At 41.0% G+C, this 134,889-nt stretch overlaps 8 protein-coding genes across 12 annotated transcripts; 4 read left to right on the top strand and 4 right to left on the bottom strand.

The window, feature by feature from the left end:
* Positions 1 to 4,486: 4,486 nt before the first annotated feature.
* Positions 4,487 to 12,646, bottom strand: LOC116314423 (interferon regulatory factor 4-like). The gene is made up of 9 exons (XM_031732437.2): positions 12,554 to 12,646; positions 12,141 to 12,380; positions 11,397 to 11,583; positions 10,972 to 11,048; positions 9,776 to 9,914; positions 9,591 to 9,692; positions 8,248 to 8,622; positions 7,450 to 7,556; positions 4,487 to 6,353 (listed from the first exon to the last, which is right to left on the bottom strand). The coding sequence occupies exons 2-9, from the start codon at positions 12,336 to 12,338 to the stop codon at positions 6,198 to 6,200; spliced, it is 1,341 nt and encodes a 446-aa protein (XP_031588297.1). The 5' UTR covers positions 12,339 to 12,380; positions 12,554 to 12,646; the 3' UTR covers positions 4,487 to 6,197.
* A 1,987-nt stretch (positions 12,647 to 14,633) lies between these two features.
* Positions 14,634 to 24,279, bottom strand: LOC116314399 (dual specificity protein phosphatase 22-B). Its single transcript, XM_031732404.2, has 7 exons — positions 24,135 to 24,279; positions 23,947 to 23,980; positions 22,128 to 22,210; positions 19,714 to 19,763; positions 19,352 to 19,426; positions 18,740 to 18,911; positions 14,634 to 15,698 (listed from the first exon to the last, which is right to left on the bottom strand). The coding sequence occupies exons 1-7, from the start codon at positions 24,153 to 24,155 to the stop codon at positions 15,555 to 15,557; spliced, it is 579 nt and encodes a 192-aa protein (XP_031588264.1). The 5' UTR covers positions 24,156 to 24,279; the 3' UTR covers positions 14,634 to 15,554.
* Positions 24,280 to 27,637: 3,358 nt separating this feature from the next.
* bphl (biphenyl hydrolase like) lies at positions 27,638 to 32,232 on the top strand. Its single transcript, XM_031732561.2, has 7 exons — positions 27,638 to 28,077; positions 29,455 to 29,558; positions 29,734 to 29,900; positions 31,330 to 31,483; positions 31,605 to 31,736; positions 31,857 to 31,980; positions 32,067 to 32,232. The coding sequence occupies exons 1-7, from the start codon at positions 28,013 to 28,015 to the stop codon at positions 32,155 to 32,157; spliced, it is 837 nt and encodes a 278-aa protein (XP_031588421.1). The 5' UTR covers positions 27,638 to 28,012; the 3' UTR covers positions 32,158 to 32,232.
* A 956-nt stretch (positions 32,233 to 33,188) lies between these two features.
* On the top strand, positions 33,189 to 38,951 carry psmg4 (proteasome (prosome, macropain) assembly chaperone 4). Its single transcript, XM_031732576.2, has 3 exons — positions 33,189 to 33,476; positions 36,470 to 36,545; positions 38,620 to 38,951. Exons 1-3 carry the CDS (start codon positions 33,309 to 33,311, stop codon positions 38,739 to 38,741), a joined length of 366 nt encoding a protein of 121 aa, XP_031588436.1. The 5' UTR covers positions 33,189 to 33,308; the 3' UTR covers positions 38,742 to 38,951.
* A 147-nt stretch (positions 38,952 to 39,098) lies between these two features.
* Positions 39,099 to 63,527, bottom strand: LOC116314398 (solute carrier family 22 member 23). The gene is made up of 10 exons (XM_031732402.2): positions 62,434 to 63,527; positions 60,754 to 60,857; positions 58,755 to 58,909; positions 46,824 to 47,010; positions 46,486 to 46,613; positions 45,054 to 45,156; positions 44,618 to 44,844; positions 43,655 to 43,687; positions 43,360 to 43,483; positions 39,099 to 42,123 (listed from the first exon to the last, which is right to left on the bottom strand). Exons 1-10 carry the CDS (start codon positions 62,860 to 62,862, stop codon positions 41,703 to 41,705), a joined length of 1,911 nt encoding a protein of 636 aa, XP_031588262.1. The 5' UTR covers positions 62,863 to 63,527; the 3' UTR covers positions 39,099 to 41,702.
* Positions 63,528 to 79,842: 16,315 nt separating this feature from the next.
* Positions 79,843 to 104,658, top strand: LOC116314397 (desmoplakin-like). 2 transcript variants are annotated; one of them, XM_039600822.1, is made up of 24 exons: positions 79,843 to 80,341; positions 82,515 to 82,608; positions 83,297 to 83,418; positions 83,802 to 83,952; positions 85,053 to 85,178; positions 85,873 to 85,932; positions 86,034 to 86,201; positions 86,544 to 86,648; positions 86,761 to 86,856; positions 87,170 to 87,295; positions 87,902 to 88,054; positions 88,179 to 88,333; positions 88,453 to 88,579; positions 89,276 to 89,462; positions 89,920 to 90,386; positions 90,483 to 90,661; positions 90,889 to 91,027; positions 91,217 to 91,410; positions 91,792 to 91,954; positions 92,052 to 92,135; positions 92,226 to 92,333; positions 92,469 to 92,567; positions 94,133 to 95,959; positions 97,002 to 104,658. In XM_039600822.1, exons 1-24 carry the CDS (start codon positions 80,028 to 80,030, stop codon positions 104,073 to 104,075), a joined length of 12,318 nt encoding a protein of 4,105 aa, XP_039456756.1. In that variant the 5' UTR covers positions 79,843 to 80,027; the 3' UTR covers positions 104,076 to 104,658. The 2 variants fall into 2 exon arrangements, with proteins under 2 accessions (XP_039456756.1, XP_039456757.1); XM_039600823.1 differs by having other exon boundaries at positions 79,846 to 80,341; positions 94,133 to 94,630.
* A 695-nt stretch (positions 104,659 to 105,353) lies between these two features.
* Positions 105,354 to 113,943, top strand: tbc1d7 (TBC1 domain family, member 7). Of its 4 annotated transcripts, XM_031732431.2 has the most exons (9): positions 105,355 to 105,654; positions 105,860 to 105,979; positions 107,353 to 107,433; positions 107,840 to 108,030; positions 109,700 to 109,837; positions 111,222 to 111,367; positions 111,567 to 111,620; positions 112,332 to 112,461; positions 113,149 to 113,943. In XM_031732431.2, exons 2-9 carry the CDS (start codon positions 105,868 to 105,870, stop codon positions 113,233 to 113,235), a joined length of 939 nt encoding a protein of 312 aa, XP_031588291.1. In that variant the 5' UTR covers positions 105,355 to 105,654; positions 105,860 to 105,867; the 3' UTR covers positions 113,236 to 113,943. The 4 variants fall into 4 exon arrangements, with proteins under 4 accessions (XP_031588294.1, XP_031588291.1, XP_031588293.1 ...); XM_031732434.2 differs by lacking the exon at positions 105,860 to 105,979 and having other exon boundaries at positions 105,354 to 105,654; XM_031732433.2 differs by lacking the exon at positions 111,567 to 111,620.
* On the bottom strand, positions 113,536 to 134,069 carry phactr1 (phosphatase and actin regulator 1). The gene is made up of 13 exons (XM_031732428.2): positions 133,721 to 134,069; positions 129,787 to 129,951; positions 126,713 to 126,793; positions 126,015 to 126,140; positions 125,732 to 125,929; positions 125,391 to 125,652; positions 121,709 to 121,899; positions 121,319 to 121,475; positions 119,352 to 119,407; positions 119,190 to 119,251; positions 116,793 to 116,933; positions 116,640 to 116,716; positions 113,536 to 114,912 (listed from the first exon to the last, which is right to left on the bottom strand). Exons 1-13 carry the CDS (start codon positions 133,992 to 133,994, stop codon positions 114,897 to 114,899), a joined length of 1,806 nt encoding a protein of 601 aa, XP_031588288.1. The 5' UTR covers positions 133,995 to 134,069; the 3' UTR covers positions 113,536 to 114,896.
* Between the last annotated feature and the right edge of the window lie 820 nt (positions 134,070 to 134,889).

The following is a 134,889-nucleotide window of genomic DNA, read 5'->3' as shown; positions in this document are numbered from 1 at the left end:
TGCAAACCTTTCTTCACAAGCACGAGAACCTCACGTTTAAGCCGCATATTCGGTTTTGTCGTAAACTGCAACCAAATACTGTTGAGCTGCGTGCACAGCGACTTAGGTCTGACACAAAGGACAATCAGTTATAAAACATTTATTTTGAATTGTCAGAACGATGTCACTCATTGTGTTAAAGGGAACAACTTTAACAACTGGTGAAATACATGTCTTTATACATCGTGCTTACCTTATGCAAAGGCTAAAATCATGAAATTCATGCAAAGTTTAAATGAAAATGTACAAGAGCTTTCATGTCTTTAATTCGTCTGACCAGACTGACCAGTTCCTTTTTTCAACAATGTCTTTATTAGTGTTTTAAGTAATGACAAAATGAGAACAGAAATACAAGCTGCACCCCTACAGATGCATGGACATGTAAATGTTCCTTCAAAAGGTGACCAAGCATGCATGGCATGTTTTACAACTGACTTCATAAAAGCTGTTGTAAACTTGGTCTTTTTTTTCTTTCTAAAAATAGAAATGTCTAAGGAACATTATTCTTTCTTTATTTAATCTTTCTTCTGTTTGTAGGAGGTAAAGTAAAATACCCTTACAGGCCACTATATAATGTTTTAAGGTTTCTTAACCAATGCCATGCATTTGTCTGTCGTATTGGATGTGATACAACTGGGTGCTAAGGATAAGTTTGTATTCCCAACTGGTTTGCAGTGGTTCCTGGACGTTGCTGGGTGAAAGTGGTTGCAAAGAAGTTGCGCCACTAAAACACTCCTAGCGTTTGCTATAATTGCTAGCAGATTGCCTGTAGTTGGTCTGCAAACATTTGCTAACTACTAGTTGAGTGGCAGTTTGCTTGCCTTCAAAATTGTGCCCCAGCACTGCTGCCAACACAATTAAAAAGGTGCAGCTTTTATTTTGAAGGCAAACAGTCTCTATTTATGGTTTGTGTTGCACTTTTCACGGTTTCACTACAGCTCAGAGAGCAGCTGGGCAGGGTTTGTCACAAGTCCATCATTTCCATTTAAGACAACTGCAGCAATATGCTAGCAACTAAACCAATCACTAGGGGTCCTTTGTGAACCGATTAGGAAATACCCATTTTCCTTTGCAACAGGTGGCTTGTTAGAGAAAACAAATGGGAGTTCACAGACTGCCATCAACCTCTAGCAACTAACCAGTCAATGAATACTCTGCCTCACCACCCCAACTGGTTGTTGCCAAATGATCAAAGACCAGTCTCTGAGCATTTGTGACTGGGACCTTATTAGTTCGACCCAACAGTGTCTTTGTGATTGTCCAAAGTGGTCTGCAAGTTATCACATGGTTAGCTGTCACACGTCTGCAATATCTCCATGTCTGCTGTGCAGGATTTTCCCACTCAACCATCTCTAGGGTTTACAGGGAATGGTTAAAAAAGACAAAATGTCAATGTCAGAGCTCATTACAACCAAGGAGTGAATGAAGAAACATCTCTGAATGCACAACACATTAAACCTTAAAGCAGATGAGCTACAGCAGTGAAGACAACTGAATGCCACACCTGTCAGCTAACAACAGGAAACTAAGGCTACAGTTTGCAGAAGTTTACCAAAATTAGATAACTGAAGATCAGAAAAAACATTGCCTGGTGTGATAAATCTCAATTACTTCTGCAACATTCACAGAATTTGTCCTATATAGCATCAAACATGGATCTAATCTATTTTGTATCAGCGGTTTCTTGGTGCACACTGAGCCCCTCAATACCACTTGAGCATTGCTTAAATGCTACAGTCTGCCTGAGTGTTGCTGCTTAACATGTCCATGTCTTCTTCTAGCAAGATAACATGCAATGGCACAAAGCATTGAGGCAATTCTGAAGGCTACAGCAAAGTGTCTCTATAGACAGTTCTATTCAGAATAAACCTCTACTGAAGTTCTTCAAAGATAACATCAAGTTTTGGAAGGTGCACATTTTTTCCACTTAATTGTAGGTCTGTGAGAATGAAGGGACTTAACCCCGATTTTAACCTCAAGAGTTCATGCAATATTTTTTGTTAAAACCCCCTGAGTAAAAGCTGAAAGTTTACACATTAATCACATCTTGGTTTTGTCATTTCGATCCACTGTGGTTGGGTATAGAAACAAAATTGTGACAACTATGGTTCTGTAAGACAGGTATTTCTGAATCAGTCGGTATTGATACTCTCAGCTACAGTGTAAAACAACTAAAAGCACTGCAAGGGTGGACTTGATTGCAAAAAGCAGCTTGCTGAGCAGTTGTTGCCTTGGAGATGAGATTGTAAGGGTGTGACTGATATTCTTGGTCCAAACGTGATGTATGGTGACTGTTCAAATATAGTCGTTAAACTTATCTGCAGATCCAAATGTCACGCTCAGTAGTGGAAATTCTAACGAAGGCACACTTGCAGACAGTTGGTTTGTCTGCACCATGGCTCAGTAGCGGGTTTAGCTATTCATCTCTGGAGCTGCAGCTCACCAGTTCACTCATTCTGTCTGGCATGTCAGCATCTAGCTGTCAGGGAGGAGCATGAACACAGGGCGTATGCAGGGTGGGGACGGAGTGGGCCGTTACTCGGGGCAGCGAGCAGAAGACGCAGATCCCAGAGGAAGAGAGCGACAACAGAAAGTGTGGTTCTGCGTGGGTGTAGGGACCTAAGCGAGCAGTTGTGGTAGGTCTAGTCGCCTGGGCAGACACGCCCACAGCTCACATGAGAAAGTTTGATGAGACACAAAGGGTTAACTGAGGACACTGTGGAGATCTGCTGTTGTGTTTTCTAGCAGGAGATGACCCATTAAATTTCAGCTTTTGAATGTGCAAACCACACCTATGCATTTCTGTCTACGTTCATCGACCTCAGACTTTTTCTCTGACTTGGTTTCCCATCTACAAGTAGGGGAAAGCCATAGAGAGCAGGCAAGAGTTGTTTTGATTCTCTGCGTTCTAAACTTAGCACTCTGCCTCCCACGGATTCATTCACAAAATAAGTTCAAAACCCCAAAGCCTTATCCGCTCTCCACCAGCTCTCTGTTTACAGTAACAGAGGTGAGAAAGGGGAGTTTTTTCTCTTTCTTTTTTATTTCTATTCACCAGTATTCTGTTCCATTCTGGAGACAATATGACAAGACCTGCTTTAAAAAACAACAAAAACATTTTTGATCTGCAGTTTTCTTTGCTGTGAGTGGGTAAATAAAAGGATGGAGAAATTTGACACATCACAGAAAAGTTGTCCCCTCGATTGTACCTGTTTTTAAGACAGATGTTTTACAGCTGAGATCAAAAAAGAAAAAACATTTTATAGAAGTGGCCAAGATTAGTAAGAAGCAGAAAAACACTGGAACAAGACTGGAAAAGCGTGGCATTTAGACGTGTCCTACTTTTTGATTTGTTTTTGTTCCAGATAATAAGCGTTAAGATGCTGTAGCTATTGTGACTGAGATCATGATGTTGGCCTATGTACTGTACATAATTTTGTATATAATGTGATGTGATATTTTAGCCCATCACAAAGCCTTTCACTGATTACAACCTCCATCGATTCTATGTTAGGATGCTGTGTAAAATGTTATGGGAACTTTAGCAGTCTGGACTGTTTTTGCAACAAATGCTGTGCAGAATGAATGTGAGTTGTTGCATATATGGTCTTGCTGAAACACAGATATGTTTGACCGCTAGAGTTTGGACAAAACTGATCGTGCAACAGGACAATGATCTCAAGCGCAGCAGTTAATCTACAACAGAATAACTGAAAAAGAAAATCAAGGCAATGGCTTAAAGGCCAGACCGCAACCTGACTGAAATGCTGTGACGGGACCTTAAGAGAGCTGTGCATAAACAAATGCCCGCAAATCCCAATGATGTGTAGTAAAGAAGAGTTTCACAAAATTCCTCCACAATGATTTGAAAGATAACCAACAGTGATTTTGCAATTAAATGGTGCATCTTTTTCTGATACATTTTTTTTAAATACTGAAATCAGTAAAAATTAAATCAATTAAACTGAATAATATCTTTGGATTTTAGGAGAAGAAAAAGATGCAATCAAAAAGATTGGGTCCAAAGCCTTGTAATTACCCACCCTGCCCTTCCTGCTAAAAAGGCATTTGTTTTCAAAGTAAGCTTTCTGAGTTGTTTTTAACCTCAAACTTATGTCATCTTCCTTTCTTCCTTGCTCTTCTTCAAAAATATTTTGTGGCAGTTACAGAAATGTTGTTGTGGGGTTTTATGGTTGTTTTCCATGAAAGTGGAAACAGACTCTAATCTGTGAGCAGAAACCAGGAAGGCTCTGTCGAGCGCTGCACGGAAAACCAACCTCTTCCTCTCTCTCCTCCCCTCTTGATGTCGTCATATTGTTTGTGATAACCAAGTGTTTGATTAACCAGTCACATCCTGCATCTGAACCACATTTCCTGTTCAGACGCTCACGCGTAGTGCTGATGTTACCATAGAGCTCACACAGTTATGCACAGATCTTGTCACTTGTTACGTTTTTAGTCATTTATTTATTTATTTTTGAAGGAAATGACACTTTAAAAAAACAACAACAAATGTTCACTTTAACTCTTTCTCAGATCTGCTATATAACAGTCACATTTAACATCACTATTTGATATAAAATTGAGTTAAAAAAGCTTATCTAAAATCAGCTCCCTGAGTTGCTCTCTCTCACACACACACACATACATAAACACAACCAGGCACAAGACTCCATTCATAATTTACTAAATGATGGTGATAGTGTCTCCTAACAGAAATGTATTTACAAGGAAAAATGTTTTTTAAAATTAACTGAAAAATAAAAAGCTCTTTTACTTCACTTTCTTGCAGACAGTCAAATGAAGAAGTATGATAACAGATAGTTGAATACAAAAACAACAACATCAAACTGGAGCCAGTAGCTCCTTAGCTAGCAGTGGCTAGCTATGGTTTTGGTTATTAGCTTATATTAGCTTATATTAACTTAGCACAAAGTCTGAAAATTCTTCCATAGTTTTGTCCAGATATAAAATTAGATTCTTGAGCTTAATTATTTGTAAGTTATGGGCCAGATTTACTAAATGTGACAAAATAGCACATGCGCACAATCCCCAAATAGACACCTCATTGGTGTGGTTAGTTTTACAGGTGATTTACAATTGTTGTGCTCTTTTCTGAACATGCAGTTTCTACGCTAAATAACATCTTTACTGGTTTTCATTAGAAAGTACCAGAAGGTACATTTGGTAATTTTCAGACAGACTCTGTTTCTCTTATTAATTTTTTCTAGTCTATAACTAAGCCAAGCTAGGCTAATCTTAGCTAACCAACTACTAGTCGTTGCCTGGATTGGAGTGGTTTGTGAATGCTAGAGATCTTCTAATTTAACTATTGCCATAGAAAGTGATTAAGTTCAGTTGCTAATTTTTTTTAAGGCACATAACTTTCGCTCACAGTTTTCTATGATACAATCACCTCAGCTGTCAGTTTCATTTGCATAGTAAGCACATAGACAGTACAAAAATACGACCTCTGGGTCCGAAAAATGAAGCTAATGCGCCAAGTGCCTTAAACCTGCATATCTGAAAGGCACCAGATGGCGATACTTGCGACTGCAAAAAGACTTCCAATTATATCAAAGTCTTCGGGAAAATAGCTTTCTGTCTTGACCTCTGTAAACACTTTCCTGATGTGTTTATTGTCCTAGTCACTTATTTTGGTTCACATTGAATAAAAAACGTGACATTTTTTAGAAATCTTGATCACTATGTTTAAAATGGTATGCTCATTGGCTAACAGCTTTTAAGTGACAAGTCGTTAGCAAACTAAGCTAGCGATAATGAAAATGTTCATCGCGAGGCTTCGAAATGGAACTTTAGAAACCGGTGGATGACATCACAATCATCTTTAATACTTTAACACCTTCATTTTTAATACTGTCTACGAGTAAGCATGAAAATACTCATTATGCCCAAAAGAATACAAAAAGGGTAAAAATAACACTGCAATGTTGACTTAAGACACACATACACACACACACATACACACACATACATGCACACACAGATACAAAAACCATACGGGGCAGATGGTTGTTGACTTAATGTCCATCATTTTTTGTATACCACTGTCCACTTTGTCCTCATCTCAGAGTTTTCTTGCCTGTCATGTAAAATGTCATCGTGACATTTCCAACAGTCACTTAAACCCCCAAAGTTCACTCAGGCAGGCTGCTGCTGTGGTGATGTGTGATGGCCCTCTGGTAGTCCTCGGAGGCGTTTATGTGGTCTCCTGGGTGCTCATAGCTGCGGTAGTAGTGGCTGCCCGGCTGCTGGGCGTAGTACAGGAGCTGCCTGGTGAACAGAGGCTCCACCTGCAACACACGAGAGCCAAGGAGGTCAGCAAAATCCATTCAGCTATTTTACACAGCACTATTTATTTATTTATTCATTTTTACAAAAAAAAGTGAAAAAGTAGTTGGTATTTTTGTCAAACTTAATTGAAAAAAGAAAAACATTCAATACACCCTTGCATTTTTCATTTAGGGCAGGGGTGGGGAAACTCAGGGCCTCAAGGGCCGGTGTCCTGCAGGTTTTAGATGTGCCCTTGATCCAACACAGCTGATTTAAATGGGTAAATTACCCCTTCAATATGTCTTGAAGGTCTCCAGAGGCCTGGTAATGAACTAATCATTTGATTCAGGTGTGTTGACCCCGGGTGATATCTAAAACCTGCAGGTCACCGGCCCTCGAGGCCTGGAGTTGGACACCCCTGATTTAGGGTGTTAGAGTTTGGGAGTTTGGGATATATTGAAGTCTTCTGTTGCAGTTCTGTGACACACTTCCAAGCTGTTTGGTTTCTAATAGTTTATTATTTATGGGCGTTTGACTGTTGACAGAGATCCAGGAAGGATGATTCGCTATTTCAACTTTCCCAGCTTTGTTTTATGAAACCATTTTGAGAAGTCAAACTAGAGAAGGGCAAACCATTCCTAGTTTGGTTAAACCTCAGCTACGTGGTTAGTTTGATTGAAAGTGTGTCAAAAATCTGTAGCTAAAAGGCATGAACCTTCACTTGGCTCATCCATTTTCACTTTATATAGAAATCAGAGTCTCGGGAGGGTGACAGTGGAACCAGGCTGGCCCTGAATCTCAGTGCGACTTATTTAGAAACCAAATTTTGTTATGAAACACTGTCAACGTTATGACTATGAACAAGGTCCTACAGACTTTCAAATCTTAGGTTTAAACTTTCAAATCCTATTTTTCACTTTTCAGTCCATACTTTAAAGTTTCAGCACTCTACTTTGAACCTTTCAAATCTTAGTTTTGATTTTAAGAACACCAGTTTGAACTTATCGTCAACTTCCCAGTAAACATTAGGCTTCACCGATCCTCAGAAACAAAATGACAAAAAAATGAAAGATCTCTGGATCATAATCAGTGGTTAAACTCGGGGGCGGCAGTCACCTGCACAGTGAGGGTCCTTCTTTGTCTCTGTGGGTCCAGACACTCATCTCCGAAACACAGAAGGACCTGGAAGCGTGACGGCGGTCGTAGCCCGTAGCTCTGAATCTCTGCAAGAAGGCAAAAAGATGAAAATGCATCAGTAACAGCTCTGACACCTAAAACACATCAGAATTGATGATTTCAAAAGAATTTCACTTGAAGTGGTGTGACATTTAGAGTGATTCGAATGGAAAGTCCTGGTCACACCATGTATGCAAATACAATTAGCTGTCACAGCTGGAGCTGCTTAGCATGTGGGCGGGGATGATGTGGCTGTGTAGACTTCATGTGACTATCAGCTTATCATAAAATACTTCTTTAAGAAATTATTCTTTGCTGGCACAGTATGTCATGAAGTGACTTCCAGAAAATCATGTGAGTAATGAGTCTCAGTTTGTGCTACTGCTAATTAGATGTAGTGGATTTGGTTTTGAGTTGAGGTGGATAGTTCTTGACTGAAATCCAAATCTTAGATCAGCTGGTGTTAGTCTATCTATGTACAGCAAAGTGCCAACTGGTATGAGTTCTTCTCAATCAGATTACAACATATCAACCAAGCTCTGTCCAGTACACCATGCTGATGATTAAGATACAGGTCAGGTACTTGGTGAATTACGCATGGCACCATAGATAGGCCTTCATTTTAAAGAATAGTAACATACTAACCCAAAAAAGTGAAAAAAAAAACCTTTTAGTCTTTTGAGCACAAGTGATTGTTGATCTAAGATACTGAGTTGAGTTGAGTTTGTGTCCTCTCACCTGTGAGGTAGTCCTGCGTGTGGAGCAGTTTACAGGTGACATCTCTCTCCAGCTTGTTAAGTTTGTCTCCGTACGGCGACGGGCTTCCCTGCCAGTACACCCTGCTCTGGCACAGCCTCCGGGCGTAGAGCCCGTCTGCTCGCATCCACAGCAACACTCCCCTTTCTAGGCTGGCCGGTGGACTCGGAGGACACTCGTCTGGCCTCCTCTGGGATGATAGGCTGTCAACAGGCAGGGGCACCAACTCATGACCTCCAGGCGTCAGGTAGTGCTTCTCTGGGTTGCACGGAGTGATATGGCAGCCATCCGGACTGGAAGTGGTCACTTCTCTCACCAGAGTGTCCCGGAAATATACGGACACGTGCAGACGGAAGTCTAGAGGAGGACATAGGTAGAAGTTAGCTGAAATTTCCTTTTTTTTAAACTCTTTTATGGACTGTCTTTGTTTATTTTTAAAAAATGAAGCACGTAAGGTTTTCAATGTTCACCACAGCCCAAAGTCACAGGGTGCTGCTTTATATCATTATTTCAATGTTCTACATGCTGCTATGTCTTGTACTTATATAGGAGCGTTTTGCTGAATCTGACAGCAATCTGCATTTTTCTGTGTATTGTTTACATGATCAAAATAAACACACACAAACAAGCACGATTTGCATCAGATGCAAAATTCCTTCACATGTCACTAAAACTAGACAGAAAAATGAAGCTAGTTTGAACACGCTCGGTCGTCAGCTTTGATTAAAGTTGCGTTCCTTTTTTTCCAGCCTCTAGGGGGCAGAGTAAATATTCAAAATTAGCCGCATGTCTCTTGAATCAAGCTACCAGCAGTCCCTAAAAATAAATACATTTTAGATTATAGCCACCTAATGAAATTCCACTGATAGTGGCTCTTTAGTTGCTAGATATTTAACTTTATTATTAAATTTGGTGCTGATTTTCTGTCTGCTGTTTGTTACGGGCAGGCAGAGTACAGTTAATAAAAATGGCAGCCTGCAGCACGACACAGAGCCATACACTAAATAGAAGAAGTGAAATTAAACTGCGCTGAATAAAGCCAAGGAACAAAGTCTCAGGTGAAATTAGTAGTTTTCCGACTTTTGCACAGCATTACGCAGTTTCAACCTACCTGTACCTTTAAATGCTAAATTCTGTGTCATACCATGACATTTTCAGCTGTTATGAGCTTATGTAAATATGCATTTGCTGCTTGTTCTATTTAGGTGGATTTTTGCTTTTTTTAAAAAATAGGACCTAAAGTTTAATTCTCAGCAGAGGATTCTGGTGAGAGTTCCTGATTTTATAGCGTGAGGGGAAAAAGTGAACTGAAAGTATTCATGTACCTGAAAGTGCCTCTGCTGATCTGATGCTGGCGTCCAGTGTGAAAGGCGAGGGCTGACTCTCAGCTGGACCGTATGAGTAAATTGAGGCTCTTAGCTGGTATCCTGCACACAGAACAAACTATGTAGACAATGCTAAAACTGATAAAAATGCTTTTATTTTGCACGCTACATAATAAGCTGTGTACCATTTTCCATGGACGAGCCCTGCCATGGCAGGGTGCGGGGCGGACAGGGACACTGAGTGAAGGGCAGCTCGGGCAGAGAGGCCTGCTCCTGACAGTAATCTCTCCAGCCACATTCTGGACTCGCCATGTACTGTGGCATCTATAGAGAGAAAAGCAGTTAGCTGAGCGCACATCTTTAATAATAAGATACCAACAAACAGTCTTTGCATAGTCCTTTTGTAATAAATTATTCTTTTAGTAGGCTTATAAGGACTTTTTTGCAACTTGTTTTATATGATCATTGCAGAATTCTTTCTTCATCCATAGATTTTTGCTTAAGCTAGTCGTAAAATCCCTGCACCATAACCTCTGACAGAGCCTCTGATTAACTGATTTGTTTTTGTAGGAAAAGATAACGCCAACTCACTGACTCACAAAAATAACTTAAATCAACTTGAGAGGAGAAAGCTGACTTGTTCATTCTGAGTGTGTAGTACTTTAAAAATGATAGGTCACATGAACTAAATGTAGTATAACAAACTGAAATATCTGTGCCCCATACACCGCACAGTTACAGCAGTACTGGTTTTATTGGCATTTGGACAATAATCCTGAATGAATAACACTGACTGCAAGAGATTAATCAGTGCAGAAAAATCAGTTATGGTGAGTAACGTCTGAAACTACACCATGTCCGAGAAACCGAGATCTAAGAAATAGACATCACATTACTAAAGTACGGATTTAAAACTAAGCATCTGCAGCCTTTGTAGAAGTGTTCCATACTTTATAAAAACAAATGTAAATTATTAAGTAAAGAAGAGCATAGCTATACTCGTCATTACCCAGGCAGGAAGTACAGATGACTTTAAATAAACTAGGATAGATAAAGTTAAATGCAATGACGTTTAATTTAGTAAATGATAATTTGCATTTACAGTGTGGCAAAAACATATTTTGCTATAAATTATGTGCCTTCTTTTATCAGTTGCTGCCAAGAAATCTAAAAAGGACCCAAAAACTCCAGAGTTTCTATCAGCCTCTGAAGTCAGCACCAGTCATAGTTGGGGATACACATCATTACCCTTCACTTGTGTTTGTAAGATCATCCATGCATGCACAATATGACACTGTCTGTGTTACATCTTCAACCTCCCCTCATTCTCTCTGTCTTACTTCAGTCCCGCCCCACTTGTTTCTATGTGCAGGAAAATCACCTGAGTCGGCACAGAGGGGTAGGAGGGATGCATCTGAAAGCTCCCTGGGCTCAGAGGACTGTCCTCCTGTCTGGGTCCTGCATGCGGGAAAGAACATTTTTATTAGATAAGCTCTCTAGAAAATGTCTGAACACATTTTCTGTCAGTACATTTAGAAAAGTCCACATGGATGCAAGTACTTCAGCATGACTTTAGCTGGTGCTTTGGCAGTTTGAGGAGTCAGAGAATTTCCACTTTTTGTCTGATACAGAACTAATTATCAGATTGTGATTATCTAATAATAATGACTACAATAAAACACATCAGTAAAACCCTTTATCCAGTTTGGTTATTGCTGCTGTGGCCCAATCAGCTTTCAGTATTACTACCAGCTTAATTCATGCTGCAGTAAACTTTTTTTAAGCTTTGTTCGAAGGGGGACTAACTTTTCTTGGCGCCCTCCGGGATGATGCGGTAAACTTTGTAGGGGTCCGAGATGTCCAGCTGGCTCCTTTCCACCAGTTCCTCAAAGTCATTGCTCTTGTTGAGGGCGCAGCGCAGGCGTGTCTTCCATGTCGGCGGGTCGGGTTTGTCGATGCCCTCCCGAAACTTGCCTTTGAACAGCGCCCAGGCCTGCAGACAGGTCCGCGGGGAAATGTTTAGAAAACCTCCCTCAAGTTTAGCGCGAGAGAATCACACAGCCTGGTCTCTCCTAACTGCGACTGCACGGCCTGTAGAAGGACATCCTCCCTGTGCTGATAACTAGTCACTAATCCTTCAACAATAATTATAAAATGATACTTTCATTTATTTTCGTTAAGTGGCTTCTTTGGAGCACACAGTCATTTTAAAGAAGTTGTTTTGCGTCGCCCTCCCACTAGTGTGTGACTTTTTTACAGCATGGAGCACATGGTTCAAATATTCTTATATGGAAATAATCGCATCCTAATGTATGGAGCGAATTTCATGAAAGACAGCAATACCCTTTTTTATATAATGCATCAAAGAATATTCAAACGCTACTAAGACGCCTAATCGAGTTAATTATTTTTACATACATCATTAAAAGGTTATAAGAGAGTTTAACAGCTCTAAAGTTTGTAATACTTTAACACATACTGCTGTTGTTTTATTCTGAAAGTCGCAGCTCGCTTGTGGCTAGCGGACCCCGGAGGATGCGGGTCTCTTACCTTAAAAAGCGCGGCATCCTCATCCCGGTTGTAGTCCTGTTTCCCGGCGTGTTTCCACGGTATCCTGAAGATGGTCTTTTCGTCGTTCTCCCAAACCAGACCGGGATATTTCCCGCAGTCCACCTGCTCGATGAGCCACTGGCGCAGCTTGCCGTTGCCGCTGCTCCCGGAGCCTCCGTAATCCACGTCGGGGTTCATCTCTGACCAAAAAGACGCACGGGACAACTCCACTGTCTGCTCCTGTAACGTAGTAATATCACACGCTCTCGTGTTTGTGTGTGTTTTGAAAGTAGGCTTGTGTAGGTTTAGTAAAGAATGATTAAGTTAAGTAAAACTACTAAAGGTTAACCCACTGCGCTCCCACGCAGACTAACTTCACTGTGCGCTTCGCAGGCTGATCGAAGCCGTCTTACCTGTGAAACTTGAAAGCCGTCGAGTTTTGATATCAGTCAAGGTCAGAAAGTCCTCATCATTCCGGCGGGCCCGCTTAAATCCACCCAGCCTATGGTGAGCAGAGGGAGGGCGGAGCCGGGATGCTGAGGAGGGTGCACCTGCTGCTTCTGCTAGGCCCGCCTGCTTCCCTCCTGCGAAGCTTATCAGCGCGCACACAGCGGCCGATCTACAGTAATACACCGGGGAAACCCTGCCGGCGTCAACCCGAAGTGTCACACACCCGCACACGTGGAAAATGATAGGACGGAGACGAAAACAATTCTTTGAAATGATAAAGCTTTACGAAAACTACTCTAGAGTGGTCCAGAGGTAGAAGCGACGCAGAAAAACATCGGCAGCAGTTTTCCCACTGGAAGATTATTCAGAACAGCTGACATAACGGCTCAGACAGGAACACAATACCACATAAGATTATTATTTACCGTGTCAGAGCTTTAGGAGGCCTGTTAGGAGAATCAATTCTGTAAAAGCAATGCGGTCCAGGAGTCCGAGAAAACATGGTTTTGAAAAGTTCCCACTCATTTCCCCCATCAGTATGATTTTCAGAGTGAGTCTGGCTCCTGTGGCAGTTTTGCAGTGCTGCAATAAATATCCATCAGTGCTTTCATTACTTAAGTGAAAGCACTGATGTGCGTATAAGACAGATCTAAAAGTGTGTTAGTTACAAACTAACAACTTTTCCCCCCTTATTTGCTTTCAGTTTTGCTGGGATAAGTACAAATACTGATGTGTTGCATAATCTACAACTGTTTAAGGTACTCAGTTTGTATTTTATATGAAATATGAGAGAGAAACGTGCCTAGAGAGTCATTAGTCATTATGCAGCAGACTGGTTCCTGTCGGTCTTATGCTGTCAGCATTAATCAGGAATACACAAACTGTGACATTCTGGGCTGATAACCTGTAGTTATCCTTAAAATTTGTGGATATTTTTAACTTTTTATATGTTTTTTTTAATTATTCTTATGAACATATTAAATATTTATGCATAGATTTTATTTTTGTATATTTTGAACATTTAACTCATGGGACATGTATGTGATGGAACAGATAAATGTCAGCCTCTGATAATGGACATTAACCAGGATACCGATATCAGTCTGATACCTGTACACGCCTATTATTAATAAATGAATTTACCATCAGTACTGATGCATGAAGCAACATTATAATGTACATTGTAGAGATTAAGCTCATCTCAGATTGATGTGTTTAATGCTCTCCTACTCTTAATCTCTCTCTCTAATTCAGAAAAGTAAGTACAATTTTGTTCTAATGTAGTGAAGCAGAAATATAAAACTTTGAAAGTAGAATTTTGAAGTAATATTAGATAGGTACAAGTACTTATTTGAAGCTTTACTTACTTATCAGCACGAGAACTGAAAGGAACTCATTATGCAAATGCTTCCCATCAGCGTTATACCATAGTTGATCCTAATCTGTAACCGGTTGCCAGGTTACAGAAATCAGTCAAGTGGGTTTTTTTTCTGTAGTGTTCATCTTTAAAATGACAACTGTGGGAAAAATGCATATGTGGATGTATGAAGCGCAGAATACATGTACTTCAACACAGGTAACCTCAGTGCTGCTCTACATTTCACATATGGCACTTTTAAACCAACAATATTCAGCCGACAGCTGTAGCTGAACAACTTCTCATGTTGAGGTTTTAAATAATTAAAAAATGAGCATATAAAAGTGACCATGCGCTGTTATATGTTAAGCCACTTGGGGAGGGTTTACGAACACGTTCTAGCTCGTGGACCCCCACTAGGAGCTCTGGGCCCCTTGGTTATTGTAGTTCTGAGTTCCTCTGAGGAGTGGTTTCCACTTTTCAGCTGGTTTCATTTAAATAACTGAAAGAGGCCTGAAGAGGTAGAATTGTGCAATATTTTAAAGGGTAAAGACCTGTGACGCAGAATCTTCTCACCACCAGTTATCTGGTGACCTTTGAGCTGACTGCTACAATGTAGACCACTATACGAAGAAATCAAAACTAATTCAATTACTGTCAATTGAGGTCAGAATTTCATCGTCAGCAGAGATACTTTTCTAAACAATACATGTGATAAACTTCTGTACTTATACTTAAGTCATTTATGACCTTTACCTGGATCTGAACACTGCTTCTATCCAGAAACCATGTCAAAGATGGATTTTAGTCCCTCGTTTTGTTTCTAAAAGGCTTGAAATAACTAAAAAAAAATGAAGATTAATACATTCCTTTGTTGCATTATTACAATCTAAATATTTTCACTTGATGAGTTAAATGTCATCTCAATGCATGCGTAATTAAACAAAATACAAAATGCAAACTAACATGAAAACGTTAACATAAAAACTATACATATATAACTGCATTTCCACAGACTGTGCACACGTTAAACTGCACAAATAAAATCAAATGAAAAGTTTACATTTAGGAAGAACAGCACAATAATTAAAAACAGCACATCTGATATTTTACAGTAAAATAAATTGTTCTTTAGCTCTCACACGGTCACAGAAAGTAATAGTCATTTTTCAAGTACAAGACACAGCATAACATAACTGACGGGGACGGCGGGGTGGGGGGGTGTACAGGAGGAGTATGTGTTCACACTGTGGACTGTATGTACATATATTTCCTTGGTGTCATGCTTGACTGCCCTTGCATGTTGTTTTGACAGTTAGAGGCAAGGACATGACATGACGAAGGGAACTGAAGACGGTGACATAAAATCCCCCCGTCACATGTCTGCTTAGCAACTCCACGCACACGAGACTGAACTTATCATCCTGACACTGAACTTTTTATGAGACAGGTGTTCCTGACGCAGTTTTCTGTGCGAGGTCGCGGGCAAAATGATTTTTAAAATGTGCATCCGGTCTCTGTGGGGTTAAAGGGCCAATCAGAAGCCCGCTGTCCTCGGCCTCTTAAGTTCAGGTGAGAAATGACTGAAGATCCAGAAATGAGTTTCTTTATTTTCTGCTCGTGGCCAGCGCAGGAGGGATGCTGGTTGTCATGGCATCGCTGGTGCTGGATTTCCGGTTTAAAAGGGCCTCGATCTCCTCATCATCACTGAACGTGTTCTTCCCGTACAGCTCCTTCCACCAAGCTCGATACTGCGGGGAGCAGAGTCAAAGACAATGTCTCTGTTTAAGACAGGCACTGGACATGTTTTAAGCCTATCCATCAGACAGTTACTTGAAACAACACCTCACTGCTGTATGAAATCAGCTTACAGGCTGCTGATTGCCTGACACGCATCACTGCACAGCTTACAGATGAAACGCTGCGTTATGTTATAAATTTGGATTCAAAAGTACATGCCTGCATGAATGAAGCCAAAAGTAAAAATATCCACAGACACTAAATACAAATGATATTTCTAATTAAAAATGCAATGATTATAATCATAAAAAATAAATCATGACTCATCCTTTTCTGTTATTCTTGTAATATTTGAGACTGTATGTACTTTTGTACACCTGCATTAGTGAACTGATGAAGTATCAGGCTAATATTTACTATTCATGAATAAATGCACTGTGTTGTATGTATTTTATATATACAATATATTTTAATCATTTGAGGGAACTCATCATAGAGGTGGAGCATCTTCAGTTGTGTTTGTAATAGCAGCACTATTCATTCTTAAGTATTCATTACCATCATGTTGCCTTTTATTGTTTTGTTTTTTTCAGGGGGGGGGGCACTTAAATGTTTCAAGCATGCCCCACAGCCTGTGTTTGTACAATCAAGGCAAGTTTATATGGTTAGGTACAACCTTTTATATTTTTGGACAATCACACCATTTTTGTAGTTTTGCCTCTCCACGCCAGCACAGACGATTTTAAACCAATCGACCGAGATGTGATTAAAGTGCAGACTTTAAGGCTTTTACATTAACTGCTTATGAATTACAAAGCATTTTATACCCAATCCTCCCTTTTTTCAGATGCTCAAATATAATTGGACACTAACATAATTTAAAGTATAAGGATTTTTTTGATACCTTTATGAAAAGCCTTTGCAGCTCATGTCTGCCTGAAGTGTAGAAGCCACGGATATGACATCTCCCTGGAGATGCTCTGTTAGGTCTCTACTGTCACACCTTCTGCTGCTGGTTATTTGTAGGTCTTTGCCTTCAGTTTTGTATTTAATAACTGAAAAGCGTGCTCGTTACCCATTTGCACTGTGAAGTGAACTCTATCAACAGTCACATCGACATTAACCACCGTTTAAACTGGCAGCCATATGTGATGTGGTATGTTCTGAATCATGAACTGTTCTTTTTCTTCTCCTGGTTTCATCTCTCCAAAGAATTTTTTTCTACGGCTGGGCAAGTTTTTCAGATGTCTAATCTGTCGTTATTGTTCTTGAGTGTAACAAGTGGTTTGAGCAGACTGTTCACTTGGAAGCTCTTAAAGACCTCTCATCCACTGAAATCTGCTGCTTTGCCAATTGTCCAATTACTTTTGAGTCTCTGAAAATGGTGTGATGAGTACAAAAATAACTATAGTTTGCAAAGAATTTCTTTTAATCGCCCTGAATTGGAGCTGAAAGTGTCCACTGTTTATGTTAAAATCCAACTTTATGTACGGCACATTTCCTTGCTATTTGAGGTACTTCACATAAAAAAATAAAAGACTTTAAAGTGAAATGAGCAACATAACTGCACCGAAATGCAGTGCATTTTACGGAATTCATGCTAATTTGATTTAGGCTGTTGTGAAACTGAACAGAAAAAGGTGAAGCATAACCAAAAACAGAGCTGAGGTATCAGTCGTAGTAGTAGCAGGGCTCAGTCCCACTGACAAGTTTATGAGAGCTTTTTGGCAGACGTTCTGTGCCCTTTATGCACACTTTCCACAAGTCTGCATTTTTGCTGACTTTGCCCACAGCTCATAGCATCTTGACTTAAACAGGGTTACTGAAAAAAGCAGAAAACAAGCATGTGATGAGCAGCCTCCTAAATGTTCAAAAATGCTACATGATATTTGTTACACACTTGATTTATCATTCATATTTTTAAATGTTTTACTTAATCATTATGTTTTTTGGGGGGGATTTTTAAGTAGAAAACTGATTTGTATTAGAATTTGATCCAAAACATTTTATGGATGAATTCAGTCAAATTTTAACACCCACTTCAAACAGCAATCCCTAGTATGACTGCTCACAGTGCACATACAGCAGGTGAAGTAATTATTTGACACTTATTTCACTCAGTGATGTGTAAATCAATTTCTACCTTTTAAAAAAAAATGTTTTGATATTCTGTCTCGGGCCAAAAATTAGAGACTGTTCGTTTCTTTGTAAGCGAATAAACTAAACCACCAGGGGATCAGTTATTTCATTGTTTCCCCCACTGTAAGCTGGAGTTTTAGGCCCATGTGGCCTGGATCCTTGTCAAGCTGAAGAAGTTTAGATTGAGCACTTTTAAAACTTATTCGAACACATCTGACATCCTTATACACAGATATCATTTTATAATACAGTTCTGCAGCTGTTCTATATTTGTTTTTGGACTGAATACTACAACTGCTCCTTTTCCAATAACTGTCCATGTGGGAAATGCTTTTGGGCCCATGTCGTGTGACATGAAGGTCATTCCATGCAGGAGAGCTGCAGAGTAATCGTCCAGCAGCTGAATAGGATGAGTAGTCTTCACACAGCGGCATGCACTGCTCTCATGCCGCTCATGCACTGCTCTCGTCACAAAACGGTGCCAGCTCTAACAAGAAGAGAGGGTTAAATGGTCCAAGTAAGAGCACAAGGAAAAGTACATGTGAAGCATCTGTTTCTCAGATATGTACTTCTCACACAGGTCCTCAGTCAGGAGCTTTACTAACACCCATGTAAACCAGACTGGGTTGGCTTTTGAAGGGAGTAGTTCACACTGTTGTATGAAAATGTCAGGGTTTTTTGGGTTTTTTTGCAATTTCTCACGTCATAGCCTCCAGCTTTTAGACAAAGAATGCTTTGATGAGCGGTATATTGAGACCATGCTGTACCTGAACTCACAAATTAAACCCACACACTCATCTGTCCAAATGTATTGCATCTTTTAATCCACATAACCGTTTTCAGCTGTCCCAACATAACTGATTTTTTTTTTTTAAATGAATAATCAAAAATGAAATTAATTATGATGACTCACTTCTGTTAGTTCTGTGTTTTCAAACTCCTCCAGCTGTCGCAGGAAGCCCAGGTTGGGCCCCGCACATGGCCTGACTGACCGAACCGCTGCCAGGGACTCTACCCATCCGTGACCCGTCACGGTCATGATGTAGGCCACCACCAGAGTCACGCTGCGGGACACTCCTGCCATACTGAGAACACAGGCCTTCACAGCTCAAAGCAAGATAATCACCTCATATTCAGATTCTCTGCTTTAGTGTACAAAGAAGTGAAACCCCTTCTGTCCCAAAGCTGTGGTTAAATGCCTGATTTTGCATGTTTGATATGAGAAAAGATGAAAGCTATGAAATGTGCAATGAAAGCTTTAACCAAAATTTTTGGCAGACAGCTTCTTTTTGGTGCTAGTGATGTGGTTGAAAATGAGAACGGGGTCGATAAAATATGAGGACCTCCGGTCTGCAATCAAACCCGAAGCAAATTCTCATGATTATGAATAAAAATCTATTAGATCTTAATTTTGAAACTTTTTTACAACATCTCTATGTCAAAATACTTAATATAGTCTACCATATATCGTCACCGAATATAATTTCAGATGACATATAAAACAGGACTGAGGCGTTCCACTCACCAGTGGACGAGGCAGCCTTCTCCTTTCAGTCGGGATTCATGGATGAACATGATGCTGTCTCTGAAGTACTGAATCCTGGTGAAATGAATCACATTCACAAGATATACAATATAGTGAGGATCATGCCTTACAACCTTAAAACTGGATTATTTTTTACATTTATCATAGCTACAGTTTAGTTTGTAGTCTGTAAATAGATCATGTGTTTAATTATTTAAACCAACCTTTTTTAAAAAGATACATTTGGATAAATTTTCTATTTTGCAAGCTGTAATTCATTTCTTTTATTTATAGAAATGTGGCAAAGAGCTCATACATATATGCATGTTTTATATATATTCAACATTTATTCAAGTACTCACAGGTTTTGCTTGGAATGGTCACCAGCAGATATACAAAGGTATGTGATGCCCTGTGGGAGAGGGAGCAGTTTCATTTAATGAAGTGAATAAAAGTTAACATGATAAGAAAAGTCGAGTGCTCAACTATTGAGCAGGGGTCATTTGTTTGAAAACTGGAACTAAACTCACTTCCTGTTTCTCACTTCCTATGGGACAGCCCCTGAAACCTTGCCCCTCTGGCCCTGCCCATGTGGTAGGTCACGACATAACGATGTTTGCTTGTGTTTGTCTCTGTGCTTGTGTGTGTGTGTGTGTGTGTGTGTGTGCTGTGTTGTGCACCTGGCAGCTGATGGTACATGCAGTGGACAGAAACCACCTCGTCCTGGTATGACTGCACCACTGCAAAAACCCCTGAGCCCTCTGGGACAGACCGAGTCCTGGAAGTGCTCCAGACAGGTGAGATTGCACGCACAGAGCCCCGACAAATGCAGACACATTTATAAATACCAATGAAAGTGCACATATTAAAGACGTGCCTAAGGTTTATGAAGGCTAAATTATTATTTCTGATAGAGAGAGTCAGATTATGCAAACAGTTACCGAGAAGTCCTCATATCTTCACACCATCACTCTTAAAGCTCATCATGGCCTTGACTCAGTGGTACTGTTTGTAAAATCATGACTACACTCTAAATCAAAATATATGAAAATTGTGGATAAATGCAGACATTTATTTACTTTACTTGCAAAAGGAATATTTGGGGCTTGGAATTAGTTCCAAAAGATGACCTTTTATTTTGCAGTATGATAATGAGGTTCATATACAGTAAATGGCACATATAGAGACTTGGCCAGATGTAAATGTGTAGACCACATCATCGTTGCAAATTCTACCTTCCTCTCTCAGGAACCATCATGCTGTCTTCCAAGAAATCAATCAGTCCGCGGTTTGACTGTTAGGTATGCAAATAACCCATCCCATCTGGCCACTTGGTCTAAAACAGACCTGAGTCATCATTTTTGCCTCAAAACTCAAAAAGTTGCATCACACATGATTTGGGATGTTTAAAAAAGCAACTGAATAACTGTCGTCGCAGTTCAGAATGAGTCCGTAGGGCCAGACTTCACTTCAGGCCCAAAACCTTGTAAAAGTTTTGGTGGTTGACCAGTTTGAGTAGTGATACTGTAATACAAGTTGCTGTTTCTCTTCACTGTTCAATGAAACATGCTAACATGGATGGAGAAAGTGTAGAGAAATCGCTGAGCACTTTTCATGTTCGCTTTCAACAAGAAAAGATGAAAGTTGTGAAAGCGGACACTGAAGATGGCAAGCGGATTCAAGATTTTCAAGAGACGAGTGCCAGTACGAGGCCGACGGGAGGACGTAATGTATTTAATGGGCTCAGATGAGATCAGCAGACTTAAAGTCAAATCATTCAATCTGTGAATAATTACAGGCTTGTACACATCAAAAGTGTGCATCATTTCATAAACTCTGACTAAAGGTATTGTGTATTTACAGAAAGATACCTCAAAAAAACCTCAAAATAAAACTATTTGTTCAGTAAAACTTACATCTTCAGACATCTTTCATACTTCAATCTATCAGCTACTCGCATTCAGTCACACACACACACAAATACACACAAAAATACCTTTCCTGCTGTTTCATACACAAATTGCCACATCTAAATGCAGCACTGAAAAGCCAGAAACTTTTTTTTGCAAAGTTCCACTTTCAAGACTTTCTGGACCTCAAGCTGCTGAGCTAAAAGCATCTCGTGTGAAAAATACTGTGCAACATCCACTAACCTTGGCTTGCATCTGCCTCACAGCTGCATCAACTGAAAACAGCATTCAGATTTTCATATATATACTAGAATCCCACACAATATCGAGGCCCCACAGTCAATTAGAAAATTGCTTCTCTGCTGAGAACTGGTGAATTCCAGGTCTTATGACTGAATTAAAAAAAAAGAAAGAAAGAAGACACATGTGACTTTCACACTAATTGAAGTGGTCTCTTTCAATAGCCTTTCATAAAGATCTGATGTTGATAATGAATGATCTGATGATCATTCAGCCTTTAAAAACACAAGGTGACCTCAGAAGATTAGAAATGGAATAATTTATTGCTATTAACTGTGTCCGTATGCAGTCAGTCATTTCAAAGCATTTATTTAAAACTTGTTCTGTCTTTTCATAAACTTGTTAAGGTAATATAACTGTATTTGAAGCAGCTCTGTAAACATATTAAGGTGGGAAAGAGGCTCTGGGCTGACAACAATATCTCACAGTTTCAGAATGAGTATTAATCAGCAGGGGGGCACAGCAGCCACGGACGTGCTCAGAGGAGCTTATGTACTTTATGGTTGGGTTAATGTTGAGGTCAGGGGGTCGTGCAATCTGATGCAAGACATTAAAAGAGGCCTCACCTCCAGAACGGGCGCAGCTGTATCATGGATGGACAGGATGTGGGTGATGTTGTGCTGAGCCAGCAGCTCCCTGTCTCGAGCATCTGTGGAACGCAAAGAAAATCGAGAAATACACGATACACCCTGCATCCAATCACCAATCACAGCGTGTGAGCTCCAAACTAAATAAAGCATCTTCTGCCCAACAACAACCCCCCCTCCTGAAGTGACTTCCAAGCAAATGTGGCCTTAAGATTTCAAAGTTTTGCTCTGGTTTTGAACTGAAAGAAAAACCGGAAAACCAGTGTTTCTAAAACAGTCCAACAGCTTGGCCCAAAAGCAAGAAACAGTAATTGTTCTAATCAAATTTTGTTCTTTGAAAGGAAGCCAAATGTTTTCTACCTTGGACAGATGTGCCTTGAGCATTTTTTCTCATGCTTTGCAAGTTTGCAGGATGCTGATTGGGGCCACCTATACAAGAGGAAGATGAGTTTGCACTGAAACCTCCTTAAAGCTAAAATCATTCAGTAATTAAATGTTTTGTCATTGGAACTCTTATTAACTGTAGGACACAACCAACCAATTGCATCATACAGTAAGAAAACACTGTGAGTGGCATCAGTGCACAGAACACTTGCAGAGGAAATACAACCCTAAATCACTGGATGACCACAGCTTCAGTGTTGTGCAACAAGTGCTGCAGTGTGTCATGAGATAAATAGTTTTGTGCAGTGTCAGGCTGCTGATATAACAGTGAAGTGATGAGAGATGATTTTCTGCTTAGGGCTTAGAAGTTGAGTACCACTCAAGGTTTCTAGGTGCTGGCCTAAAACCTGAGTCCTCCCATTCAAAACAGTCAGCTTCCTTCATGAAATATGAAGTTTTTCTTTTTTTTTCCATTGTTAAATATTAGTTCTCAAGGAGAGAAATGTTTCCAGATCTGGTCTCTTCTGATTTCTAAAGTGCTATATTTAAGTGTTATCATCATGGCTACCTTTACTTCTTTTATAAAGTCAGGTTGTTATAAATTCAGAGATCAAGCCTTTAGTAGTCTTGATGCTGATGAGATTGGGACTAAAGATGTGGGATTAAGCAAAAACATAGAAGATGTAATGAACATTGAAGAAGCTAACAGCTTAGTTTAGCAGACTAGCTAAGCTAAGCAGAGTACAGACTAGCTTAGAATAGTAAGAGTAGAACAGCAGTAACAGTAACAGTAGCCTGTAAATATCTAAAAGTAACACTGATGGAACTTTCACAGCCAAAAGCTCCAGCTCACTTTATATGTGCCAAGTCATGTAGATGAATGAAGATCAAAGGCCTGCTTAACATAAAAAGGTGTCACATTTCCTATTTGACAGCAATTCCTTGAACATATCTTATTTCTAAAAAAGAGCTGTCTGCATTTTAAGACGTTTCCTGTGTAGTCATGATTCTTAATGTGTGCAAAGATTAAAAAAAGCAGCCCAACAATTGCATTTGGTGCTTTATGGAAACGTGTGGAATGTAGTTCACACCAAGGGACACCCCCGCGCCATGGGGCATCCCCTCCCACACCACCACTCAAATATTCACATCAGCGCTCAAAGTAATGTTTCCCCCAGCTGCTGGCAGATTTATACCCACTCAGAGGGTAAAAAACACACTTTTTTTTTTGTTAAAATGCAATATTTCAATAGCTCAGCTTTACACTGTGACCTCTCGACTCTATAGAAACTGAGCTCAGTGTAGCATCTCACCACATGCCCCTCCGTATGAGGAACTGAAACAAACTACTACTACATTATCCGGAAAATAAATCAATTTTTTTACACACATGACAAAAGGCACCGCAGCCTACCTTTGATATTTCCAAGATAAAGATCAGGCAGGACCTAAAAACAGTTAGAAATAGAGTAAAATGGAAAATGCAGATTTTAAAGAAAAAACAAGATCTTGATGTTGTTGTTTTTTTCTTTTTTTGGAAAAATATCATGGCAGGCTCTGAAGGTTTGAATGATTTCCTAGATATCGTTGTTGATACTGTACCTTGTTTATTCCGTTACCCATCTCCGCCAAAGGTGTCTAGATAAGCACATTGAATTTAAGAGGAATTTATAACTGGGAGGAAGTCATAACTGGGAGACGCTCAAAGCAGCAACTTAACCCTCTCTAGTCACTAACTGCTACTCGGTTCAAAGGAACCCTGACAACTTTTTAGTTTAACTTAAACTGTCATGAAGACCTCAGCTCGTCCGTGTCCCAGAGTGCCACTTCATTGAGAGTATGTTTTCCTCAGAATGTGACCTTAGCACATGTTTATATTTAGACCAGGCGTCGGTCATGGGACCATGGATAGGCCCATAACAACCAGACAAAGATGGTTGAAGGCCAGAACAGATCCGATGGCCCAGCTATCACTATCTGCTGAGCTGTCAGCACCCTGCTAGGAGCACCTTTGAATGAAGCTCAAAACCTCAAATCAATTATCTGTGTGTTACTGCTGTAAATGAGAGGGCAGCTGTCTTAAAACCAAGATTGCAATCAGGATTCTTTCTCTGTGTATATCCATTCAGTCTCTTTTTCCACTAATATCTGTGACAACCTCAAGCCAGTGTGACACGTTTGTGCCCAAGAATTGCAAACCAGTGTGGCAAAAAAAAATCCCCACAATTTTCTGTTTCCTAAAAACAAGTCGTACTTTTCAAACAGCCAGTTAATGGTAACACTTTCTAATATTTTCTAATAACAGAGCAGCGCTTTTAAACCTAATTTCGTCTTCAATTTCAGAATTCCCCCATTTATGTCTAATTTTGCGCTTCTCAGTGGACATCCTCTTAATTCTAACTCGCTCTGTTCATTTCCAGTAAATCTGGCTACATCTTCAGTGCATCGCTCTGAGCCGATCGAGGTATTTTTAGCCCAGCTTTGTCTTGTGTTCCTCTGTGTGGTTCAGTGTGTGTGTGTGTGAGTGCGTGCGTGTGTGTGTGTGTGTGTGTGTGTGTGTGGCACAGAGACAGGCAGGGGAGAGTGGAGGCGTTTACAAAAATCTGCCTGCTGCCTGCCTCAGAGAACTAGGTGGAACAGCTCATCGGCACCGAAAAGTCAAAACCATTGATAAACAAAACAGCTCACACATTAGAAACCATGATGATACATTAAAAATACACCTTGATCAGAGCCGAGAGAGTGCGCGTCTGTGTGTGTGTGTGGGTGGAGGGGGTGGGAGATTGGGTTTCACAATAAAATTGTCTTTTTAACAAGAAGAAGAGGAGTCTTTCGGGTTTGAGGAAGGTTTGCGCATCAAGCCATCACTTTATCGAAAGCTGTTTTTAGGCTCCAACTTAATACTTACTTTTTAAATTTACTTAATAATTAGTTTGCTTATTAAATTGCTTCTTAATCGTGGGGAAACAAGTTGTTGTGTGTGAAACAGTCTAAAACCTCAAACTATCTCATTTATGGCGAAATAACTGAGAAAATCATCACATTTGAAAAGCTGAAACCACAAGACCTTTGTGTCTTTAGCCACAGGTCTTTGTAGCCACATGCAAGTCTTTCTCTCTGTGGTTGGCTGTGTTGATGTGCTGGCACACCACTTCAGTTTAATATTGCAACAATTATTCCATGAGTTGCTCTAAAATCCTATACAGACATGTATGATCACCAGAGGTTGAAAGCTACTCATTTTGGTGAATTTGTGGCTTGTCCTCTACAGCTACCATGAAGTTTATGGTAGTGGAAATATCTGAGAAATCAAAAAATATTCAACGTCTCCTAAGGATGAATTCCAATAACTTTGGTGCAAAGTTTTCCTCTCCAGAGGGTCAAAGACGTTGCTTCATTCATTCAAGCCAACATCAGATAAGGGGTCTCATACACGTATTCATATTTCCCCGTCAGTCCATCCCCTGACTTTACCTTGAGGTTGACATTTGACAGATATCTGATTACACACCCATGAAATTGTGTGAAATACTCAAGCTCGCTCAAGGATTAATGTAGGCCTTTCATTACATAAACAACAGTAGAAAGATGGCAGGAAATGAGGGGGGAGAGAGCAAGAAGGAAATTGATATGCAACAAAGCTTCCCGTGAAAGGAGTGATTTCAAAGGGCTGTAACACTTCAGATGTCTCACAGGGATTAACCATTCTGAGGTCTTACTGATCCAACACACAGTAAGTTTTGTAATCAAGTAAAAGAGGGTTTTTTTGGTCATATCACATATAAACTCTGGAATATTTCCATATGTAGTGTAATGTTGAGGCTTTATGGTAATTTTTAAGTCTGTCACCTTCCTCAAATAAAGTCCATTAAAAGGCAAAGGATGAAAAAGGAAAGAACGCTTCCTATAAAACAGAAAAGGAAAACCCTGAATGAATTCTGAATGTATATTTTGTCTGGCTTAAAGGGGGGAGTCTTTTTAAAGAAAAGCCTCTTGAAATCTATAACTGCTTATGAAGACAAACTGTACAGAATAGTGCTGAAACCTTTGGAGGTTAATCTTTTAGGGACTGAAGTTAGACATCTGTATCTGTCCACTGTGAGTCTTCTGGCATCAAAATGGTTATTCTATAACGCATAATTCCCACTCATTCTTTTAATATCATAGGAGTGTTTACGCAGTAGTCCAGAAGGAAAGGGGCCCAAAGAAGCTCAAAGCCAAAAGTGTCAATGTGGTGGAGTAAACATTTTTCTTCTGGCAATTTTCATCATGTTTCAGGCGTTGAGACAATATTTGATACAGTTCCATTTTTTGTAGGTTTTTCATAGGTTTCAGTTGTAGGAAAACACCCTTCTGTAAGTATTACAGCACTATGAGCCACTTTATCCACCATCTTGATTAGATTCTAACAGCAGCTTCAAATCACCTCACACAGCTGCTTCTAATACACATGTGGAGGTTTCTGTTGCGGTACGGCTACGTTTTTAAACTGTTATCATCAGAGGAGTTCTTTCTTGTTGTAAAACCTTTACCAATCAGCATGTATATACAGCACAATACCAGCATTTTACAGACAAAACTGACTTCAGAAGTCAGAAAAACCAGAAACAAGTGTTTTATTTCCATTCTCTTCCGCTTATCCGTTCAGGGTCGCAAGGAGGGCTGGAGAATATACCAGCTACCGTAGTACAAACCATAGTTTGTATTTACTTCACTCCACTCGTTAGCTCTAAAAGAAAAAAAAAAAGCTGATTCCAGAGCTGAAAATTAAAGCCAATGTATTCCACATTCTTTATAATGGCCAGCAGGGGGCAACTCCTCTGGTTTCAAAGAGAAAAACTGCCCTGGGCTTTCTTGCATATGTCCTCAGTTCTCAGTCACATAAATCTCTTGTTTGTCACGTCCATTCTCAAAACAACAACGTGGTGATGACTAAAATGATCAGCTTGAAATTTCAAAATAAAGCGTCACCAAACAACTGGGGAAGTCCATCTTTTATATACAGTGTATGGCTTCACCCCACTTCTAAACACACAGCAAAGCCAGTATGAAAGCAGACATGCTCAGCTGATTTCTATTCAAATGAATAACATGCTGATCCATGAGAGGTCATGTTAACAGAAGCCTGTTAAAAATCTGCTCCGCCATTATTTAAGACCTGCAGCCTGAGCTCAGACTGGTGGGTCACCTACTTCACTCCAGTGAGCCTGACATGTCAGAGTGAAGACGGAAAACTACAGTTTTCAGATCAGCTTGTGATTTTGGATTCGCCTTCGTACTTTCGCCTGAAAATATTTCACTGGATAAACGGCGACGTTGAAAGTGCCACACTGATCCCAGCACTTCCTTTAAAAACAAACTCGCAGGGGTGGAACGTGTGGACTTTGGTCCACTTCGGAGAGAGACTGTACAATTTTTAACCAGCCAAATCAAACCTGCAGACTGACCGAGGACGTGCTGAGTGTGCGCACCGATCATACATGGCGCTGTTTTTACTCGGGAGACGTGGCTTTCAGAGAGCCATGACAGCGATCCGGCAGTACTGGTAACAGTTCTTACTGTCTTCATACTGTGTGCACTGTGAAATGACACGCACGACTCTTCAAAGACAAACTGCACAGAGCTGCAGAGACCACGCAGGAAATGTGTTGGGTTTTCTTGCAGTCGTAGGTTTGTTTGATTCCAGTCCACTAGATGGTGTAGTATGCCCACTCACTGCAACGTAGTGCTTATGAACCAACTGTGATATTACGACGATATCGATGTTAGATATACATATAAAAAACTCAAGTTACAGCCAGTTACATTTAATGCGAGTTTAATGTCTGTATTCGTCTTCATCATAGCCATACTGTTTCCATTATCTGTCACAAATATTATATAAACATAATATTCTAACACCTTTTAATGTCGTTTATTATACTTTGCAAATATTTTAAATGCAAAAAAGGGTGCTAAATTATTATATTATATTATATTATATTATATTGTCGATCTGGTGAATAACTGTTAGGGATGTTTTTGTTTAATAGCAAATAATAACAATAATGTCCTTTTTCATCCTTTGCCTGTCTTTCAAATTAAAGCTAAACAAACACCTTGCTTGTAGATGGATAATATTTAAAATAATCTCCTCGTCATTTAATGCATAAAGTATTTGGCTCGATGCTTTTGCAGGAGTAAATCATGACACTATAGATGTGTTAGACTGCAAAACATTACCTTTAAAAAGATTACTGCGGGTTTTTTGTTTGTTTTTGTTTTGTTGTTTTTTAAAGGATGGAGAAATATCACAGTCACGCATATAAATATATGACTGGGGTCACGTGATGGTAAATAACTACCAGCAACTATGAGCTCTTGCAAACATACACTTGCCATCTCTGAACATCACGTCATTTGACAGTAGGCTAGTTTTATTCAGCAAATGAATAATTGCTGCTTCTGAACTGCTTATAATCAAAACTCATATGAGTTCATGTACACCTTTTGTTTTATTCAAGTACCGTGTTGGCGCACTTTACTCGGAGCCTTTGATTTTCACAGCTTTGAAATGTGTTCAGCAGTAATGTAGGTAGAAACTTTGCATTTCTAGTTCATCCCAGCAAAATAGCTTTAATAGTACACAGAGACCAAGAGTAAGACAGTGCCATACATCAGCATTCTAAATCTACAGGAACAGCTGCTGTCGCTGAGGGTTAAGCTGAACAGTGGTTCCACTTTTCAAACCTGCTTTTAAGGCCCCACGAAACCCAAGATTCTTCTATTCCCATCAAAGTTGGACAATGTGATTGCTGTAATTGTCCTAACAAAGGACGGCTTTGTTATCTTTGGTTGTAACATTCAAAGTAACTATTCTACCTTATTCTGCTACCCTCCGCTCATTTTGACTACCACCGTCTCCCCGTGTGTTTCCCTGCAGCACTTCAGTGGCCTCAGGCAAGAAGCCTGTTAATGGAGTGAATCTGTACTATGAGCAGACAGGCAGAGGAAAACATGCTGTGCTGTTGCTTCCTGGCGCTCTGGGTAAATAAAAGCACACGCCTCCTTTTAATGTAGAAGAAAAGTTTGGCTATATGTGAAGACATCAAAATCTTTTTCTATACTCAAAATATCTCTGTTGCAAGAATAACATATCCTTCAGTACAGTTTGATTAAGTCCTTTAAGCATCTAAAAAAAGTGTTATGTTTTCTACTGCAGGAAGCGCAAAGACGGATTTTGGTGCTCAGCTTAAGTCTCTGAGCAAAGAACGCTTCACTGTAGTTGGCTGGGATCCCCGTGGGTATGGACAATCCCGTCCCCCAGACAGAGACTTCCCCCCTGACTTTTTTGAGAGGGATGCGAAGGATGCAGTTGATCTTATGAAGGTTTGCTGATAAACTCAGGGTGAAAATGATTACCAATCTGACCCGTACAGTTTCCCGAGAAGCCCCTTCTCTGGGGGGCATGTGAAAGAAAGGAACATATGGGGACTGATGAACTTCATGCTCAGTTCAGCGTGTAGTAAAATAATAAAGGTCTAGAATTCATTCAAAATGGAAAATAAGTTAAATTCTGCAATCCAAAACCTGCTCAATTTTACTACAGTCTAATATCTGGATAAATATTAGAAAGCAATACGAATCCTAATATATTTTTTTAACCACAGATCGAGTTTTACCATTTATGGAAACTCCCATAACAAAACAGATAATGTACTGGCAGGAAATTACCTTTAAAAAATTACCTGGACCTTTTCTTTTTGTTCTTTTTCTTCTTTCCTTTTTGTTTTGTTTTTTTTACGCAGTTTTATAAGAGAAAGTGTTTAAAGCACAATTAATAAATTAGTATATACAGTCTGTGTATATGCCTCCTCTATTCTCTGCTTTGTGTTCTGATCAAAATTTAGGCAACCCTGACTTAAATGATGTCTAATCCACCTTCCGATTCTAATACTGAGACATGTTATTTTCATACGCCAATATTAAAATTCCTGGTTTATGAAGCTATATCCTTCTTTTACCCTTCAGTAATGAACATGACAAAAAGCCCCAGTCTGGGGTTTTATAGTTTCCGGTATGAGGCTACAAACAAATCCCCCTCCTTTCAGTACTTCTGCAATATTTTGTATGCCAATCAAATTGCTTTTTAACCATCATCATAACTCTTATGCAAATATACATTTCGAAATCACTGGCAACCTATGAGCTACACGTGCAGTATGTGAAATTAGATGGGTGCAGAATCCAACACAGCTGTTGTGTGTTGATAAGCTTTAATAATATTTTAATATTCTCTTTGATTTTTCTCTTTGATCTTGTTATTGTATACTATATGTTCCAATAGTGGATGCTCATATTACACACAGCCAAAGTTGTGAAAAAGATTGTAAATACTAGATGCGTATAAGTAATCTTCACAGGCACATTATTCTGGCCCCGCCTACCTGTTATTCAAATTTGAGAGATGATTCAAAACAGAAAATTTAAAGGCCACCCCCACCCCCCACCACCAACCCTTTTCATGCTTCACTGTTCAAAATGTCTTAGAACTGTGAATCATTCAGGAAGGATTCTGTCAGATAGGTTTCTCACAATATCTGTACATTCAGAAGCATGAAGACTAATTTTTTTCTGCATTATTTTCTGCATTTCAAATGCAATCTGGTTTATATATCACAATTCATACACAGATAAAAGTACAATTCAGGGCCCCTGTCTAGTCTTGCGGTTAAAAAAGAAAGTTTTTGCATTTTTTACAACAGCAAGTTGTGTTACCGCTTTGACACAACCTACTTTTTTATGATTTCTTTGGCAGACACTGGGATTCAGCAAGTTCTCCCTGCTCGGGTGGAGTGATGGGGGAATCACCGCTCTGGTTGCAGCCGCAAGGAACCCCGATTTGATCAAGAAGATGGTTGTGTGGGGAGCCAATGCTTTTGTTTCCCAGCATGACCTCAAGCTTTACAATGGTGCGTCACTTTTCATTGCCTTGGACAAGTGGCAAGTTATTCGAGCTACAAACTGGCTTTCATTTGAATATGTGCGTGTTGTGTGTTTGTGTGTGAACGGTTATGTTGTGGGAACACTCAGAGGTGCGTGATGTCTCCAAATGGAGTGCGAGGATGAGGCAACCCATGGAGGAGGTGTATGGGGAGCAAGTCTTTGCTAAACTGTGGGAGGCCTGGGTGGATGGAATCGCACAGTTTGCCCACAGACCAGAAGGTGATGGCTCTGTGCTGCTGCAGGCACACTAGACAATCTGAAAAGATACTTGTTAAATTTGTCTCTTGCTAATGCATAACAGCAGATAATCTGAATGTTTCCTTTTTGCTCTCTGGTTAGGAAGCATCTGCATGGAACTTCTGCCCCTGATCAGCTGTCCAACCCTCATCATCCATGGAGAGAAAGACCCCATGGTGCCAATTCTCCACCCTGAGTACCTCCTCAAACACATCAAAGGTTCACGGTGAGAATGCACAATAATATTACCACAAATTGATGAATTTCACTTTTAGGTACAAGCTAAATCAAGATTTTCATCCCCAAATCTAGAGTGCATTTAATGGCAGAGGGGAAACACAACCTCCACCTGCGGTATGCTGATGAATTCAACAAACTAGTGGAAGACTTTCTTGAAGAGTGAAACCATGGCTTCATTATTCGATTGTGTAGCAAAAGAGTTGGTGTTACTTACTTTAAAAATAAAATGTAGAATGTGGATTGTAATGTTACTTTGATTACTTTTTATGAAGCAATCTTCATTTGGAATGTTAGATTTAACAAAAATATAGAAATATGCGAAACAGCTTTTTACATTAATTAAAGTTACAATTTAATGTAAATAAATTTCATTTGTAACAAACTCTGGGATCTATCCAGCTATAGACCTGTGACAAGTGTCTTTAACAGGATGCTCTGGAGCAAAGTTTACTAAAAATGTATCAAGGGCTCAGCAGGCCAGAGGCTTTATTGGAAGAGGAGAAACATTACTACCATCTCTAACTGCAATATCGTACATTTATTTGACAAGGAAAGCCCAAAGTGTCACCTTCAAGGGCTGAAGCAAAACTTCAGTGAATCCGGTGGTAAAATCCCAGAGGCTCCAGTGTTAAAATGCTTAAGCTCACAGCAAAATAAAGATGTTTACAGTCCGGTACAAGAAAACGTTTTGGCCACTATAGCTCTATCTGACAAATAATAGGAGCTGCTGTGAAGTACTGGCTGTCCAAGAGGTTTGTGCTGTGAAGTGTTGGTGAGTGGGATTTTAATTGTTTTATTTATTTTTGACTTGTCATTCATTAGCAGGCAGCGTGGCAACCATACAGTTTATGGCTGCAGACTGCTAGCCTTAGCTAAAATCATAGCATACTTCCGTCTCTACTAAATATGGTCACCTTTGGCTTCTAAAACCCAACATGGCTTTTTGGACAAATGGAGGACGTCATTGGCATCTTTTATACAGTCTATGACACAGCCCAATTAGTCTATTGCACAAGAATAAAATATTTACCAATAAAAACTCTTATAAAGTCTCTGGTATTTCATAGAGGGTGCCACTGTAAGAAAGTGTCATTAACAGCTAATATATGTGTCTTAATTCACACTGAATGTGTAATATAGGGATCTATTGCGGCACCAAGATCAGTTGTGCTGGATTCTCACTCTCCAGCATCGATGATCGATTGCTTTGGCCTGCCTTTTTTGTTAAACCAGGAAGTATTCCATGCTGTTTATAGTTAAGCTAACGCGGACTTTAGATGTTCATCCAATAAAGAGTGAAACAAAAGTGGCAAAATGCAGAACGGTGCGGAATTTGAGGGAATTTCCGTTCACAATTTCTCTGAAAAGATTCTGGAGCAGGTGGTACACTTTCACGTCATGAAGCTCAGCGGCGGGTTTTTCCTTTGGGTCGGTTCGGCTCCGGTTCTGTCCAACTTAGCAGTGTCGATGAGCAGCAAATATGTAAGTACCGCACAGCACACCTTCATTCACTAAGTACTGGTAAGCCGTTTTCCAGAAATAAAGAATATTGGGTATATTCGTCGGGTGAAGAATAAGAAACTCGGTATTTAAAAGCGCAGGTCTTCATTTTTTTAGGATGATTTTCAAAATAAACGTTTTTCGTAAAGAATATATACGTTAAAATTAATAAAATATTGTTTTTTTTAAATCTTATTTTGCTGGGCTTTTCCTAAATTTATGTTTAAAAAATTAATGGTTTTTTTTATTAATTTGGCGGTGTAAATGAAACAATTCCTCAGCATTTTTTGGTCTTTTGAAAATGAAATGTTGTACGGCTCCACTTTTTTATTTATATGTTGTAAACAAAATACTTGAACTTCTTTGGGCTGAACAAAACATTTGTTACCAGTTAGCCTCCTACTTAGATGGCTGCAGTTGATTTATTTATTTTCTTATATTGTATGTAATATGACATGGGGGATCATTTTATCCACCTTGTCCTGGCTACGTAGCAGAAGAGGGAAATGAGGAAACTAATTCTTTTTGTTCTGGATCGGTTTTATTCTGTTGTTTATATCCATATTCGTTCATAGTTGTACTTTTGGACTCTACTATAGTTGCGTTGCTTTTGTGACGGCCTTTTTGTATACTCTTGCAGAGACTCAATGGTGGAGAGTCCTTGAGTTGATTGGGTTACACCTGGGTAGAGCCTTGCAGTAGGTTTAAGTAGGCCGACACTAACAAGCTTACCCCCCACTTCTAGGAATGGCAACATTAACACACATCTCTTCCAATCAACCATGCATATTTGCTGTTTATCTTATACTGGGTCTCAGTGCAGCCATTCAGTTCATTCCCTGTCTGTAACATCATCCCTTAGGAAACAGAAGAGCAAATAATCGGGCGGGACTTGTGTCTGAGTTGACCATATTAGGGGTGTCCATCCTCAGTGACATCATCCAGAGCCAAGAGTACAAGAAAACTGCCTAAAGAGAGCATTTTGAGCAGTCTGTAGCCTGAGCTCTTGGCTCACAGGGATTACATTTACAAATATTGACTACATTTTTTTGTTGGTTGACTAATATGATGATCCAGTATTTTACATTATACAGGGAGTGCAGAATTATTAGGCAAATGAGTATTTTGTCCACATCATCCTCTTCATGCATGTTGTCTTACTCCAAGCTGTATAGGCTCGAAAGCCTACTACCAATTAAGCATATTAGGTGATGTGCATCTCTGTAATGAGAAGGGTGTGGTCTAATGACATCAACACCCTATATCAGGTGTGCATAATTATTAGGCAACTTCCTTTCCTTTGGCAAAATGGGTCAAAAGAAGGACTTGACAGGCTCAGAAAAGTCAAAAATAGTGAGATATCTTGCAGAGGGATGCAGCAGTCTTAAAATTGCAAAGCTTCTGAAGCGTGATCATCGAACAATCAAGCGTTTCATTCAAAATAGTCAACAGGGTCATAGCAAGAAGCGTGTGGAAAAACCAAGGCGCAAAATAACTGCCCATGAACTGAGAAAAGTCAAGCGTGCAGCTGCCAAGATGCCACTTGCCACCAGTTTGGCCATATTTCAGAGCTGCAACATCACTGGAGTGCCCAAAAGCACAAGGTGTGCAATACTCAGAGACATGGCCAAGGTAAGAAAGGTTGAAAGACGACCACCACTGAACAAGACACACAAGCTGAAATGTCAAGACTGGGCCAAGAAATATCTCAAGACTGATTTTTCTAAGGTTTTATGGACTGATGAAATGAGAGTGAGTCTTGATGGGCCAGATGGATGGGCCCGTGGCTGGATTGGTAAAGGGCAGAGAGCTCCAGTCCGACTCAGACGCCAGCAAGGTGGAGGTGGAGTACTGGTTTGGGCTGGTATCATCAAAGATGAGCTTGTGGGGCCTTTTCGGGTTGAGGATGGAGTCAAGCTCAACTCCCAGTCCTACTGCCAGTTTCTGGAAGACACCTTCTTCAAGCAGTGGTACAGGAAGAAGTCTGCATCCTTCAAGAAAAACATGATTTTCATGCAGGACAATGCTCCATCACATGCGTCCCAAGTACTCCACAGCGTGGCTGGCAAGAAAGGGTATAAAAGAAGAAAAACTAATGACATGGCCTCCTTGTTCACCTGATCTGAACCCCATTGAGAACCTGTGGTCCATCATCAAATGTGAGATTTACAAGGAGGGAAAACAGTACACCTCTCTGAACAGTGTCTGGGAGGCTGTGGTTGCTGCTGCACGCAATGTTGATGGTGAACAGATGAAAACACTGACAGAATCCATGGATGGCAGGCTTTTGAGTGTCCTTGCAAAGAAAGGTGGCTATATTGGTCGCTGATTTGTTTTTGTTTTGTTTTTGAATGTCAGAGATGTATATTTGTGAATGTGGAGATGTTATATTGGTTTCACTGGTAAAAATAAATAATTGAAATGGGTATATATTTGTTTTTTGTTTAGTTGCCTAATAATTATGCACAGTAATAGTCACCTGCACACACAGATATCCCCCTAAAATAGCTAAAACTAACAACAAACTAAAAACTACTTCTAAAAACATTCAGCTTTGATATTAATGAGTTTTTTGGGTTCATTGAGAACATGGTTGTTGTTCAATAATAAAATTATTCCTCAAAAATACAACTTGCCTAATAATTCTGCACTCCCTGTATACTGTATATAGACTGAAAAAATGGAAAAGCATTGTAGTACTCCTTTGTCATATATATCTTTGTCATATGTATATATGTGTGTTTGTGTGTGTGTGTGTGTATATATATGTATATATATATATATATATATATATATATATATATGTATGTAGTGTGTGTATGTCAGAGTGAGAAAGCGAGTCTTGTGAAGATTAAAAGTGTTTCTCTATTTCCCTGAGTTTAAAAAAAAATGACCTAGGCCTATAAACAGGTATTAAGTCACTTACATGTTAATTTGGAAAGGGAAGCTAACAGCTTATATGCTTTTGTCTGCAGGATTCAATGCCATTATCTACATTAGTTATGGGAGACCCATCCAACACAGCACCAAATTCTTTGGCACAAAGATTAGGTAATGTGTAACACTAGTTTGCAGTATGTGTTGTATGTAGGAGATGGCTACAGCAAAGTCATAAAATGCTCATTTAAGTTGCCATGTGCTTCTTAATTGTGGATTTCTATTATATGTTAGAATTTTACCATTGATGTAATTTTGAACCCAGAGTCACTGGCATGCTTTTTTTCTTGCATGTGTTTTTGGTGTCTACTTGACCTTCCTTCCTGAGAGTCAGCAGGGAGAATTGAAACTTGAGTAGAGTGATGCTTCAAAGTAGCATATCTGTGTTTGGAGTATTCAGAGTGTGTGTTAGTACAATAACTAGTGTAACCGTGAAACGATAGGTTTGAAATCAAAAGTGATTCTGATATTGCAGTTAATTACAGAAGCAAGGCAAGTCTCAAATCTCCACAAGTTCTATCGTCAGACTTAATTACAGGTGGCTTGGAGAAGTGTTTCAGACCTCTGATATGCTGTGGAGTGTAAAATGATACACTACATTTAACTTGGTCCAAAACACAGCAGCAAAGAATAGCCATTTATCTTGGTTTTGTGAAAATACTTGGCCAATCTCAGTGTCCACTATAAAGTGATGTCCACACTGGAAGACACTATGAAATATATAAATAAAATGGTAAATGGCCTGTATTTGTGTAGCGCTTTACTAGTCCCTAAGGACCCCAAAGCGCTTTACACATCCAGTCATCCACCCATTCACACACAGGTGATGGCAAGCTACTACAAATATCACTGAAACTCAGCAGCTTGCAACAGGTGAAACACTGACAATGTTAAGTGAGTAGGAGGCAAGTAACCTATTTCAGTTTTGAGGTGAGTGGTTAATGCAACTACCAGTGTGAACAAAGGACTGCTGGTTGACTGTTGACTCAGTGTCAACTGAGTGTTGACTCATTAGCAGTGTACCTACACAACAAGAACCTGGTATGCTAACCAATGTTGTAGTATCTATTTCTGGAAATGTACAGGGTGATGCAGAGGGCAATTGTAAGGCTGAACGTGGACGTCTTTTTACCTGCCAGTTCATGACTGGGTAGAATTTTCTGTGGAGACTCAATTCTACAATAAGCCAACTTTGTTTATACACATGCCTAATGCAAAGTCTACAGGGATGATTACTCATCCATGGTGTCTTTACCACATAATGTTGCCTTGACAACTAAACAGGAAACATGGGATTTTTTTTTCTCACCCACAGCCAATGAAATTAAGGAACTGACTGGCTGATGCATGCTTGTATATCTACTGTGTGTTTTATCTACCCGGTACTTTTGGCATCTCCATCAACCCCATTGTTTAATGTCATAGTACTACTTATAAACAGGGAGATCACCACAGCAGATGGCTGCACATTTGGAATTTTTTTTAAAGACTAGATTCCCTTTGCAATGCAACCCCTGACATATTTGTGCTTCCTCCTGGGATTAAACCAGGGATCGTTTGAATGTGTAAACTACTACACTATAAGCTAAACTACACCAAATTCCAGGTTCCCTGTGTCCCTTTTTTAGTGAATGATATCCTTTATTCTCGGGAGCCACTTCAGTCTCTTAAAGTTAGAAATGTTTAACTCAGGACCCGCTCGCTTCTCATAGCCAGCCCCTATTTTATCGTTGTCAGTTAAGTCAGTGAATGTCACTGACTTTCTTTTGCCACAGGTGTGGATGACCCTTTAGGCAAAGTCTGCAGGAATGCAGAACTATAAAATATGTGCATAAAGAGCTCTAATTGTCTGCCAGGGAGTCCTTGTGACAGTAGGACAGTCCTTATAGGTGTGTTATAGTTCCATATCAAACTGAGCAGAAGTCGGGTTTCCCGAAAACAATTTTGTGACTATTCAGACTCAGTACACATGTTGTTCAGGCAAACTGTAGCCAGACCTCAGAGAACAATAACGGGAATTAAATTGTCCTTGATGTGTTCATGTCTGCAACAATATAACTGATTGTTAAGTCCTTGTGGACTTTGCAGCTACGTGCTATTAGAGTTGGGCCACTGCTGACCTTAATTTATTTTGACCAGTTTTGTGTGAACAAAAAGTTAACTAATGTTGTGTCTCTCCATTTTTCAGCAAAGAAGACCAAAAAACAAGTATTTGTCAGTTACAGTCTTCCAATGACAGATTCCAGCCTCAGTCTCTTGGTGGAGAACAGGATCAAAAAGGAGCTGGAGCTGCACCCTGAGCATTTTTGAGCACATGTGACCCTTTGTAGGAGGAGAACAGCAGTGTAATACCGGAGTCATACTCAAATGCAATAATCAGGACAAACGGCCACATCAAGTGTTCTTTTATTGACAATAAATTAAGTAGTTTATTATCAAAACATGTACTATAGGCCTGTGGCTTTGTCTGTTTGTTTGTTTTTTACAAATGCATATTAAAAAAATAACACTTAGAAAACAGCATTAGTGGTTGAGTTTTGTTTTTTTTTTTTCCTTCGGTTTTCTTAGAGTATTTTTTTTACTGTTGAAAACATACAAACTACCAAACCATACTGAATGTCTAAAATATGTGCTGTGTACTAAATATGACTATAAAAATGGAGGATGCTCGGGTTCTGGTATATCTGCACAAAAATGCTTCATGGGATGGTTTGTCTATTCAGTGTGCTTCACAGTCTATAAAAGTAAGTTATGTTCCATATTTTATAAATGAATGGCACATGTATACCTTACATTTTTATGCAGTCCTAAGGGATACCTATATAATAAAGTGTATAATGTACACCAATCACAACTAAACCAGGTCTATGCAGACTATGCTGCTCTATTCTAATCTTCACACATCTCAAAAAACTGTAAAATATTGTGCTTTCTGTCTAAAGTTACACACTCTAGGAACAGGATTACAGTATTAGCACAGTACAGAGAACGAGGAGTGAGATTGGAAATGTTTGCTAATTAAGGAGGTATTTCAAGCAACAAAACTTTCCCTTGGCAGCATGACAAAAAATAAATACTGTTTTTTTTTTTCTTTCATTTCATCGTATCTTCTCTGTTTTGTTAACAGAACAGAGCGATAAAGCCTTTTAAATTGCTGAGGTGCATCATAAGACATACAGTAGTGCACTAGCAGGCCATACTCATGTCCGTTCAGCTCTCAGATTTGTTTTAACATTATGCACAAAGTCTCTGTAGGCTACACATATGGTCTGCGAGAAAGGTCTCCGGCTGTTCGTCATCCAACAACCATCATACGCCAGCATCAGCAGTAGTAACGCTTCTTTAAAAATCAGTGTCCACACTGACCTCTCAGCTGAGGATAAAGTGCCACATTGGACTTCATATAAAGAGACCACAAACGAGGAAGTACTTGTAGCAGTTCACAATACAGCCCGCAACTTATTGTCTTGTTTCCCAACATTTACCATGTATTATTTTCTGAATTTAGGGTGGATTGTTTTGTGTTTGTGTGTAAGTGCTTGGAACTGGTTCGGGCATGGGCATCATTAGAAGAGGGGTCAATATGAGTTCTCTTTCTTTTATAGGTACAATTCTTGGCACCTTGGTAGTCTCTTGCAAACCAGGCAACAGCTCCAATGTTGCTTACAAATACCTGCTGGCTCTGTAAATGTTGTTACAGTAGATTAAGGGAGTTTAAAGGAAATGAGAAGCAAATTGTACGTTGAGCATTTTAATCTTTGAGTACCTTTCAAGTGTTTTAGCAGTAAGGTCCAAATTTTATCTATATGTAATGACAAATGGGGGTGTTTTAGACTAAAGGCCAAGCGTGTAATACCCAATATTACACTGGGTATGAGGTATATTAAAGAGTAGCCTAACATCCACTTATTTTTTGATAATGCAGTATTATTGTGGGTATGGGCTATGAGATACAGTATGCTAGCCTCCACTTCTGACACAACAAATACCTAAAAATAACTACAGTATAATTCATCCATCTTCGTATCCAAATCAGGGTTACAGAGGGGCCTGTCCCAGCTGTCACAGGGCGAGATGCAGGGCACACCCTTGACAGGTCACCAGTTTATCACAGGACAAACACAAAGAGTAAATGGTAAATAGACTGGTTCTAAAATTCTCTACTTGAGCACTCAAGGTATTTTATACAACATCACTCTTTCATATTCACACAAGGACTTTTTCTCTACGTCTAAGTGCTTTCTATCTAACATTTTTACATGTTGTCATCGGGAGCAAGTTGGGGTTCAGTATCTTGCCCAAGGATACTTTGCAAACTGGAGTAGCCAACCACCAACCTTCTCTACAGCCACCATTATAGAGCCAGACAACCATTCACACCTAAAGTCAATTTAAATTCGCTGATTAACCTAACCCTATGTGTGTATGTCTTTAGGTTGTGGGAAGAGTTCCCAAAGAGAGCATGCAAATTCCAGTCAGAAAGGCCCCAGACTGGATTTAAGCCTAGATCCTTCTAGCTGTGAGGCAACAGTGCTAACCACCCCACAGCCTGTTTAGTTTTTCCTTTAAAACTGCTAACTGTTGCCCCATAGTTTAACTGTACCCGTTGGTAAGTATTTTAAGGTACTGAAAATTACACTGTCAATTGAGAATTAATTGATAAATGCTGGGGAATTACACAGTGAGTCACAGGTTGTATTAACCAATGCTATAGAACAAAACAAAATTTTAAAAAAACAACACATTTGTGCCCTTTTCATGCAAAAAGATAGTGGCTTTAGCCAATCCCTGGATCTCCAATGTGTTGGCTGCAAATCACAAACACTTGATTGTGTCTCTGACATTTAGTGCAAAATAACCTACAAAGAGTTCTAAGATGTAGTGAAATCCAGTTTCAACGAGTCAAAACTACAAACAGTAAACTCACAGAGCACACGTTATTGAAAGTTATTCTGCTGTACTTTGTCTCTCCACTTGTGTCTGCTTGTACCCTCGAGCAGAAGGTGGCTCAAGAAAATCACCAACACCACTGAAGACGCTCATATTATCTGACATACACTGACTTCAATACAATATATTTTTGGCAACTCCTGAAGGAATCATAGTCACTACAAATGACACAAATTTACTATCATCATCATCTGAATCCTCAACATAAAAAGAGTTCATCTGAACAATTAGTTTCCCTTAAAGTACAGGAAGTTCAGTCATCACTTGCTCAGGTTAGTGCTTGGAGCAGTTATTAGCACAGAAGACAACTTGCAAAGCTGCTCACACTCCATTGGCTATGGCATGATTCCCGATCACCTCCCCACCAGTTGCAAGGGCGTATGAGGCAGGTACCGCTGCCAGAGCGGTGGCTGCTGCCACTGTAGCGCCCCCAGTGGCTGAGAGATGTAACGGTGTGTCGTGAACACGGGAGTAGTCCCTATCACTCTTGGCGAGAAGGAGGTGCTGCTCTCCCGGATGGAGCAGGGTCTGACGGGTAAAGGTCTCTCCATCAGCCAGGCTCTCCGGCAGTGGCTGTCCCCGTGGCTCAGGCAGCAGCAGGAGGCAGATGATGCACAACAGGGTGCAGCAGGCAAAGATCACATGATGCAGGAAGTAGCCCTTCTGGTTGTGGAGCTCCATGATGGGTGCAGTGAGCATGCCAAAGCCAGCGCTAGCCAGGACCAAGCCCAGTCCTCCACCCCTGCAGAAAGAGAGGTCACAGCTGATTTATTTCCAAGGTGTTCTGATGCACCTTAAACCAAAAACAGCAGCATTCTATAAGCATTCTTCATACAACAGGATTGGGACATCATTAAAAGTGGACTTCTTATTTTTTGAGATATAAACATGGTCAAATAATGTTAAATGGACTGCTTCTTATAAAGTAGCTTTCTACTACAGGCCTCATTCAGCTTGTCTCATGCAGCACTTTTTAACTATGCCTAAAGGCTTTCTAACCTCCTAAATTACCTAAATTACCTCCTTAACATGTCTTGAAGGTCTCCAAAGGCCTGGTAATGAACTAATCATTTGATTCAGGTGTGATGACCCAGTGTGATATCTAAAACCTGCAGGACACTGGCCCTTCAGGGCTGGAGTTCCCCATCCCTGATGTAAGGAGTCACAGATTGATCCACGACTTTCTAATTAGTAGATGACCCAGTCTACTACTTGAGCCACAGTCACCATAATGCAAATAATGACATACATACATACCCCCTTTTACCTATTTTTGTCTCTTTATTATATTTGCAAAAGTAGAACACATCATCTGTTCATGTCATAAAAACAGCTCTAGTTGTGAGCACAGAAGCCCCACCCACCTGCTGTTTGGACCTTCTGTTTGTAAGGGAAAGCCAATCAGAACAACTGGAGGCTGGAGTGAAAGGGAGATTAGCTAAAATGGCTTTTTTTCAGATGAAGAGGTTGCACCAAAGCCTAATGTAGGATATTTGTGGATTTTCTGACTGGTGATTCATACGATGCTAATGTACTAGGAGTACAGAGCTGAAAGTGGGCAGGATACATCCAGTTAAGACTATTAAAAATGGCATGCCTTATCCAACCACTTTTATCACTTTCTTAAGCTGACAACGGTCTTCACTCGGCATCTGGTCAGATCTGTTGATCTGAACCTCCTTCGTAACCTCTCACAGCCCTTTTTCCATAAAGCCACGTTTTCACCAGTTTTCTGTGGAGCCATTGTAATCAATAATGTGGGACACATTTTTCTTTCCAAACACTAATGAGAACCCCTTTAATCAAATTTGCATGACACACTCATCACTTGTCAGTCATAAACACACCACAAGAGGGAGCAAATGTGCAATTCGAGAACAAAAGCTGCACATACAGTCATAATACACAATATTTTTTTTAAGTAATAAGACTGTTTGTTTTCATAAGATGTGTATTGTTTATGACTATGCAGACTCACCTGATGACAGTAGGAGTGATTTCAGCACAAAAGAAAATGCTGAGTGTGCTGACAGCATGAGAAGAGAACATCCCAATTATGGAGAAGGCCACAGAGAATTTCCTGTTAAGGGTGTCTCGCAAAACTGTTCAAAAGAGAGGAAACAAGCAATAAAAATCAGCAACAACAAATGCAACATAATTCCAGGGGCATAAATTACATTGTTTATTGTGTATCACTAACTTCTCCTCAAACCAGGGGAACGGTTTATCATTTTAATTGTTTTAGATGATAAATCTCATAACTGCAAATGTACCTGTGTCATGGCGAAGGCTGTACTTCCCAATCACTGGATTCCATTAGTGAGCATTGGAGAAAAGAGAGATGTCATTAGTAAGCACGAAGAGCAGCACAGCACTGACTCAAAACAAGCAGAATAAAAGCCTTCAGGAGAACAGTTTACCACTGAAGCCTGAAATAATGACTACATGCTGCAGATGTAGGTCAAAGAGGAAGAAAGAGGCGAAGCTCCTGTTAGAATGAAGGTTGAGCTGCAGTTGGTACTGTTTTAATGACTAAGGGAAGGAAACCGAAATGTTCGAGAATTTCAGCGAAAGTCTGGCTAGCATGGCTAAACCTTTTCAGTTACAGTTATCAAGCTAACTGCACGCACAGCATGTTTGAGAAGTTTCAAAGTCATCAAACTGTCAGATAAACAACAGGAAGAGGGCACAACTAATTTCAGGATCAAAGTCGATCCAAAGAGGCCATCCAAAGAGTTTCAAGGATATTTTCATAGTATTTTCACCAGTAAAAACAAGAGGTGAAAAGTGTGGATTAACAATGTTTCTATCAGTTTTGAGACGAGAGGCTAAAGTTAGCATGCCTAGCTAATAGCTTGCCACTTATTTGAAATATAGTTTTACTTTGAAGGCAACAGGATAGTATTACAGGATAGTATTATTAAGATTACAGTCATGGTGTCTGTACAAAGTTGTTAGTATTTTAGAACTTTACACACAAGTTTTGTTTGAGTCAAACTTTACAGTAACTTTAGTAGCTATAGAAAAATTCTGAGTAATCACTTTTATCCTGTGATAAAACCCTTCTGAAGTGATGGTAGTGGTCTCTCCCCCCCAAAAAACATGGCCGTAGATGCATTACAGTGCATCTATGTAACAAAATGTAAATGTGTAACAAAGGTGATTGTGGTTTAGAGCTATATAAATAAAGTTGAATTGAATTGAATAGTCTGCTTGTGTATTTCTTTATTACTTACAGTTAAGCAAACCCAGCTGCAGCAGTGATGCGAGGGCTGTTATGATCATGAATGTGAGCAGCCCTCCACGCCGACCCATCAGCCCGACCGCAGGGCATAGTGCTAGACAGGTTGCCACGGCGATGCCGGCCATGGTGTAATAGTCAGCATGGCACAAAGCCGTGGGCTGAGCCTCGGGGTCCATCATACTGCGAGCGAAGCAGTGGTGAATTCCATAACCTGTCAGACTGTATATCAAGACAAAACCACAGAATAAGCGAGTGGCCAATGAGGTGCCACCTAAAACATGCGTCCGCCACAGGGCACGTGAGGTTTGCGTATGTCTTCATTCTCTGGAGACCAGCTCATGTGTAATTCATGCTCTCAACACAACGGATGTTGGCTGTTATTAGCAAAGGAACTGTACAAGCCGGGACCACAAACGCAACACACTTACGAGTTGACACACAGCACCACAATGTTTTTCCACAGGTTCCTGGTGCTCATCATCTTGACAATGCAGCTCCTCTGGGGTTTCTTGTGCAGCTCCTGCTCCAGCTCTGGTAGGAAACATGAAACGCACACCTTGAGACCTTTCCTTTTCAGGTGGTAATGAGCGCCCGGCCATAAGGGATCTCTAGCACGGAGAAGCTAAAGAGCTTTGGGGGGCTTTAGATAGATGTAGGACATCGCTGTGCCCACTCTCATCATCTATCTGACTGCTTGGCTATTGGGAGAAGCAGCGACAATGAATCAAACACCAACTCGGGGGAACAAGAAGTGTCGTGGCAGAGAAAGGAGAAATGTGAGACACGTTAAATCTGTTGCAAGACAATTAATAGCCAGGGATCTCATTTATAAACATGGCGCGTGCCGAAAATGAAGTCTGAAAAAGGGCTGTGCAACTTCCCACACACAAGTTGGGAGTTTTCAAAGGCAATCTTGACGGGAGAATGTGCACACTAGTACAGAGAGTCCGACCCACGCTTAGGAACATTTTGGAGAGAGACAGAAATTAGCAATGCACATTGTGAGGTGCTAAATTAAAGGCATGATGTAAAAACCAATACATAATACTTCGCCTCATACGTTAAGTATGATTTCCTATAATGTACTACTTATGGATCTGCTTTATCGTAAATATTGAAATGCCAACTCATTTCATCCAGCTCATCATCATATTTTTCATCATACATCCATTACACTAAATATCATCACAAGTTATTATAAAGTGGGGCAAGTTCACCACAGCTAAACAGCTTTTTGAGGGCAGGGTAGAAGACTGATTGAAGTGCACACATTTCTATATTGACCGTGATTTATAAAGGGAAGCTTCTGAGCTGGTGAGCACAGGCACGTTCTATAATTATTATTGTTATTTTTTGTCCACATCATCTCAGCTTCTCTGCTCAGGTATAGTATGGATCCTACACATTCTTTTATAAATGAGACCCCAGGTGCTTTGTACTCAACTGAGATTTAGAGGATAATAACGTAATTGCTGTTGTTAACTGACAGTGCACATGCTCTCAGCACTATTTGGAAGTCAGAATTTGTGTATATTATAATGAAAAACCATTAACAACCTAAAGGACTATGGATCTTTACCTTATTGCGTTTGCATTTCATCATATCAATGGTCTGAGCAGTGCAACCTGGGCACTCTTCAAACAGTCATCTTTGAGTTTTATATGCATGTCAGTGTCTTTGTACTCGTTGCTTGCTCATTTCATCACACCAAGCAGCAGCTGTAACGTAACATACTGCAGACGATTTAAATATATTGCAAAGTGAAGAGAATTGAAGGAAACCAACAGAAAGAATAGAATTCGTGCTCCGGTGGTTGTGGGAGCTTTCATCTTCTCTCTCCCTCTTGAATTCATCCTCACCTGTAAGAACTCCGCTGGGCTCAGTTGTCATGTCAACTTGGTTCTTCCTGGCGATCCGCAGCATCATGGCTTTGGACCGCCTGTAATGCTGGGTGGCCAGCAACCAGCGCAGGGATTCGGGGAAAATCCTGTAGAGGGAGAGAAAGAGGGGAATGGCGAGGAGAAGCAGACAAAGGATGAGCAGAAGATGTTGTAAAAGCAAGAAAGAAACAAGTGAGAGCAGAAGAAAACAAGAGGAGAAAGAGACTATTGTTTGTAAAATCAGAGCGAGCCGTGTGTACTGTACAAGCCATCGCCTGGCTCAGAGCTGTGGATTTTCTTCAGAGGGCGGGACTCACCAGACGTAGGGCAGCATCAGAACGAAAGGACTGATTATGACGATCTGCAGGACCTGCCAGTCATCCCGGTTTGGCCAATGGCGACACAGAGCGGCCACCCCTGGCATCAATAGCTGCCCGCCCACCATAAGAAAACTGGCCACCATAGTCATGGAGAAACGCCAGCCTGGCAAACACAGCTCGATCCCTAAAATAAAGAGACAAGCGTGAGAACAAAAAGACTTCATTTTACAGAAAACATGGCTTCCTGTGGTGTCGGTGCTCCACGAGAGGCGAGTAAATTATGCATGCGCTCTGTGTGTTTGGATGTGATTACCATTATAAACTTGCAGCTGTCTTAATGGCCTGAAAGAGCATGTGTTTGTTTAATGGTGAGGTAGGCACTGAATTTCCTGTCATGAATTATTGAACACCTATTGCTGATCCTTCCCCTGAGAGTGCACTAGTTTAACACCAGGCCTCTTCATGAAGTTAGGATGGACTGCATGAGCTTTTCGCTGGAACCGTCCTTTAATTCCTTCCCACGTGACTGGGCTCCCATCCTCTCCCTTACTGCCTGTAACATGGTACAGTCCAGATGGCCTGGCCCATATGGCAAGGGCCTTTTGAAGGTGACCATTGTTGGTGGATGAGAAGGGAGGAAGGGGGGGATACTCACTATACTCACTAACCTGTACTGTCACTTGTTATTGTGAGGAAGAGAGAGAAAGCTGGGCTGGGGGGTTGACGGAGTAAAGAAAGTAGAGTAGGGACTGAATACAAATTACGTCTCCCTCAGAAGCATAAGAAAAGTCCCTCCATTCATCAGTGGAATCACTGGAGGAATGATAATAAAGACTGGTGAGAGAGAGAGAGAGAGCGAGAGAGAGGAGGAAATACAGAGAAAAACACAATGAGGAAGAAGGAGGCGGGATGGAAAAATGACTAAGATTTTCAGATAAAAGAATGAAAGGAAAATGATTCAGCTAGAGATTAAAGGTATTACTGAAAAATCCCTCGAACTGTTTTTCTTCCCTAGACCTGAGTCAAAAATCTTCCCACACAAGGAACAAAACAGATGAAGGAAACTGCACTGACCCATAATCCTTAACCTGGCCATCTGCTTCTACTTTTTCTAGCCAAAAAGACAGTGTGAGTCTGTCTCTCACCCAGTGATGGGAGCAGTATACAGCTTTTCATTATTTTTTAACGTAGCGGTCTAAAAATATAGCATTAAATGTAAATTATCAAATCCAAATGTTTCCAATGTAAAAAAATAATAATAACTTTATCTCAAATCATGAAAGGAAACTGAGAAGTCAAACCACGAGCCAGAGTTGACCCAGGATGTGAATGTGATGGATGCTTAGTTACACTTCTGCTGATCGGCTTTATTTTCATATCGGTTTCTTGTCCTGTGTGTTTATTAACCACACGCTGTTCCCAGATCTCGGTCAGTCTGTACAATTAAAACCGCACAAATCAATAATTTACTCAACAGCAGATCGAACGACTGAGTCTAATGTGAAAGAGGTCGCTAATGGTGACAAACAGACTGAGAAAATCACCCAACTCTGCTTTTTCTATCCACCCTGCTGAGCAATTTAAGCAATCATGCAAAATGCTTGGCTATAAAAGAACCATCCATGTGAAATTATTTGGCAAGATTGCAGTAAAAACTGGACTGATTTCTTCATTAATTTACATTGGAGCGATCTGAGAAGATGGTAAAGAAGTTGTTACATGCCAGAGTACGTTGCTCTGTTTTTCTTTTGCTCCTGTCTTTCAGGTGTCAAGCCTCCACCTATTGGCCAATTCAAAGTTAATTGGCACACGTCTATTGGCTGACCTGGGCACAGTAGGTCAATCACTTGCCAGGGATCGTTAGAAAAGAGCAGCTCCCTGGCCAACTGGGCAGCTTCTGACTCTTGTGGAACTCTTGTTTGTAGGCTTCTGTGTACGTAAAACAGTGTGTGTTGGTGGGAGGCTGGACAGGTAAGCTTGGGGTAACCTATACACTGGCAGCAGAGGTTTGACTATTACAGACATTACTTTGTGTTTTGTTAATTTATTTGATTTGGCTCAACCGATTGGTCCTCCTTCCCCACCTTTTTGTTTTTGTTGTCAAGTTCATTATTGTCAAGGCATGATATATGATAAATAAATCCTGCCTAACTATTAACCTAGCTGTTGTCCTTCTCCTTCATTAATTTTGGTGGTCTTGTGTTGCTGTCTCCTCCCTGCCTTAGCCCCCACCATGGTCAGGGGGACAAATGGAGGCTCCTCGCAACTGAAGCGAGAAGCATACCCCTACACATGATTCTAGGGGTATGCAACTGTTCTAGACATGCTGCCTACTATAATATTAATTTTGTCTTTAGCTAAGCACAAACAAACAGATCATCTGATTCCATCTTATCTTATTCTTTGCATCTTCTTCTGTCAAATCAAACCCTTCGCATTTTGTATTCTGCAGGCATGTCGAAATACCAAAATTCTCTTTTGTAAGGTTAAAACGTTTTACTTGTTAAACCTTAATTTGCTTTACTTCCATACAGCACCAAACTTTATCATCTGGAAACTTAAAATTTATTGTATTTTACTCAGTTAGCATGCACATGTAGCTAGTTTCAGCTGCAGTCACCCAATATTACCCCTGTTCACAGTCAATAAGACTGAATCACAATCAAAAAAAGAAAATCAACTGTACTTTGGCAAAGGCAATGTATCCCTAAAGTAACCTCACACACACACACACAAAAAAAAAGCTACCCAGCTCTCTGGGGAGGTGCCTGATCCTGCTGACTCTACTGGGATATCAATACGCACACACAAACAGGCATGCTGGCAAGGACCTTTTGTTCCAGCTGAGTGGGAGAATGGCTCTCCTTGTGCTGATTATCTCACTGCCACCCTCCCTCCTGTGTGCACCCCCCCCTCCCTCCCTCTAGCTCATCAGTGTGGTTGAAGTAGCTCTCACACCCTCCATAAAAGCACCTCCACCCCCAGCACCCCAGCAGCACCGCATCTGAAAGTGAACAGTTATACAGAAAGAAAAAGAAAACTAAAATGAAAGAAAACAGGTCTGAATAAAAAGCAGCTGATGGAATGGTCAAACTAATTTTCAATGACGAATGGTTGACAGTACCACCACACACACACATACACACATACACACACTTTTATGTTGTCTGCTGCTCCCTGGCTAACCTTGCCTCCGGCATGAGAACAGCATGGAGAGACAATTAGCTTCCTAACAGCATGAGCTCAGAGTGAGAACCACAGTCTGTGTTTGCGATTATGACGATATTTATAGCTGTACAGCTGGTGATGGGAAAAGATATTAACTTGAAATTTTGGAAAAAGGGAGTGTTGTGTTCCTGAAACAATAAGCTATACTGGAGCAAAAAAAAAACAAAAACAAAACAATTATAAGAAGCTTTTATTAACTGTTCTTAATTGTTTAACTTACAGTGTTGCTATAAGTTAAATGCCACTGTCAGTATGCTAGCTCGCTTACAATACTGCTAGCTAAGATGCTAATTAGCGCTAAGCATGAAATAGAACCAAGAGAGATGGGATTTGTTAGGTTGTAATCGAACACTAAGAATCACCACAAGCATTACAAATTGACATGAGACGACCATGCAGTGAAAATGTATGTTATGCCTTCTGATGATACTGCCTAAGGGAAGCATGTATAATGTAAACAGAATTGGTCCTAGCACTGAACCCTGTGGAACTCCATAATTAACCTTAGTGTGTGAAGAGGACCCTCAGTTTACATTAACAAATTGGAGTCTATTAGATAGATATGATTTAAACCACTGCAATGCAGTACCTTTATTGTCTACAGCATGCTCTAATCACTGTAATAAATTATTATGGTCAACAGTATCGAATGCTGCACTGAGGTCTAGCAGAACAAGCACAGAGATGAGTCCAGTGTCAGAGGCCATAAGAAAATCATTTGTAAATTTCACTAAAGCTGTTTCTGTGCTGTGATGAGCTCTGAAACCTGACTGAAACTCTTCAAATAAGCCATTCCTCTGCAGATGATTAATTAGCTGTTTTAGAAGAATTTGTTAGATAAAAAGAAGGCTGGAGAAACTCCCCAACCCGCTCGGCCTGTTGATTCATTTAAACTAACATAATCATCCTGTTTCAACCAGGTTTCTATCAGACAGAGTAAATTGATTTGTTGATCAATTATTAATTCACGCTTAGTTTTTAGTTTATTTTTTGTCTGTTTGGGAGCTGGGGGGATGGGGTTTTGGGGGGGGGATAACAGGAGGAGACAAGCAAGAAGAAAGGCGTGTAAGACTGCAACTCTGCTTCCTGGTCCCAACTCTGGATAGTCACGTTTGGGGGGTTTTAATAAATTTGGCCAAATTTCTAGAAATGAGAGCTGCTCCATCCAAAGTGGGATGGATGCCATCTCTCCTAAACTGACCAGGTGTCCTCCAGAAAGCATCCCAATTATTTATAAAGCCCACATCATTTTTTTGGACACCACTCAGATAGCCAGCGATTAAAGGAGAACATGCAGCTAAACATGTTACTCCTGTCCAATTGGGGAGGGGACCAACTACAATAAACTACAGAGTCCAACATTGTTTTGGCAAAGTAACACACAATTCAATATTGGTTTTAGTGACCTCCCACTGACGTAACTCGTCATTACTACCGGCGTGAAATATAATGTTATAATTTAATGAATTTACGTTTACCCTTAGCTAGCAGTTTTAAATTCCCCTCAATGTCGCCTGCTCTGGCCCCTAGAAGACAACTGACTATGGTTACTGGTGTCTCTAGCTTCAAATGTCTCAGAACAGAATTGCCAATTACCAGAGTTTGTTCCCTGGCGGGTGAGTCGCCAAGTGGGGAAAAACGATTAGAAAAGAGCCCTAGTTCGATCCTGGGAGGAAGCACAAATCCCTTTGGGTTGCGTCAGGAAGAACATCCGGTGTAAGGAATTTGCCAAGTCAAACATGCGGAGCTACCCACTGTTTTAACCCTTTGTGAATAGAAGCAGCTGAAAGTAGCTTTTACTCTCCAGTATGAAGATTTGTGACTCTGCTTTATATGCTGATTTTTTTAGTAAATGGACTGGTACTTTTATAACACTGTTCACCGATTCACACACACATTCATTCAGCACATTCTAGTTCAGTTTAACTAACACATACAATCTCTCTCACAGTAATGAATGTTTTGGGGGAAATGTAGGGTTCAGTATCTTGTCCAAGGACGCTTCAACACGAGACTGGTGGAGCTGAGCCTCATACCATCAGTCCTCCACCTGAATTTCAATTCAATTCAATTCAGTTTTATTTATATGGCACCAAATCATAGCAGTTGCCTCAAGGCCCTTAATACTGTAAGGTAGAGACCCTACAACAATACAAAGAAAACAGAAAATAGTCATGCTGTTAGCATGTGAGGATTTAACTTAAAATAAAATACCAATTGGAATTTGGACAGACCAAACAAGCACTATGAAGACACCATATGGGGCTCCTGAAACGCCGCTAGGCATTTTTGTGGCATTTTATAGACTAAACAATATTAATCAATAATGACAGAAATCTGTTGCAGCCTAAGGGGGTGACTTCATAGACAGCTTGACAAGGGCATAGCATCTGAGTCAGCAGAAGTCCTCACCATGAGCTCATAACTGCACACACCTGCATTCACCGTATAGTGCTTGTCTTTGTAATTTCCTACAAGGAAATCAAGGAGCAGAGACAGAGAGGAAAAGGCAAAGGCATTAACCTTGTTCCACTACTCGCAACTGCAGCCTAATTCTTCTGGGCCCATGCAAACTACATTCACTGAAAATCTTTTGAGAAGCAAATACCAATCCCCCTCTAGGATTCAGTAGTGGTACTAAAAATTCTGCAGCTTCCTACAGTTGCTCCAGCGAATCTGCTGGGATTCATATGTTTGATTCACATGTTGACCCAGTTTATGGAGAAAAAGAAACTTACCAAATGTGTCTGTATAAACTTTTCAAATGACTCCTGCAGCATAAAATCCACTTTTCTGCCGCAGTATGCTGCAAACCAGAACATTCAAGTCAAGTCTGAGGTTCGTCAGTACAAGTCTTAAGTTTCAAATCCAGTCCTCCTTAGAGATGATCCCCGTCAGCTGAGGAGCAAGAGAAACTCTTTCGTGTTGAGTCTGAATCAAGTCTGGAGACCTTATTTTTACTTGAATGTGCCATGGATATTTGGACACTTTGGGGAGGGTAAACAAGTTATAAGTAGAGCTGACTATCAGTCATCATCAGTACTACTGAACAAAAAATTGCATTGCAGTAAAGAACATTATGTAAAACAAGATATACAAGATATAGATATGGTAAAGGTGAAATGGAGTCGTCAGGCAAACTTAATCAGGAAATTAAGCAGGTGTTAAAAGAAACAACACGAAGAGTGAATCAATGATGAGAAAAAAAAAACAACTAAATAAAACTCTCGTAAGCTTGTTAGCGAACATTTGCTTATTTACACATCCAGTAGATACATTTTAAAACTGTGTCTGTGTCCAAAGAGTCCTCGGGGAACTATCTGGCTCTTTAGCTGTTAAATGGTGCAGTGTGTTCACACAGAGTGTGCCAAGCTTTTGTAGAAAAAAAGCTGCCAGCTGTGGCTAAAATTTGCACTTTGATACTGAGCTAAAACCCACACAAGGAAATGTAGTCTGAAAACAAGGTGAAAATACATTTTTCAGTACTGTACTGAAGGACCATTGGGCTATACGAGATATCAAAAAAGTACAAATAAATACAACACACCATGAGACACTGTGCATTTTGTATTTGACAAAAATAAAAAATTCCCCTATGTGCACTAAAAGTTCTCTATATTTGGATATATTCAGGGCTATATGAGAACTATAGACTACATGGAATGTTCACATGGGGTCTATGGACCAGTGAATTTTATCAGTAATTACTGCTGTAAAAAAACATATTTTTTGACACTTTTTGAAGAAGACTATGTCGCCAGGATTGTTTTCAATGTTTGAGCAAAAAGAAAATAATGCCTGAATTATAAGTCCAAAATTTAACATCTGTGGATGTTGGATGCTTCCTGGGTTAACCTGCTGACCAGAAAATCCAAATTTCAAATGGAAATACATCATGATGTTACTCAAAACTGGAGGAAGGATCCCACTCCAGTAGGATGGTTATTATAACTATTAGAGACTTATTGTATGTAAGCATGAGTTGAACCAAGTCCACCAGGTCTTGGATTCAAACACCCAGTTTCTTAGTTTTGGGTGGCTTACAAATCAGTAACTGCATAAATGGTTTGCAGGCTATTCTTATTCCCGGAAGGTCAGTTAATGCCAGGGTGTTGGTGTGGCTCGTTACACAAAAGCGGACACATCAAATTATGGCGTCAGTGAGATGGGTTCCAACTCGTCAGTGTAGTTCTCAGCGTGTAAACCTAAGCAGCGAGTGAAAAAAAAAATAGTAAGAAAAAAGGAAAAGCAAAGTGTAAAACGCAAAGGTAACAAAGTGCCGTCCGTGGCGTCTGACTGAATGCATCGCTGGCAGTGAGTTGACATGCTTCATTAGATTTTGTTGTTTTTAAAAAGACTGTTTCTCATTGGAAGTATAGCAGCTAATGTAAATAAATATAATAAAAGAGAATAAAAATCCACCGTCCACAACTCAAAAGTTTTAAAAAACGTGGAACAGAAGTCTATTTTAAATACTTTGTCCAGTGCGTGCATAATGGTCAACCATGTTTTCATGATGAGGCTCAGCGTTCTCTTCTGAAACAGACAGAATAAGAAGGAAAAGGCATGAGGAAAAGGAAACGCTATCCCCTGTAGTTCCCAGAGGACGACTCAGAGGAAGGTGCCATATTACAAACTAATAAGCCCGTGCAGAAATTGTGAAACAACCAAAAACGCACTACAACACACTAAAACGTGCACGTGAACACATTTATATTAGGCAAGCTTTACGGCAGCTCAGTGGATTTTATTATGTGCTGTGTGCTACAGAGAGATAACTAAAAGATGAGAGATTTTAAATGAGCCTCCAGAAAATGAGCGCGCGATTGTGTGAGCGCTGGTAGTAATAAAAATGATGGGGTGAAAGGGTGAGGGAGAGAGGGAGGAGGAAGAGGATGGTGTGAATGGGGAAGTTGAGGTAAGCAAAGAGGGGGGAAATGGAAAGGGCTGGAGAGCAGCTGGATTTAGAAACTGGAACTCAGCGCTGCATTCACAGCAGCAGAGGGTGAAAGGAGGTGGAGGATGAGGCACAGAAGAGTGTTTTTAGTGAGAAGATAGACACGATAATGCAGACAGAGCAGTGCATCCACAGCATGGACAAAATCATCTATAATACAGAGCACGTGTGCTACATGCTTATTTTTGCATTTCTTCTTCCTGCTGCATGCTATTTCCAACTCAGCAGTCTAACAGCCACTGCAATTATGTGCCTCTGCTGTTCCTCAGCATCTGTTTTTAACAGCACTTTCAGAACACTGAGACACTCTGTATTATTTTGCTTCCCTACTACAGCTCATTGGGTTTGAAATGTAACATGACTCTAGGATTAAAATATTGCCTCTGAGCTTTAATTTGAGAATGTTTACATCAATGATGGCTGTAAACATCTGGACCCTTTTTGCACACGGTTCCCCTGTTGTGGCGCAGTGCAGCTGGATAATAATACTCAACATTACAGAATAGTCAGCCATAGGGGGTTTATGATAGAAAAGGAGCGTTCTTGACTGGTTAGTTCAATCACATGACCTTAATTTAGTTTCACCTGCCCCCAGCCTATCAGTGAGCAGTGAACATAGACATACAATTATTCACACTCATATTCACAGCTAAGGGCAGTGTAGAATCACCAGTTAGAATAACATGCATATCTTTGGACCGTAGCGATAACTGATGACTGTTTTAGTAGTGAGTTAAAACTAGCCTGTTGAAAAAATTAAAACAAAATGAAATGAAATGATTTGTAAACTTGGAAAATGGACGTGTTTATTGAGCCTCTCATTGTCAGCAGTTGACTGAGAGCAAACCATTTTCTAAAGCATCCTACGCAATAAAAGTTTTTTAAAAAGCCGGAGCTCAGCCTGAAAGCTGCGTGGAGACAGTTTGGATAATCAGTTTGCTTTGACTGCTTTCCACATAAGATAAGATGCAAATTTAGGAAGATTCCCAGCTTGTCCGATCGCCTGGCTTGCTGTGTTTCTCTTGCCCTGCAGGACGTCTTTCGTAGATCTCAGAGAAGATAGCACAGTCACGGCATCATGAAGCGGCCTGGGGAATACCAGGTGCTTCAATGATGAAGCGAATGGAAACAACCACTTAAAATTAAATCCAAGGTAGCGATTACAGCCAAAAGAACAAAACAACATGTTGTTGACTGACTTCACTATTTCTGTCCTACTCTACCTCTCTTGGCAAACAACAAGGTGATACCAGTAGAGTAATAAGAAATTTTCTATTAACAGTTCCACCTGCATGTGTATGTTTTTAGCTTGCAATGAAGACAACTGCAAACTGTGCTCCACTGTTCTATTATCAGGTGTAAGTACAGTATATAGTCTTTACTGTTAATGGGATGCCAGCATCTATTTTCTGCTGTCATAGTCTGAGTTCACTTCAAAGAGCACCAATCTGTGGCAGGGAGCCGACTGTTCCTCCTACTGCATGCATCCACACCTCACACAAACACCTTTTTTGTTGCACTTCAAAGTGCATACAGACAATCTGTTGTCTCACACACACACGAAAAAATCCCACACACAAACAGTTACTTATCCCATCATTGTTAGCTCGGAACACACAAACAAGTGAAAAACTGCCCCACGCTACAGACATGTTTCTTTAGTGAGCAGACTGTGAAAACAGCAGCGAAAGGAGTGAAGCAATTCATTAGCCAAGTATAGAAACAGAGGATCAAATGTATGCTGTGTAACATTCACAATGTCAAGTATGTGAGAAAAAAGTGTGCAAAAATGATAATGAAACAAAAATGGGCTTCTGACTTTTCAGGAACAAGGTGGGAAATGTTTTGTTTATTTTTAATGACACTTTAAAAAATTTGACAGCCCACAAACTTGACGCCCCGAGAAAAAGTAAGCACATCCTTACTGCTTCCATAGGAAACCGAGTATTAAAGCGGGGATCATACTTTCCACGGCCGCGAGTCCACTAACGTCGACTTGGGTCCCAGCGACGTAAATTTAGTCATCAGACTGTTAGTGCAAGGGTTCGTGTGAAGGTCTGTACACCTGCCTATTTTCTGTGACCACACAGATGTTTCCTCTTTTCTGCAACAAGAACTTGGTAGCATAGCTTAGGTTTGTAAAGCTGCAGATGAACAAACCACAAAACTTGTGAAACAACTTCCTTTGGACAAACAAGACCACAGTGGAGATTTTTGGCCACGGTGCACAGGATATCACCACAGACACCTCATAACAGTCGAGTACAGTGCTGATGGAGTGAGGAGATCATATTCTGTGGCCTTTCATGCATTTTCTATCATATTCTTTGTAGCAACCCAAACTCCAAGTGGTTATCAGTAATATTAAAGTGAAACCTATTATGTTCATTTCCATTTATACATTTTTATTCTTGGACTTGTTGATTCACTCATGATTCACAGTTCAAAACAACCCTAATTCATCTTATACTGGGCCTTCATGCAGCCACATAGTTCATCTTTTAGCTCCCTTCGCCTCCCTTTAAGACTTAGTTTCCTGATCGTGAGGGGCTTCTGTGCTGACAGCAGAGCCAAGAGTACAAAAAACTACCCGAAAACAAGCATTTTAGAGCAGACTGAAGCCCGAGCTGTTGTTTTACAGGGATTAATAGCATATGGACTGATCTCGCTATTTAAAACTTTGGTCATATTTACAATATGATCATCCCCATTGGAACAGTATATTCATGCAAATAAGAAGAAGCACAATAGGGACACTTAATGTAATCCCAATGAGTGCAGTTTTCCCATTTCCACGTCTCCTTCACGACTCCCAGTGTCTTGGATTTAAAAGCCAGAAAAACAAATATTCTCATATCCATCACAGATTAAATCTGATTCCTCACAAGGCTCTTGGCAGACAGCTCGGGGGCATCCATTTTGCTTGTTTGTTTTCAAAAGCAGTTCAGATGAGATTTATCCAGGACCCCTGCAGAGAGGGACAAAACCCGCCCCAAAGCCTTATCTTCAAGTCTACCCTCTCTTCACGCATAATGTATGACTAATCTCACTGTGGCCTGAGAGAGAGGGGGCCAACAGAGCAATGAGAAAGAGTGAGTGAAGCGGTGAAGAATGTAAAAGGGGTCAAAATGAAAGTATCTGGTGTCAGTTTTAAAAACCTCTGACTCTTCTGCAGAATGTGACACAAGGAGAATATGTTTGGAGTGAAAAAACAACTTCACTATAAAACATATTCCACTTTAACATTGAGCACCAGAGTATCATGGTGTGCTTTAGCAGCTAACTTTAACAATAAAAGCATATCATACTTCAGATTCAGCCACCAGATCCACTAATGGAAGCTCCTAATAGAGATTCAGGGCCAGGGTTAGTGTTACCACCTGTGATGACTTAGACCTCAGAGAGCTAAGTAGCCGAGTTTAAGTGCAGTTAGTTTTTCTAAGCATCAAAGCTGAGTTCTTATTATTCCCTTGAGTGTGTGATGTTTTCCAAAGAGGTCAAGGTGTAGTGTTTAGAAACGATCAATCATTTTGGAGTATTTAAACTTCCACCCAAGATATCAGTCGATGCATTTAACTGTTGCCGAGTTATAATCAAATTCATTTGGCTTTAGCAGATTATTCTAGGCTTTCATAATAGCATTACTGCTATTGCCAAACAGCAAAGCACACACCAGGAAAGAGATAAGAAGAGAAGAAAAAGACCAAGCAAACAGGCATGAGAAGGTGAAGGCTTGTACTTACTGAGCACGTAGAGGGAGAGAGCAAGGCCCGCCAAGCAGAAACCCTCAAAGAAGCGCAAGGTGCTGAACATGGTGACATTTACAGAGAAGGCAACACTCAGACCAAACACCAGCATGAAAAGCACCGAAAGGATCAACACTGGGTGTCGACCAAACCTTAGAAACAAGAGAGAAAGACAGGAAGATAAAGATGTAGGAAAGAGCTTCAAAACCCAGTCAAACTGAGAAAGAAACTTTTCATGTAAAGTCCGGAGAAAAAGATCATTGCATTCATCATTTCCTTCAGACTCTAAACACGTCCTGGTCTAGAGGGGTGGGGGAGGGTTAGGAGGTCAGTGGGTCAGGTCACAACTGAGGCCTCATGGCCCGCGTGCTTCTTTACATTGTTTTCTTTACATTGTTGTGCATAGTTGCTGATCCCTAACACAATGCAGGTACTTATTTTCCCACGATGCCACTCGGGTGGCTTGCAGATGGCAAAAGTGACCATAATTAACTCGGTTACAGTGGCATTTTGCTCAGTTATAAAAGACATTTTATCATTTAGCTTTGCAGATAGTTCGATGTTTAACCATTAGGGCTCTGTGATACTCTTCTTTAAGGTTCCTACAGAAGTTGACAGACATTTTGTTTTTCTTATTCTTGATAACTCTGGATAAACCACTTTTATAATCTGGTTAATGCCACTTCCACTATTTGTTTGGCTTTTTAGTTTGATTTTGTTGTTATTGATTTTCGAATGCCTTTAAAATCCTCCTCACACAATTTTAGACATTTTTAAATATCTAGCCGGCTAAAGATCAATGTGACATGACAGTCAACAGCACTAATATCAGCTGATGCTGGTCTTCTCCCAATCAACTGGTCCGTCCTTCGATAATACATTCACTGGCCTTTTTTTTGGCACCTTGCTAGTACCAGGTTGGACCCTGGTACTTCCTGTAATGGCTCAGGTTGGTGGTACCACCAGGATGGATCTTTGCTTTCATGCTGCTTATGGCAAATTCTGACAAGATTTGAATGTAGCAGCAGAAACAGAGGCTCATGTTTTCATGTTCTACTGTCCAATTTTGGGAAGTCCATGCAAATTGTAGCCTCATTTTCCTGTCATTTGCTGACAGCAGCAGTATCCAGCATGGTCTTTTGCCAGTGAAGTCCATCTGCCTCGAGGTTCGACGTGTTGTTCAGAGATCCTCCTCTGGATGCCTTGGTTGGAACGAGTGGTGATTTGAGATAAAGTTGCCTTATTAGCTCTAAGCACTCTGGGCATTCACCTCTGACCTCTGAGATTAGGAAGATATTTTCACCCAGGTCTCTACAAGCTGTGTGGGAAAATCCCAGCAGATGAGCAGTTCCTGAAATACTCAGATAAAGCCATCTGGTACCAATAGCAAACATTCAAAGTCACTTAAATCACAATTCTTCCTCAATCTGAAGTTCAGTTTGAACTTCAGCAGGTCATCTGGTCCATATCTATATGCACTGAGTTGCTGCCATGTGATTGGTTGATTAGAAAACTTCAGTTAACAATCAGCTGAACAGTGGTGCCCAAGTGGCCAATGAGTCTATAGTCTTTGAGTTTACTGAAACAATAATGCAGCACAAAGACATACCGCAGTGTGTTAAAGGGAAAGAAATAAGGTTTTTAAACAAATGAGAAATCATCTCAGCTACTTTAATTTGGAAGTAAATCTCGTAACAAACACACCAAATTTCAGTAATAATCCTGCAGAGGATGCAGAATACTTTAAAGTAGCAAATCTTTCTGTAGCTGTGGTGGAAATTTTCAGGGGCAAGTTTGGCTAGTCGTCCCTTACACTTTTTTTTTCTTCTTACATATATGTTTGGCTTTTCTTTGGGAGCTTTTTTTCAGCCTGCCTGACCATGTTTCTGATTCCAAGCAGTTCAAAAAATGCAGTTGTAAAAATGCAGATCTCAGTTGTGACACCTGGAATTATCCTTACAGTATAACAAAACAGACAAAGAAGGAGGCAGCGTACCAGTCAGCCATGACACCCATCACTAGGTATCCAAATATGGAGCCCACAAGCAAAGAGAACTTGGCAATGTGAACCTTCCAGGCCGAGTCACACACTAGGTTCCACTGGAACAGAAACAGAAAGAATGAGAGAAACATAAGTCAGATATTGTTTTCAGAGAAAGGCACCCACAACCAGATAAAAGGGAATAAGACATCAGGAGCTGAGACACTTATAATATGAACGCTGCACAGAAGCCAAAAAAGAAACGTGGCATTCTCTCATCAGAATCCTGTCAAACTCTTTTCACTCTCTGACTCACTGTGTTGATAATTCATGAAGTCGGACGCATCTGCAAACATGCTACGAACGCTTCTGAAATATTCAAGCGTTCATCCCACATCTATATTTATGTGTGTTTCTGAGAGAGAGAGAGAGAGAGAGAGAGAGCAGACACAGTGCATGTGGGAAAGCAGCTGTGTGTCTGTTATAACAACAATCAATAGTTTCCCACTCTTTCCTCTAAGCCAGTGGGTCAGTGCACACACCGCTGCAGCACTCAGCATCTGAAGTTTAGCCAAGGACACATGCCGAAGCACTACGTGTGCACCGTACGTGTGCATAGCCTTGACAGCATCTACAAGAGAGCCCAGTGGAGCGACTGAGCTGTGTGTGAATCCAGTGTTGGTGTTTAACGATAATTTACACAGCACCACGAAGAGTGAGTAGAGAGAGACAGTTAGAGGTTATGCTCTATGATGGCTGGACAACATGCCACTGTGAGTTTATTAAGTCTGGGCTTTTAGCACCGCCGTTATCTGAGAAAGCAGGTATCATTAATGCACAAATGCAGAAGCAACAATCAGCATTGTTGCTTATTAACATTCAGCCTCTTTTTGTAACAAGGATTCAGTTTGGTGTTTTTTTTTTTTTCTGAATTCTGTCTCTGTAATTGGATTCCAAGTAAAAATAAATAAACTAAGGTTTGAACATAAGCATATGTCAGAATTAACCTGCTCGGGGACCCCCGGAGCAAATGCTTCTGTGTTTATTGTGCTTGAATACTGCCTCGTTCCACTACCTGTAGAATAGTTTGTTAATGTGATCATTAATGTATTATCTGTGTATCTGTGTGGATATAAATGAGTCAACCAAAGTTTTCAGCTATTGTGACACAAGATGTGGCTTCAGTATCAGTTTATTGCCATAAACCAGTTGACACTAGCACCAGCAGAGTTCTGGGTAGGAATACTAGTCTTAATGTATGTGCTTAAGCCTCCCATGATGCACTGAGCACTTCTCCTCCATTGGCCTCTTTTGACTCGCCATCTTTTTGTACACAACATCTGCATGTCATTAACTCTTTTTCGGCTCTGTCCTATAGTTTGTGTATGTGTTGGGCTCTCCAGGCTCCTATTTTCTCTCTTCTCTTTCTCTTTCTGCACACTCCACTCATACACTCTGGAATTCAGGCGCTAAAGTGTAAGACGTAAAAAGATTATTATTCTCTTTGAACTGATGTACCAGGCAGCACCAGCTCACTCCAAAGCACAATGAATAAATAAATAAATAAACAGCACGCGGGTCAGTGGGTAACGTGTCAATCAACTGTCTGAGGCTGGCAGTAGTGATGATGGCGGCGACCCCCCCCCCCCATCCACCCCTGAATAACACTACGGGTCTATGGCTCTCACTCGTTACCTTGGTAACCACATTCTGACTAAGTCCCGTCTGCAGCTCCAGCCTCCACTCCTTACAAGCGCACAGCATTCCGACGCCGTCGCCGTATCCGTGCCCGGTGCCGTTGCCTGTGGGCTGCAGCGAGGGAGCGATGCTGGTGACGGTGACCGGCGGGGACGCCGCGGTCCAGTCGCTTTCGTTTGCCAGTGGCTGCACGCAAGTGCCATTGGGCTGCGCCAGGAGGAAGTAATCCGAAAACTGGCTAAAGCCGATGAACAACGCCGGTATCCAGGTCAGGACCACGAGCTGCTTCTGGTGTTTCCCGAAGCCCCCGAGAGACGGCAGAACGGAGCCGTCGATGTTCGGCAGCAGCCGGGGCGCCGGGCGCTCCACCGGGGTGAAGCCGTTCTCAGGCGTGTGGTCCTGCGCCTCCGGCCGTCCCGCTGCCATTACGACCGGGCACAAAGAGAGCAGCTGTGCGCAACAGCGGGCGAAGCGAAGCCCCCGCTCTGTCGCCCTCCGCACACTCTGCGTTAAGCCCTTTGACACAAAGGAAGCTCGCCGCACAGATAAATCCGGTGTACGGCCAACAAAAGCACAAACCCCAAAACACACACAGACAGAGAAAGAGAGAGAGAGAGAGGAAGGGGGGGAGGTCTCCGGTCCGTGAGGGCGCGCAGATGCACCGAATCACCGAGCAGTCGTCCTCATGGCGACGGGACTTGAAGTGACCGGTGGGTGTCCTAGTCAAGCGGCTGTGTCAGGAGGAGGAGGACGCTGTGGAGAGGCTCCCGGAGAGCGGTGGGCTCGGACGGGCATGCTCACGGGCACGGGCTTTGTATTCCATGAGTGCAGCCGGATCCATCCATGCGCCAGGCCCGGTGGTTGAATGGAAGTGTGATACTGAGCTGCATTCAGATCTTTTCAAGATCTGCCGGTTCCTCATCCGCGAGTGCCACAGGTCTCATACCTGTCCAAAACGCGACCCTCTGCAGGTGCGCGTCATTTATCTCCTCGAGCCCGGAATGCGCGTCCTCGCAGACATCACGAGTCCACTTTTGAGAGCGCTGAGCTCAGAGACGCAGTGAAGCGCGCTGCTCGGTTTGTCACAGTCTAGTCAATGGGACGCTGTGCCAAAGAGGGGCTTGGAGCAGTAATGGGGGACGGAAGACAAACCCCGCCCTCCTTCGTCGCGCTATGCGCTGCGATTGGAGAGCCTTCAAAGAGCGACTGCACCACTGACGGGCATCTGCAGGCAACAATGATCCCCTTTGTGCAGCCTGTGCCCTCTGCACTGAGCAGAAAGCGTGTCAGGATTACGCACTCATCATGTTTTCCGCTGATTCCACATGATTCACGGTGAAGCGATCAAGTAGAGAGCTCAAGTTTGTGTCTTGTTTTTTTTAGTCGATTTGTGTCCGCCGAACAGCCCACTCAGGCAGTTTTGCGTCATACAATCTTTTTCATAACCGTCATATAAATAGGCAACGTTACTTACTGGTTTGGGGAGACAATAGAAGAAGATGGCAGGGGATTGGAGGAGTGATGTGCTGCACCTCAGACGCGAGGGGGCGTTAGACGATCGCAGGTCTGTTATATCAGCTCTAGATCAGACAATCGGCAAAAATCCAAGACAGGGAAATAAATAATAGCCCATATTTCTTAAAAATGGTGCACGTTGGGACATAAATCAGGGTCGAGGCTCTTTGGTCTTCAGATGTGGCTGCTGATATAGTGATTTGCCAGCGTCTGTCGCACATGTTTTGAGTGACCTTGAGATTCCAGCGAGTGACAGATTTGGTCTGTCACTGAAAAAAAAGTGTAATGCGTGAAAACTAGTGTGCACGATTGCGTTAAGCTGTGAGCAGTGTACTCCTGAATGATTGTGAGTGGCATGGAGCTGGTGTTCAGACTGCGGCTCACTGAGGTGACAAAGAGGTGACAACTTGTGCTCAGCCCCAACTCATTTCTCACCTCCTTCTTTATCCCCAGAGCACTTTGTTACGGCTCGACGCTGAGGAGGAGGAAGAGGCTTAAAAAGAACCCAGGAGGCTGTTTCGTCGTGTGTGTCTGTGTGTGTGTGTGTGTGTGTGTGTGTGTGTGTGTTCCAACCACACCCATGTTGTAGCACATACCAGAGCTGACTTGTGCTCTGCCCTTATTAGAATGCAACCCCATCAGTACATCCAAAAACAACAGCAACAATAATTATTGAGTTTGATTTTGCAAAACTACACCGTGTGGCTTAGTGAGTTGAACTTGTGATCATTTAATTTAAAGTAATGCAGAACCCCATCTTTAGAGGATAACCTTTGTTATTTTGTCAAAGCTACAGCTGGCAGATGTGTCGTGCACAGGGAATTGCCAGGTTTCTGCGATGGACTCGCTGGTATTTAGCTGTGCTTGTGTAAAACGTGCGGCTTGCAGTTTTCTCAAGGAGTGCTGATCCAAACCACCCAAGTGAGTGACTGAATCACATTGTGACACATTTGTTACATGAAAGAAGAGAATAAAGAAAAATTAGATTTTTAAAAAAGTCAGTAAAAACTACAGGAGTTTGCATGTTCTCCCCACATCTGTGTGGGTTCTCTCCAGGTACTCCAGCTTTACTCAGAGGTGTGAATGTGAGTGTAAATGGTTGTCTGCCCAGGGTGTACCCCGCCTCTCGCCCTGCGGCAGCTGAGATAGGCTCCATCAACCCTGCAGCCCTGAACTGGATAAGCAGAAGAAAATCAATGGATAGACGGTGCTTTATTGAGACATTTAAACGTAGAGTAAGTTATGCGAACATAACTGTTAGAGAGTGTTCTCATGAACAGAGAAAAAATTTGTCTGTATCCCTCTCGGCAAATACACACAGAGTGGCGAAGACATCCGTCACTTCAGGGGAAGCAAGAATAGCTGAGGACAGATTTTTTTTTCCATTAAATGAGACCCGCTCATCGAGATGGTCCCCAGCAAAACACTCTTCAACTCTGAAGATAAAAAGCTGTTGAGACAGGTGACGTACAGATGGAGAGATGAAAATAGAGAGATTTTACACATCATTATTATTAATATATCCAAAATAAGCATTTAATGATTTCTTATTGTTCAGCCCATAGGCACATCTACTCCATAGGAATCATTCATCATAAACAATTTCAGAATTAAATGATAAGATTGATCTAACGGAAGCATAGGAATGGTACAAGTGCGGTAAATCTGGTGATTTCTAAAGTACTTCTTAAATGTATCAAGTATCAAAACAGTCTACACCCCCGTTCTCTGCGGCCTGCTGGAGCAGGGGGGCTAGGAGGAGGAGTTGGCCGTCCGACTGGGGTCTGGTGTATGGGGCCTCCCTGCTGCTGCGGAGTCGGGGCAGTCTGCTTCTCCCCACCGCAGGGAAAAGGGTTACACCACCTGAGTCTGGGTGCAGTTTCCCCCTCCAGGGGCAGGGGTACCTAGACTCGGGGCTTAGAGTACGCTTGGGGAGTGTGATTGTGTGTACAGCGTCTCTCTATGTCTGTCTCCACGTTGGGTGAGTGTTGAGTAATTGCATATGAGAGCATGAGGGTGGGAATAGATGTTTGTATCTGTGTGTGCCTGTTTGTCTGTGTCTATATGTCAGGTTGGGTATCAGACGCCACCTCTCTGGGGACATCTCAGGCCCTCCAAGGTTTGAGGCCCATCTCCCCACCACTTCCCCTGCCGGTGGCGGACGCCTCAGACATCGGTGCGTTGGTGGTTCTCTGTCTCCGGGTGGGCGCCCAGGTACCCACCGGCTCACTCCTTGGCGGCTGCTTATTGGGGCCTGGAGCCTGGGGCTCGCTCGGGCCACTTTGGGGATGGGGTGCCCTCGGCCTCACGGCCCGGGCTCGGCCACTCAGGCACAGCTGGCTGCCGGCGGAGCTCACGGGCACGTCACTGCAACCCCCTGGCTTCTGCTCCGCGGCTGCTGAGTGACCCCTCATCTGGGACTCTCCTCAGCTCTTTCTGGGATAGTGGCGCGGCTGCCCTCTGTTGGTCTTCCTTGGTCTCTTGTGTTCTGGGGGCCTCTGGATGTCTGGAGTTTTGATCTCCTCCATACCTGCTTCATGCCCTGGAGGTCGGGGCAGTGGCCCCCACACCTCTAGCAGATCATTACATGAAGGAACCTTTTAAAAACAAGCGCGTTCATGCTCACAGGTGTACACACGGGTGATCACACACACAAACTACACCCTTTTGGCTCCTACCTCAAAGCACACTGTGCGCTGTCGATCTCACGTGCTGCACAATAATGTTTAATATTTAGTATTTACTGTCATATTCCCATATATCATTGTGATCTTGTTTATTACTCTCGTTTTCTTCTGCTTGCTTTCTTTTTCTTTCTCAACAGGTGATCCAGGTGATCGATATATGTATTTTTGTCTGCTTATTCTGTTGGTTTTGTTTTTGCCCTTTTTCCCGTCCCTCTTCTCAGGTTTTTTCTTTCCCTCTTTCTTTCTCCACGTTCTCTCCTCCAGTCAAGTCTGTCCCGTATTCAGCAAGTGAAAATAAAATAAACAATAAAAAGTTGAATCAAATGGACCATTACGGCAAGGCTGGGATGGTCCATTTGGTAAAGTAAATCCGTTGGGCATCTTTCTTCGCCTTTAGACAATAATTCTGGTGGCAAAAGAACCAAACGGGACAGGTTAAAAAAAAAAAAAAACCAGTCTCAGCAGTCGGGCGATTAAGCAGACTGTAACCATGATCATTTTGGTATTTTTAGCAGCTGATAAAGCATAATGTGGTGGGATTAGCAGCTTTTAGTTCTAGGACCACACACATCTTCATTTTATGTTAATAGCAGGCTCGCACAGTTTTATTGCATGAATTGTTGTAAAATCTCTCCAGTACAGACAGACAGACCTGCCAAAGCATTCAGAGTCACCTTGGTGATTGTTCCTGGTACGGTGGTTTTCATTCTCCAGCACCACTTTTTGCTATAATGAAACGAACACATGGACAGACACAACCACAGAGTGAAAACATTACTAGCTACACTGTGTTAGGTAAATATTACATCTTCTTACCCTAGATGACAATACTTCCAATGAAAAGCCACAAATCCATTAATAAATGTAAAACTGTGAGATCTAAGCTAACGTCATGATGATCCTGACCCTAAGTTCATGGTATCAGAATATATCAGATTTAGGGTTTTTTCTTATTCTCCAAAGTGACAGACATCAAGTAAAGTCAGGGTTAGGGTCACTGATGATGATTTAGATTGTAAAAGGTTAAAAGGATGTGGCACTGGTGTGCCCTCTTCTTCAGGTGCCAACCCGGGGATTGGACCACACCTGTACATTTTCATAACAATCCAAGGCAACATTTAAGTACCTGCCAAAGTGCTCAAAACTCCTTCTGTAGTAGTCCTGCCAAAGGAAATTTCCCACACACAAGGAGAGAGACAGAAAGACTCACAAGGTGAAAACAATACCAGCAACACTTTCATAGCTAGTTAACAGAAAACCTGTTTGTGATTTTCCCATCAAAACCGGCATTAACAGACAGTTAGTCATAATCTGTCAGTCATCTCATTAGGCTGACTCTTTACACAGGTAAGACAGATGCAATCAGCACAATCGTGATGACTTAAAATAAAACACAGGGAAATCCTAATGAACCTGCTCGGCCCACCGACTCCAGCAAAACTTTAGGTTGCCTCAAAATAGGACTGTAAAAAAATGTAAAAAATGATTGTGAATCAACCACATCTTGCTTTGTGAGGCGTCCCACCTAACATCATCTTGCTGAGGTGGGAGGAAAGGTTAACTGTTTGGATTTTGTGGAGGAGCTGAATCAGAGCGTATTTGAGCTGGCAGTTCTCACACATTGACCGTGAGACTCAAGGAACTTCAGAGAGTACTTTTCATGCTCCCTCACATCACACATGAATACAGGCTGTTCAGTAGGTTATATGTTATGTAATTGCTGAGTTGTGTGATGCTTAGTGCCACCTAGAGGTAATTTTAATAGACCCAAGTTGCAGAAAAATACTTTAAATTAAGGCTAATTGGTCATTTTAAATAAGGGTGGCTGCAGTGCCTGTTCATCTCATCCCTTTCTGCTTGTGAGACAAGTGAAGAAAGCAAAATGATGTTTACACTGATGTTTAAGTATTTCTCGAACCCATTCTTCATTAATTAATGAAGGTTGGCAACTGACATGACTGCTTATATTTGTTGTTAAAAAGTCCAACAGTCTATCACAGCCGCATGTTTCTGAGGTAAAGTCTGGAGCTAATGACTCAACTCACAAGAGCCAATCAGGTCTGTGCCGCCTTTCATAAGTCCCTAGAAACCAGTGACCCAGATTGGCTCAGGTGTCAGGTGGCATTCATCACTGGCTCCTCCCTCTCATTCATCTCTCCCTTCCCCAGCCCTGTCTCCACACCCCCCAGGAGGCATATCCATGTCAGCCTGCTGCACAGGTACACCACTGTTACAGGATGACTGAGCTGCAGCAGACTGCTCTCCTGCTCTATCCTACCTTAAGGTAGACAGCAAGCCACACAGTGGACTACATAATATTATTCAAACCTGCAGGTTTATACCAACTTAGATTTGACTGTTTATGTGTAATCTGAATGTTTCTACATCAACCTGCAACCTTGCATCAACCTGAACAACAGGTTGATGCAAACTGCCTCAGGCAGTCAGTGAGTTGTGTCTTTATCTTTTCCTTCTGTATATATTCTCCATTTTATTCACACACATCTGCAGAGGTGCAAACAGAAGAACATGAGACATCACTTCTTTGCTCCCAACTCTCTTTTCAACATCGATTCAATGCCCTTCATTAAAAATTTATGGCTGCCAAAGCCTTAAGAATAAAACCTAATTCTTCTCTTTGAGTGTCAGTTTGTGTGTGTGTGTGTGTGTGTGTGTGTGTGTGTGTGTGTGTGTGTGTGTGTGTGTGTGTGTGTGTGTGTGTGTGTGTGTGTGTGTGTGTGGTTGCCACATATCCAGCTCCACCCATAACTCTGCACCAGCACTGGTATCAGAAAATTCAGTGTGTGCAAACAGAGTCTGCACACAAAGCAAATCCAAACGAGCAAAAACACATAAATGAGCCATGCACTAAAGACATTTCAATTCAGCTGCTCACTAATGTCTCTCTATTGTATGTGTTTGTTGCTGTGAGGCTTGCGTGGCTCTTCTTTTGGCTTTACTTGGCATGAACTAGACTAGGCATTTAGGATTTTTACAGCCTGGGTGTGAAAATGTTCTCAAAATGAAGTGAGTTTCTGAGAGCGGCAAAAACAAGTCTGCTTGGGTCTCAAACCCATCTGTCACTACTTTTCTGTTGCAAAAGCAGATTTTCACTTTTAGATTTGGTTCCAGCTAAACTATTTTTAGAAGTATTTTTTGGAAAGCTTCGGTAAGAACAAGGTGAACTGACATGCAACAAAGTTTCCCAGCAAGTATCAAATAGCACCTAATGCAGTGCCAATAGACTAAACAACATCAGGTTAAGTATTGTATCTCCTAAAAAGTAATTCATCAGGCCTTTTACCACCACTTTATTAAATCCATGGCTGCAAGATAAAAATTCTAATTTACTGATTAAGATAGACCTTCTAAGTTGCTGACTTTATTTTTTGGGGTTGCGTTGAATTAATAATGTTGGTAATTACATTAAATTAATTTTATATGTAATTTGAAATTAAATCCCAATGTTAGTGGGTTCAAAATAAAATTCAAGTTGTAATTACTTAAAGAAATTGAATATGTAACTTATTTTTTCTCCACTGTAACTTTTGATTTCAAGTTCCCTCCCCTACCCACTTAACTAGCCCGGGCAAATTCATATATGGTGCATTGCTTGGTGGACTTGCAAGCTTATGTAAAAGACATTTCAAGGTAAGTAACATTTCATTTACAAATAACTGTTCTAACAAAGCAAAGCATTTGTGCTAGTCACTTGTAGTGGATTTGTGTACCATGTTGTGCTCATACAGTTAAGGAAATATTTTGCACTACCACATGTAGCTAATGCTAACCATTCTAAACTTTAGCACAGGAGAGGATAAGACTTATAAAGTTTCATTTGACAAAGGTCTTCAGCTAGAGAGAGCTGCTGTGGCTAGGAAAAGCATGGTTAAAGTTTTGCTACACAATGCAATCTAATTTCGCTGGTTTTGTTTTGTTCTTTTATAACATATCAGGTTGTGTGAAATATCGTTAATGTCATTCCAGTAGCATTATTCTAGCATAGGCTATGTGAATCTACTTAACATTAAGACTTTATGTAAGCAGTTAGTATAGTATGATAATCTAGGGTCATTAATGAGTTGTTAAGTTGGTACACATTTTTTACAAAATGGGCTGGGAGTGCACAATGTGTAAATTTGAAACCTCTACAAAAACAGGGTTGCTAAAGCATTACAGATTACGCCATGGTTATGGTGGGGAATGTCTCTCTTCTCTTCACTAAGATTGTTTTTGTTCCCTTGGGGTAGCCTTAGATCACATCTATCATCTTTAACTAATGTATTAGAGCATTAATTAATGCAAAATAGCTAATAGTCTGCAAGATTTAATTCTTCTGTTTGTGTGGTCTACAGATAAAGGAGGAATTCAAGAGTTCAACCACTGTAAGCCTTGAATGGCTACACTTGACCCCAAAACTGATGGACGTCATTAGGACAACTATTTAGACTTTGGGTAGCTTTGAACTGCACTTTGTTGGCAGTCACCCATGTAGTTTATACTCATACTTTATTTTTTCTTAAATAGCACAATTCAACTGAAATACACAGAGAAGTAGCCATCTGCTGCCTTATCACATACCTTGGAGAGAAGGAAGAGGACCTTTTCATGGAGTTTGGTGTAAGTAATTCAGCATCGTGTGTGTGTGTGTGTGTGTGTGTGTGTGTGTGTGTGTGTGTGTATTCCACTGATCATCTGAATTCATTAAGATTCAGTAAGTATTAAAGTCTAATGTATAATCCACTAACCTATTTTTTAAAATTTGCTTTACAAGGACAATTTAAGGCCAACCTTGAAAGGCAGGTGATGAAAACTGCCATCATCGGTGACCGGTACACCCCTGGATCTGACCATAAGACTGCAACCATTGTGGTGCGGAACAAAAATCCTGGAGGGCCAGAATTTCCCAAGGTGCTGTGTGTTACTCATGGGCATAATATATGCTCTCAATCTGAGCTAATGCAAGGATCTGAAATATACTTTTGAAGTTTTTCAGAAGCTGTTCCTTGACCTTGATGGAACCAGCATTATGTTAAAGATGCTGACTCTGTTTCAAAAATTGTTAACTGTTTTGAATCCTGTATGTGTAACATTGATCTTAAAGGTGTTTGCTGCATTGTGTAAAAGAAAGATGCAAGATCTTGTAAAGTTTGGTAGGCACTGAAAGTTGACATTTATTGAACACTTGCTTGGAAGTAGTACTGTAACAAAATGTTTTCTAAGTGGATTTTTTACCAATTGAACACATTTATTTCTGTGGTCTTAAATACATAAAAGCATATTGTTTAACTTGGCTACGATGGTACAAATCTAAATTTCTGGTTTATTTTCACTTTTTAAATATGAAGTGTTGAAATGCCTACAATTAAAAAAGTAAAAAAGTTATTTGCTAAAAAAAATGTTGAATGAATTCATTTTTTAAAAGCTATTACAATAAAAAAAAATAAGAAAAAGCTAAAACGATGATAATAATGAAGAAAATCAGCAACTTAATATTTTTAAATGATTAACTTTAAAAAATTGTTTTTGTAATTGCTGTAATTAATTACATAACACTTAAAAATCATTTTAAGTAATGTGGAAAAAGTAATTGGAGGAACATAATTTTATGAGTAAACAACTTAAAAACATGTTTTAAGCTACCAATTATTAAGTAAGTGGTAATTAAAATCACCTTTGATTATGGAGGAAAAGTTAATTCCCCTAACTCAATATAGTTTGTTGGTTCAATATAATTTCAACATAAGTTATCGTAACTCAAAAAGATTAATGGAAACTGTTGCGTTAATTTTTGTTGTTGAGCTTAAACAATAGTTTTTAGAGTGTGTGTCTTTCATTTAAAATGACTAACAGGCAGAATACTTACAAAACCATTTAGAAAAACATTAATTTTAGCATGTGATTAGGTATATAGATTCATTTTGTAGTCAGCTCTATAATGATTTGCACTTGTTTTGCAGGCACAGGACCTGGGCACCTTGCAGTCACTGAGTTGACCATGAACTCTTCTGTATACCAAAGTACTCTAAAGACAAATGTGAGGCCATCTATCTGACAGCTAAAGCTTTGCCAAAACATCGGTAACGGGACAATGAGCCCAAGCACATCAACAAATCTTCAACAGAATGGTTGAAATAGAAAAGAATCAAGGTGCCACATTGACCCAGGCACATTCCAGACCTCAGCCTAATTGTTGCTGTGGCAAGACTTTAAGAGAGTTGTGCACAAACAAATGCCAAACTTAAATGAACTGAAGCAACAGTGCAGGAAAATATCATCCACAGTGAAGTGAGAGACAGAAAACACTTATTTCAAGTTGTTTCAAGTAATCGTTGAGAAAAGTGGTTCTACAAGCTACTCCACCATAGCATGCACTTACCGTCTCACATGAATGCACAGAATCCTAAGAAAACTTTCTTTCTCATGGGAGTGTTTATTCAAAATGCCAAACTATTACTTCCATTTTCAGTTCATTTAGTTGAACTTAGTTTCTCCTCACAGCACGTTTGACCACACAAATACTGACTTATTCATTAGGATGATTTTTTTGAGGGGGGTCAACATGTGGTAGTTTCTTTTCTCATTTTTTTAAATGTCTTTTTTTATTTATGGAAATTATTGCTTTCACTTTTGTATAAGTCCACTTTGCACCATCTACTTGCACAAGTGCAGGCTTTAACATGTCACATGACATGCCACTAGCCTGCAGTGTGCAAAGCAGAGGGGGTGTTGCAGGGCCACGCCCATGCTTGAGTCCATGATCGGCTCTGCACTTTGGTCTTTGTTTATTCTGTGAAGTCTTATATCAACAGCGCAGCTTGACACATACTTGACATCAAGCGTGTGAACTGCAACAACATTTGGTGTCAGTTAATTTAAACTTAATCAAACTTCATACGTCTTACTTTTAATCTGCATTTTAAACTACCATGGAAAGCTCTGATTTATGAAATGCAGATCAAACGAAATTCTGATCAGATTAAATTACACTGGTTTCCTAATTGCATATCCTAATCATTGCTCCAAACATTGTGCTTGTGTACTTTTATAATACTATTTCAGTGTGATGCAGGTCCTAACTAGAAAATGAAATCTATACACAAAGACAGTTTTCTTCATGTTCATCATTTCTAGTAATAATTCGGAGAGCTGAGAACAATAGTCAGCCAGCAGACACACCCTGAACTCTGACAGTTATCAACATTGCTCATCACCACTTTTAATCCTTTATCTTGTTGACTGAAAACTTTCCCTTGGCACACACAGGGATGCACACTCACTCACATACACAGATGAGGACATGGAGCACTGAACAAGATGAGACAGCCCCTCAGACAGTAAAAAACAAAAGCAAAACAAAAACAATTAACATTCTCCCGTTAGAGGGTGTCAGTCAGAAGCTATGAGCTGTTTGTACATGCTGTGTTGGCATGCCAAGCAAAGATGGTTGTGTGTCTCTAAAACCCTTAACACCAACCAGTCCTGGGTGTGATCCTGGGTGTGGAGTATGTTCTCCTCTGGGCGCTTCCCTGAACTTGCCCAAAGGTGTTACAGGGCGTTGAATATATTAATATTAATCTGAAAAGTTGCAACGGCGCAAGGAGGATGAGTCAAGCCTTACTCTGTTAATTTTTGTTACTTGAAATACCCTCTTCTTTCGAGTTATCCAAAAAAATAGCAATTACTGATCTGATAAAGCCAGTTTATATCAGCTCTGCATTGCATTTAACACCAAGTAGTTGCATTTGAAATAATGCATTAAGTGTAAAACTAAAATCTTCACCTTCTCTTGGCTGCTCTCCTTACGGGTTGGCACACTGGACCGTCTCCCTCCATATCAGCCTACCCCTAGCATCCTCTTCTTTCACACCAACCCTCTGCATGTATGAATCGTCTCTGTGGTCTTTTCTGTACAAGTCCAAACCACTGAGCTCAGCCTCCTGTCTTTCTGTCAGTAGCGACTACCATAGCAGGTCTCACTTCCACCTACAACCTTCCCTTTCACTCTAGCTGTTATCCTTCTGTCACCAATCAAATGTAAAACTAAACAGATATACAGACTGCATATAAAAATGGATGTAACTAGCTATATGATTTTTATGTCCTGATGATGACTGGAAATAAAGTCAATTAAAATAGGGTCCTCAGAGTAAATGCTCACATGTCTGGAGGTATTTTATAGAGGTCTGTTGACTTTCAGAAAGACTTTCGTGTGTGGAATACATTCTTTCAAGCATAAAAGTCGACATTTTGGGGTTTTGGGTTTTCTTGGAAATGCCCTGCTGTCATCAGCTAATACTATCAGACTTGGTTAGCATAAACTGAACAGGTGTAGCATTCGTAACTGCCACCTAGTACTAAGTAAGAAGACAGGTAAAAATACTAAAGCATATAATTTGTGGACAGGCTGTACCTCACAGCTCACAGTGTCAACTAAACTGAGTTGGTGACCCAGCAGCACAGTAGCAATACAAGCTCTGGTCTCAGGACTTGGCAGAATTCCTTTTAACTGATAGTTACTAAAAGTGGATAAACTCTGTTAGTTAATTCACTCAAAATGTGGAAAGTATTTATGTATTAGAACAGGGGTGCCCAATCCCAGTCCTCGAGAGCTACTGTCCTGCAGCTTTTAGATGCATCCCTACTCCAACACAGCTGAATCAAATAGTTGGATTACCAATTCGGCATGCCATCAAGTCTGGCAAAGGCCTGATAACGAGCCATTCATTTGATTCAGGTGTGCTGGAACAAGGACGCATCTAAAAGCTGCAGGGCAGTAGCTCTCGAGGACTGGGATTGGGCACCCCTGTATTAGAATCATCAACACTGGTAGACGACCTGCTTCCAAAAGAAAACAAGTTTGCTATTGGTGCACTGCAAGTGCATATTTAATAGCTCAGCATGCACACACAAAATGTGAGGTTTTACCTGTCTTCCACAAACAAATCCACCAATTTCCACTGAAATTAAATTCTATAAAATTATATTAAAAAAACAATAAGGGTTGGGCCGCCCAGCCCTTATTTTATTTTATAATTTTATGCAATAGGCAGCTGCTTTGAGTTTAAGGGTTGGGCACACATGTGCCCAACCCTTAAACTCAAAGCAGCTCCCTGTTCAAACATGCAGACTCATCACTTACATAAAGATGAATGGAAACATAGAAGAGCATCTGTCTCCTTTCCTGTTAGATGGCCCACCTTACTCACTTTCAAATTTCTAACTTGTGGCCCTTGAGGTTTACGAGAGATTGTTTTCTGTAAAATTAACAATGGCGTAAATATCTCAAATATTTCAATGTTTTAGTTATAAAAAATCCCAACATTTTAAATAATGGAATTCAGCAGCAAAATACAGCTGATGTTTAGGCTCATCATACTGTGGAAGATACATGTTGCATTGCCCCAGGACCTAAAGGTGAATGTTGGGTTGTGGAGAGGTTAAAAGAGCAGCAATGCAGGGAAGGAGCAACACTGACAGTGAAAGGGACAGATAGGAAACTGAAAAATTGGAAGGTTGAAATATGAAGTTCATGAAGTGAGAGTCAGGACCTAGATGAGGTCCCACCAGGCGAATAAAGATCAGTGGAACTGTTATGGTTTTAAAAATGACAACATGAATACGTTTCTCAGATCAGACTGTCTGCTCTTTGAACTTATTCAGATTTAAGCATCTTTATTCTTTTTTTAATGTCTGAGCTGTACTGAATCGTTTTCTAGGATTACACCTTTTTTAACATGCTTCTACATATTTTGGCTACCGTAGAAACTTTATATGCAAGCCTTGTCCTGTCTCCAGAAATAAGGAATGAAAGGAGATAGGAGAGGGTGGAAATTCTCACCACGCCCCAGAAACATGCCCTAAAATGATTTCACGGATTCACCCAGAGGACAAAAAAGGATCAAACACGGAGAATTTAGTGGCTGATTTACAGAATCTTACGTGCCTTTCTTTTTTAAGAAAATTAACACATGCACACCTGGGGTTCTATGAATTATCATTATCAGTCTGCACTTCTTTTCTCTCTTTTGCTTTATCCTCAACCACAGAGTTGAGGCTGATGACAGTGTTTCCTGAGCCTGGTTCTGTAGATGGTGTTCTTTTTTTTCTCAATGCTGTCACCAAAGACAGTCTAGTTTCTCTCTATAATATTGTAGGGAATCTTGAGATTACTGTTCTTGTGAATTAGACATGCACAAATAAAGTTAATTCACACTAAATAAGTGACAAATGAGCTGTCAGGGCTGAAAAGGGTTAGCTTTAAAGATAGGGGCAGGGTAGTGCAGGAATGTCGTTTTGGCAAATCTGTGTTTATGTGCAGGCAAAGGCGTGCTCTTGAATGTCATTCGCCAAAGGGAATAGCATGAAGTTAAGGTGGGACTTCTTCCTTTTTTTTTCCCAGGGAAAATATTAGACCAGTTCATTACCTTTATGAGTCACTCACAGAAGGCAAACACACATAAGCTCTGGGAGTTGTAAGACCATCTTGGTTTGTCATTGGCTCCCAAAAATTCTTTTCCACTCTATCATCAGCACCAAGTCTGCAATTAAACTTGAGCTAATGGAAAACAAGTCTTTGTAATAAATCATACCAGCAAACAAACACTACTGCTCGCTCTCGCTTGCACTTTCCCTCCTGTTTGCTCGTACATAACTCACAATCCCACGCATTTCCAAACACATACATGCTACATTCCGCAAAAGTTGCTGAGTTTATAAGTTAGTGTAGGGAGACTCTCCTCGGGCTGTAGGGTGTAGGTCCATATCATTAGTATCTATGCTTGCAGACAGCCTTAGTTCAAAGTCATTAGGATGTTCTTTCCTATGAGTGAGCTCCTTGTGCACAAAGACATATTTCTGAGACATGATTGTCGTGGCTCAAAAACTGCAAAACCGCTAAGTGGCTCTCTCTTCATTGGTGGTATTTCTGGTTTTGAAGAGGGTTTTTTGCTCTTCATTTCTATCTCATACTAAATTTTCCTTAATGCATAAGATTTGTGCTGCTGGCTAGGCCTCCCTTTAAAAGACTGTGATCTGGACAACCTTAATTAAATCAGGGGAAACTAATTCTGAGGAAAAAGCACTTTTATTTTAGTGCCATGTGACTACATTACAGAAACACACATATATATGAAGTCTAAAAAGTGACACCGTGTCATTACATTAGCACAAAAACAATGCAAAGGCATTAAGAAAAACCAGAGCATTCAGTATGTAAAACATCTTTAAACAGAAATTTTAAATGTTTCAAGGTAACACAAAACCTGTGGTAACCCAGGACAGTTGTTAAGCCTGCTTCATGTGTCAGGTACAAAATACCTAAATGCAATTTCCGAAATAATGAATTTAGAGTAAAGCGGTTTAGCCGGCTGAATGGACAACAGACTAGAAAGCCTTTGCTGCTATTATATTACACAGAAAACAATTAAATCAGGCGTGCTACACTTGATTGAATTAAAACACACAGTAACTTTACACAAATTCTATATAAAAATTAGATAAGTATATAAACTAAGAAATATATGCAAAAAGTCTCAAAAAACAAAATAGGCATATGCAGAGCTACAAAAACATATTATAGTGTTTATTCTATAACAATAAAAAGGGAGAGGAACTGATTTTCTATGAATGCTTTAACACTCCTGATTAGTTTATAAATTAAAGTCTATGATTTAAGAAATTTCTCTGCAGTTATTCACAATTTTCCACTTTGCTAACACATTTAAAGCCAAGGCAGGTCACACCGCCTACTTTTGAACAAAGACTGTACATTTAAAAAGAAAAAAAAACGCGAGCAATGAGAGCAATTTGTATCTCTGCTGAAACTCCACAGCACAGGTATTCAAAGAGTTCAAACCGCTTTAAGCTGAGCTGGTGAGTCATTTTGAAAGAAAAGAAACTTACAAAACCAAAGGAAGCGGCTTTGTGGAGCACTGGCGATTGTGCAGAGACTGGGGCTCAAAGTCACCTATAATGCATCTTTAAAATGGGAAAATGTGGGTATTGCTTGAAAAAAATAATATATTAGTATATTACCAATAACAGCAAATATGTGAGTTGTTGGGAAAAGAAGTACATTAATTGGAAGGTGGTCAGACTGTGATTATGGACATCCCACACACTGATAATAAAATTTAGTGTTACTGTTATTAATGAGTGGCTGCTAAACTTGTTTTTCCTGTGAGTCCCACCCATGGCCTGCAGGCAGTTGTGTGAGCAATGTTAAAGTGTGTGTGAGAAAGAGAGAGTTTCTGCTCAGTTGAGGACACAGACTGAAAGCAGATGGGAGGGGCGAGTAAAGACTTAAAGAGACCTGAGGAAAAGAAGAGTGAGAGATACCTCTGCGGCTGTTTTAATTTAAATTTCAAAAGATGCATCACCTGGTTTACAGGATGTATTATCTGTAATTACATTACTGTACTAGTTTCTGCTTAATACTACAGATGTTGTTAAACTATGAATGTAACTAAAAGCAGTTGTTTTTATACATACATATACATACATTTAAAAAAAAATCTAAGCACTGAATGCATTTGTATGTAATTATCTTCATGTATTGTATGTTGAGCATATTGTATACACAATACTTTTTTTTTGTCAAATAATCAGTGTGTACATTTGAGCTATCCTGGCAAATACAAGTATTTCCTTCTTCTGCTCTATAATTGTGAGGATGAGACTTCAGTCCTTAACTAGAACTGCCACCATGAGTAATCCATCAACTTGGATTACTCACTCCAGTTTGGGATGATCTCTCACTCGCTCTCATAATCAGTCACTTTAAAAATAAGCCCACTTTACTAAAGCACGCTGAATACATAACCTGACTTTTCAGAAACATCGTTATTTTAAAAAAGAAAGAACTGCATCACTTTCCAAATGCTGATCGCCTTCTGTTCAAATGCTATCTGATCCGCTTTCTCAAACTGTTCTTTTAAAACTGCCTCTGTTTGCCAAATGTTCCTCCCTTTCCAAAAATGAGCTGTCTTTAGTCCTCATCATCTTAAATTGTCATGTTCCAAAACGTCCTGCATTTGCGCGGTGTTCAAACCTGCGTGACAGTGGACCTTATGGTGACACACACACACACAAACACACACAAACACACTGTCTCCAGCTGAGTAGACAGGGGAGTGGCAGAGAGAGAGATAGAGAAAGGAAAAAGTTTTTGGCTGACAGACAGAGAGGTGTGGTCACAAGGCTCCAAAAACGCTCCCGTTCTGCTCTCGGTTTGCAGTCTGCACCAGAGGGACCAGGGCGGACAGGGTGGAGAGAGAGGGAGAGAGAGAGAAAGAGAGAGAGGGTGGCAACCTGTCAGGTTGTTTCCGTCCACTTAGTTTCGTCCGGTAACTTCTGTGGAGCCGCCGAGGCTGCCGTTCTCTGGTCACCATGTCAGCGTTCGGGTCTCAGCAGACCCTGAACATGGGCCGCAGGGTCAACTCCAGGGGAGAGTTGACTGGAGAAACCACCTACCAGTACGCACGGAGCGACGGCTTGCAGGGAGGGGGTAACGGATACGACCAGTACGGATACGACGGACAGAAAACCTTCACCTATTCAAAGTCCGTGAAGGGAGGTGGGATGACGAGCGGAATGGCGAGCAGCATGAGAGCCGGAACCACGAGAGGAATGACGTGGCGTGGGGCCAGCATGGGAGGGGGAGCGATGAGTGGCGTCGGCGGGGGGACGATTAGCGGAATGGGGTATGAATTTAAAATCTATCTTCCACAAGTTTTGGGTTTCTATTCGCACCTGTGGCCAATGTGTGAACTGCAGCGCACGATAGGTTATTCCCATTAAATATTAACCGTGACAGCCTGTGTTGTTTTTTTTGGGCCCTGCAAACGCTAAAAACACCCGATACTCACTGGGCTTTAAAAAAAAGTGAACAAAGCAATGAAATGCACATCAGCCCGCAGGAGTATAATTACAGGGAAATGTTCTTGTTCTGCAAAGTAACAGCATTTCCACTTGTTTTGTAACACTGAAGTAAAGCTGGAAGTAATTGTGTATAAAAAAATAAAGATTTGTTTGCAATCGGAGTCACCTCAATGACATAACTGATCATACACACTGATAATGCGCAGTGATACACGTCGTGATGCTGACATACAGCTGTTGTCTTTGGCACATCTTTTCAATTATTCCTCAGCTTCTGCTCTGCACAGGAGCTAACCTCCCCGGGGAGACACGAGATTTACAGTCCGCGTTAAATTGCCGCCTTCCCTCTGCTGCTTGACTCTTCGTCCCACAGACACGCGTGTCGGTTTAACCCATGCAACTCCATCAGCAGCACAAGGCTTGTGTTTCTGACCCTGCACTTTTGTATTTCGCAAACATAACTTATGACTCAGATCAACTTCGTTTATGGCTTTAATAGTTTTATATCAGGGAGTGATGTTTGAGATAAGGTACTGATCTAAGCCCTGTGATTAAGGGAAAAGTGCCTGGGACAACTTATGGCAAATATAAGTACGTTTATTACATTGTTTATTATTGCTGGTAGCACTTTTTTTCTGGATGGTAAGTAAAAAAGAAATACAAGTGTAGAGATGACAGAGATATTACAGGTGTTATTTGGAAACAGTGCCCTCATTCATAGCTAGTTAAATAAGCCAATGTCAGCATAGATTTTTAGGGTAATAGTTATGATATATGTGATAACACAAGTATATCAATGGTGGTCAATAAAATATGTAATAGAGATGCATAGAGTGGGTCTTTATGCATATTTTAGAATGAGGTCAACATTTTAGTTTGTATGTGTGTTTGTGAAAACCAGAGCAGGTTTCAGGAAAAGTGTCTTTCGTAGAAACTTGGATGCTTGTTTGAGTTTCAGCTCATAAAATCATAACGAGTTTGGACAGACTGTACAAAAAACTTTGTCCATATACAGCTAGCATAAATAGTTTAGTACCTCAGAATTGAAAACGCCTACGATAAGCAGCAGTGATAGCTGGTTATCTGGGGTGATAGCTTTTTTCTTTTTCTATATCTCCTTGTTCCGGCTTTTGTTTCTAGGAAAGAGAGAGATCTCTATTATAACAACACTTATTTTTCTAAATGTTTAGATTTGTGGCTGCTGCCACAGCTCATGTGTTTGATCACATGTCCCATATACCAAAGGCCCCACTAAAGATCTGTGTTCACGTCTGCTCCAGACTTTTCCCCTCACTCCTGCCTGCCTGCAGTGTTTTCCTGTCAAATTAAGCCTAAAATAATATTAAAAGAAAATTGTAATGTTTATAATAGCAGTGAAAAGAGTTTCTTTGGCACATTGTGTATGAATGTTGACTATACATACCAGATGTTGAGCCCATACTGATGTAATCTGTTACAGTGTATTTTTTTGGCTAATGTATGTGAAAAATCTAACCATAACCATATCTTTTCAGTTTGTGGATTATGATGATATACATATACAAGGTTCCACATGCTGTGCCTGCATGATGATACAATCTAAATTCCCAGATTGCTTGTAAATGAAATGCATGTCTGCAAACTTGCAACAGAAATGAGTTCCCCGTCTTGCCTTTTTTTCAGTTTTCCAAATTAAAACAGGTGGAAAGAGCGGCGGGAGTCTTTTCCCCTCCTTAGACTGGGGTTAGGACATGAAAAACTTTAACATTTATTTAAATAACAAATGTACAGTTTTATCTTTTCCTAAAAACAGCTATATTCAAATGAAACAATCTGAGAAGGGAAATTCACTCTTTGATGATATTTTGACAAAAAGGGCAAAAGAAGACACTGCTTTGTTTTAGAGGAACACACGGCGAAAAAAACTGGGAACCACTGCGGTAACTGGGAATATTTTGGTAATAATTAAAGCTGAAGATCTTAATGTTAATTAGTTTACTTCACTGCCCTCCACAGTGGCTCTGCACTTACTTCTATCAACCAGAAGGCCGCTATCCTGCAGAGCCAGTGCAACGAGTACCTGCAGAAAGCCGAATACTACATTCAAGCTGTGAGTCATGTTTTTTTTTCTTTTTTGTGTTACTTATTGTGCTTTTACTCCTAGAAGTCCAGATAAAAATCAGTTAGCCCAGTCAGGAGGGTTTTTATTTCACATGAAGAGTGTAGTGTTGTAGCCTGTCCTCTGAGGCAAAAAGAAGCAGAAAGAATGACAGAAATGTTGTGCGGCTGTAATTGGAGTAGCTGGATGTGTAGGCTTCTGGTGTACGGTCAGAGTCTGTGACAGACACCAGATAGATAATGTCTAATTTTTGTTTAGCTCCCTGTTGGATGTGATTTTTAGAACTGGCCCCTTGAGCAATATTGCAACTGTCAATCCACTTTAAATTTACACCCTTCCTTAGTTTAGCTGTTAAGCAACCTACAATGAATTATTTATGTTACTGTGAAGTTCATCGCAAGTGCAAAACTCAGTTTAAAATTTGCGGGCGTGTGATTTATTTTCTTGTTGACTACTTATATCGGCAGACTATCACAACCGCTTTGTCCTTGTCATAAATCATCCTCTTTCATGGGTTGTAAAAGTTGTTTTTCTGAGGTTTTGACATTTTTTGGCACTTCTAAATGGAAATAATTCAATCTAAAGCACAGCAAGGACAAAAGACATCTATACTCAAAATGTGCCCATTCAGTTTTCTGGATTTGTACACCTCCCTCAGGGTTGTGTCTGTGTATTGCAGGGTGGAAACCCGAGTGAGGCCGAGTACTTCATGGCGAAGGCCAAAGAGGCCATTCAAAATCTGAAGAGCTGCGGGGCCGAACTGAGACAACTGGGACAGCCTAATGAGAACGTAATGAGAAGGTAAGGAAGGCCAGATTTCTCTCTCTGTCTTAATCATCTGAGTTTTATTTTACTAGAACAGTGCCCATCCGAGGTCAGTGTTACCCATGATTTTGACGCTGAAATGTAACTGTTTCTTAAATGCATCACATGCAGGTAATTAAGTAATTTAGTTGCTGTTTTCAAAAGGATAGTGAATGTGTCTCAAGCTTTAAACTTAGTCCATATTTCCTCAGGCAGTCAGTAATTAACCTCTCATTTTTAAAGCAGATTGGATGAATGTTTGTTGACCGGACAGATGGATGGACAAACAGAGATTTCATGAATTATTATAAAGATATATTCTTTGTATAGCATATGCTGTTCATTCCAAGTCTAATTTTTTTGTGTTTTCTAATCCGTAGTGTGGAGATGTACAATAACCAGCTGAAGGGGGTCCACATGGTCATCTCAGGCACCACGCAGAGAAGGAAGAGCACCAGGGGGGGCTCTGGTGGCTGGGAGGAACCTGGAAGGAGCTATCATGATGCTATGGGCTGGATTGCACAGCAAAAGGCATGTATAGACACACCCAGCTAAATGCCTTAATACCTAACGTGCACCTGTAGCTGCTTTTGAAGATCAGGAGTCTTCTGACATTCACGAGCCCTTTAAGGAATCCTGTGTTAAGGTGTCAAGCACAACTCCAGTTTGGGAGAGTGGTGAGGAATGTACTTAAAAGCTAAGAAATCTACTAAAATTTAGGCAATATTTACATTTTAAATGATTTGTTGGAGGGTTTTTTGTTGTTGTTGTTTTTACAGTATTTTACAAGATTGTTGTGCATTTATTTCAGTCTTAAATACCCTAAAAATGTTGCATCTTGATGACCTGATTTCAGTTAACACCAGCCTTTATCACTGATGTTTTCAGATTTTCACTATGAGAAGTTGATGTAATTTGTCACATTTGTAAGTCAGAGACGTTTGTTACACACAACAGATAATCAGCTCATTTCAGATCATAGCACATTTAAACACAACAGAAGTTAAAGTGCTCCACAGCAACTAAATATTACATAATTTAATATATTATAGTTCTTTAAACACACTAAAAATGTGAATAACTACATTAAAATTGTTAAACAGTTAAACAGAAAAAGTATTTTTTCTGTTTAACTGGAGAAACAGACACTTTACACAAAATAAATCTTTGTGAGATGAACCTAAAGTGAAAGAAAGACCTACTTCTTCAACAACAAAAGTGACATAAATACCCAGTAACTACATGGTTAAGTGCCGTGTGACTTTATGACAGTGTAATAAAAGGTGCCAGTAAACCAAATGACAGATCTCGCTGAACCAGGATCGCTAAGATAACACAACATTCACAGCATTTAACACAGAGCTTAGAGAAGGATGCTCTGCTATGTTGCTGTAGGCACAGTATTAAGGGGTCATGTGGTCTTTGTGGTTAAGTACAAATAGAAGCTAAAAGGAGCTATTGTTTTACACTCACTGCTAAATAATTTCTTTCTGAGTGGATTGCTGATCTTTGACCCCAAGCGGTGCCTGAATTCACGAGCAAATTACTGGTTTAACTTGTGTCTCTGCCGCCACCTGCTGGTGACATGAAGTGCCTGTGTCTGAAGTCCTCTCTAAAACTACTCCATGCAGCGTCTGATTGAAACAGCTTCATGGGGAGACGATCCTGCAGCCATCGAGCAGCAGCTCACGAGCCACCAGAGGTTTCACAGCTCCATCCAGAGGAGCGTTGAGATGGATCGAGCCAGAGATGACCTGGTGGGTTCAGTCAGTGGGTTCAGTATCAATGCTGTGATGATGAGACAATGCTGAGATTCACTGTTGCTTCAAACAGAAGCTCCGTTGATCTATTGTTTGGGATATACAAAGTCACAAAACTAAACCAGTGTAAGAAGATCATGGGGTAACGAGATAAATAACCCAAACAAACAAAAATGATCCGCTTTTGGCCAAATAGTGATTTGTTATTATTGGTATCTGTTTTAATTATTAACATTTTCAAATACTGAAACATCACTTTATTTTGAAACTTTAAAGGAAACATTGAAAGATTAGTACCAACTCTTCTTATTTGAATTTCACCACAAAATCAATTCAGTTCAATTCAGTTTTGTTTGTATAGTGGTAAATGACCACAGCAGTTGCCTCTAGGCACTTTGTACAGTAAAGTAAAGACCCTACAGTAATAAAGAAAGACCCAACGAGCAAGCACTTGTTGACAGCGGGAAGGAAAAACTCCCTTTTAACAGGAAGAAACTTCCAGCAGAAGCAGGCTCAGGGAGGGACGGCCATCTGACATGATTGGTTGGTGGTGAAGGGAAGGAGACAAGACAAAAGACACACTGTGGAAGAGAGCCAGAGATGATTAAAACAGTGCAACAGGATTTCACTAACCTGTGCAACATTGCTTTTCAAATAATCCACTATAATATGACTTATTCTCTTCCCCCAGATGAAGACAGGAGACAAAGCCAATCTTAAGGCTCTGGAGCAGGAATGGGAGAATCTCCAGGTGAAGAAACTAAATGCTTATCTCTATGTAGTGTATTTTCCTGTTAATTGTTAGAGATTTTTATTAAATTGATTCACTTTAACCCTGTTTAACCCTGCTAGAAAATGTCCCATGGTCGGACCCAGCAGCTGCGACAGCTCCAGGAGATCATTCAGGAAATATCCAAAGAGATCATGTGGGTGAATGAGAAGGAGGAAGAGGAACTGATGTTTGACTGGGGAGACAAGAACATCGACCAGTATATCCCCAGAAAGCAGGAGAGCTACTCGGTTAGTCAAACATCAGATTACAAGGGAACAAGGAGAGAACTGGATTCACTGGATGCTGCACAAAATCCACTTTTTAATTTCCAAGTTTACGAGCTTCATTTTAGGCAATAAACATTCTTGGCAATCCCTTGAGCCTAAATGGTGCTAATGTCTTTTATGTAGTTAATCTGCATCTCATAAGGGAGCAATCATCTGTGGTAGATTGGATTTTGGCAGCTGCAATCAGTCATCCACTTAGAGCGAAGCCACAGAGCTTCCCTCTTGCTGCATCCTGATGTTTTTCCTGTGTCCCCTGTGATTATATTCTTATAATCTTATATTCTTACTCTTCTTATATAACAGAAACTGATGAGTGCCCTGGAAGTAAAAGAAAAGGATCTGAATAGGCTGAAGGCCAAAGTGGACAACCTCCTGAAGAATGACCACCCTGCATCGGACAAGATCGAGGTCTGGAGCGATCAGAAGTAGAAATCTCAGTCCATAAACAAGTAGTTATAAACCTGCAAATGTAAAGCTTGGCTTTTTTTCCAGTCTTTTTGTACTTGTGCATTCTCTTCAGGCTTATAGTGACACCCTGCAGACTCAGTGGAGCTGGCTCCTTCAAATAACAAAATGCATCGACACTCACCTGAAGGAGAATTTAGCGTACAGCCAGGTAACTTAAAGCTACTCTAATAAACATGAACGTGCAGGAGTCAGTCACACTGGCGGACACTGTGAATAAGAGTGCATGTAAAAGATGCACCATGACACCTCTGTTCCTCTGATTTCTTGTTGCTACATTAGCATTTTGATTCGCTTTCAGCTTTTCAGTTGTTATGTACACATAAAAATTGCTTGTTTACTTATCATAATGAGACTGGGAAACTACAATTAACTTCATGCTAGATTTCACTCAGTAGTTCACAAATTGTGTGCGTTTTCTCCTGAAACTCATATCACATATGCTTACACACGTGTGCATTTAGTTTTTCAAGGAGGCCAACGAGACGTACAGTACTCTGCAGAAAGAACACGAGACGGTTCGGAAGAATTTCATCTGCGACAAGAAGACTTCTCTGGAAACGCTGCAGGAGCTCCTCAGAAACCTGGAGGTACGACAGCGTCATTACGGCAGTAACACATCAGCTGGGCATCAGTAGCTTGATCACGTGTTTAGACGTTTAGCATAGCAAGATAAAACTGATTAGACTGAATGTAACGCGGTAAAGGACCAGGGCGCCTGACTGCAGCTTTATAGATAATGAGCACTCAGAACTAGCTTCGGCTACGGAGCCTGAGTGTGTGAATACAACACAGGAAACAGAAATAGAGCTCAAAAATATATTATGTATGTTATGGTAAATGAAAAATGTATAGACAAATGTACAAAAACAATAAAAAAATAAATGCATATATATCACACACAAAAATAATGGAAGAAGAAGAATGGAAACAGAACTCTCAAAACTAAAGTTTTGTAACGTTGGCATCATTAAATCAACTAATCTTGGTCTAGAAATAGCTTCCACTCTTGTATAATAATGTTATTGTTATTGTAACCAAACCAGTTCTGGATTGCAGGTCATATGTTTCAGGACAGGCCATTCTGTGTGACTTCATTATTTACAGAGAGACAAAAATGTTGGCCAATTAGAAAAGTAAAGCAGTTGTTAATGGATAAACAGTGGCAGGTTGACTGAAACCTTTTTTGTCTTCAGAGGGAAAAGGAGAAGATTGTGGAAAATAGGAGGCAGGTTAAACACCTGGTCAGCAAGTCCAAGGAGATCGTGAGACTGAAACCCAGAAATCCTGAAGAGAAGAACACCAGCGGCATCATTGTCAAGGCTCTGTGTGACTTCAAGCAGGACCAGGTCAGTTTTCAGATGTCAAAGTTAAACACATAATATTATTTTTATTTTATACTTTACGTTGCACCGGCATTCTCACTTCCTTTTATTCTAACTTGTGTTTCTTATGTGACCTTTGGGCTCACAGAAGGTGATCCTTAAGGGCAATGAGGCTATCCTAAAGGACAACAACCAGCGCAGTAAGTGGCTGGTGACTGGCCCGGGGGGTCTGGATATGTTGGTGCCCTCTGTGTGCCTGATTGTACCGCCACCTAATCCAATCAGCATCAGCCTCGCCAACAAGTAAGAAACAAAAAATGCTTTGATTTGGACATTTACTGTTAAAGATGATTGTATAACTCTTGCTTTGGCTGCAAAGATAATCCTGAAACCTTTAAATTTCACCTCTGTGTCGTGCAAAGAAACGAGCAGTACTACGAAGCAATCCTGTCAATCTGGAGCCAGCTTTATATCAACGTCAAGAGTCTCATCTCCTGGCAGTACTGCCTCATGGATATCCAACGCATCAACTCCCTCACCATCACCATGGTAAGGACCGACGAGATCTTGGAAGTCGGCCTCTGCTGTCTGTAAAAAAATATTTAGTCATAGGTCAAAGTCAAACTTTTCTCTTGCAAAGGTATCAAAGGAGAATACGAACGGTCATAATAAAAGTTGTGACATAGTGTTAATTAACTTTTAATTATTTGGTTTTAAAGGTGGGTTTTTGCTTTTACAGTTTGTTCTAAGCCAACAGCTGTAGTCTTCCATTTAACATGGGCTTAAAAAGTGTGTAAACGTATCTCATCCTGAGCCACCTCCAGATGCTGGGAAACAGCTCCCATAATTGCACACTTCGGAATGCTGCATAACTCTGCAGCATTCAAACAGACATTTAATCATCTCTCGAAACCCGCTGCTCCAAACCAAAGTCACTTTTGCAACTTTTTACTGCTCCAGTTTGTACTTTGCGTTAAAAAAATCACAAATGCAACAGCTATCTACAATCATTTTACTGCACTGTTATTGTTATAACACTTAATGATTTATTGGTGGAAAATTAATTTGTAAAAATAGCCTTAGAACTTAGAAACTATGGTTCTTACAAGTGTGGTGAGTATCGTCAACATAAAGAAAGTACCAAAGATTTAAAATATCATGTCACATTTGACCTCTGACCTCTCCTTCTCGGTGAAAAGATCTTTTTGGGTCCAAATTAAACTTAATGTTTCTGTGTCTGTTCAGTTGGCCAAGATGCGCCCAGAGGAGTACCGGAAAATGATCAAGAGCATGGAGACTCACTATGATGAGTTTATATTGAACAGTGTAAATTCCCAGATGTTTGCTGATGAGGACAAGAGGAGCATAGAGAACCAGGTCAATGATGCCCAGTCCCACTATGAACAGCTAGTGGTGCAGATACCTACTTACAGTAAGTGTTTGTAGTAATGATCACCTCGCAAGTACACCACACATGATGTACACGGACCTCTTGCGCTCATTTTCAGCTCCATATGTTTATTCTTGGACTTTGTTTTTTTAGCCGGATGTCTCTTAGACTTGTCTATCACTTTGATAAACAGGGTTGTAAAATTTCATGCATTTATGGGAGCATGAAAGAAAAGATAAAATTTCCCAATTACGGTATTTGTATAGTACTGTATAAAGATTTAAATGCTACACTTTACCAATTATAGTGTTTGAGCAATATAAACATTGCTCAAATACAATATTTTTAGTACGTATTTCAGTATATTACATTAAAGTACATTATACAGTATGCATTTGAGTCTGTATGCTTGATAATGGAATAATTGAATTGAATAAGTGAATCTAGTGAACTTTTAAAAAAACTTTTATCTGTTTTTTAAAAATCGTTTTGTCTACAGTTGTCCAGCAGGAACAATTACAGCAAACAGCTGGGCAACAACACCAGCTGATTATATTACAGCAGCAGCAAGTACAAGCTGCTGCTGCAGAAGACACAAGGAGGCTTGAAGAAGAGGCCAGGATGCGCCAAGAAGAGGCCTGGAGGCTTGAAGAAGAGGCCAGGATGCGCCAAGAGGAGGCCAGGAGGCTTGAAGAAGAAAGACGGAGAGCAGAGCTCAGAAGACAGGCAGAGAAGAAAGCGGAGGCAAAGAAAGAGGTGGTGAAGAAGGAGGTGATAAAAGTGACCAAGACGGACGCAGGAAAGAGGAAGGTATCCGCATCATCGTCATCATCTCATAGCTTATTAGAGCTGCACTCGCTCAGATTGAGGCTGGAGCGTGCTGAAGACATGCTGAGTCAGCACATCCACGTCTGCTTTGGAGACAACGGCGTGCAGGACTGTAGCCTCAAGATCTCTCAGTTAGAGGTGAAAGCATAAAATATAAGAATAACAGAAATGCATGTAGAATGAAAACAAAAACGAAGCTGTATTTATCATGACACGTATATGTGCATCTTTCAGACTGTGCAGCGTGATGTGGACTCGATGCGTGCTGAGTACTTACTTTTGAAGGAGCGCATTCTAAACGAGCTGGAAAGTGTGAATGACTCAGACAGAGCTCAGTTCCTCCGCAGCGAGATTGGAGTGATTAACCAAAAACTGGGCAGCCTGGAGAGCAGCTCATCAGCTTGTGTTCAGCGGTACGTAACACGAGGCAAAACCTCAAAACGATGGTGTAAAGCTTAGTATGTTCTTCTGATTAATTTAAAAGCACAGTTAATAACTGTGCACTGTAAAATAAATTACTATCTGCAAAAAAAGATACTTTTACATACAGATAATCTACATTATGACAAACACACAAAATAAATGTATTCTATCCATCCTTTGTAAAATCCCTTGTTATTATTCCATATGCTGGTTTTAGGCTACGGGCTCTACGGGACATGCTGGAGAGTGTGGCACGAGCCGAGGACATTGTGAAAGTTTATGAAGCAAGAATGACAGAAAAAGAGACCACTTCTCTGTCTCCTGAGGAAGTGGAGGAATATATGTCGGCTCTGAAGGTATTTTTGCAAGATAATGGTGTTTTCCTACTCTTTGATAATAGTAGACAAATCATTTGTGAATACTGCCCTATTTTTGTTATATTCTTTGTGCTGTGACATATGCTTTAATTCCACTTATCAGGCTGATTTTTATTATACGGTGGATGCAGTCGTATGATTGATGTTGTGTTGCGTGTCGATGTGCAGAACATCAAAGCAGAGCTGGATCAGAAGAAAGATATTCTAACTGCTATGGAGGCAGAGTTGTCCAAGGCGAGCCACTGGAACAGCCAGGTGGGCGGATCCTCCCACAGGTGTGACCTCATGCTAACAAAATACACAGAAGATGTGAACATGCTGTCAGACCGCTGGAGACGAATCCAATTACAGCTCGATACGAGGTATGCTGCTCTGTCAGTTTTTAATAATAACTGACAGTTAATGTCAAATTGAAGACTTTACAGTTATGCAGTAAATAACTCATTCCATATTCAACCATATGTATATATATATATATATGTGTGAGGCTGCCAGTACACATGTGAATCTATTTTTAAAACATCTTATTCAAATACACATATGTCAATTTGTGATTGACAGAAAATGATCAAGCAAAGCACAAAACATTTGTTGCTTGTGTATTTTAAAATTTTAGAGCTTTTTAAATGTTATAATAAATAATATAATAAAAAAACAATATTAATCTGTAAACTTGGGCATGAGAGCGTTTGATTAAAAGTGACATAACTCACTTATGCTGGTGGCCTCTTCCACTTGCTCAGAATGCAGGACCTTCGATCATATCTGCCTCAGCTGCAACACTACAAGCAAACCAGCACTTCCATTCTTGAATGGATTGAAGCCACTCGGAGAAAACAGGTGGCTCTACAGGCCACCAAGATAGAAAATGTTCAAGCGCTGGAAGACCTCATTAACAACCAGAAGGTAATATGATAAACTTTTGCTATTATTAGAGCTACTTCCAATAATTTTCTGTGAAGGCATCAGATACCTGACATCTGTACTTTGTGGGTTTCTCTAGGCTCTGAATGCAGAAATCAAGGTGAGGAGGGAGACAGTAGATAGTGTGCTGAAAGACAATGAGGCCTGTGTGAACGCTATCAAGGTAAGTAGGTCAATAATCGAGTGCATTTGGTCTCAGATTCATTAAAAGATCAACTTCCTCTATTTATTTATTCATTTTTATTTTTAACAGGACTATGAAACAGACCTTGCAGCTTACACCTCTGGTTTAGAAACTTTGCTCAACATCCCAGTGAAGAGGACAATGCTGAAGTCGCCGTCAGTGGATCTCAATCATGAAGTAATGCAACTGTAGTAAAAAAAAAAAAATAGACATGTAGTAAACCATTAGTACATGAATTTTTTTTTCTTGTAGGTTAGAGTTGATTTTTCTGATGTTTTTTTTAAATTAAATTTAAATTTGTCTCTGTTCCAGGCTACCCAACTGCAGACTCGTTATATGGAGTTGCTTACCCTTTCTGATGACTACTACAGATTCCTAGGAGATTTGCTCAGAAACATGGAGGAGCTCAAGGTACGGATCTCCAATGCTGAACATCCAAAAATATCTTGTTGGATGTAATCATGGTTTTCTTTCTTTTTTCTTCTTCTTTTTCTTTCTTTCTGTTTATGACATCTTGTCATCAAACTGCCCAGGGACTATGAATGAGAATTTGGGGTAAATCTGTCACCTAATCTTTGATATAACGTTAAAGTTAAAGGAACTCCTTTATACTTTCCAGCAAACCATTGTTGTTAATAACATCACCTGCAGTGAGCATTGTGTTGCTCCCATTTACATGCGTCCTTTGCTCATGAACTCTGTGTATTAATATCCATCAGCTAAAAGAGTATTAAGACACACATTGCATGCAACAATGCAGTGTTACTGACTGTACAAGAACTGACAGACTACAGATGCTATATACATGAGTTTCAGTATAAAGAGAGTGAAGTTCACTTAGATATGACCAATGCCAAGGACATATGTTGTGACTAAGTTGCAACTAGCCATAATAAGCAACTAACTATCCACTATGTTGGATATTAGTATCCTATGGAAAGCAAAATTTTTCTCACATAGGACTATAGACTGGTAGCCTACTCCCAGGCAGTCCACTTGGTAAGGAAAAATGTGTATTCCCATTCAAGTACTAACCAGGCACAATGCTGCTTAGCTTCTGAGATCAGATGGTATCGCGCTAAAGAAAAATATGCATTTCACAGCTGGACAGTGTGCTAAAGGTGCAGCTTAGTGTTAGTAAGTTATGGTTGCAAACTAAGTTACTAATAGTGTAGCTATGGATGACTGTAGTAATCTGTTAGTGAACAAAGCAGTTACAGGGAGGTTTTGTTGAGCTGAACCATATGACTCAGTTGTGACTAATTTCACTTTGTTAGTCCAAGCAACCTCCATGGACAGATTATTAGTTATTTAAGAACCGTTTTGTAGTCTCAAGATGAGTCTTTTCATTGTCACTATCTCAGTTGCAAAAAAGTGAATTAGACAAGGAGGGTTGGGTCTTACTGTGAAACCACACAACCACACGTCTTATGATTGATAACCTGTTAGCCAAGTGTGTGGTTTCATATGGATAACCTTCTATAGTATGATCAAGATTTTAAAAAGGCAGTTTTTTGTTCAATAAGACCTAAAAGACAGAAAAGTTGGTGGAGAACGCAAGAGACATGAGATAACTATAGTTTTTTTAATTCAGTTAATTATAGCGGCAAATGAAACTCTACAATAACACAGAAAAACCCAACGATCCGATGAGATGACAACATCTCGCCCCCCTCCCCCACTCCCCATAAACAAGCATTTGGCGACAGTGGGAAGGAAAAACTCCCTTTTAACAGGAAGGCATAGGTATCTGTCAGAACTGATTGGGGGTTTTGGATTTGCCTCAAACGGAATGGAATGTTTCTTCATGGCAAAACGATATGAATGTGGTGTTAATAGGGTTGTGCTAAGCAAATGTTATGCTGGATACTTGTTAACCACAACACAAGTGGGTAAAAAATAATAATGAAAGTTTAATTTATCATTTTTAAAAACACATTTGTATTTATCTTTTCTTTTCTTTGTCTTTCCTCCAGATTCGTAACACCAGGATTGACCTGTTAGAAGAAGAACTTCGCCTTCTGAGAGACGATATGAGAGACCGCAACGCCAAGAACAAATCACTGGAAGATGCTCTTACTCAGTACCAACTGGAGCTGAACCAGTCAAAAGAACAGTTGCTGTCAATGGAGGAGGTGAAACAAACTGCATCGTTGCAGTGCAGTGCCACCAAGGAGAACCTAGATAACACACAGAGCCAGCTGGCAGGCCTCAGAGATCAGGTGGAACGTCTCAACTACTTGCTGGATGAAGAAAAGAGGAAGAGGAAGCTAGCAGAAGAGCGCTACACTCAGCAGCAAGAAGAGTATGAAGCAGTGCTGAGAAAGAGGCAGAACGAGCTGGAGACAGTCAGTTGGTCCAAGGTGGAGGTGGAGAAGACTTTGTCAAATAAAGAGCTTGAGATTGAACAGCTCCGGCGACAGCTTGCTGACGAGACAGCAAGGTTCATGGAGCTGCAGAAGGAGATATCAAAGGTAAGGAGCCAATACAGTACGGAGATCAGTAACTTAAAGCTCAGCTACGAATCTCAGATCCACGTCAGCCATGCAGACATGCAAAGGCTGGCAGCTGAGAGGGACGAGGATACAGTGGAGCTCCAGCTGCAGTATGACAGGATGGAGGCAGAGAGGAGGAATCTTGAGGAGGAGCTACGGAGACTCCGAATATCTATCAGCCAGGTTGAGGAACAAAGGAAGGCAGCAGATGAGGAAGCTCACACTCAGCGGGCTGTAATCATCGAGGAAGGCCGCAAGAGAAGAGAATTGGAAAGTCAGGTGGAACTGTTGATGAGGCAGAGAGATGAGCAAAGTAGCCAGTACAGAGCAGAGCTGGCTGAGGTTAGGAAGGACCTGCAGGAGACGAGTGACCGACTGGCTTATGTCACACACAGTCTAGAGGAGGAGACCCGCAGAAGACAAACTGCAGAAGAAGGTCAGGGTGTGCTTGACCAGACTCTGTCCCAGCTGCAAGTGAAGCTAACTAATTCATCAGTGGCTGTAACCCAGGTGCGGGAGTACAAGGAGGAGCTTCAGAAACTGCGATTGGAGCTGGAGAGAGAAAGCAGGGAGCGAAGCAGAGTTGAGCAAAATATGAAAAGCTTACAGGGACGCATCAAGGACCTCCAAGCTGTAAGAGATGGACTTGAGAGCCAGGTGGAGAATTTGCGGCAAGCTAACCAAGAGGAAGTAGCCAGAAGAAGGCAGATCGAGTCAGAGCTAGAGAAGACCAATATGACCCTGGCAGAACACAGCAGCACTATCGTTGCACTACGCCAAAGACAAGAACAAGTCAGCAATTCTGAAAAGAGAGGTGAAGAAGAGCGTCTTCAGTTGCAGGAGGAGCTAGAGAAAAGCTTGAGACAGAAGAAGACCTCTGCAGAGCACATCACACAGCTGAGCTCTGACCTGAAAGCCCTTCAGCAGCAGCTGCTTGAGGAGCAGCTAAAAGTCAAAGAGGCAAACCTCAGGAATGAAAGTCTTTATAAATCTATAGAGGAGAAGAGCAAGATACTGAATATGAACTCAGTTGAGCTTCAAAGGCTGAAGGAGCTGACAGAAGCTCAGACCAAAGAGAGGCTGAGGCTGGATGAGGAGCTAAGGACAACACGACATGAGAAAGATGAACTCTTGAGGGCCAAACAGGGAAGTGATGATGAGCTCTCCTCGCAGATTGCTGCGCTAGAGCTGCAGCTACAGGCCAGTGAGCGCAGTAATTTAGACTACCGCAACCTGGTCTCCGAGCTCTCCTCTGAGAGGGAGAAACTCAAAGTGGAGACTGAGAAAATACAAACGCAGGCCACCGAGGTACATGGAAGTTTGGTGCTTAGTCCTGGACTGTTCTCGTCTTTCCAAATCAGAGTCTTCACTTGAAGCATTCAAGTAGCAACTGTAGCTCTAGCTAGTCTGAAGCGAACCCTTTCCTTGCATGCTGGAGTGCCTCTTGTAGATCCAACTCTGATTTGGACACATACCGTCTGTATGTGTTTGAATAAACTTGCATGTGTATAAACTTGCATGCAAACATAATCTGCACCTCTCTACCTGACAGCCTTCCTATTCCACTGTCTCCCTGTACACACTGTGGAAAGATGGGGAGTTAAGGGTTAGAGTTAGTGCAGTTCGCTTGCTTTTTTGGGGTCACTTTATTTGCCCAGAATGATCAGCACCATCACTGCCGCCGGTTTTCTGGTCTACTACATTCTGATCATTGTTTCTTATATTTTTAGTACATCTTAATGGGCTTAAAGACACCTTTTGCAATCTTGTAAAACAGCACTGGCATGACTTCAGATATTTACAGTTTCCAAAAATGCTTATGACAACTCCTCTTGCAAACTAAAATCAGGTGATCACGATTGGCCCACATCTATTGGTTTTATGTATCTGTGCTGTTTTGCAAATTAGTCTTGCTTTCTGGTTGTTAAATGGAATTAGCCATTTTTTTTTGTTATATCACTAGTATAGCAAACCAAATGACAATTTGGAAGAACAGGCACAGACTTGCTTTTTATATTTCAACTTTTAACACTATTGCCAGCTTGCGGTCTGTTTTTCTTTTACAAAAATTTAAAAAGGCTTGAGTTGTAAAGACAACAAAAAACTCTTTTTGAGAAAATGCTTTTGTTGTTTCTAAATAAGCTGTGCACCCAATTATTTATTCTGCAGAAATAATTCTTGCACTGTGAAAGATTGAAAAGAGCAAGTATGTGTGCTGTCCTCAATAACCACTGGTTGTATACAAAAAATGAAAAGAAAAAAATGAGGTTCCTCATCTATACTGTTAATATATGAGTATTATTGAGTGGAGTAACTTCTCATCTCTTTTCTTTCTCTTTATTTCCTGCAGATAAGAGCCACCATGCAATCCCTTCAGTCCCAGTATAATGAAATTGTAAACGAGAGAGACACTCTGTTGCTGAAATTGCAGTTGTCAGAAAAGGACAAAGACCACATCTCAAGACTAGAGGAGGAACTCAGCCGCATTAAACTGTCCTTAGAATCTGAGTATCGCAATAAGCAGCGTCTACAGGAGGAGAACGAAAGAGTGAAGAGGGATTTAAGTTACTGGAAGGACCAGTGCGATAGCAAACATGGTCTGGTTAGGCAGTATGAGACAGACAAGGATATTTTGGAGAGGGAAAAGAAATCTTTGAAAAGTGAGATAGAAAGGCTGATGAGAGAGTTACGTGAGCTTGAAGAATCATATAAACTTAAACTGTCAGCCATCCAGAAAGAATTACATGAGGTCACCATTGTCAGAAAGAACATAGAAACTGAACTGAAGACTGCCAGAGAACCCCCAACCTTGGATCCTTCCACTCTGATTTTTGATGGAGTCCGTAAGACAGTGACAGCAGACCAGCTGCTCAATTGTGGTGTTTTGGATAAACAAACATGTAACCAGCTGGTGAAGGGACATAGGACTGTCCCTGAAGTGTCTGTTGACAAAAAAGTCAATTTAAAAGGTACAGGCCCAATAGCCGGGGTGGTAGTCGAAGGTCCAAAAGGTCCAGGCTCCATTTCTGGACCTCAGTTTGCAAAACTGACTTTCACTGAAGCCAAGAATGAAAATCTCCTCCCAGCAGATGCCGTCGATTTGCTTCTGGATGCTCAAGCCGCTACAGGACACATCATTGACCCCAGAACTAATCAGAAGTTGACAGTTGAAGAGGCGTGTAATCATGGTGTGATTGATGATAAGGACAGAGAGAGGTTGCTAGCAGCAGAAGCTGCAGCTGTAGGATATAATGGACCTGGGACAAATAAACCTCTTTCAGTATTTCAGGCCATGAAGATGGGACTAATTGACAGAAACACAACACTGCGTCTTTTACAAGCTCAGGAGTCTGTGGGGGGCATTCTAGATCCACAACTCAGTGTGTTCCTTCCCAAAGACACAGCCATTGAGCGTGGCCTAATTGATGACAACTTATGCCGTGCTCTGGGTCAGAGACCTGAGCTCTACCTGGACCCAGAAAACGAGGACGGTGTAACTTATATGTCAATGAAGAGAAGATGTAAGGTAGAACCACACACGGGCCTTCTTCTTCTTCCTGTCACTGAGAAAATAGATCCCTCCAAACTTATTTTTGATGGTGTTCGAAAACCTGTCACAGCCAAGCAGCTGCTGGATTGCAGTGTCCTGGACAAGCCAACATTTAAAGATCTAGAAAAGGGGAAGAAAACCATCCCAGAAGTGTCTGTTGACAAAAATATCAATCTGAAGGGGACTGGGCCAATTGCTGGGGTGGTAGCTGGGAAGCAAGGCAAAATGTCCTTGTCAGAAGCCAAGAGACAAATGTTGCTACCTGATGATAGTGCAGATTTGCTGCTGGAAGCCCAGGCTGCAACTGGTCATATAATTGACCCTCAAACAAATCAGAAGTTGACTGTAGAAGAGGCATGCACCAGAGGAGTAGTTGATATAAAAGATAGAGACAAATTATTGGCAGCAGAGGCCGCTGCTGTTGGCTACAAGGATCCTAAAGTTGCCAAGCCTCTCTCAGTGTTTGAGGCCATGAAGAAAGGACTGATTGACAATAAGACTGCACTGCGTCTACTGCAGGCCCAAGAATCAGTGGGAGGAATTCTAGATCCCAATCTCAGTGTGTTCCTGCCTAAAGACACAGCTATCAAGCGCAACCTTTTAGATGAAAACCTTCGCCATGCTCTGAAACAAGATCCTGAATGTTACATTGACCCGGAAACTGAGCGTGATGCCAGCTATGAGACTTTGAAAAAAAGATGCAAGATAGAGCCTCATACTGGTCTGCTACTTTTGCCAGTCTCAGAGAAACTAGATCCTTCTAAACTGGTCTTTGATGGTGTACGTAAACCAGTAACAGCAAAGGACTTGCTTGATTGTGGAGTGCTGGACAAACCAACATTTAACCAACTACTGAAGGGGGAGAAGACTGTCCCAGAGGTGTCTGCAGACAAGAAGATCTCTCTAAAGGGGACAGGAGTGATTGCTGGTGTGGTGGCTGGACCTTTAGGGAAACTGTCTTTATCAGAGGCCAAGAAACAGATGCTCATGCCCTTAGACAGTGTAGATTTACTACTGGAGGCCCAGGCAGCGACAGGTCACATCATTGATCCCATATCCAATCAGAAGCTGACAGTAGAAGAGGCGTGTGCAAGAGGAGTGGTGGACAGTAGAGATCGAGACAAACTCTTGGCAGCAGAGGCTGCTGCTGTTGGCTACAGAGACCCTTACACAACCAAGCCTCTTTCAGTGTTTGAGGCGATGAAGAAGGGAATAATTGACAAAAAAACAGGACTACGTCTGCTGCAGGCCCAGGAATCTGCAGGTGGCATTCTAGATCCAAACCTTAGCGTGTTCCTTCCGAGAGACACAGCTATAAAGCGTAACCTTGTGGATCAGGAACTCTGTCGTGCATTAAATCAGAACCCTGATTGTTACGTTGATCCAGACACAGAACGTGATGCCAGCTATGGGGCTTTAAAGAGAAGATGCAAATCAGAGCCTCACACAGGTCTGATACTTTTACCAGTCACCGAGAGGAAAGACCCTTCCAAACTCATGTTTGATGGTGTCCGCAAACCAGTCTCAGCACAGCAGTTGCTTGATTGTGGGGTTCTTGACAGGGAAACATTTAACCAGCTAGTAAAAGGGCAGAAAACAGTCCCAGAGGTCTCTGTGGATAAAAAGATCTTTCTAAAAGGGACTGGTTCAATTGCTGGTGCAATAGCTGGGCCTTCAGGGAAGATTTCTTTAGCAGAAGCCAAGAAACAGATGATCATGCCCCCAGATAGTGCAGATTTACTTCTGGAAGCCCAGGCTGCTACAGGTTACATTATTGAGCCTACAACAAATCAGAAGTTGACAGTAGAGGAGGCATGTGCAAGGGGAGTAGTGGACAGTAAAGATCGAGGGAAACTCCTAGCAGCAGAAGCTGCTGCCGTGGGCTACCAAGATCCTAACACAGCCAAGCCTCTTTCAGTGTTTGAAGCAATGAAGAAGGGAATAATTGACAAAAAGACAGGACTACGTCTGCTGCAAGCCCAGGAATCTGCAGGTGGTATTCTAGATCCAGTCCTTAGCGTGTTTCTACCTAGAGACACAGCTATAAAGCGTAACCTTCTGGATCAAGATCTGCTTCGTGCATTAAACCAGAACCCTGATTGTTACCTTGATCCAGACACAGAACGTGATGTCAGCTATGGGGCTTTAAAGAGAAGATGTAAATCAGAGCCTCACACAGGCCTGATACTTTTACCAGTCACTGAGAGGAAGGACCCTTCCAAACTTATGTTTGATGGTGTTCGCAAACCAGTCTCAGCACAGCAGTTGTTTGAATGTGGGGTTCTTGACAGGGAAACATTTAACCAGCTAGTAAAAGGGCAGAAGACTGTCCCTGAGGTCTCTGTGGATAAAAAGATCTTTCTAAAAGGGACTGGTTCAATTGCTGGTGTAATAGCTGGGCCTTCAGGGAAGATTTCTTTAGCAGAAGCCAAGAAACAGATGATCATGCCCCCAGATAGTGCAGATTTACTTCTGGAAGCCCAGGCTGCTACAGGTTACATTATCGAGCCTACGTCAAATCAGAAGTTGACAGTAGAGGAGGCATGTGCAAGGGGAGTAGTGGACACTACAGATCGAGAGAAACTCCTAGCAGCAGAAGCTGCTGCCGTGGGCTACCAAGATCCTAACACAGCCAAGCCTCTTTCAGTGTTTGAAGCAATGAAGAAGGGAATAATTGACAAAAAGACAGGACTACGTCTGCTGCAAGCCCAGGAATCTGCAGGTGGTATTCTAGATCCAGTCCTTAGCGTGTTTCTACCTAGAGACACAGCTATAAAGCGTAATCTTCTGGATCAAGATCTGCTTCGTGCATTAAACCAGAACCCTGATTGTTATGTTGATCCAGACACAGAACGTGATGTCAGCTATGGGGCTTTAAAGAGAAGATGTAAAACAGAGTCTTACACAGGTCTGATACTTTTACCAGTCACTGAGAGGAAGGACCCTTCCAAACTCATTTTTGATGGTGTCCGTAAACCAGTCTCAGCACAGCAGTTGCTTGATTGTGGAGTCCTGGACAAATCAACGTTTGACCAACTACTGAAGGGAAAGAAAACAGTCTCAGAGGTCTCTGTGGATAAGAAGATCTTTCTAAAAGGCACTGGATCAATTGCTGGTGTGGCAGCTGGACCTTCAAGGAATATGTCCTTTACAGAGGCAAAGAAAAGGAAAATGATGTCATCTGATAGTGCTGACATGCTACTGGAAGCTCAGGCTGCCACAGGTCACATCATTGACCCCAGAACTAACCAGAAACTAACAGTCAAAGAAGCATGTGCCAGAGGAGTAGTGGATAAGGAGGATGAATCAAAATTGTTTGCAGCTGAAGCTGCTGCTATAGGCTACAAAGACCTTACTACTGGCAAGCTTCTGTCAGCTGGCCAGGCCATGAAGAAGGGATTAATTGACAAGGACACAGCCCTGCGTGTGCTTCAAGCTCAAGAGTCTGTAGGGGGTATATTGGACCCTGACCTCAGCATATTCCTGCCCAAAAACATTGCACTAAATAGGAATCTCATAGATCAGGATCTATACCATGCCTTGAGTCAGGGTCCTGACTGTTATCTGGACCCAGACACCCAGCAAGGAACTCCGTACATATCCCTGAAGAAAAAATGTAAAGCTGATCCAAGCACGGGTCTTTTGCTCCTCCCTGAACCTAAAAAGCCAGCAACTGTCCAGGGACTTAGGGGCCAGGTGTCTGTTGTGGATCTGGTGGATGCAAACTTGCTGCAGCGGTCTGATATTGACAAGTTGAATCAAGGTAGACTGACTAGCCAAGAGGTTGAAGAGCACCTACGCTCCTATCTGAGAGGTTCCACCTGCATAGCAGGAGTTTATGATGAGGCCAGTGGTAAAGTACTGACAATTTATCAGGCCATGAAAGATGGACTGTTGAAATCTGGGACCACTCTTGAACTGCTTGAAGCTCAGGCTGCCTCAGGTTTTATAGTTGATCCTGTGAACAATCTCTATCTAACTGTTAGTGAAGCCTACAATAGAAGACTGTTTGGGCCAGAGTTTAAAGATAACCTGCTAGCAGCAGAAAGGGCTGTGACTGGTTACAGACTGCCTGGTACAGACAAGACTATCTCTCTCTTTCAGGCCATTGAGAGAGGTCTAGTGGAGAAAGGCCATGGCATTCGTCTACTAGAGGCCCAAATTGCCAGTGGTGGTATCATTGATCCAGAACACAGTCATCGTATTGATGTGAATGTAGCCTACAAAAGAGGTTACCTGGATGAGGGAATGATTAAGATCCTCTCTGATCAGAATGCTGATACTAAAGGTTTCTTTGACCCTAACACGGAAGAAAACCTAACCTACACTGAGCTTAAGAACCGCTGTATCCCAGATAAGAAGACCGGCCTCATGCTTTTGCCTATAATTGACAAGAAAAGTCAAGAGTCAACACAGAAGAACACTCTGAGGAAGAGGAGAGTGTTGATCGTGGACCCAGACACCAATAAAGAGATGACAGTCCGAGAAGCATATGACAAAGGGCTTATTGACTACGAGACCTTCCTGGAGCTGTCGGGCCAAGAGTGTGAATGGGAAGAGGTCACTATTACTGCTCCAGATGGTTCTGTAAAGTTTCTTATTAATGACAAGAAAACTGGAAGACAGTATGACATTACAGAACTGCTTGAAAAGCGATTAATTGATGAATCAGTTGTAGCTCAGTATCGTTCACGAGCCATTACCATTAATGAATTTGCTGATATCATCACCAGTAAGACCAAACATAGCTCATCATTTGGACAACCAGCTGCCTTGGGCACATCTTCAGTGAAATCATCATCAACAACTTCAAGAACACCTTTGGGAATATCTTCAGTGACATCATCATCAACAACTACAAGAACATCTTCATCATCAAATTTAAGAACATCAGAAGCCTCAGTTCCCTCTTTGTCGACATCATCCTCACGATCCTCGTCACTGGTGTCAAGACCCTTATCACCCACTCTCGCTAAAATGACCACAACAAAGACGACCACTGTCACAGAGCGAAGCGCCACGCTTAGCAGTGTTTCGCAAGATTCACCTGATTTCCAGAAGCATATGTCCAGTGTATCTTTCACTCTGTCCTCTCCTGTTGAAATAGTGGGTGAACAAGAACCCATTGGTGCCATTTTTGACACAGACACCGTAGAGAAGATATCTGTCACAGAGGCGTTAAATCGTGATCTGGTGGATTCCATCACTGCCCAGAGACTGCTTGAGGCTCAGGCGTGCACTGGAGGAATTGTTGATCCTGCAAGTGGCAGAAGGGTCAGCATCCAAGAGGCGTGTCGCATGGGCATAATAACTGAAGACATGGCCACTAAGCTTAAGCCTGCTCAAAAAGCCTATATTGGCTTTGAAGATGTAAAAATGAAGAGAAAAATGTCAGTTCCTGAGGCAGTTAAGGAGATGTGGCTGCCATATGAAGCAGGACAGAGATTCATGGAGTTCCAAGTTGTAACAGGAGGTCTGTATGACCCAGAAATGGGTGGTAGAAGAACCATAGAAGATGCCTTGAAAATGGGTTGGCTGGATGGGAGAGCAGGCCAGAAGCTCCAAGATACGAAATACCACGCAAAGAACCTAACATGCCCCAAAAGTAAACTTAAGATCTCTTACAAAGAGGCTCTGGATAACTGCCTAACAGAGGAAAGCACTGGCGTTAAAATGCTCCAGGCGTCATCTGTGTCTTCGAGAGGAATTAGCAGTCCATACAATGTTGCCTCTGCCCCAGGATCCACCACAGGCTCCCGGAGTGGCTCACGACGAAGCTCCCGCAGGAACAGTTTAGACTTAGGCTCTCCCATATCCTCATCAGTCAGTCGCTACAGTATTTCCAGCTTCAACTCCTTCTCAACCAAAAGCTAAATTGAGAAAAGAAAAGCAGAGTTTGGACTTTTCTTGCACACAAATCAGAATTTGTCAAAAATATTTTCAGTGTTTTGGAAAAAAGTTGTGGAAAAAATGAGTGTTCTGTGTGAGGAGAAAATTTAAATTTAGCAGTCTGAATTGTTAAAAGTTCGCATACTTTTAGAGTAAGCTTTGGTGTTGCAGTGCTTAAAAATCTATAGTTCAAATTATACTGAAAAACTGCAAGATGTTTGTGTGTTTGTTTTTTAATGGACAAAAGTATTAATGGTATCTAAATAAGGTGTGTGGATTAAAAATATAGCTCATGTCATTTAATTTGTTTTTCAAAAACTAATGAAAATGTCATTTTGTATTCTTTGCATTTGAAAAATGATAGCATAGTGTTTACAATTATTTGACATCTTGTGTGTTTGGTTTACAGGGAGGGATTTATAGTTGGGTTGCATTGGCTTAACTGCTGTCTTTCATCATTTTTATAAAGTCATCATTTATTCGTTCATTGGTTTCTTGCCCTTTAGTGCTTCCAGTTTTGTAACGTTTTTTTTCACTATCTCAAAATAAAAACTTGAGTTTTTGCTCATTCCTGACTGTTCTTATTTGTGTTAATCTAAAATACCCTTTGTTGCTGCTGTGTAAGATATGTTTAGTCATTTTTTTGATTTTCAACTCACAGCACAAATAGGTAATTTCATCTATATAAAATGCTAAATGAAAGATTAAAAAATTAGAGATATTTGTATTTTATTGCTTCAGTCTTGGCATTATCACAAGTAATCAAATGCATTATTCAGATTAAGGTTTGATTTGAAAAAAAAAAAAAAGCTGAGCAACTGGTGTTAGGGCAGTCAAAACAGTTAACACAGCCAATAACATGGCAGATGCATAAAGCAGAATAGTATGATGGAATCTGACAAAACAAAATAGCTTGAAAAGGTAAAAATGTCTCAGAAAATTTCAATTAAATAAAAGAAATATAGGAAGTCTAAAAAGTAGCAATCTAAATCTAAATAGAATTCAAAGTGGGTTAAGAAAGCTGTGACACACCTTTCCCTTAAAGAAAGAAGCTTGTTGATTTTTTCTTTATTAGTTATTTCTTTATAGTATAAATAACCTGCAAGGTAAAGCTCAAGAAATGCAAGGCAAGCAGAGTTGAAAGTGCAATCATAAATGACGCGTGACAGTGGCGTGGGAATCTATATTTTCAAAATAAAATTAGTTTTCATACTTGGAACGTTGATACGGATTTTATTTTGACAGTATCACCCGGAAGGGTTTTCTTAATAACATTGTATGGCATCCGGAGTAGGTTGTCAATTTATCTGTAGAATTTTTATCTGTTTAAATTGTTCTTATCACTGGTTGTGACGGCCGCTTTAATACTATTTAGTGGTCTCTCGGATAATTTTTACTTTAGAGTAGTTATGCTTTGAGCTGGTTATCTGTTCCTAAGCTAACATTAGCTTGTTTGCTGACGTTATGTAGCAAATAGCTGTACGTGTGTGAAACAGCCTGTCACAGCCGTCTAAATTTGTGTGGCTCAGGGTCGCGGGAGCCCGAAACGCTTTGAAACGTCAAGGTAGGAGTCTTTGTGTTCACTGTGTTTGTGTTCCAGCGAACTGCAGGGCGTCGTAATTAACTTTTTTAGTCCGCCAACATTTTTCTGTTCTCCCTCAAGCTGCACGTCTTGACGAGAAACTGTGTCTTATGTCCATGCAGGCTAAAACGGGCTAATACTTAAAGTTTGCTTTTCTTTAGTTTGAAATGCACGTTTAACTGTCCAGGTGGCACCATGGCTGACGACCCTCAGAGAAATTTTCGCTCTGCATATTACGAGAAAGTGGGTTTCAGAGGAGTGGAGGAGAAAAAGTCCCTGGAGATACTACTCAAAGACAATCCTCTGGGTGGGTAATAGCCAACTACGGAAAATTATCGTTTGTGCTAGCATAGGTAGCATCAGTGTAAAGTCTCTTGCCAGCTAAGCTTCCGCACTACCATGACAATAACAATATACCTGTAAGCCAATGCTGTGGTATAACGTAGTTTTACGAGCACTTTATTAAACACACCTGTTCAGCTACTCATTACCGCAAATATCTCATCAGGCAATCACGTGGTAGCAACTGAATGCATTTAGGCATAATCAAGATGACCTGCCGAAGTTCAAACTGAGTCTTGCAAAAGGAAGAAAGGTGGTTTAAGTGATTTTTGAATGTGGCATGGTTGTTTACATAATCTGGTTTGATTTTTCCCACACAGGCCACTCTGGGGTTTGCAGAGAAAATATGCACTGTGCAGCAGTTCTCTTGGTGAAAATGCCTTGTTGATGGCAGAAGTCAGAGGAGGATTGCCAGGCTGCTTGAGCTGATAGGGAGGCGACAGTACCTTAAAGAACCACCCATTGCAACTAGTTATGCAGAAGTGCCAATATGAATGCACGGCATGTAAAACGTAGAAGCAGATTGCCTACAGCAGCAGAAGGTGCCACTCCTGTCAATTGATAACAGAAAACGGAGACTCTAATCTTCATGGGCTGATTGGAATTGAACAGTAGAAAACATTGTCTGATCTGATAAGTCTTGATTTCTGCTGCAGCATTCAAATGGTAGATGGGTGGATGGTTAAAATATGGTGCACATTAACATGAAAGTATGCATCTTGCCATGTGTCAGTGGCTCAGGCTGGTGGTGTTGGTGGTGTGTAATGGCTTGAGAGATATGTTCTACGCACACTTTGGGTCTCTTACTAACAACTGAGGATCGTTTAAATGAAGTGCACCTTCTTGGTCATGTTGCAGGTTTCCAAGGAGGAAAAACATTCCAGTCTTAACATTTTCCTCTTTTACTGCCACAGATCTCAAACTTGAATGAATAACTGAACAGGATTGTTTTCCTGAGTCATACACTGTAAAAGGGAGTACATCATCCTAAACATATGGATTTCTTTTACCTTTTAAGAATTGAATTCTTGTGAGGTACTACTTGTCCTCTGAGACCACTGCTAAGCAGCTGTCTTTTGGCAGCACTTTTGCTGATTTATTACTTTAGTAAATTCTTAATCAGAAAATGTTTTTTGTTTTTTTAGTTGTTTTTTAAATAACTCTCTCAGTGACCAAAGCTTAATCTATTGATGTTATGATGCTGTGCTGGCTTTTTTCATGTTTTTTTGTCTGGAAAAAGACAGACAAAAAAAAAAAATAATGTATTTTTAAATTCATTTATTTATTTCAATTTTCCTTTTTTAAACTTCATACCTGAAGAGTTTTGCTCTCTTACAGATTTAGAAAAGCTAAGCACCTTCAGTCAGCGGTTCCCCCTTCCTTCCATGTACAGGATTCATGTGTGGAAGGTACTGCTGGGTAAGAATCACATGTGATCAGACGTTCACCCTGTCACCCTCTTCAGTTGTGCAGATATGACTAGATGGGTAGAAACAAAAAATACTGGAGAGAATCACTTGGCTATTGTACTGTCCTAGTCTTTTTAAAGATTTTGTAAAACTATATTTAAAATATTCATTTTCAGTAATTGTGATTCGTAGTATAGACATATGCAGCCATTTGGAGTACAAAATATGCAAGGCTAAGAGCTGCATGTAAACTCATGTTTAGTTTACTTCTATTTCTCTTGTTTGGAACGTATTTATGATAAATAGGTTAATCTGACCACTAAAACTGAACACTGCACTCCTTCTTTTAAAATTAACTCAGTTTTGTTAAATGTGTGGGTATACATTTCTTAACTAGAATTAATCTGTGCCTGCAGGCATCCTACCTCCACACAGTGACTCTCATGCTCTGGTTGGGGGCTACAGGAAAGAGCAGTATCAGGATATCCTGGAAGCTCTGGAAGTGATGAGATACATCAACTCCTCCACACCCTCCACCCACGTTTACTTGCGCATGTTCCAACTGGAGAGCCAGACCCTCCCGCGATGCTCTGAGACTTCACTCCCGGTAAGATAAAGTATATCAGATGATAATAAGCTTAGCACAAAAAGTAAGGAAAGTTGTGTTTTTTCATTTCTTTCTTTCTTGTAACAGTGATCTTAAAAAGAAATAAATCTCACACTGTTCGAAAGCCTGTTTGTTTCCCCTTAAATGGTGCCACATTTGTAAAGAAAATGCATTTGTGGGTTGAGCAGCAGAGTTCAACATCAAACAAAAGATCATAGCAACAAAAAGTACATCAAGCAAGAATTCACGAGACAAAATAAACAATTGAAATTATTATGTCATGCTTATAACATCTAAAAATTGTAAAATAAAAAAAATGTGATGACCTCAAACTACAGAAACAAAAGTCTGGATAGTGACTAAAACGACTGCCCAAGAATAGTCACAGGTATCACAGATGGTTTATTTAACTTTTTTTTTGGTGTGTGAGGAGATGTTGACATGCAGAGTCTTGGTTTTGCAGTGAACAGGGCTGATCTACAGGGGTGGCATGGTGTGGTATGTGCCACCCTAAAATAATCTTTTGCCACCCCTAGTTTTGCTTATGACAATGTTGTTAATTAAAATAAGCTAGCATTAACACTTTGAACCTAGCTACAATTAACATTGAATGTAAATTCTAAAACTGAATTTATCCCCCCTAGTAACTTTTTCCTGCTAGGTTTTTATGGGGTTTTTGTGTGTGATTTTAGATCAGTTGTGTTAATACAGTATGTCAATGAAAAACAACTGTAAATTCAGACATGTGAGATTGAAAATAATGATACCAACCAAGGCAAGGTAAATAGTTTTAAAGGTGAAATATAATTGTAAAAATCAAAAGTAGTAGTATCTTTAAAAGACAACTATACATGAAAACAAAAATTTCTGCTGCAGAGAGAATCAAAGAAATGCCAGTTGAAGTGTCAGAGCAAACATGGCTAAACCGGGGATGGTTCCAGATGTTCATGATGTTGAATTTGATTTACTTTTAATACCAATGTAACTGCACATGAAGCAGTTACTTAGGAAAAGGTCTTTTTAAAATCAGGTTGTATAAGAGGAGCACAAAATACACTGCATTCCTAAAATAAGAAAATCTATTTTTCGTTTGTGTGTGTTTGTGGCTGCTCAGATGTATTTGTTGATTTTTGAGGTCTTTCTATCCAGCTCATGCCATGCTTATTACAAAGATATTGTGGTTAACTGAGATGTTCACAGAAAGCTGTTGAATCATAAAAAAGTAGCTCACTTATGGAAAATCAAGTTTAACACAAAATTGAAAAATAAAAAATCTGATATAAATTGCTATTTGCAGCAGATGAAAACCGATAAGATTGATATATTATCCCCAACAAGCTGCAACAAGTGTATTACACACATTGTGTGTAACAAACATTCCCTGAGTAGATACCCCTAAAACCTATGTCTATTTTTATCGTCTTCTCCTGTCCTTAAACAAACTGAACGTAAATCTACGTGCTGCCAGCGGAGAGATGCCAAACTGTGTTTCATTGTTCTTGTAACAGTGACAATAAAGATTCTATTCTATTCAATAAAAGTGTTGGTGTATAGCTGTTTGATCACTAAGAAACAATGACCACATAAAAAGTACAGATTTTATTTTAAGTGTTTTTCTCTGGGTCTGTATTGTTGATGTGTTTTCTTTTCTCTTTTTCTTCTTCACCAGGATGAAGAGAATGAAGACTTCCTCTCCATCAGCCGAGCCATGGAAGAGATTGTAGATGATCCTGTTGACTGCTACTGGCTCGTCAAGTGTTTTGTCAATCAGTACCATACAAAGTTTGGAGACTCAGTACCTCACCTTGTAAGTGTTATGTTTAGTTTTTATCATTTCACACACTGTACACCATGCTGAGATATGCCAAGTTTCCAGCTACTAGCTCTTTGTGAATCACCTTTTTGGTGCAAAAAGACTATAAGCCTGTCAAACTGTTTGACATTGTTAATAGATTAACTAAAGGAACGGGAATAAATAGGTGTTAGTGCAGCTTTTCAGTGTTCAGTAGTCGAAATAAAGTAACTCAGACTTTAGCAGTCTAAGTGAGCACTTTCAAAGTAAAGGGACAGTCTTGGCAACATATGTCACAAAGATGGCCAGGTGTGCTGTCAAAACATAAAAATGGCCTGTATTTGTAGAGCGCTTTACTAGTCCCTAAGGACCCCAAAGCGCTTTACACATCCAGTCATCCACCAATTCACACACACGCTTTAATGCACAATGCAGGTGATACAATAAATCTGCTTCATAGTACAGGCCTCAGATGTTGATCAGAAAAAGGAAAAAAAACAATGGTTAGAAAAATTTCAAAAGATTCTTAAGTTAAACCAAATCATTTTCTGGATAGTTTTGGTCACAGAAAGGATAAATTGCAGTAAGAATGGAGGACAAATGATGAGAACTAGGTGATGAAAGTGTGTTTATGTAATTTTTTTTTTCTGTAAAGTCAGTTTTTAATGAGCAGTGTGAATAAAAGACTGCTCATCTTTGTGAAGTTTAACAATGTTAGAGATAATCCTGCACTGATAATGTTGTTGTAAATAACCCTTGCAGCTGTGTGCATACAGACAGCTGTTCTGCTGAGTCTGAGTTTTTTAAAGGCTGTTTAATTTCCATTTACGGCGAACTGTCAAAGTAGAGCCCATGTACGTGTGCTCAGTTTCACGTAGTTGAGGATTTTAAAACAGTGACAACCGTACTTATATGTTTATAAATTTGTGAATCTACATATTTTGATGTAGTTTTGACAGAACGCTGAGACACTGAGTGAGAGTGTATCTTGGTATGACTTTAGTTTGAATAATCTCCACTATCCTACAGCCTTAATTAGTAAATGCGAAGTGACCGCCAGTCTTTTTAAAGCATGTAATGCATTAAAAAACAAAAAAATTGTAGTAATTGTATTAAGTTTCTATTTTTATCAAGCTTTAACTTTATTTAAGTGTGCTCTAGGACGTGCTGGGTAGTATGTTGTTAGATGACTAGATGATTGGGGGAAAACCCCAAAAAACCAATGTAAGTTCAGATCCAGGCTCTTTTACTTGAATGCTGAGACACTGACATTCAGTGCATTATACACATTATACAAACTGAAGTTTGTATAATGCATAATGGTAAAGTTCTCATGATCCATCAAACTGGATCACACAGATCTTAAAATAAAGACTTGGTTATTTTCCTCCTGGTGTAGCCAAAGAGCCTGGAGCATTATCTGAGTCAGGAGGAACCTCGACTGCTAAACCATCTGAAGAACAGCGGAGCCCTGCATCAGCTGCCCTACAACCTCTGGTTCAGACACTGCTTTGCTGGCTGCTTGCCTGAATCCAGCCTGCAAAGGTCAGTTTACTGTTTGCTCCAGAAGCTGCTCATTTCACCATCTTTGGATTGATCCAACAAAACAAGGATAGCTGCATTCTCATAAGCTAAAGGGCGTTCTTGCATTTTTTTTTTTAATTTTTTTTTTTTTTTAGCATGAAGTCATGGTAGCATGGCAGAAAACATTTATATAGGGTTTTCCACATTTTGTCTTACTCAGAAGGCTGCCGGCCATCTTTTCTTCATCAACCAAAGCCACAATTTACAAAGAATGGTAAGGCTCAACAAGCAGTGTAGCAACAGCTGACTCTACCCAAATGCCCATCAACTTTGTCGATTTCAGTGTTAATGAATAAGCAAATGTCATCAGCATAAAGGGGCATGAAAGCTGCACTTTGTCCAGTATGTCTTAACTTGTTTGTCATAGCGCAGTTACTGCGTCATAGAGGTCACCTGAAAGCCAATTCATTCTTTCCGTATTCTCAAGGGTTTTTTGGAGTGTAGCCCAAAATTTACTAACAGCATGAAATGGATTTTGTGTTGAGGACAGACTACACAGATTTTGGCGGTACTTTCTCATTTATTTATAATTTATTTACAGACCCAGAGAATAATGAAACACATCGAACAAAATCAGTACTTGTTACGTTGTAATTTATGTATTTTTATTAGGTCCACCTTAATGTAGCAGTAAGTTCCAAATTTTCCAAAAATCGAATGCACTATGTGTTATTCCATAGCTCTTGGCTCACCTCGGGAATAATCTCCACTATCCTACAGCCTTAATTATTAAATGCGAAGTGACAGCCAGTCTTTTTAAAGCATGTGATGCATTAAAAAACAAAAAGATTTGTAGAAATTGTATTAAGTTTCTATTTTTATCAAACTTTACCCCCCAAAAAAAAAAAAAAACAAAAAACAAAACAATGTAAGTTCAAATCCAGGCTCTTTTACTGGTCTGATTGTGGTCTTCCCTTGTCTTTAGGGTGTGGGACAAGGTGATCAGTGGCTCTTGTAAGATCCTGGTATTTGTGGCCCTGGAGATCCTGCTGAGTTACAAAATTATGTTGATGGGCATCAACCGTCCAGAGGGCGTGGTCAGATTCTTGTGCAATGTGAGTATAAGAGGCAACTGTGTCTCACAGTATGGGTCCAACAATACCTGGATTCTGATAAAACAATAAACACTCCAGCCCGGGTTTTCGAGTTAGTACAGTAAATCAGATGCAGATACAGCAATTACAGTTACAGTCGGCAGGATTTGTAGGCTTTTCTGATTTCATAATTTTGGATGAAATAACATTAAGATAAAAATAATGTACAGGTTATTAGTTGTTCTTAGTTAATATTGTGCTAGCCTAATTTGGCCTCAGTTAACATGCCCAAAATCTGCTAATTCATTTTTGAATAATCAACCAACATGTTTTAATACACCAGTGAATTTGATTGATGTGCACTAATACAGTTTAGGTTTTTTAATATCTTACTTTCTAAAAATGCAGTTTTTCTAGTGTGTGTTGCTAACTTCCGGCTCTGTGATCAATTATTTCTGTAAAACAAAACAAACAAAAAGCAAACTGTCCACTAGAGTCAATGGAGATGATCGGACTCTTACCAATCAGGTGCTCCGATTCGACCCATTCAAGCAGAGATGTTGCAGGTTCTGGTTGTGACTGAATGACACTTAGAATGTACAGAGCGAGTGAACACATTTTATATTAAATCTGTTTTCAGTCCAGACACACAGAGTTTCTCTCCTAGCATGTGCTTTGTATGACCTTTCCCTTTAATCTCTCTTCCAGATACCGCAGGAGAACACAGACGCCATTGTCACTAAAGCCATTGATTTGTGGCATAAGTACTCTGGCACCCTGATCCATGCTATATAGCAACACGGAGCCAGACGAGGAAAATATCTGGAACCAGAAGTAATCTTCTTTCCTGGAATCCACCTGGACTCGCAATGCTTCACTAAGACACTGCGGCACTCGCCGTCCACGGGGCTTTGTCTCTGCATAACTGAACTGAACTGAAAACTCATCATGGCTGCTTTTGATAAGCCAGGGGACCTTTTCATAACGTCGATTTTCCAGGTTTTCCCTGCGACTCTGGCAAACCATTCTGGTGAAAGAGACTTGAGTTGGTGGTGGGTGGAAAAAAAACAAAACAGACAAGGCAGTAACTTATTATTTTTTTTAATAAGTTTCTTTCTTTAAGAAACTGCATACATCATAGAAGACTCACAATAAATTAATACCCACATGCAGGTCTTTCTGCTTTACAAAAAACATTTGAAAAGCCTTTTAATTTATGTACATCCTCTTAGAATTCTGAGAAGAGTTTTCTCAAAACATTTTTTAAACATGTACAAGCGACAGTAATATTACTGACTCTTGCATACGCACACACTCAGACACACAATCATAACCCACGCAGCTCGTTCTCACCAATAACATGGTAAAAACCTCCAATTCATGGACCCAATCTTAAGTGTAAACCATTAAAAAGGGAGAAAAAAAAGCAAATTGTAAGGTGGCAGGATTGACACGTTTCGTACCGAAAAGGCTCATGTCAGACAATAAAAGGTGAAATGCAAACACAGTCCTTCTTGTAATTCAGCAGAGAGCTCAGTAACATTTTACTGTGTCTACAGATAATATTCTGTATCAAATAAACAAGGTTATTTGGCAACTTTGAAATCCCTGTAAACACGCCTGTAGGCACAGCGACACAGTGGGTTACTGAACTCTCGATACTCGTCACTCCAGAATTCTGCATTCAAGGTCACGGCTTCCACAACAGGTCAAGTTGCTTTGGTTTAAAATGGGAATCTGAAGTTTGAAAAGTGTTTGAACACTCGAACGCAGCCCACAACTAGATGGATGGAAAAGAGAGAATCTGACATTATTGCTCAGTGGATTGATGTGAAAGTGTTTGGAGACGGGAATTTCCTTTTGTTGTAGAGAGCACTCTTGGACTTTGATTAGGATTTTAGGGCAATTTGGCTTAAGCTTCAGCTGCCTGCAATAGTACACACTTGTGGAATGTTTTCATTCCTCTGGCAAAGAGAAATAATTACCGAAATGTCATACGTGGAGTAAAATCAAGCTAACACAAGCATACTCCAAAGAAAAATTCTGCCTGGTGAGAATATGGTACAGGCATGAAAACAGTGAGAGTGAAATAAAAACCCTGTGTTTCATCCTTTACCGTCCCCATCCTATAAAGTTGGCACAGATTCTGTGTTGGACCTCCAGTAGCCTTGTTAAAAAACAGAAGTGCTGCAAAGTAAAGATATCACCACCTCTTCATCATAAAAAAATGACAATTAAAAGCTTTTGAATATCAAGAAGTCACCAAAGTCTCCACAGAGGGGAGACAGTCATAGATCCGTCCATCTCAGTGTTTTTCTCCCGTTTCCTGTAATGGCTCAAGCTCGTGTGATGAAGCCAACCTATCAGTTCGAAGTTGATGTTGGAAAGCTGTAGCAGTCTGAACACTCGAGACTTCTAAGGAATTTTAAAAACATAGCTGAGGTCTCTGAGCCGACTTATGGCCTGTGAAACCTGTAGGAAGAAACCGGGAAGAAAAAATGAGCATGTTTGAAGAAATGTTCTTTATTCTGACACAATGAAATTATCTAAAAGGAGACAAAGCAGTCAGGACATCCTCATCTGACCTCCAGCATCAACAAGGTCTTTTCTTTCAGAGCACTGCTGCTCACTGGATATTTTCTCTTTCTCAGACCATTCTGTGTAAACTACAGAGATGATTGTGCAGGAAAATCCCTGAAACTACTCAGAGCAGCCTGTCTGGCACCAACCATTTAAATTTACTTCATTCATGAACCACGTGCCTGGAAGTTCAATCTTCAACGTCCTTTGTCCAACGTATCCACTATCCCTCCTATGAAAATGTCAAAACCATCTCGGCTGCAGAGCAATTTGTTGATATCCTGCTAGGTAGACTAAAATTCAAAGCTAGGTTCCAAACCCTAGGTGCAGGTAACTAGAAGAGCATTTATATGAAGGGCTGAAGGAAGATGCAAGGGATTTGGCTGAGCGTACTCTGGGTTCAGATCGTAAGCGACGAGACTCATTCGGGATGTTTGATGGCTATGACAGCTGCAGCGAGGAGTCAACCAGCAGGGCTAGCTCAGATGACAGTGAAGATGAGGTGGCAGCCTCCATCCCTGCCAGTCCGCCCATCAAGAACGATGGACAAGTCTACACCTACCCTGATGGAAAGGCTGGAATGGCTACCTGTGAGATGTGTGGAATGGTCGGTGTATGAGATGCTTTTTACTCCAAAACCAAGCGTTTCCAAGCGTCCCCTGTTCTAGGGAGTTATGATTCAAATTCGAAAAAAGCTAGCATCTTGGCAAGACTCCAGGCCAAACCAGCAACAAAAAAAGGCCAACACGGTGAGGGCCCCTGTCAGCTGTTTCAAGCATGGCCCCATGGGAACATGTTGGGGAGATATTGAAGCCTTGCCTCTAATTTTGTCTCCGAAAAAAAACAAAACAACTCAGCTTGAGCTTTCTCTCTGATATGCTTGCTTCTAATCCTGTCCAGTTTGGCCACTCCCAAAGAAAACCTCAACATATTTAACTCTGACACCTCCAGCTCAGCCTTCTGTCTTTTTTATCAGCGCCACCATCTCCAAATCACTGAGAGGAGGAGAGACAAACGTTGCTGGACCTAAACCACTGAAGCTGCACTTAGGAGAGATGGAGCAGGTTGAAATAAATGAGTCATCTTTTAATTTTCCGAAGAAGCCAACAAACCCAAAAGATGAATTAGAATTTTTCACTGAGCAAATTTTTGACAGGATAACCCGAAAGGAAAAACTTCACTTCCACTCAGCCTATATTTTTAATGGTAACACCAGATTTTAGCACCTGTGACTTCAGCATGATTCTATCAGTATGTTAACACCTCTGCTGGTTTCCTTGCAAAGCGGGAGATATTGCAGTTGCCTCAAAACAACAACTAGGAGAGTAATTTGAAGATTTCACACTTGGCTGCTCATAATTACGGGCTTAACAATCTGGAGGCAGCGCAGCATGGTACAGCTACAGCTGACAACGTGAGGCTTTAGCTGATAAAGGCTGAGGCAGCTATAAAAGTGTAATCAGACTTCTTAAAACTACTGCTGTCCATAGCAGAACTCCACCATGACCTTTACTTTGGCACATTCCCCAACACAAACGTCATTTAACAAAAAAACCCCAAAAAGTGCTTTGCAGTCTTGTAAGGCAGCTCATTAGCTGTTCTGTGTAACTTTTCCATACCTGGTCAAATGACGGCTCGACTCATGCACCTCCATCTCTGTGCTTTTAAACTCATTCAGTTCCTTTCTAATGGCAGCCTGAACAAAGAAACACACACTTAGATAAAGCACACTAGTACAGATTACTTAAATCCAGTCTTTGTGAGAAATGAACCTTATCCGCAGCTGTTAGCCGAGTCCACGGCTTGTCTGCTCTCCTGTCGTAGTCCTGAGCCTCGGCGACCTCCACGTAGTCACTGAAGCGGATGAGGATCTTCGCCTCTCTCAGCTCCTCGACTGTGGGTCTCTGGCTGAGCTGAAAGGTGGATGAACAGATGGGTGGTGTCCAATCAGCATTAAGTAACTTGTGCTCCTCAGTACAGTTTACTTTGTCTTTTGTACAGTTTTGTACAACTTTATAAAAAAATTAACTCTTTTTTTTTTAATACCAGACCTTACATCCTTACGAACCAAGAGGTTAAGTGACAGCCGGGTGCTGGTAATCAGATGCACCTGATTAATTAATTGTCAGTAAGTGTAAGGATGTCTACAAAAGCAGAAGTTTTCGTAATTTGCTGGTCTGGACTTTCAGGTGTGTACAGACAAGGACAAAAAGATTAGCCCCAAATAATAGATTTAAAGTTTTTGGTGTGCTTTAACTTTATAATTCTTAAAACATATAAAATCATTAAAACTGTGGGTTGCTGTCCAGTTTACACACAGTATAAAAACTTCAGCCAGAGTTTGAGCTGTAACTTGGGAAAGCATCAAAAGAAATCAGTTTAGACCTGAGAAAAAAAATGTTTACGCTTACTAAGGAGCAGATAGACATGCAAAGTTATCACAGTGTCAAGAACTGGAGTGAGAAATGTAATGAAATTAAAAGATAGCTGCACAGCACAGAACAACCCTGGCAGAGGTAGGAAGTGAACGACTTTAAAGACTCTGAAAAGAAAACTAGTGAGAGATGTGCCTGAAGACCTCAGAACAACTGCCAACAAGTGACCGACTTAGCCAAGTGAGGAACTGTTGATGCTTCAGTGCGTCTGGAACTGGGAGTCAAGTCAAGGAATCGTGAGGAAAAACAGGATGTATGAAGATTTTCAAAGAAAACCTCAAACAGCAGCAAAACTGGATCTGCATCGGTGCTTTGTTTTCTAACACAACAACGACCCAAAATACATGTCACGCCTGTGAAGATCTACCTCCAGAAGACTAAAATAAATGTTACTGACTGGCCCGTACAAAGCCCTGACATGAATCTCATGAATCTGTGTGGTGAACTGAAGACCAACAAATCTGGAGGAGCTTGAGAGATTCACCAAAGAAGAATGAGCTGGGATTGCTCAGAAGACGTGTGAGACTTGTTGAAAACTACAGTTCAGTTCAATTTTATTCATATTCACCAAATCACAACAACTGTTGCTTCAAGGCGCTTTATATTGTAGAGGAAAGACCCTACAATACTACAAAGAAAACAGAAAACCCCAACAATCATGTGGCCCCCTGTAAGCAAGTGCCTTGGCTACAGTGGGAAGGAAAAACTCCCTTTTAAGAGGAAGAAACCTCCAGCAGAACCAGGCTAAGGGAGGGGGCGGCCATCTGCCACAGCAGGTTGTGGTCAGGAGAGGAAGACAGGACAAAGACGTGCTGTGGAAGAGAGCCAGAGAAGAATAATAACTAATGATTAATTAATGCATAACCACGTAGTGAGTGAATGACTGTAGGCTGTTTTTAAAAGGATACACAGCTGACTGTTAGCATCAGAGGGGCTAATAACTTTGACTGTGGTACGTTTTGTTTTTGTTTCTGTGTGTAAAGTAAAATAGCCTGGTTTTGAATGCTTGCACTGTTTGGAAAAGCTCTGTTAAAAATTCCTAACAGCACTTGGGAAAGTACATTTAGAAAAATGAAACTTTTCATAGGGGAGCTAATAATTCTGTCCACATCTGTATTAACACAATGCTACAATTCAAATTCACTCCCAGCCCAGACTGTGAAATACTTAGAGACAATGTCAAAAACCCAAGAGCTACATCTCAGACTCTACAGGCCTCACTTAGCATGATAATCTTAAAGTTTATGTCAGAAGAATTAGAAAAAGCCTGAACAAGTATGGCCTGTTTGGAAAGGTTGCTGGGAGAAAGCCTCTCCTCTCTTTAAAAGAACTTGTGGAACAATATAAGTGGAGATATTTGGAGAAAAGCAAACACAGCATATCAGCACACACCAACAGACCAGAACTTGAGTCCATGGAGGTCACACTAAAACAAAAACTGATTTATGTGCTCGATAATCAGAATGACTGTTGCTTCAGGTGGATCATCAGATATACTCTAATTTCACGATTACTGTGTCAGGTGTTCTTTAATATTCAGTAACAGAGCCGTGAGATGTGACTGCGATGGAGATGATCTTAGACACACACAAAAACTACTTCTCAAAGGGTTGCAGTCTGAAGAGCGGCAGGTTAGTCTCCAAGGCAACCATGTTCATATTTCTAGTTGGGGTTATGAACCATCTCAGCACTGACTGATCAAAGACACTCTGTCCACATCTTCTTTGCCTTTACCTTTCTCGACAGATGCCTCTTGATCTCCCTCTTCTCCTCCTGCTCCTCCAGATCATTTCGAGCTGCAGGAAACGGCACAGAAAGCACACACACTCACACACAAATCATTTTTGTCTGTAATTTTTTTTCTCTTTTTCCTTCATGTTATGCAAAGTGACTTACGTTTCAGAATGTTCCTCTGTTCTAGCTCCTCTGCTGTCGGCCTTTGACTCAACCGTCTGAATAAAGGGAAGGAAAGCATCTATTTTAGGAAAGCTATTTTTATATGATTTTAATGTTTATTCGGGCAAGCTTTCAGATCATGCTTATTGCTCTCGACATATGCAAAAAGAGATTTTACTCTTGTGGACAGAAGAGCTGGCTGTGCACAGGAAGTCTTTTTTTTCTTATGAAGCAGTATTTTGTGAATTTACTGAGTAGGTACTGACTCAGAGGCACTGGAATAGCAGGATGACAGATAGTGACTGAGAACAGGAGGATAAGAAGCAGAAAAGTTGCCAAAAACCCTCCAAAAAAACAAAAAACAAGAGGTGGACAGTGCAGAGAGGCTCAAAACATCAGCCAGAGGAGGATAAATATAAAGATGATTCCTCCAGAGCCGGCTAACAAACCAGTACCAACTAATGTTAAGATGTGGAGTTCATTAAGTAATACAAGCAGTTGCACACAACAAATTGTCCTAATATTGTAAAAACCTATTTAGTGGAACCAAAGAGCACAATGAATATGTAGGGTAACACCCCCCGCCATATATTACAGCGAGCTGTTATATAAGATGCATATTTTTACTGCAGTAATGATGTAGCTAAGTACTGTGTGTGTGCTTTAGATTTTAGATATATTTCAGTACATTTCTGTATATAAAATATGGATTTGCCACTATGATATCAGACAATATTAGAGTAGAATTTTGCAACAGCATGGATTGCGATAGAAATATAACCAAGATGAACTCGTTTCTGCGACTGAAATTAGCTACACAGGCTGTAAACATGGTTAGTTTTGCAAGCGAGGCAACCTCTGGTCGTGAAGGAAAAATGCTTGTTCCCAACTGGTTGGTGGAGGTTGATGTCAGTCACTGAGAAAATGATTTCTAATGAGCCACTAACACAGGCATACAGACCAATCAGTGAGCCCCTGGCCACCACCTGTCATTAGAGGAAAACGTGTAGTCCCCAACTGGCTGGCAATGATCACTTTGGTCACCGGCATATTGCTGCAGTCATAGTTTGAATGGAAGTGACGGACTTGTCTATAAAGACTGACAAGCTGCTCTTTGAGCCGTAGTGAAGCTGTGAAAACTCAAATTCGAAATGAAAACTGGCCAAATAGGATTATTTTACTATTTGTATATTCAGCAGCAGCGCACGTGTTCAGCTACAAGCTAAAGCAAAGTGTTTGGCACAACTTGATTCTGCTCACTGGACAGAAAAGGGTAAACAAGAACTACAGGCAACCCTGGATATTTGCTAGCAACCAAAGTAATCACTCGGTTTTCTCACAGGTTTTTGCAACCGGAAGAAACAGGAAGCGCTAACCACTCCGAGAATACACGCATTTCCCAAAAACCGGTGGTTGTGTCACGTGTGATGTGATACGATGGACAACTCTTGAGCAGTGGGCAATTTTATTAAGAAACCTCATTAAAAAAAAAGAAAACTCATTAAAAGTTGGCACTTTAAAATAGGACTGTATGTGACCTCAAGTGGCCATTCATGGAACTGCAGCTTTTAGCATTTCTGCACTGGCTTAAGTTGCCACTTGGTACAGTAAGAATGATTCAAATGTTGTGTGATGATTTTGACAACATTTTGTGTCTGTACACATCTACTATAGCCTGCAATCACCTTTACAGTCATGACACTATTCTCTTCTTTCCCTTTTACTTTGTTCTACATCCACTGCTCTTCACCTTGAATCTTTCCCTCTCTGCGTCATCCCTTCGTTATGTCTCATCTTCCATCATCTGCTCCTTGCAGCAGCCAGGTCGCCTCTATCACAGCTTGCATGGGTTGAAACACTTTGCAGGTGACTCGATGTGCATGTGATGAGCGATGTGGGCGTGTGTACCGCTCCTCCGAGTGGCTCGGTGCCACATCAGCATGTGTGCTCTTAAGTCGGAAGCTCACCTCGTCAGTTTGGTGGCCGTCTGTTGCCGGGATTCGAGCCGCTCCTGGTCCGACTGCAGTGGCAGGATGTTCTTCTCCTCCAGCTCTCTTTTGGATGGACGGTTGCTCAGCTTGATGGCCAGAGAGTCTTTTCGTAAGACCTTCATGGCCAGTGTGCCTTTATTGACCATATTGCCAGAGGAAATCGTATCAAAGTTAAGCAGATTGAGGCTGTCGCAGCCTCCCAGTAAGAGGCACACAGTATAGATCTTCTTCTGCTGTAAATATTTTTGTAATTCTCATTATGCGTACACGTGTCTGTCCTCCTTACTGTTTTTCAGGTTTTCAATGTGACCTTGAAGACCATGGTGGGTGTAAGGCAAATTTTAATAAAGACAAAAAGATGCTTACTTGTAAACAGTGTATCATCCTCTTCTTCGTCTTCCTCTTCCTCCTCCTCATCTTCCTCCTCGTCTTCCTCTTCCTCCTCTTCCTCATCCTTGTACATGCCAGGCAGGTCCTCGTAGTCCGCCTCGTTAGGGAGGTTCTCTTTGTCGTCGTCGCACTCGATCATCACCGTGGGAACAGCGTGCATCATGGAGCTGCAGTTTTAGAATGAAATGGTAAACGTGTCACATAAACATGTTCACACATACACGTTCACTGCTGTGTGAAGTGAGTTTAAGATGGAGATACATCACATTTTCAGGTTTCTGAATTTTCAGTTTCAACACAAAAAGTGCCAGCCAATCAGTGAAGAGAGGTGATTCCAAAACAAAAGGGTTACACAAAACACACCAGCCGCCTAAAGGGGAAGCCTGCTGGCTAAAAAAAGAGACAGGCCACCACTCACGGTGATGGAAAGTGAAGTAGTGAAGGACAAATGTTGCATTTGCTTGCATGCGTGAGATGCCAGAGGTAACAAAAGAACACAGCTTTCCATGTGTGATATTTTGTCAATCAGTTCTCGTTATGAGGGAGCAGAAACCTGAGAGGTTCCTACAGAGAGGCAGGCAGACAGTCAGAAGAAGTACAGAGAAACAAGGCGAGGGTTTAGAAATCAAATGAGATGAATACAATGGCACGGTGAGTTAGGGTAAGATAGGTGAACGTGCACTTAAGTCACAAACACCACACCTTTCAGAAAGATTTCTGCTCCTTTTTGGACAAGCACATGATTTTTAATAATCATTTACATCTCAGCTGTGATACTGAAGCTAATGTTGCCTTAAGCTCTGTTAGCAAACAAACCAACAAGCCCAGTAAACTGGAACAAATTCACTTAGAGGTTTTCTTGGGTTTGGAACTCTTTAGTATAGGACCTGCTTCTGTTCCCTTCCTCCCTGGTTATCAACCTGTCTGTATGGCTGACTTATCAATTCAGTTCAGTTGCCTTTATATAGGGTTATGGTTATGTCTGAAGGCCTCCACTATCATGGTATAGACAGCCTCAATGACTACAGACCTATAGCCCTCTGTAGTCATGAAGTGCTTCGAGCAGATAGTGTCTCAGCACGTCAGAGGCTGCTACCCCCCTCCCTTGACCTGCACCAGTTTGCTTACAGAGCAAATCCACATCGGATGCCATCACCATCACCCTTCACAGAGCGCTGAGCCATCTGGAGAAAAGGAAGAGCTACGTAAGGATGCACTACAGCTCAGCATTCAACACCATAATGACAGACATCAGCATCCCCAAACTGGACCACCTTCAGATCCCCTATTGGAACCTGCACGATGGTTGGGCTCATCTCTGATATAGATGAAACAGCGTACAGGGTGGAGGTCGGGAACCTGTCCACTGGTGCTCAGAAAATAACCTGAAGCTGAACATCCTTAAAACAAAAGAACTCCTAATGGACTTCAGGAGGCACAGACAGGTCCACTCCCTCTTATTATAAAAGGAGAATGGGTGGAATCTGAGAAAGAATAACCTGGACCAGAGGCTGCTGCTGGTCTTCCTCCACTCCTGAGTGGAGAGCGTGCTCTGGATGTTTGGAATGCAGGGGCCACTACTGAGAACAGAAAGGCTGCGCAGAGGGTAATTAACACTGCCCAAAAAATGATTGGCTGCCCTGTCCGTCCCCCATCGCCCAATCCTTCCCTCCCACCCCTGGAAGATCGGGTGATAGTCTTTAGTGGTGGGATAACCAGCACAGGTGACCCCTTGGACCCCGCTCATCACCCGTTTGACCAGTTGCCCTCTGGTCAGTGCCTCAGGTCAATCAGGTCCCACACCTCCAGACTCACAAACAGCTTCTTCCCCTGGGCCATTCGGACTGTTAAAAAACATTCTCCCCCGACACCCCACCCCCGCCCACCCACCTCACCAATCTGAGCCATGGTCTGAGTAACCCTCATCACTCAGTCCACTCACACACCGGCTCTAATTCAGACTGTGAATAGACAGACTAAATGGTGATATTTAAACAGACAGTGCAAAGACAAGTCTTTTCTTTGCACTACCTTCAAGCACTTTGCTCTCCAATGTGTGCCTCTCTATTGTTTTGTATATATTCCTCTAGACTGTATATCTCTTCTGTTTGCTATTTATTCCTGATGTCTTTACTATTCATATGTTTTTTTCACTCCTGCACAGCTGGCATACAGCATCCATAATTTCGTTGTACATGTACAATACAATAAAGGGCTATTCTATTCTATTCTATTCTATTCTATATAGCGCCAAATGACAACAACTGTCACCTCAAGGTGCTTTACATTGTATACTGAAAGGTGAAGACCCAATAATACAGAGAAACCCAACAATCATACAACCCACTTCGAGCAAGGACTTGGCGACAGTAGGAAGGAAAAACTCCCTTGTAACAGGAAGTAACATCTGGCAGAAGCAGACTCAGTGAAGGGCCGACATCTTCTGCGACTGATTAGGACTCAGGTAGGGAGAAGGGACAAAAGTGACAGGAGGAAATAACGTGCCACTGAAGAATCAAGGGGGGTGTAATACAAATTCATATTCAGGTGATAAAAATACAAAACAACACAAAAAAACCAAAGACCTCCCTGCAGGAGGCATTATGGCATCTAAATAAAGTCTTAGCAAATCTTAAAGATTAGTTTTCCACTTATTTTGTGTTGTTATAAGACCAACAAAGGGATGTGTAGGTGTAAAGAGCTACACCTACCTTGAAGAAAAACATAACTTTTCACTGTGGACTACAGGCCACATGGGTGACAACTACGGAAAGACAGGAACTCAATCTAATCTTTTCTGAATGTGAATCCTTAAAATGTCCATCCAGGTGGGAGCAGATCATACACGCTATTCTGGGGTCAGACACTGCATCCAAATCCAGAAAGAGCTTTGAAAGCCAAACAGATTCACACAAGCATTGGATTTGAATATTTCCCTATAAAATAAACATTTTTGAATCTTAAAATGGCATTGTGCTGTCCGTGGATGACTTTTGTGAGTTGGTGTGAAGGATTCGAGATCGTGATTCTGTAGCAAAAGATCATCATAGTCACCGTATGAGCTCTTAAAACATTTGCCTTACACGTCTCAGAGTATCACAACCTTAGCCTGGATAAATGGGAGGTCATCTGGCTTCTGGGTCAGTTGGATCTGCTTGGATACCTGTGATATAAATGTCCTCATCAGACAGTGAGCGAGGGTCCGTGTGGACATCAGCTTTCCTGTCTGTTTATACATTACAACACACCACCTGTGTGCCTGGGCAGTGGACTTTAAAGAAGTATAACAGGAATGACAGCTGTCCATGTCCATGTTCAGAACAGAGCATCATCCGAGCTTTCAACTTGGTGCCAAGTCAACATACAGAGCCATCTGCTGTGGGAATAAGGGAGCAACCAAGCCAACACTGTTGCCTACTTTTTGTGGCACAGGGGTTGGAGCTTCGCAAAGTTACCCAAGGCTGGATTTAGTACAGAGAGACTGATTGATTAATCAGTTGGCCTGTCTCTGTTTTGTAAAACTACTATATAATCAAACAATGTTTTTTGTTTAGTCAGCTTCTTTATGTTACAGTCTTGTTTTAAACGATCAATTTAACGAGCCTTTTGACTTTTCTCTGATATTTTCTTGACTTTCTGGCTGTGGTGTGATCCTCACCTCTCAAACCTCTGCATGGTGAGGGCCAGGGTTTTGTTCAGCTCCTCTATGATTCGGCTGGGCGGGTGGAGAGGAACAGGACAGGTCCCGTACTGCAGTGAGTGTGCACCCATTGGAGCATGGCTGGGAGGGGCGGGGCACTTCTGGAAGGCGATAGAAGAGGGCTCCATGCTCCCTGCAGGTACGGAGATCATGAGCTTCTTCGGAGGTAGAGGAGGAGACAACTTACCCGACATGCATGGCAACTTCACGGGGGCGCCATCTGCACGAGGAAGAGGACGTGGGAGGATTAGGCACACGCGCACTAATGCGGTTGTTTGCATGCATGGAGACACACTCACCTGTAATGTGATTGGGTAGCCTGCTGAAAGGCTTGGGTGGCAGAGCGGGAGGTTGTTTGTGTAGCGTTGGAGGTCTGCAGAGGGATGATTCAGCACCATCAGCCGGATATACGATAGACTTCTTTGTGGATGGAGCCTGGCTGGATTTCTGGGTGTGGTCCTGTTGAGCATCACTAGCCATTTGAAACTCCAGGGAGCCTGGGGGAAACAACAAAGCAGTCAGAGACCACTGTGAATCAAATACCTAAAGATGTTTCAGTGGTGCTGAGGCTGTGCTGCCTACCTACAGCTGCTCCCGCTGCTCCCTCCATCAGCTCACTACCTTCAGACTCCGACAGGCTGGAGCCGAGCACCGAGGAACGACCATTCTCCATCTTCACCTCCTCCCGGAGGGTCAGAGATGCGCCATCTGCACAGAAAAACGCACATTGGTGTTCAAAAGTAGGTTAAAAAAGAAAAAGAAAAAACAGAGCAAAGGATCTCCTTATGTAGCATTTTTTAAAATTTTACTTAGAGAAAATATGAATCACGTAACAGTGTAGTTTCCAAAGATAGATAGGGAGAATACACAGGTAGAGCAGCTGGATGGGAGGGAATGATTGTAAGGATCAGACAGGCACATGTATTCCTAAGCTCAGTCTTGTCATGATAAAGCTGACTGGTGTGCTGTAAGTAAACTTGCCACTGGATTTACTGACACTTGAAAATGAGTTACAACTGTGCACAAGCTTGTGTGAGTCTTTGGTGCGCTGTAGCACTTGAACAGCACCACACCACTGATAACAGAACAATGTGAGAGACTCAAACCAATTGAAGTGTAAGAGAAAGGCATGAATCACAACTGAGAAGCTGCAACTGGAAAAATCTTACTTTAAATTTTTTATTTGAATCTAAAATCAAAATCTCTCCGCAAACAAAGAGAATAAATAAAACTACAACACTGGCCACTTTCTTTCTCACCTTCGCTGTGTGGAGCCTCACCTTTCTCATAGACCTCCTTCAGGAGTCCCTTCTTGATGAGCTCCTCTCTGCTCTGGCGAGTGGACATCTTCCTCTCCAACACTGAGGGAGCACAGAGGAGGAGACGTCAGAAACGACTAGAACAGGAAGAAAGCTGCTGTACTGGATGCTAACAGAGTTATTAGGATTGAGCTGCAGCAGCTGTTTCTTTGGACTTGCTGCTGCTTCCATCACTGCTGCTGTGTGCCAAGGAAATATCATGTGACTGACCCTCTGAGCTGTGCACACAAACACAACACTACCAGCTCACTGATCCTCTGACAGAGATGCCTACTCGCCTCCTCACTCCTAAACATTTCCCGTAAATAACGTTTTTTCATTTTCTAGCATATCCAGCATGAGCTGTGAAAACGTATCTTTTCCAGTGCCGATTTGATTGGTAGGGTTTGAGACAATATCTGTAAAATGTTAGGGTGGGGAATTAATAAAAGCAATATTACAATACTACAAGTCATTTTTTTTTGAAATACAGACATACAGTATATCTAGTTAAGTCATTTAACAGCTGCACCATTGTAATGTGTTTTTCTGTGTTGTAATGAAATCCTTTGAACTTTCTAACAGCTGCGTTTGGTAAATTGATATCTACACATCACCCACACACATAGTAATGCAGGATTATTGTCTAACTGATGCATTTTTTCTTATATAGCCTTTATGGAGCAAAAGTCTTGAGCCACCCCGTGGAAAAGCGAAGCAGCATTTTATTAAAACGTGCACAAACGCTCATGAAAATACAGTATTTAAGGCAAAAACAGAGGTTGTAAAATTCTAACGAGCTTGAATGTCAGTGTTTGGTAAGACCACCTTTATTCTTCAACAAAAGCTGAACTCTCTTAGGATAGCTTTCTAGTGACTTCTCTTCTAAGAGTAACCCTAGAAGCTCTTTTCTGAGTGGTTTCTGTCATATTTCAGGCTGTATAAAACAAAATGAATGGGTTTTCATTAGAAGTTAGTGAGCGTGGTCTCTGCCTATTCAGCTACCCATGAAAAAACCCAGAAACTATTCTAATGGTCGTCAAACCACATCTTTATTTATACACTGAGGTGTCAACACTCATTGTTAAGTATACAGGAGCTGGTCTAATGTTGTCTTTATGGGGAAAAGCCTCGAGTAGTCTTCAAGAATAGTTCTTCAGGCTTTTTGAAGGACATTCAAAGCTCTTCTTTGGATGTTGCCCCCCCTTTTTGTTCCGTTCTCTGTCCAGATGATCCCACATTGTTAGAGTCCAGGCTGTGGGGAGGCCAATCCATGACTGAGAGCTCCATACAGGTATGCTTTTACTGGATTGGCAGTGTGTTTGGGATTGATGTCATGCTGAAAAATGAAGCTGTTGCAAAGTAAATCCTCTCCATTCCAACGTTTCTTTGAGAATCACCTTGTTGATGCAATAATACTATTTTATGTCTGTCAAACTTTGTGTCATCTTTGATATGTTTCATAGATTCAGCTAAAGAAAATGGAGAAAAAGTGCCTAGGGATACAATGTAAAACTGGTTCTGTATGTGTTGCCCCAGTGTCAATAAATGGTAGTCATAACTATTTGTGTTTCCTACAGTAAACCCTATTCAACCCCACAACTATATTTTTACTTGAAGCATGAAAATCTGGATAATCCAATGCAACTTGACTGCATGACAGCAGGGTGCAGCAAAAGCACACGGTGCATGCAACGTGTAGCACCTGTGCGCACACACACACATGCTATAAAATGTATACTGTTCGTTATCTGGGTGCAGACAAGGGAGGAAGGTTTTCAGCAGGGTGAAAAGAAAAAACAAAAACGTGTAACTGCTGTGACAGCTGGGAGAACAGCTTGGCTGCAGGAAGCCTCTCTTCACCCCTCTGCCATGTGTTTGCGTCGCTCAGTGAGAACAGGATGTAAAATGATTCAGCCAGCTGAGAAACAACAACAACAGCGGCTATTTCGGCATCCAAATCCAACACTTTCCTTCGCTTCACAGCTTAGCACTCGCTGAATATTGTAGCCCCGAGCCAGACATATGAAACTACTTTCAAATTTGCTCACTGCTTTGAATGAAGTGTTAATTCACTGTTAAAGAGACAACACGTCGGCTGGCAAACTCCATTTGAAGCTCACTTTTTGCTACGGCCAACATTAATGATCAGTTCTTCCACAGCTGCTGTGTTGGCATCTTTGAACAGCAGTGGAATGAACAGCTTTCAGCAACAGCGTTTAAAAAAAAAAGTCAAGTATAAGTTCATTGTGTAAGAACAGGAATACACTGATGTCTGAAATAGCAATTTAGCTGATCCCAATGTTTATTGCATTTATGCATTTCATCACACCACCCGAGAAAAAGTTAATTCATGAGAACAATTCATAGGGCCAAGTAGGTTTGGTTAGCCTTTTTCCCTTTATAAATGAAATCATCATCATGACTTAAAAATACTGGAGGCCATCAGTGCTACCCCTCAGCCTCCCAGTAGAAGGACCTAAGCTATAAGTTTGAACATCCTTGGTGACTTCCTTCGTGAGTTATCACATTCTCAAGATTTACAAAAAACTTGACCTCTGACTTGAGGTCAAGGTCACTGAACTTCAAACTCCAGGGTTTTAGTGGATGCACCTATGGTATCAATTTGAAAATTAATTATTCTTCGCTTGGATTTTAGAGATAAATAAAGAGGCCTATGCTGCATTCATGGTCTAATGCAAATGTCCAGGATTCCTATCTAGTTACAAACCTTTGCATTCACATTATGTATACTTCCTAAATCGAATTCAGTGGACAAATGAAGTTTGATATTACTTGTTCCTGCTTAATTTCTACATAGAGCCATTCTTTGCTTATATGACGTATCAGACTCTAATGATTGGACTCATGAAATCTCCCTGTGCATAGACAGCCACAACCATGCACAGCAGACTTTTGATGCTGACATTTTAAAGGACAGCGTCTCTCAAGGCTGTTGCTAGGTGTCAGAGATGGAAGTGAAGCAGAGAGGACAGAAAAGCGCAGAGCTGGCTGCCGACCTGCAGATGTGCTGTTTACAGAGTTTTGGTTCTCACCTGCAGACGTCTGCTTAAACTTCTCACTCTTCTTCTTCCTCCACTTCCAGGGTTTGAACAGACGACCCAGGGTGGCGAATTTGCTCCGCCGCCGGATGGGAGGCGTGTGCGTACCCGGTACCAGCGAATCAGAGCGCATCGCTGCCAACCTCTCCACTTCCTCAGCTGAAAAGACAACATTAACAAGCAGATAAACAAAATGCATAAAAACATTGTTTTTTTGGTTTTGACTCACTTAATTGTGCGCTTTTTATTCCAACGCTTAGCACAACAACATATTTGTTTGGATATTTGACATTATGATGACTGACAGTTGGCATCTGGGTGACTGATTTAGTCTGAGTTATTTTTTAAGAAGAGTGTAGCACAAATTTCAAAACCTGATGGCTTTTCTCATATAAATATTGCCATAAAAGGAAGAACTTTGGGTAATGACAAAGAAATCATTCTGGATAATGATCTGATTAATGACCATTTTATTAAAGCCTCAGCCAGATGGGCACAAAGTAAATGAGCTATTATTCTATAGCTTATTAACTGATAATGGGCCCCTTTTAACCCACAGTTAAGGAGAACAGATGATCGCTGCTCTCTGCTTCAAATGTCAGAGGACATTCTCTGCCAGGGGGTTGCGCACAATCAAGTCAGGTAAAGCTTATTTGGATCGCTTTCAATCACAGCTAATGTGTCAGGTGACCACAGCAGCAGAAACCTTATGCAACAAGGAGGAGAGACAAACTTGGGCCCGACAGAGAGGAGTTAGCCAGCTACAATGCAGACCAAACGGGGGGTTCAGTGGTGAAAATCTGATAGAAATATAACCTCTTTAACTGTGAGCCTTCCCTTTCCCATGTTTTCCATTAACCCTCTTCCTCTGAGCTACAATTCCCTCCACCCCACAGGGACTTTCCTCAAAGTAATCATGCTGGAGGCCACTCTATACAGCATGCTCCGATTTTCCATTTGAAATTACACCTTTCCCATTACACACACACAACATCCTCTACAAAACAAGGGCAGAGCCAGCAGCAATAGATGAGGGGGGAAAAAAAGGAAGGCAACATTTCAGCAGGCAGCAGAGGACGTAAAACCCACACAGAAACACTGGCAGACAGAAGCATGCAGTGCAAACACATACTTGTCAGACAGATGAATGGAAAGATGGAAATGAATCCAAACACATGGAATGTTTAGAATTTGGGTGAAGTAAACTTAATCCAACCGGGAATGTTGTAGAAGCAATTAAGGAATGACAGGGAAAATCTGGCAGTAAAACAGGTAAGTTTTGCAAAATCATGTAAATATTTCATATCCAGATTGCAAAGAAGAAATCCAAGTGAGGCTCAGAGTCAAAGATGCTTGTCTTCCACATCAAATGCAGACAGAGGTGGAGGTTCTGGACGCCCCCTAGGTGAGGTGTTTCAGGCATGGCCAAATGGAGGCAGACTGAGGAGAGATTACATGTATCAGCTGGCTTGGGAAAGCCTGACTGCTCCCCAAAAGGAGGTGACTAAGGAGAGAGATGCTTGGGCATGTGTATTTAGATTGCTGTCCCTGTGATGTGGACCCAGATAATCAGGAGACAATGGATGATAGATGGATAAAAGACTGTTGTATATTATCACTGCCTTCAGCTCTATTACAAAAATACAGTAGGACTTGACCATCAGTCTACCTTTCAGTCAAAATCTTTGAAGCTGTGTTTTTGCCAGTTCTTTCTCCTCTATTTGAAACATTAGCAGCGGTCGGTGGAGAAACCGGCCATGTGTAAACTGGTAGGCAGCTGCAGAGGGGAGGAGATGACATCCTTCAGGAGGCCTTGTTGGAAGAGAGATGTCAGTTCAAATCTGCACCAGCACTGTACCTGCCACTGAGAGTTCCTTCAACAACATCCAGTCAGCCCCCCTCATCCTCCCCAACCGCTCAGTAGACACTCTGAGTCTGTGTAGCATCCCTGTGTGAACGTCAGAGCTCACGGAAACCTCCCTTGCACAAAGGCTCTTTCAATGAAGCGTCTCCAGCACCTAAAGCAGTAATATTAGTGTTTCCAGGACAACAGTGACATCATTCGACTGCAAAAAAAAAAAAAAAAAAAACTATGCAGATTTCGAGGTGATGACATACTGTGTTTGTCTCATCTTTTGTCTCCTTACACAAATAAAAGGTGTCCTCTCCCTCCTGGTGTAGTCCAACCCCCCTCGCCACAAGCAGTGGAGCGAGAGCAGCAGTGAGTCAGAGGGCTCAGACTCACACTGCAGGGAGACATTCTTTCAGTCTGACCCGGGGTCTGTTATCTCACTGATGCCTCAAAACACTGACTCATTGAACAACAAGCTCGAAAACAACTCGGTTCAGCCAAAACAACGATGCTGGAAGGCCTGTGTTACATGACTGAATTTCTTAGCTGATTCATAGTTTTAGTTTTTGTTTCTCTCTCTCTTTTTTTTTTAAAATGGCCTTGTTACTGAGCATCAAGCAAAATAAGACACCCCCCCCCAAAACTGCAGTTCCTCTAATGGCCACTTGAGGCTGGCTCCAAAAGAGTGTCAGTCCCACAGACCTATTAAAAGATGTGAGTAGCTGTTGTGATGCCATTAACTGGCATTAACATTTTCACCATCACTATCTTAGTTTCAAAAACATTTGCTCATTGGCTAATGGCTTGTTAATCACAAGGCATGAAAATCACTGACCAGCAGTAGCCACTGTCATCTTTTCTATACAGTCTCTGCTAGCACCAGCTGTTGCATCAATTTAATTGACTTGTGTTGATTTGTGGGGAAAGAACAACACCGTCAACAGTCGGAAACATCTTCAAATAAACAATAAATGGTAAATGGTAAATGGCCTGTATTTATATAGCGCTTTAATAGTCCCTAAGGACCCCAAAGCGCTTTACATATCCAGTCATCCACCCATTCACACACACATTCACACACTGAATACTGTGTGTGAAAACCGTGATGTTACTGTCACGGTAAACCAGTTTTCTTCATTACTGAGTTTACTGAAAAATAACATTTTGATCATCTGTTAAAGATCCTCTATCAAGAAAACTCCAAACAAGTTCTGATTATCTCTTCTCAAACAAATCGTGTCTTTGCTTTGCAGTAAAACCAGGTTTTTTAAATGGCTTTTCACTAAATCCCCGGTGGCTGATTAAGCAATTTGAATCAAGTGGCTGAGTTTTATTAAAGAACAAAGCCTCCACTGATCCACACACTAAGGTTTTCAAATAAAACGACAAGCTGATTAAATGAACAGATTCTATGATTAGCTATTGATCTCTGTTATTTAAGCCAGAGCAACCACTGACCGTTGTGTGTGTTTCAGATGAACTGCTGCATTGATGGCTCCATAAATTGATTTCTGTATTGACAGAAAATTCATCAGCATCAGTGCAGATAATAATCCACCGACAGTTTGAACTTGAAGTGATCTTTATAGCAATTAATAAGGGGAAAAAACTAAACCATACATGAGCTGTGCCATCTTCTTAGTTATGGAGGTCTGCTTGAAGCTGACGATGTTTGGTTTGTGGAATCCAGTAAGACAAAACCAGAAATTTTCCCAGCTCTCTATTTTAACTGAAACTACAGCGATCCGTGCGTGGAATGCCCTGAACTTCTGCTTTCACCATGCAAACAGGGAAGCAAAACAAAAACTGGATTTTAAATCATGCGCTTACAGTGAAGATCCCAGCCACACCACGGCCCCGTGACAGTGAAGAAAACTCAGCAGAAGCTTTCAAACAGCATCAGCTATTGTTAACGTCACTGTAAAGTACAACAGATTCAATACAGGGATCTGATCTGAGCGCTGACCCCGATCCCCCACCAGCAGGCAGGGAGCGATGAGCACAATCATTTAAAAAGCAGGAGTACTCCTCCTTCTCCTCCTCCTCCTGCTCTCAAAGTAACCTGAAGCGTCTCACCGTCCAGCGGCTCGGCTCCTCGGCAGTTGCTGCAGATGTGTTTGATCTCCTTGCAGTGGATCATGAACGGCGTGCTGTTGTTGTTGTTCGCGGCGGGCTCGTGATGATGCTGAAGCTGATGCTTCTCGGAGCTGTTACGGGACTTCATCCTGGCCAGGCAGAAGGCTCTCCTCCTCTTCCTCAGCTTCCCTTCTTCGGACGCCGGGGTTGAGGATGTGCCGTGGGTCTTAGATCCGGACCACGAGCACATCACGTCCCCTCCACAGCCCGCCATGTTTGAGCTGGACTGCAGGAATAAACCCTCTCGCCCTCTGCTCCGCTAGAGGGGATTTCAAACGGGTTGCTGCTCTGTCCACCCTCCGCAAGTCAACCAGCATACGACGCTGTTTCCCCTCAGTTCCTACAAAATAAAAGCCCACCAGCCGTGCTCTTCTTTTTCAGATCTGCAACCAAGCTGGTACCTTCACAAGACCCCCTCCCTCCACCCACCCACCACCACCACACACACACACACGCGCGCACACACACACGCACACACACACACGCACACACACACACACACAATTTTTGGTATGTGTCCATTTAAAAAAAGGAAAACACTTTCTCCTCTAATAATAATCATGCAGCTAGAACAGATATATTCCCTGGATACTCGCTTCTTCTGTTGGGAGCTGCAGCAGGTCCTCCTCTAGGGAGGGCAGCTTTTGGCACCTTCAAAGTCTTGTGATATAAATCCACTGTGATAGTGAGCTGCTGCTACTACATCTAACCTCCCACTTAGCTTGAACATCTGAACTTCTCAAAAACTAAATGCAGTGTTTTCATCCGAAATTTGTTGAATAAACAAATGAAAATTTTCACAAATTGTTTTTTAAAGTACTGGAAGTACTCAGCCCACAGCGGTGTAGGGGAGAAAGAGGCAGGAAAAATGAATGACTCCTGGATGAACCAACTGCGCATGGGCCCCTGGACATGCCTACTGGATAATCCGGCCCAGGCCACTTCTTACACTTTATTTAAACAGCCGTATAGCGTCTAAACTTGTACTTGTTTTTGCCACAAGTTTGGGTCTTGTCTATTGTCAGACTAACAGAGAAAAAAAAAGCTCCATTATGCCCTGACAATGCACCCCGCCTGTATCATTTCCTATTCTTCCTAGGATAATCTCT

The sequence above is a fragment of the Oreochromis aureus genome, linkage group 17 (genome assembly GCF_013358895.1).
Source record: "Oreochromis aureus strain Israel breed Guangdong linkage group 17, ZZ_aureus, whole genome shotgun sequence".
Classification (NCBI taxonomy): domain Eukaryota; kingdom Metazoa; phylum Chordata; class Actinopteri; order Cichliformes; family Cichlidae; genus Oreochromis; species Oreochromis aureus.
The sequence above is the reverse complement of the archived record's forward strand: the minus strand, read 5'-3'. Positions and strand labels throughout refer to the sequence as shown.

Coding starts and splice junctions, on each gene's coding strand:
- LOC116314423 (XM_031732437.2), bottom strand. CDS start 12,338: ATGAACCCCGACGTGGATTACGGAGGCTCCGGGAGCAGCGGCAACGGC. Junction 11,584..12,140: donor AGGATGCCGCGCTTTTTAAG/GTAAGAGACCCG, acceptor ACCTGTCTGCAG/GCCTGGGCGCTGTTCAAAGG. Junction 9,915..10,971: donor ACCCCTCTGTGCCGACTCAG/GTGATTTTCCTG, acceptor TTCTCTCTATAG/ATGCCACAGTACATGGCGAG.
- LOC116314399 (XM_031732404.2), bottom strand. CDS start 24,155: ATGGGTAACGGAATAAACAAG. Junction 23,981..24,134: donor TGGGTAACGGAATAAACAAG/GTACAGTATCAA, acceptor AACTGTTTTTAG/GTCCTGCCTGATCTTTATCT. Junction 19,427..19,713: donor GACCATTCCAAGCAAAACCT/GTGAGTACTTGA, acceptor TCATTTCACCAG/GATTCAGTACTTCAGAGACA.
- bphl (XM_031732561.2), top strand. CDS start 28,013: ATGGCGCTGTTTTTACTCGGGAGACGTGGCTTTCAGAGAGCCATGACA. Junction 29,901..31,329: donor ATGCAGTTGATCTTATGAAG/GTTTGCTGATAA, acceptor TTTCTTTGGCAG/ACACTGGGATTCAGCAAGTT. Junction 31,737..31,856: donor GTTTGCCCACAGACCAGAAG/GTGATGGCTCTG, acceptor CTCTCTGGTTAG/GAAGCATCTGCATGGAACTT.
- psmg4 (XM_031732576.2), top strand. CDS start 33,309: ATGCAGAACGGTGCGGAATTTGAGGGAATTTCCGTTCACAATTTCTCT. Junction 33,477..36,469: donor TGTCGATGAGCAGCAAATAT/GTAAGTACCGCA, acceptor TTTTGTCTGCAG/GATTCAATGCCATTATCTAC. Junction 36,546..38,619: donor TTCTTTGGCACAAAGATTAG/GTAATGTGTAAC, acceptor TCCATTTTTCAG/CAAAGAAGACCAAAAAACAA.
- LOC116314398 (XM_031732402.2), bottom strand. CDS start 62,862: ATGGCAGCGGGACGGCCGGAGGCGCAGGACCACACGCCTGAGAACGGC. Junction 58,910..60,753: donor ATGGGTGTCATGGCTGACTG/GTACGCTGCCTC, acceptor CTTGTTTCTAAG/GTTTGGTCGACACCCAGTGT. Junction 47,011..58,754: donor TCTCTCCCTCTACGTGCTCA/GTAAGTACAAGC, acceptor TCTTTATTTTAG/GGATCGAGCTGTGTTTGCCA.
- LOC116314397 (XM_039600822.1), top strand. CDS start 80,028: ATGTCAGCGTTCGGGTCTCAGCAGACCCTGAACATGGGCCGCAGGGTC. Junction 87,296..87,901: donor AGCTCCTCAGAAACCTGGAG/GTACGACAGCGT, acceptor TTTTGTCTTCAG/AGGGAAAAGGAGAAGATTGT. Junction 91,028..91,216: donor AATATATGTCGGCTCTGAAG/GTATTTTTGCAA, acceptor GTCGATGTGCAG/AACATCAAAGCAGAGCTGGA.
- tbc1d7 (XM_031732431.2), top strand. CDS start 105,868: ATGGCTGACGACCCTCAGAGAAATTTTCGCTCTGCATATTACGAGAAA. Junction 111,621..112,331: donor GCCACAATTTACAAAGAATG/GTAAGGCTCAAC, acceptor CCTTGTCTTTAG/GGTGTGGGACAAGGTGATCA. Junction 112,462..113,148: donor TGGTCAGATTCTTGTGCAAT/GTGAGTATAAGA, acceptor TCTCTCTTCCAG/ATACCGCAGGAGAACACAGA.
- phactr1 (XM_031732428.2), bottom strand. CDS start 133,994: ATGGCGGGCTGTGGAGGGGACGTGATGTGCTCGTGGTCCGGATCTAAG. Junction 125,930..126,014: donor AGCAGCGGGAGCAGCTGTAG/GTAGGCAGCACA, acceptor TGTTTCCCCCAG/GCTCCCTGGAGTTTCAAATG. Junction 119,252..119,351: donor ACAGAGGAACATTCTGAAAC/GTAAGTCACTTT, acceptor CGTTTCCTGCAG/CTCGAAATGATCTGGAGGAG.